The 108311-nt window shown below is 49.3% G+C and overlaps 1 protein-coding gene and 1 long non-coding RNA gene across 7 annotated transcripts; both read right to left on the bottom strand.

The window, feature by feature from the left end:
• Nucleotides 1-15664: 15664 nt before the first annotated feature.
• LRRC20 (leucine rich repeat containing 20) lies at nucleotides 15665-106916 on the bottom strand. Of its 6 annotated transcripts, XM_038009112.2 has the most exons (7): nucleotides 99899-100004; nucleotides 99474-99533; nucleotides 98523-98635; nucleotides 98098-98228; nucleotides 63841-63990; nucleotides 44413-44580; nucleotides 15665-18190 (listed from the first exon to the last, which is right to left on the bottom strand). In XM_038009112.2, exons 5-7 carry the CDS (start codon nucleotides 63863-63865, stop codon nucleotides 18036-18038), a joined length of 348 nt encoding a protein of 115 aa, XP_037865040.1. In that variant the 5' UTR covers nucleotides 63866-63990; nucleotides 98098-98228; nucleotides 98523-98635; nucleotides 99474-99533; nucleotides 99899-100004; the 3' UTR covers nucleotides 15665-18035. The 6 variants fall into 6 exon arrangements, with proteins under 6 accessions (XP_037865040.1, XP_007961361.1, XP_007961363.1 ...); XM_007963170.3 differs by lacking the exons at nucleotides 98098-98228; nucleotides 98523-98635; nucleotides 99474-99533 and adding an exon at nucleotides 106303-106892 and having other exon boundaries at nucleotides 99899-100043; XM_007963172.3 differs by lacking the exons at nucleotides 98098-98228; nucleotides 98523-98635.
• Nucleotides 81253-98087, bottom strand: LOC119627924 (uncharacterized). The gene is made up of 3 exons (XR_012093983.1): nucleotides 90128-98087; nucleotides 82236-89524; nucleotides 81253-81859 (listed from the first exon to the last, which is right to left on the bottom strand). It is a non-coding gene; the product is annotated as an uncharacterized lncRNA (long non-coding RNA).
• Nucleotides 106917-108311: the final 1395 nt, after the last annotated feature.

Genomic DNA, 108311 nt, shown 5'->3' with positions numbered 1-108311 from the left:
AAATGATTTTGAGGGGAGTAAATGTGATACCAAAGTTTCAGCCCAGCCCATAGTAGATGCTTAATAAATGGTTCCTCCAGCAGAATTGGAGAATACTCATCTCCAGCCCCTGTCAGGGACCCAGCAGACACAACCATAAATTTCTGTCACATGAATAAAGATCCCAGGTTCTATCTGCACTCCTATGTTTGTTGCAACACTGTTTACAATAGCTAACATTTGGAAGCAACCTAAGTGTCCATCAACAGATGAATGGATAAAGAAAATGTGGTACATATACACAATGGAGTACTATTCAGCCATAAAAAAGAATGAGATTCAGTCATTTGCAACAACATGGATGGAACTGGAAATCATTATATTAAATGAAATAAGCCAGGTCCAGAAAGCAAACATCACATTTTCTTACTTATTTGTGAGATCTAAAAATCAAAACAATTGAACTCATGGACATAGTAGAAGCATGTGGTTACCAGAAGCAGGGAAGGGTAGTGGGAGGATGGGGTACCAAAAAAAAAAAAACTAGAAAGAATGAGTAAGACTATTTGATAGCACAACAGGGTGGCTATAGTCCATAATAATTTAATTTCATATTTTAAAATAACTTAAAAAGCATAATTGGATTGTTTGTAACTCAAAGGATTAATGCTTGAAGGGATTGATGCCCCATTCTCCATGATGTGCTTATTTCACGTTGCATACCTGTATCAAAACACCTCATGTACCCCATAAATATGTACACCTACTATGTACCATCTATTTTTTTTTTAAAGATCCCATGTTCTAGGCAGATGAAAGAAAGTGAAGAGTCTGTTCCTTCCTCTTTTTAGGAGTCAGGAGTTTGCTCACTGGACACTGGGGAAACAGTTGGCATCAGGATTCTTCCTAGTCTCGCTTCTTTCTTTAGCTCCTCCTCTGTCCTGAGCAGTGGGCACAGTCTCACAGCTAGAAGGTCCTTAGAGGTCATTGAGTCTAACCCTGACCCAGAGCAGGCATTCCGACCCTAATCCCCAGCAAGAAGTATCCCCAGCAATGGGTACCTCTGCCTTCATGTCCCTCTCTCTTCCCCTAGGGCAGCCCTTCAGAGGTCAGGAGGGAGGGAAGTTGCTTCTTCAATGCTGCTGTTCTACTGGAGAAACACAAGAATTTCACTGGGCTTTTTTCTTTCTGTGACTTGCCTCAGTCTCTTCATCTGTAAAATGGGCATAATAATGGCACCTATCACCTACAGTTGTGAAGATTAAAGCAGTTACTATATATAAAGCATGTGAAACAGTGCTTTGCATATAGACAGTACGCAAGAAATATTATTCATCTCATCACTGTCTTGAGTCCACCTGCCTGTAGAAGTGCTCACATTTCTTGAAGTTCCTCTGATAAAACCCAGAAGTGTGTCAGGTCATATTAAGCCCCCTTGAGCAATGCAGAGATTGAGGCACTGTGCTGTAAAGTCTGTATAGCCCAGCACTGCCATTTAGAGTTGGTGTGCTTTGGGAAAGTTTTATGTCTTTTGCCTCAGTTTCCTCTCATCTACAAAATAGGGATAATAGTACCTACCACGTAGGGTTATGAGAATTAAATGAGTTAACATATATAAAGCCCTGACAACAGTACCTGGAACATGTAGGTACTCAATAAGTATGAGCTATAATTACTGGGGCAATAGACTTTGTTTTGGGTTTTTTTGTTGTTGTTGTTGTTTGTTTTTTGACAAGGTCTTACTCTGTCACCAGGCTGGAGTGCAGTGGCACAATCTCAGCTCACTGTAACCTCTGCCTCCCAGGTTCAAGCGATTCTCCTGCCTCAGCCTCCCTAGAAGCTGGGATTACAGGCGCCCACCAACACACCCAGCTAATTTTTTCGTATTTTTAGTAGAGGTGGGGTTTCATCATATTGGCCAGGCTGGTCTTGAACTCCTGACCTCATGTGATCCACCCGCCTCAGCCTCCCACAGTGCTGGGATTACAGGCAGGAGCCACCGTGCCTGGCCGGAGGCACTAGACTTTGAATAATGCAGTCTCACTTTTTCACTTTCTTCCCTTTCCTTCCTTCTTTCTTCAGCAGCCACATCATTCTAGTGCCTTGTGGTCGATTGCTCCACCATCTTTTTTATTTGAATAGTTTCAGATCACAGAGCCTTTTCTTCCTGTTCCCTCCTTTTCCACAGACATTTTTCTTTTACCATTAAAACCTTCCTATAGCGTCAAGTCCATGTGGTACCAGACAAAACAAATTCCATGGGTCTAGCCTTGGAGAGCAGGCAGGCAGTGTGTCTGAGTGTGAATTCTATCTCTATTGTTTGTTAGCTGTGTGACCCAGGGTAAGTCACTTAAGCCCTCTGATATGGTTTGGCTATGTCCCCATCCAAATCTTACCTTAAATTGTAGCTCCCGTAATCCCCATGTGTTGTGGGAGGGACCTGGTTGAAGGTAATTGAATCATGGGGGTGGGTTTTTCCTGTGCTGTTCTCACGATAGTGAATAAGTCTCACAAGATCTGATGGTTTTATAAAGGGCAGTTTCTTGGCACACACTCTCTTGCCTGCCACCATGTAAGACATGCCTTTGCTCCTCCTTTGCCTTCCACCATGATTGTGAGGCCTCCCCAGCCATGTGGAACTGTGAGTCCATTAAGCCTCTTTTTCTTTATAAATTACACAGTCTCAAATATTTCCTCATAGCAATGTGAAAATGGATTAATACACCCTGTAACCTCATTTTCCTCATTTGTAAAATGGGATTTATACTACTTCCTCTTAAGGCTGCTGTGTGGATTAAAAGTCACAGGCCATTAAATACGGTGCCCTTCCTCATCCCCAAAGTCATGGGTGGAGGCCAAACAGATAGTTTGGGTAAAAGCTGCTCCATGCAGATAAAGAAAAGTGCTCCCTGTCTTTCTCCTCCTGTTTTGGACTGAACTATGTCTCCCAAAATTGATATGTCGAATTCTTAACCCTACAGTGTGACCATATTTGGAGATAGGAAGTAAGTAATTATGGTTAAATCAGGTCATAAGAGTGATACTCTAATGACATAAGATGGGTGTCTGTATAAGAAGAGAAAGAGGCTGGATGTGGTGGCTGACACCTGTAATCCCAGCACTTTGGGAGGCTGAAGTGGGTGGATCATTTGAGCCCAGGAGTTCAAGACTAGCCTGGGCAACATGGCAAAACCCTGTCTCTATAAAACATACGAAAAAAAAAAAAAAAAAAAAAAAAGCCAGGCATGGTGTTGTGTGCCTGTAGTTCCAGCTACTCAAGAGGCTGAGGTGGAAGGATCACTTGAGCCCAGGGGGCAGAGGCTGCAGTGAGCTGACATCACACCACTACACTCCAGCCTGGGTGACAGAGCAAGACCCTGTCTCAAGGAAAAAAAAAAAAAAAAAGAAGAAGAGAAGGACACATCAGGAATTTACATGCACAGAGGAAAGGCCATATGAGGCCACAGCAAGCAGGTGGTCCTCTGCAAGCCAAGGACTGAGACCTCAGGAGAAACCAAGCCTTTCAGCACCTTGATCTTGGACTCTAACCTCCAGAACTGTGAGAAAATAAATTTTTGTTGTTTAAGTCAGGGGTCCCCAAATTTTTGTTGTTGAAGCCCCAACCCCTGAGTCATGGCCTGTTAGGAACTGGGTCACGCAGGAGGAGGTGAGCATCAGGTGAGTGAGCATTACTGCCTGAACTCCACCTCCTGTCAGATCAGCAGCAGCATTAGATTCTCCTGGGAGCGCGAACCCTACTGTGAACTGCACGTGCACGGGATCTAGGTTGTACACTCCTTATGAGAATCTAATGCCTGATGATCTGAGGTGGCACAGTTTCATCCCCAAACCATCAACCCCCAACCCCCTTCCGCGGAAAAATTGTCTTCCACAAAACCAGTCCCTGGTGCCAGAAAGGTTGGGGACCACTGGTTTAAGTCTGTGGTATTTTGTTATGGCAGCCCTAGAAAACCAAGACACCTCCCTACCCCAAAGCAGCTCCCGGGAAACCTGAGGCAACATTATTCTCCATTGCAGATCGCGCTTTTCTCCGAAGTTCACCTGACTGCAGGGCTGGGGTGCTTCTCTACCCTGAACCTTGGATGCAGAGTCTTTCAGTCAAACAAGTCACGATTGCTCCTATCTTACAGATGAAGCCATCAAGGGAAATGCCTTGCCCAATATTACAGAGCTAGAGTGGAGGAGAGAGACCAAGAACACTCCCCTGGACTCCTTGGGCGCTTGCCCTGCTGGACCTTAGCCCTGCCTCCCTCAACTTTTTTGGCCCTTTGGGACAGCATCTGAGAAAGCTAAGGGTGCACCCATCCAAGGTGTAGAAGCAATCCCTGTCCATCTCAAGGAGCCCCACCACTTCCTTGGCCTGCAGGGTTTCCAGCTGCATGCATTCTGGCCAAGAGCTTGACCTGCACCTTCATCCTCAGGGGAGCTGCTCCCCATCCCACCCCATCTCCAACAGCTACAGCTGGGAACATGCTCTGTGGCCTAGGGAGCCTTTTTGCAGAGAGTCCCACCATCCTGGAAACTGATTTCCATCTGAAAAGCTGGATGCCAGGAGGTGGCAGGAAGAAAGTGGAACTGAGAAGTTCTTTAAAAGGGGAAAGCCTCCTGTGCCCACTGGAATCCATGTGGACACCTGTTTGGAGAAGCATCTTAAAGGAGCAGTGGAGGAGGAGGTGGAGGGTGATCTCAGAATCAGACTTTCTCAGGAGTAGTGAGGGCAGTCAAAGGGGACAACAGAAAGCCAGAAATCCAAATATTTTTATTTTTATTTTTTTTTATTTTGAGACAAAGGCTTTCGGGCTGTTGCCCAGGCTGGAGTACAGTGGTATAATCTTGGCTCACTGCAACTTCCGCTTCCCAGGTTTAAGTGATTCTCCTGCCTTAGCCTCCCAAGTAGCTAGTATCACAGGCACGTGTCACCATGCCTGGCTAATTTTTGTATTTTTAGTAGAGACACGGTTTCACTATGTTGGCCAGGCTGGACTCGAACTCCTGACCTCAACTGATCTGCCTGCTTCAGCCTCCCAAAGCACTGGGATTACAGGTGTGAGCCACTGCGCCTGGCCTCCAGATATTTTTCATAAAAAATTTCAGCTCCCAACTAAAAAATGTTGGGCAACAAATTCACAATTATTTTTAAACATGGTGCAGGCCAAACAATGTATCTGTGGGTTGAATTTGGCTCTAAACCCTCTTGCAACTTCTTAACATCTCTAGAGACCAGGAGTTCTCAATCCTGGCTGCATATTAGAATCATTTAGGGGAGGTTTAAGAAAAATAACTGGCACTGAGCCTCTAACAAAGACTAAGTGAAGCTTACTTGATTCTATGGAATCAGGCCAGTTCAATTGTATTCATCTCTGTTTGCACAGGGCCTGCACATCAGTGATTTTTCAAAACTCTCCAGGTGATTCCGACATGCAGGCAAGATAGAGAATCACTGCTGCAACCCCTCTCAGCTTTTCACCTGCCACAGGGCTCCTGGTCTCACAGAGCTCGTGGTCAACTGCGGGAGACATGAATGAATGAGTGAATGAATGAACGAATGAATGATTCATTCAACGACCACCTTGTCTGTGGTCCTCACAGCATACTCTCCCCAGTGATCTCCCCAAATCATGCCCCTCACCATCCATTTCCATTCCCCTGCAGGCTTCCAGGTACTTCCTGTTTAACCCAATCTCTTCCGCAGGCCACCCAAGATGCCCACGGCCCAGTCCTTGTCCGTTTCTCCACCCTCCAATCCTACCACGTCTCCCTCCCACCTGACCCGCTCCTCACTGAGCATCTTGCTGTTCCGCTAATTACTCCATGCCTTGGCATGTGCTATGCCCTCTGCTGGCTATCTTTTTGTGCTCCTTCTCCTGTCCCCCTCCTCACCTGCCCATCAGCCTATCTCTTGTCCCATCCTCTCTGCTCCCACATTTCTAGAATAGCTCTTAGATCTGTGATTCCCAAACTCTGCTGCACTTTAGAATCTCCTGGGGAGACCTGAAGTCATCACATCCCATACCAATAAAATCAGATTGTCACAGTGTGGGAACCAAATCAGTTTGTTAGTTAGTTTGTTTATTCCAGCCTGGGTGACAGAGTAAGACTCTGTCTCAAAACAAAGTGGTGCAATCTTGGCTCACTGCAACCTCAGCCTCCTGGGCTCAAGCAATTCTCCTGCCTCAGTCTTCCAAGTAGCTGGGATTACAGGCACATGCCACCATGCTCGGCTAATTTTTGTAATTTTAGTAGAGAAGGGGTTTCACCATTTTTCCCAGGCTAGTCTCAAACTCCCAACCTCAAGTGATCCACCTGCTTCGGCCTCCCAAAGTGCTGGGATTATAGGCCTGAGCCACCATGCCTGGTCCCAGATCAAGAGTTTTTAAAGATTCTCAGGTGACTCCAACATGCAGCAAGATTTCAGAATTACTGTTCGGGACATTCCAGCCATATTTCTCTTCCCATGCCTGTTTCCCCAGCTAGTCTATGAAGTTCCCACAGGCTGGGTGGTAAACAAGCAGAATTTTTTTTTTTTTTTTTTATGAGACGAGTCTCACTCTGTCACCCAGGCTGGAGTTCTGTGGTGCAGTCTTGGCTCACTGCAACCTCTACTTCCTGAGTTCAAGCGATTCTCCTGCCTTAGCCTCCTGAGTAACTGGGACTACTGGCGTGTACCACCACACCCGGCTAATTTTTTGTTGTTGTTGTTTTGTATTTTTAGTAGAGACAGGATTTCATTGTGTTAGCCAGGATGGTCTCAATCTCCTAACCTTGTGATCCGCCCACCTCAGCCTCCCAAAGTGCTGGGATTACAGGCGTGAGCCACCGTGCCCAGCCGGAAATTTTCTTCTCATGGTTATGGAAGCTAAGAGTCCCGGATCAAGATTCCAGCTGACCTGGTTTCTGGTGAGGATACTCTTCCTGACTTGCAGACACCCCTTCGCGGCCCTTCCTCAGTGTGTGCACACAAGAGAGAGGAAGCTCCCTGGTGTCTCCTTTTATAAGGACACATCCTAGGGGATCAGGTCCCCACCCCAGGACCTTGCTTAACTTTCATTACTTCCTACAGGACCTATCTTCAGTCACATTGTGGGGTTAGGGCTTCGATATAGGAATTTTGAGGGACACATTCAGTCCCTAATGCCCTCCAAGAGCAGAGACCCTTTCTCTTGCACAGCACCAGGCCCCGTGCTAGCATCCTCCCTGGTCATAGGCCCTCAGTGGGTGTTGATGGAACCCACAAAGCCTGTGTTGGCCTCACACATACTCCTCATCCTCTAAGCAGAGTTGGAGGCATGTTCTGAGATGCCTGAGAAGGTTGGTAGGTGCCCGGGAGAAGAGTTGGCATGAGGCCCAAGAGAGCCCTGTGGGATACCTCCCCTGTGGTGGGGAAGCCAGGCACCTCCCATGGAGACTCAGTCTATCTCTGGCTGGAAATGCACATGGGCCTCTGGGACAAGGAAGGCCATTACTGTAGCTACCATTTTGAAAAGGCTCAGAATCCACAGAGAAGGGGGTCTCCGTGTGGTGAAAATATGGCGCCTGGAGTCAGACCCCCAGCACATCCCCCGCATTTTCAGTGTGTTTGTTTATGGTGGTGTGAAAGGAGGGACTGTCCCCTTGAAAAGTAAGGCCAGGGGAGCTGCAGAGAGGCTGAGGCCTAGGCAGGAGTGGGGTCCCTTCCTAGGAGCCAGGAGGCATCCCTCAGTCTCCAGCCTCGGAGGAGCCGTTGCTTCAAAAGGTTTTAAAATGCTTATTAGTCAGCTCTCCCTAGGAAAGCAGGTCAGCATCATTATCTGCATTAATAAATGACAAGTGAGGGTTCCAATGACTGACTCACTTCCACAGCACAGCCAGGGCAGCGGTGGCCACAGAGGAGATGCCAGGAGTGCCACGTAGAGGAGCTCCCAAACCCCGGTGCCCAGTGAGGGCCACAGAAAGAACCCAGGGCATGCAGCCTGGAAACCTGGGCATTCTTCTGGGTTTCACCAACTCCCTGCACATCTTTGGGTGGGTTGCTCCACTTGCCCCTTGAACACTGTGGAACATTCCCTCTGGAACTCGGGGTTCCCCTCTATGAAGCAGAAGAGGTTTGCGTCAGAACTTTTCCCCTCTGACAGCCCACCTTCTCCTCTGGAGAATCTGCATGCAGGGAGTCTTCCTGGGATGGGCTGGGACGTCCTGAGGAACTCCAGTGCTCTGTCTGGGGTCCTGCACCCTGGGTGAGGGCAATGAGAGCTTTTGGGGTGGGCACTACTAGGTCAAGAAGGATTCAGGCCACTGTATCAGGAAAAACACATCTCTAAAAGGTGGTGGGAAAGTGGTGAAGCCTCTTAGGAAGAGGTGGGCAGTTATCTGGGATGGCTGGGGCAGGCCTGGGACTCCTCCAGCTTAGATGGGGCCTTCTGTAAACCATTTACTGGGCCCTGGACACCAATTCTATGATACATGGACTCCACTCTGGATTTGAGGCTGGGCATGGTGGCTCACACCTGTAATCCCAGTGCTTTGGAAGCTGAGGCAGGAGGTTCTCTTGAGGCCAGGAGTTTGAGACCAGCCTGGACAATACAGCAAGATTCCATCTCTACAAAAAAATTTATTTTTTTTTAATTTTTTAAATTTTTTTAATTTTATTTATTTATTTATTTATTTTTGTTGAGACAGAGTCTCGCTTTGTCGCCCAGACTGGAGTGCAGTGGCCGGATCTCAGCTCACTGCAAGCTCCGCCTCCCGGGTTCACGCCATTCTCCTGCCTCAGCCTCCCGAGTAGCTGGGACTACAGACGCCCGCCACCTCGCCCGGCTAGGTTTTTGTATTTTTTTAGTAGAGACGGGGTTTCACCATGTTAGCCAGGATGGTCTCGATCTCCCGACCTTGTGATCCGCCCGTCTCGGCCTCCCAAAGTGCTGGGATTACAGGCTTGAGCCACCGCGCCCGGCGTACAAAAAAATTTAAAAGTTAGCTGGGGATGGTGGCACGTGCCTGTAGTCCCAGCTACTAGGGAGGCTGAGGCAGGAGGATCGCTTGGGCCCAGGAATTCTGAGGCTGCAGTGAGATTGTGCCACTATACCCTAGCCTGGGCAACACAGTGAGACCCTGTCTCTCAAAAAAAAAAAAAAAAGGCTGGATTTGGATCTGAATTGTGCCCCTCACCGCCAACCTCAACTCATGTCTGATCTTGGCCAGGTTGTCCACCTCCTCCTCTCCCCAGATTCTTCATCTATATTGAAATAATAGTAGCTGTCTTCCGTGTTGTTATGGGGGTTAAACGAGGTGAGAAGTGGAGAGCACTTAGTGTGGTCACAGACACCTGGTGAGCGGCTAGCACGTATTTTTATTGATGCTTTTCACTTCCTCTACTCTTTTTTGACACCTCTAGGTTTTTCCTTTCACCTTAAGCTTTGGGTAGCTCTTGCCTTTCTCTAACAGAAACATGGAGCAGCTGATAAACTTGGTCCCAGGAATGTTAACGCTCAAGATACCCTCCCAGGGGAATCTGTTATAAGGAAATATGACGCAAAATCTAGAAAAGAGACAAAGACGAAAACTACGTTGTTCAACAGGCCTGCCTGTAAGAATGTACCACTGTAACTTTGTTAGTTACTATTAATTAAAGGCACAGACTCTGTGAGGTTGCTTGTTAACTTATGAATTGGTGTCCAGCAGAAAAAAATAATCCCTACTTGAGTTTATCAGCTGGCAGGACATTCATGCCACAAATCACACGGGAATCCTGTTACAATGCAGATTCTGATTCAATAGGCCTGGGGAGAGACCTAGACAATATAGTTCTTGTTTTTGAGATGGAGTTTCGCTCCTGTTGCCTGGGCTGGAGTGCAATGGCGCGATCTCAGCTCACTGCAACATCCACCTCCCAGGTTCAAGCAATTCTCCTGCCTCGGCCTCCCAAGTAGCTGGAATTACAGGCGCCCACCACCATGCTCGGCTAAGTTTTGTATTTTTAGTAGAGATGGAGTTTCACCATGTTGGACAGGCTGGTCTCAAACTCCTGACCTCAAGTGATCCACTCGCCTTGGCCTCCCGAAGTGCTGGGATTACAGGCGTGAGCCACCACGCCCGGCCGACGCTGCGGTTCTAACACACTCCCACGTGCTGTTGATGCTGATCTTCTGAGGTCCACATTTTGAGTAGCAAGGGCTGGTCCACTAGGAATCCCCTTCTGAATCCTGGCAAGACAGCACTCCTGGCAGGGGTTAAAATAAGATCATATGGACAGGGCAATGCCTCATCAACAGCAGCAGTCTCATCCTGGTGGGCTTTCAGGCACAGTGGCAGGCTAAGGGGCAGCACTGGGGACTGACTGTTCTCTCTCAGCTCACGTACACCGACTCCTGGCCACTCCACTTAGGAAAAGCCCCAGCCACAATACCATGGCTTGCAAGTGTCTGGAAAGACCAACATGAGGAATACTTCCTGCTGTTTTTCAGTCCTGTGGAAGCAGACTCTGCTGGTGAGCACAGGGACCTGAACTAAGGCAGGTGGATACCACACGGCAGTTCTCTCACAAGCAGAGGCCCACAAGCATCAGTGCACATCAACCATCTGTCCATTCAGTCATTCAGTAAACATACATGGGTACCCACTATGGGCCAGGCGTCACTCCAGGTGCTGGAGACACAGCAGAAACCGAGAAGGACAAAGATCCCTCCTTCATAGGAATTTTATTCTAGCGAGAGTAGACAAACAAGAAGCAACAGATATAAGTAAATTATAGCGTATATTGGAGAAGCACTATAGATAAAGGAAACGGTGAGCAGGTTAAGGGCGATAAAAGTGACAGGAGTACAATGGGGCAGGCCGCAGTAGGGTGGTTAGGGTAGACCTTGGTTTGAGTAGACTTGAAGGAAATAAGGGAGTTGGTCATGGGAATATCTCGGTGGGTGTGTGAGGGCTGTGGGGAGCACATGCGAAGGCCCTGAGACGTGAACGCATGCGGGGTGCTGGAGCACCAGCTGGAAGCCAGTGTGTCTGGAGTACGAAAGAGACCACAGAAGTAACAGAGGGCGATGACTCCAGAACTTGAAGACCATGGTAAGGCCTTGGCTTTTATACTGAAACAAGTGGAGAGCCATGGCAGGGCTTGGAGCAGATGAGAGACTTGGGATTTAGAAGGTCTCTCATCTGTGTGAAGGATGAATAGGTAGGGACCCACAGAGGTGTGGGTCCTACTTTCAGAGTCTGGTTTAATGGGGCTCATGTGGGCCTGGTAATCTGCATTTGAGAAAGCTCCCATGATTGGTTCTCTTGGAAATAGTCCAGAGATGCAGCACCAGCCCCAGCACAGCGCCAGGTGGCCCATTCACAGTTTTCTATGCAAATGGTGCCAGTTACTGAGACTGCATTGTGAGTGACACCCGTTGGAGGCATGCACTGAGGCAGTCCTGCAGAGTGCACCCTGGAAGGCACCCCAACTTAAGTGCTTCCTGGAAGCAGGGTGCCCCAGGTGCTTCTGCAGGCATTAATTTGGATGTACACACATAGGGTAGCAAGGGCTTCAGTTGGCTCCCAGCCAACACCTTGAGTGTTTCATCATCCTCAAAGGCCTGAGACAGAGCCTCTGTAGATTCCTGAACTATGAAGATGGAGGGAGTGGGGACCTGTCAATCTTCTCATCCTCTGTGGGACTAAATCTCCCATTGGCCAGATGAGTTCCAGGTATGTGTGGCACGCAGCTCTGCATGGCACTGAGAAGAGGTGAGCTTTTTATCTGGGCACTAAAGCTGTGCCCACACAAGGGTGGGCATAAGCAGATGTGAGAGGAAACTCTCTGGTGTGTGACCTGGGCACCACGCTGATGCACTTACCTTTGTCACCTGTTCTTAATCCTATGGGATTAGGGAAGGCAGTGTTGGCATCCACTTTATAGATGAGGGAAGTAAAGCTTCAGAGAGGTCTTTTCACAGGAATGGGTTGGGAGAAGGACCGTGCCAGCTGAAGAAAGCAATCAACCACTTCAGTCCAAGCCGGCCTCCTGAGGGGCCTGGGGCTCACAGCAAAGACCGTGGACTTGCAACCCAGTTTAAACCAACCCCAGCTCTGCTCCTTCCTAGTCATGTGCTAAGCCTGTTTCTTCATCCATAGAGTGGGCACCAAGAGGGGTGATGTTAACAATAAGCGAGAGGCCGGGCGTGGTGGCTCAAGCCTGTAATCCCAGCACTTTGGGAGGCCGAGATGGGCGGATCACGAGGTCAGGAGTTCGAGACCATCCTGGCTAACACGGTGAAACCCCGTCTCTACTAAAAAATACAAAAAAAAAAACTAGCCGGGCGAGGTAGTGGGCGCCTGTAGTCCCGGCTACTCGGGAGGCTGAGGCAGGAGAATGGTGTAAAAACCCGGGAGGCGGAGCTTGCAGTGAGCTGAGATCCGGCCACTGCACTCCAGCCTGGGCGATACAGCGAGACTCCGTCTCAAAACAAACAAACAAACAAACAAACAAACAAAAAAAAAACAAAACAATAAGCGAGAAACACACTGGCCGGGCGAGGTGACTCACACCTGTAATCCAGCACTTTGGGAGGGTGAGGTAGGCAGATCACCTGAAGTCAGGAATTCAGGACCACCCTGGCCAACATGGCAAAACCCTGTATCTACTAAAAAACAAAAAAAACAAAAATTAATTGGGCGTGGTGGTGGGCGCCTGTGGTCCCAGCTACTTGGGAGGCTGAGAAAAAAGAATCACTTGAACCTGGGAGGTAGAGGTTGCAGTGAGCCAAGATCACGCCACTGCACTCCAACCTGGGCAACAGGGTGAGACTCCATGTCAAAAAAACCCAACAAACAAACAAACAAAAACCACATACCAGTGCCTGCCTGGTGCTGGTGCTGATAAACACTAGGAGCTCCAGGGGTGCTCCCGCTTGGACCTAATGCAGCTGGGCTGTGTTACCTTTTCAGGCATGGATCGAGCCTGCCTGGCCTGGAGACACATAGTCAGAGCACGGCCTGGCTGCTCATGGGCTGGAGAGGTTTTCTTGCCCAGTGACCTGAGTCACGCTCTTCCCCCAGGCCCGCCCTTCCTGCCCTTCACATCTGGCTCAGGACTCTGCCCAGGCCTTCTGGGGCAGCTGCCAATTCTCGCCCTGTCAGGAACTGCTTCTCGCTTCCCAGGGCTGTCTTTCTGCGAAGGGACGGGCACATCTCGTGTGAAGAGCAGATCCAAAGCGGGGCTCTGGGGTACAACGTGGTATTTGGGTGAGACTACAATTAGAATCCTGTAGCCCCACAGTTTCCTGTCTACATTACCCCACCGTCTTTTCCAGCATAACAGTACTAGTCCTAGAAACTCTTGCCTGGGAAGACAAAGTTGTAAATAACTTTATTGTTCGTTCCAGGGGCCTTCTGAAGGAATCATTTAAAGCATTTGCTTTAAGTGATTGATCAGAATGATCAAACTGATCAACTCTTAATCGCATCAAAAGAGAGTTTACGCGCCAAGACTCTTTGAACCCTTTGCCTCAAAATCCCCCCTTGCTGTGTCCACCGATCCTAAACTATGTCCTGATCTTTACCCAATCCTAATCAAGGTTTCCTTCTCTGCATTCAAAGTCCCACCTAAAACCAAACTCTGGAATCTCTCATCACTTCCTGACTGTCCTGGAATCTCTCATCACTTCCTGACTGTCCTCCCCAGTCTGACACGCTAGGAAAACTGTCAAGTTCGAGCAGGAAAAGTAGGATCAGCTTCACCTGATTAACAGGTGGATCTGGTGATGTTTTCGGTGAGGCATCCTTCAACAGGAAACTACGCAGGTGGGAGTCCTCTCTGTGACCTCTGACCTTTGGGGTGGGGGAGGCCAGCAGCCTGAGTCCAGGCTAATCCACAGGGGACAGTTCTAAGTGATCACAGGGCCTTCAGGAGCTGAGAAATAGTGACCACATGAGTTCTGAAAAGGCCCTTGGGGGTCTCCTGGTGCAGCTCCTTAGTTTTACAGATAGGAAACAGGGCCTGGAGAGGAAAAGAGATTTGTCCAAATCACAAAAGCTAGCTAGGATTGTTACAGGGATTAAATGAGTTAATATCTCTAATGCGCTAAGACACTGGCTAGTACCCGCTAAGCTCTATGTGTGTTTGTTAAGTAAAAATAATGGGGCCAGGTGCAGTGGCTCACACCTGTAATCCCAGCACTTTGGAAGGCCGAGGAGGGTGGATCACCTGAGCTCAGGAGTTAAAGACCAGTCTGGCCAATATGGTGAAACTCTGTCTCTACTAAAAATACAAAACTTAGCCAGGCATGGTGGCACGTGCCTGTAATCCCAGCTACTAGTGGGGCTGAGGCAGGAGGATCGCTTGAACCTGGAAGGTGGAGTTTGCAGTGAGCCGAGATCATGCCACTGCACTCCAGCCTGGGCAACAGAGTGAGACTCTGTCTCAAAAATAATAATAATATAATAATAATAATAATAATAATGGATGTGCCAGGAGTGGTGGCTCATGCCTATAATCCCAGCACTTTGGGAGGCTGAGGTAGGTGGATCACCTGAGGTCATGAGTTCGAGACCAGCCTGACCAACATGGTGAAACTCTGTTTCCACTAAAAATACAAAATTAGTCAGGCATGGTGGTGAGTGCCTGTAATCCCAGCTACTCAGGAGGCTGAGGCAGGAGAATTGCTTGAATTGGGAGGTAGAGGTTGCAGCGAGCTGAGATCACGCCTTTGCACTCCAGCCTGGGCAACAATAGCTAAACTCCATCTCAAATAATAATAATAATAATAATAATAATAATAATAATAATAATAATAAACAATAGAGCGTCTGGCCTAAAGCTCAAGGCAAACTTAAGTTGGCCTCTCAGACTTAAAAAAAGTAAAACCTGACTTTAACATTGAACCTAGAGGAGTAGTTCTCTAACTTGAGCAAGCATCGGAACTACATGGAGTGCTTGTTAAAACAGAGTTCTGGGCCTAACCCCCGAGTTTCAGATTCTGCACATCTGGGGTGGGGTCAACAATTTGCATTTCTTTTCTTTTTTTTTTTTTTTTTTTGAGACGGAGTCTCGCTCTGTTGCCCAGGCTGGAGTGCAGTGGCGTGATCTCGGCTCGCTGCAAGCTCCACCTCCTGGGTTCACGCCATTCTCTTGCCTCAGCCTCCCGAGTAGCTGGGACTACAGGCGCCCGCCACTACACCCAGCTAATTTTTTGTATTTTTAGTAGAGACTGGGTTTCACCGTGGTCTCCATCTCCTGACCTCGTGATCCACCCGCCTCAGTCTCCCAAAGTGCTGGGATTACAGGCGTGAGCCACCGCGCCCGGCCAACAATTTGCACTTCTAACCAACTTCCTGGTGCTGTGGATGCTGCTGGCCCAGAGACCCCTCTTTGAGAACCATGGACTCAGGGGAACAAATTACTAAGGGAGTAATTTCTGGCACTGGTAAGGGAGAAATGTGGAGATAGCGGGTCTCTTCATCCTTTCCCAAACACAGTTTCCCCCTGATGTTTAGCCATCCTGCAGCAGCGCGGCTGGGGAGCACGCACCAATTCTGCTTGGCTGCACCTGTGCCCACCTGTGAATAATCCACGTTTCATACCGTTCCAACTTTCTTTACCTCGTGCTTTCAACAAGAGGGCACCCCTCTTGCATGTGGGCTGGTTAGATGCCCAGGCGATAGGAGGTCCATACAGTGAGAATGAATCAAACACCAACCAGGCAGATGAAACCAATGCATTCTTTATTGCAGACTGAAGCTTAGGGGCTCACTCACTGTGAGCTCTGATTTGGGGGCTTCTGTGGCTGCCCACACTTTCTGAGACAGACAAAGGCAAACTAACTCTCCAAGCAGAGGAGAAAACAACTTTCAGAAGCTGCCCCTTCACAGACCTGAGGTGAGGGACCTGGGACAGCGGGCAGCTTGGCATGCAGGGGTTAACCAGAAAGGTCAAGTCTGGAGGGCCAGGCACACCTAACCCTCATCTCCTGGTGACTGCAGGTCACTCCCTTCCTCAGGAGTGCCACGCAGACTCTGAAACAATCTAACAGGCCAAGGGCCTCCCACGGCTGGGTTAGGGAGGAGGCTGAGCACAGCCTCGGCTCCCTGCAAGTGGCAGGGAGAGAACTTCACCCTCTGCTCGGAGGACATCCCCAGCCTAGGTCCTTGCTTCTCAAACTCTGAAGTGCTTATAGGAATCAGGTGAGGGTCTTGCTAAAATGCAGGGTCTGAGTCGGGAGGTCTAGGGTGAGGCCTAGACTCTGCATTCCTAACAAGCCCCCAGGTGTCACTGCCGCTGCCGGTCCACAGACCACACTGTGAGTTGCAAGGCTCTGGTCATACATTGCCTTTGTGCACATCAGAGAAGCATGCCTCATCTTCAACAAGGAGAAACCCCACTCCAGGACACAAGGCAGGTGGGGCCAGCGCAGCCTGGACAGGACTTCAGTCCCCACTTGCCCCCAACACCCACCGATGAACTCGGTAGCTCTGCAGATCCTGTCTTGACTTCCTCATCCTGAAAACCCTTTGCCAAGAGTTTGACCAACCAGGCCCTGGGATGTGAGCAGAATAACAGTCTCTTGAGATACTGAGCACTCAGCTCAGTGATGGCCCAACAACGGCCCAAACTATCAGTTCCTTGCCAAGAGACAGGAGACCTGGGCAGGGACGGGGGAACTGGGAGCATTCTGAGCAGGGATTACTGCTCTGACCAGTGGTCTGAGCTCTCAACATCTAGCCTCAGGAGTAGTAAAGTAGCCACTCGTCCACAGGACACAGGATTTGGGTGGCCTGGCTTTGCCTCAAGCCCTGGGGTCTCAGGTGCCTCCGGAGATTCAAACGAAGGTGCAGATCAGGTGGGGTCTGGGGCACTGAGTCGGCTTGCTCCACAGATGAGGAGAAGGTGGGAGGTAGATACCTGAGGACCAAGCAGTCAAGGTTCTTCAAGCCACAGGTGTTCTCAGGAAGCAAGAGCCCCAGGCCCTCTCCTGGTAGGGGACCAAACATCCCCGCTTGCCAGGTACTGTCCCAGTTTTAGCACTGAAAGTTCCATGTCCTGGGAAACCAGGACAGCTGGTCACCCTGTTGCCTGACCATACCCTAAGATGCCAGGTTGAGGGCCTCAAAAGAACTAGGTCATCAGGGCTTTGGGCGTTGGCCTGGGAGCTGGTTGGCTACAAATCCGGTGTCCACAGCGCCTTCTGCCCCCAGGGGGCCATGACAAGGCAGCCAGGCTGCTGCTGATGGGACGGTGATGAGGGTGGCCATCTAATCACTTTAGACCGGAGCCGCAGGTGCAAATGGCTCTGCTGTTCTCTGGACCACCTCTCCTACAGCTCAGGAGTGATGCTAGAGGGACGGAGCACTCAGGACTTCCCACCCTGCCAGTTTGTTAACTGTGGGGAATGAGAGAGCTGAAGAGACTTGCTCCCCATTCCCAGCCTGCCAGTCCTCGGGCTCCTATGTGAATGTTCTTGCCCCGCAGCAGTGCCAGCCCATATTCCCACCACAGCTCTCCCAGGACTCCTAGTTCAGGCTCCCGCCAGTCCAGGGACCACAGGACTGAAGATCAGGCCCTGCGGAGGGCCGCATCCAGGTCAGTTCTCAGGAAGCAATAAATAGATGGAGGTTGTCTTCTCTTCTCAGGGCAGCGACTGGCTCTTAGCACTAAAAACAAGGTCTCAAACTCACAGAGGCTCAGAAAATACCCAGCAATGCCCACCTGTGCCTGCTGATCTGGAGGTAACTTGGAGGCATGTACTGCTTAAAAACCTCCAGGGAGCCCAAAGGAGGTAAAGGGTCCCTTTTTTTCAAGTGACAAGGCTCAGAGAGGGCAGGAGATCTGCCTGAGTTTGCACAGCAGCTGTGAGTGCTGAGTCCAGGCTGCAGGCCCCACCTTGCCTCTTCCCTTGGGCATTCCAGAGCCCACTACTGCTGTAAGCTATCTATCCAGACCAGCTGTACCCCACCCACCACGCGCTGCTCGGCCCACCCTCCCCCAGCCCCCAAGCTTGGCCTCCCATGGGCTTCCCTCCCTTCCAGGATTCCAGGCCAGTGGCCTCTGTCCCTTGCTGGGTGGGCATGAGGAGGGTGGCCTAAGGTAGGGGGGCTCTTGCGCCATCCGGAGACATGAGCATATCAAACTTGATGAGTGGCGGGGCGATCACGCGCACCTCGGCGTTGAGTGGGTTGAAGCGGAGGTTGATGCTGCGCAAGGCTGGCATGGCGGCCAGCTTCTCCACGGGCACATCTGTTGGGGACAGAATGGACAGGTCAGAGCGGTGGGGGCCAACCAGACAGAAAAGAAGGACAACGGGCCAGGAGGACTCTGAGCACATGATGGTGAGGGGCAGCTCTCCATTACCCACTGCACACGGGCTCAGCTCCTGGTGCCCAGCCCTGTGCAAGGCACCATTGGGCCCACCAGGATATGACAAACACATGGAGGAAAGCGTCCTAAAAAATAAGAATCAACTGCTTCAAAAAGTTAAATGTAGGATTGCCATATAACCCAGCAATTTTACTCCTAGGTGGAACTGAAAGAATTAGAAACTGGCATTCAAAAAAATACTTTTACACAAATGTTCATAGCAGCACTATTTACAATAGTCAAATGCCCACCAATAGATGAATGGATAAATGAAATAATATATACATATAATGGAATACTATGCAGCCATTTAAAGGAACGAAATTCTGATACAGGCTACATTATGGATGAACCGTGAAAACATTGTGCTAAAGAAAGAAGGCAGGCACAAAAAGACAACTACCTCCACTTATGTGAGGTACGCAGAGTAGTTAAATTCATAGAAACAGAAAGTAGAACAGAGGTTCCCAGGGGCTAGGAGAAGGGGAAGTAGGGAGTTATTGCTTAATAGCTACAGTTTCTGTTGGATGAAAATATTTTGGAAATAGATAGTGGTGATGGTTGCGCAACATGGAAAAAGTAATTAATGTCACTGAGCTACAGTATGTTTAAAAATGGTAAAAATTAGTCGGGCTATAGTCTCAGCTAGTCAGGAGGCTGAGGCAGGAGAATCTCTTGAGCCCAGAAGTTCAAAGTCAGGATGGGCAACATAGCAAGACCCCAGTCTCTATTTCTTTAAAAAAAAAAAAAAAAGTTAAAATGGCACACTTTGTTATATATGTTTATCACAATTTAAAAATAATGTAATATGCCAAAACCACTGAATTGCATATTTTAAATGGGTGAATTGTATTGTATGTGAAGTATAGCTCAATAAAACTATTAAAAAACAAAGACTATTATGTGCATAAAGAATATTTTTGCCAAGAGATAGGAAGTTGCATACAGTGGCCTATGGAAATACTTCTTAACTATGGGAATGCCATTCTGTATCATGATATCATACCCCTAAACAGTCCCTAAAAAAGCAGACATGACTATCTTGGGTCTATCTAAGGGAGGTTAGTTACAGTTTGAGTTTATCAGGACTCTTGATAAGGTGCCCTACTTGTATCACTGCTCCATAAGAGCTATCTGGGAAGTTCCAGACTATATTGGATCATCACTATGTTGGATCATCACTTAGAGATGGAATGTTCTCTGGAATCAAAACAAAAACATCTCCTGTCCCAGCTCTGGTTTCCAAAATTTAACGTGTAGAATTTGGAAATCAAGTTTCAAGCTGTCATCCACTTAACCTACAGAAGATACTAGGGCATTTTCCAACACTTATCAAAAATGCCACTGTGTAATAAAGATAAAGATAGTAGTGATCTACTAATTAATTAATTCCAGGTCCAATATTCTCAGTTATAACTGAAGAGGCAGCGCAGCTTAGTGTCATAGACGTGAAATTTAACAGACAGCCCTAAGCTGATGTCCCAGCTTTACTTCCTAAAAATTTGTATTACTTCCCGTACCTTGTTTTCCTAATCTTGAAAATGGAAATAACTAATATTTCCTCAAACAGAATTAAATTGGGGAGCGACTGCTTAAAGGATATGGGGACTCCTTTGGGGTGACAGAAGTATTTTGGAATTAGATAGAGGTGATGACTGCACAACACTGTGAATGTCCTAAATGCCAGTGAATTGTATACTTTATGTGGTTAAGTGGTTCATTTTATGTTATGTGAATTTTGCCTCAGTTTTTTTTTTTTTTTTTTTTTTTTTAAAGAACCAGAATAAGGCAGCAGCTATATGAATACTTGCTAACCTGTTATAGTTCCTCCTACCTAACCTTTAGGATCACTCAGACAAGATTAGGACGCTTGCCCTTGATGCATGCCCTATCCAGGCTGAGGCTCTGGCTGCATCTGCTTTTCCCTAATCCAACTCTGTGAGCAGCCAGATCCCACAGAACCTCCCACCCTAGCACAGGACGGGGCCAGACCTCATCCCACGGAGTCCTGCACAGCCTCAGGCCGATAGTGACAGCAAGAGCCAGCTCCTGTCCTCTCCTGGGCACAAAATATTGCCCAGAGTTGGGGGGTTTTTGTTTCTGTGGTTGTTTTGTTGTTAATTTTAAAACACACTGGCAAATGGTACTGTGCTATATAGATCTCAGGCCACTTCTATATATATTATATATTACGTATATAATATATATTTATAATATATATAATATATATTATATATATACATATATATTTTACTAAGCACCAATAACAATCTTTTTTAAAATTTATTTTTAACTGTGGTAAAATACAAATAAATTTACCATCCTAACCATTTTTAGGTGTACAGTTCAGCAGCATGAACACATTCACATTGTCGTACAACCAATCTCCAGAACTCGATCTTGCAAAACTGAAACTCTATACCCATTTAAACAAAACCTCCCTATCCCTCCCTCCTCCCAGCACCTGGCAACCAGCACTCCACTCTCTGTCTCTATGAATTTGACTACCCTGGGCACCTCATATAAGTGGAATCATATAGTATTTGCCTTTTTGCAATGGGCTTATGCCGCTGAGCATAATGTCCTGAAGGCTCATCCATGTTATGGCATGTGGCATTGATAATGCAGGATTATTCAGCCTTAAAGTCCCAGCTACTCGGAGGCTGAGGCAGGAGAATGGCGTAAACCCGGGAGGCGGAGCTTGCAGTGAGCCGAGATCGCGCCACTGCACTCCAGCCTGGGTGACACAGGGAGACTCCGTCTCAAAAAAAAAAAAAAAAAAAAAAAAAAAAAGGAAGAAACGCCAGGCGCAGTGGCTCACAACTGTAATCCCAGCACTTTGGGCAACCAAGGTGGGTGGATCACCTGAGGTCAGGAGTTCAAGACCAGCCTGACCAACACGGTGAAAACCCGTCTCTACTACACACAAAAAATTATTGGGAGGCCGAGACGGGCGGATCACGAGGTCAGGAGATCAAGACCATCCTGGCTAACATGGTGAAACCCCGTCTCTACTAAAAAATACAAAAAACTAGCCGGGCGAGGTGGCGGGTGCCTGTAGTCCCAGCTAGAGGCTGAGGCAGGAGAATGGCATAAACCCAGAAGGCGGAGCTTGCAGTGAGCCGAGATCTGGCCACTGCACTCCAGCCTGGGCGACAGAGCAAGACTCCGTCTCAAAAAAAAAAAAAAAAAAAAAAAAATTTAGCCAGGTGTGGTGGTACATGCCTGTAATCCCAGCTACTTGGGAGGCTGAGGCAGGAGAATCACTTGAACCTGGGAGGTGGAGGTTGCAGGGAGCTGAGATTGCACCATTGCAATCCAGCCTGGGCAAAAATAGCTAAACTCCGTGTAAATAAATAAAGAATAAAAAGGAAGAAACTTCAGACACATGTCATAACATGAACAAACCTTGAGTTTCACATGTCAATGGTCACTTGGGTCGCTGCCATCACTTGGCTATGATGAACAATGCTGCCAAGAACAGGAGTGCGCCAATATCTCTTCAAGATCCTGCTTTCCATTCTTCCGGATATATATGCAGATGTATGTGACCCCCACCCAGATAAAAATAGAAAACATTCAAGAACCCCCAATAGGGTTCCTTTGTGCCCCTTTCCAGTTTATATCCCTGATCTTCTTCTTCATTAATTTGGTGTATTCCTGAACGTCATATAAATGGAACCACATAGCATGGGCCAGGCTTTTACTCAAATGTCTTTAGGACTTTCAGTTTCAGAAAGTCTTAAACTTTTTTTTTGTTTGTTTTCATAATTGAGATTTTATTGGTTGAGGATCAGTACAGACATTTCCATTTGTACACAATTCTTAACATATGTAACGAAATTCTAAAAAGCCATGTATTGTAATTCTTTTTTAAAGTTATTCCAGTGACTTTCCAGCTTAAAATTTGGAAGCAAATTTTCCTTAAGAGGCTATCAAGTACCAGTATCTTTACATGTTGGTCAGCTGTTACATATGGCCCATCAGTTCACAACTGAATAGCATGTACACTACATATTCAAATCTGTAATCTTTCACAGCACTGTAACAAAGTTATTAGGAAAACAGGACTACCACAACCAAAGATGTTACAGAGTGCACACAATTCTGACACGGAGTGCCATGATCAAGGAGTGGTTTTCTTTAGGAAACAATTCTACTAAAAAACATAAGAATAGAAGTAAAATAAAATGTTCAAGACATTAAATGCGGGACTGACTCCATATCGCCATTTAATATGCTTTGTATTATAGGATATAAAAACCAACCCCCCATCTATTGAATGTTAAGCCAACACCCAAGACAGTCAAAGCCTCCCATAATTCAATATCCCACACTATTTTCTGGTTGTACCAAAAAATAAACAACCAGCAAATGATTTCACCTCTTTTTTTTTTTTTTTTTTGAGACAGAGTCTTGCTCTGTCGCCCAGGCTGAAGTGCAGTGGCCCGATCTCAGCCCACTGCATGCTCCGCCTCCCGGGTTCACGCCATTCTCCTGCCTCAGCCTCTCGAGTAGCTGGGACTACAGGCGCCCGCCACCTCGCCCAGCTAGTTTTTTGTATTTTTAGTAGAGACGGGGTTTCACTGTGTTAGCCAGGATGGTCTCCATCTCCTGATCTCATGATCCGCCCGTCTCAGCCTCCCAAAGTGCTAGGATTACAGGCTTGAGCCACCGCGCCCGTCTGATTTCACCTCTTAAAAAAAGCATTTACACTTAAAAAATGGGATGAGGTGGGATTCCCTCCTTCTTAAAAATGTTTCTAGAGCTACTAAAAAACTTGCATTTACAAAATAGTTGGTGAAAATATTCCTCTGGATTGTACAAGAAGGGAGACAGGGACCACTGGTAAGACATGGTATTAATCAGACTTGGCTTCTTTCTCTCCTGCTTCATCAGAGGCTGGACTCTCCTCAGTTTTCGTTTCCCTGTTTTCTGCAGGTAAATCTTTAGTTTCTTGGTTAGCCACTTCGGCCTGTTTTCCCTTTGCTCCCTTTTCCCTTTTGTTTGCACTTTTTTGTCTGAAGATTTATCCTTCGCTGCTGCCTTTTTCGGCTTCGCTTCCACTTTTGCAGGAGGTTTAGCTGACAACCGCGCGGGTCTCCTCTTGGGCTCTTCCTTGGTGGCCCCTTCGGCGGAGCTGACCTTCCTCTTGAGCATCCCGGCGGCGGGGAAGGCGTGTGCTGGGTGCCTGTGGGCCGCAGCGCGCCGAGAGCCTTCGCGAAACTGGGCTGCCCGGCCACTGCCACTCCTCCCCTTTAAACTTTTTTTACTCAGAAAAGTTGAATATTATTGTCTTAAGTCTCTTCCTCCCTTCCTTTTTCATTTGGAAATAATTTCAAATGTATAAAATGTTCCAAAACTAAAAATAAAAACAGTAGCAAAAATATCAGATGACCTTTAGCTAGATTTGCCTTTTTTTTTTTTTTTTGAGATGGAGTCTCACTTTGTCGCCCAGGCTGGAGTGCAGTGGTGTGATCTCAGCTCACTGAAACCTCCACCTCCCGGGTTCAAACAATTCTCCTGCCTCAGCCTCAAGAGTAGCTGGGACTACAGGTGCATGCCACCATGCCCGGCTAATTTTTAATATTTTTAGTAGAGACAGGTTTTACCATGTTAGCCAGGATGGTCTCAATCTCCTGACCTCGTGATCCGCCCACCTCTGCCTCCCAAAGTGCTGGGATTATAGGCGTGAGCCACCATGCCCAGCCTAGATTCGCCAATTATTATCATTTTATCCTATTTGCTCTATCATTTGTGCGTGCATTTTCTCTCTCTACACACACACACACAGTTTTTCTGAATCATTTGAGTGTACCATACATACATCATGGCCCTCAGGGTGTATTTCCTAGGAATTGGGACATTCTCTTACATAACCACAGTGCAGTTAAGGATTCCAGGTGTTCACACATTGATAGAATGTGTATCTAAACCCATGGCCCACAGTTCAGTGTGGTCAGGTGCCCTAACATCCTGTACAGCACTTCCCCCTCTAGTACCAGACCCAGTCTGGAATCAAGGATTACATTTACTTCTAACTCTTTGGGCCCCTTTGTCTTTTATGACATTGACATTGGAGGAGTAGTGCACTACCCCCTTCCCTTTTTAAAAGTTCCTCATTTTGTGTTTGTCTGGTGTTTCTTCACGATTCGACCAAGACTTCACATCCTCAGCTGAAGACTGCACAGATGCATGTCCTTCCTGGGGTATCACATCAGAGGCACACCAAGTTCATCTTTATTGTTCATTTGATCACTTGATCAATGTGTAACTTGCTTCTCCACTATAAAATTACTATTGTGTTTTTTTTTTTCTCCCTTGCAACTAACAAGAAGTCTGTGGGGACACATCTTAAGAGCGTGCAAATATCCTAAATGCTGGTTCTCACCAACATTTAGCATTCATCACCCTTAGACTTAGCATCCACTAAAGATTCTCACCTGACCTGATCTTTGTGAGGGCTGCAAAATGATTTCCCAATGTTAACAGCCCTCAGCATTCTACTTCTCTTCCACTTATCTATTATCAATATAGACTCCTATGTTTCTAGTGATTTATAATTTATTATTGGACTTCATTATCCTGATGCTCAAATTGTCCAGATTTGACAAGTGGGAGCCCCTTTGGCCTGGCTCCTGTATCTTTTGACATGGCTCCAGCACTTTTTGGATGCACGGCCTGACTTTCTAGGAAGACACATCTTGAGTCTTCCCTGTTCCCAGCCCTGGAATCAGCCACTTCCCCAAGAAGTCCTGGTTCCTTTCAATGGGAAGAGTATTAGTGCCCAATAGTAAGTGTGACTGACTAAGCCATGTTTTACATTCCACGCACGAGGACTGTGCACATCTAATCCATCTGCTTTTGACTGCTGCTTAGTATATCATGCTGTTTACCCACCACACTCTACCTCTCTGCTCTGCCAGTGATGACACCCAGGCCTCTATCTGTCCTTAGGAGCCAATGTGGGAAGTCTTTGGATGTATGCCCAGGAGCAGGACTGATTGCTCTGTCAAACAATACGTGTATATACCTCCACTACCTGCTCTCCAGAATTCCTGTCGAATCTCCCAGGAGCTTCCTATCCTGTTTCCTATCCCAACAAAGGCTTTCAAAGAGGCTGCTGACCTGTCCTGAGAGTTTCCTGGAGATGTTCTCAAACTGCATCTGGAATCTTCCAGGCCTCCTTGTTCTGCTGTGGGTCACAGCACAGAACAAACCTATCCCTTCTTGTTCATGACACTTCTGAAGTCTGAAGCTTAGAAAACACTACCACCTTCTTTAGGCAAAGGCCCCAGATCCTTCGCTTCATGTTGGGAATGGGTGGGTGGTGGTTATTAAGATAAACAAGCTCTGGAGTCAGAAGGATACGCCCAGCTTTCCAGTGACTGTGGTGCCTCAGGCAGGATCCCTGTACCTAAGCTTTCTCACCTGTAAAATGGGGTCATACTGCCCACCTTGCAGGGAGGCCCCAGAAGTCGACAAGACGCCTGCATGCAGTACAACAGCACAGTGCTCCAGCAACATGTGTCCAGCTAGTGCAGGTTCCCTGCTCCCTGTCACTGGTCTGGGGCCTGCATCTGCTGAGCAGCAACCCAGATCCCTGGGGATAGGCCCACAGAGTTTGGCCAGCAGAGTCTCAAGCCTGAGTTCACCACCGAGATAACCCGGATGTCGGCTCACATAGAAAGGAACGAGGGTTGAGCCTCAGATGTCTCCTGAAAGCACTACGGCTCCCGGAGCCCCTCACCACCACTCATAGAAGGCCAAAGCCCCAGATTTGGCCTCCACTGAGAGCACCAACTAGAAAGTTCCTGGACACACTCATATTCATGGGCCACTGACAAGAAGCTGTACAGATCACGGCAGAGAGACCACGGGAGGTAGGAGGGCCCTGAGAGTTGGGAAAACCCAGGCTCAGTGGGAGGACGTAATTTTGCCTGGGGTCACCCAGCCAGTGGGTGGCAGGGCTGACACAGAGACGGAGAAGATTCTTGGCCACAGAGAAGCGCTATGTAGGAGTCCCCAGGCCCCATAAACAGGCAGCCAGATTCCCTAACAGGAGGAGCTCGCCCACCTTTAGACTCTGGGGTGACCTGGCCTCTCAGTTCCCTGAAGGCAGGTTCTGTGTATGAGACCAGGGGCCCAGTCCATGGCCTTGAATGCTGGGGTCACAGGGAGCTCTGTCCCCAATAAGAAGACTGGCTATAGGGCAGCTGGGGTGGGGAGGGGGTGCTGGCCATCACCTGCCTGGAGCAGGAACCATGTGACCGGTGAGCGAGCCAACAAGGAGGGGTGGGAGAGGCCGGGACTCCACGGCAAATGGAGGCTCAGGCAGGAAAAGACGCAGAGACAGGCTGTTTTCAGAAGGCAGGGTTATAAGCAGCCGTGACTCCTCAGAGAAGAGGAAAAGCAAAAACAAGTGATAGGAGTACCCGCTCACCTCCTTTGCTTTCTCTGGAGCTTATGCAGGTGCAAATGTCACATCACACAGCTGCCAGCAGCTTGGCCTCACTCGTCCCGGCCTCTTGCAGGGTGTGGGGGCTAAAGAAAGGTGCTGCCTATGGTAGTTCTTGAATCTCTTCTTTCAAGCAGGGCACCCATTTTCCCTACTAATAATGGCCGGGAAGAAAAGGGCTAATTCCTTGGACTCTTGCACATCTCCACATTCAGCAGCTCTGTCGCAGCCATTCCCCAGCGCACAGCCAGCAGCGTGGCCAGGGGTACAGATGCCATCCCCTGTGCCCCGATCACCCAGAATAAGAAAGACCCCTCGCACTTGGCTTTCATTTCATGGGACATCAACCTCCATTGGACACAGAAGGAAATCAAGGCGCAAGGAGGTGTAGCACCTTTGTCTGAATGGGCCCAGCAAAGGGGGCTGCTTCTGGGAACCGATGTTTGAGGCCCTGCGCTAGACAGTTCCTCACAATGACCCATTTCTCAGGTAAGAAAATTTGATTCCCAGTTTCTTGATGCCCAAGGTCCCCACGCCAGTAAGTGGTGGAGGCAGGACAGTTCCTGATCCCAGAGCCCATACACTTCAACCCACAACACAGAGGGGCAAGGCCAAGGCCAGAACCTGGTCTCCTTGCACTGGCCCCTGGCCCCCAGAAGATAACAATGACAGGCAAGTTTCGCTGAGCAATTCAGTAAGGGCTGGAGCCTGGGCTGAGAGATCACAACCTCAGTTGTCAAGATATTCCCACTTGAGAAATGGGGGCTCAGAGCTGCTGTCACCCCTTCTTCCCATCTGCTACTGAAGACCACTCATTCTGCCCCAGTTTCTCCAGAGGAGGCTGAACAGGGGCTTGCTAAGGACCCTCCCCACTCTGGACTCCGTGTCTCCTCTGTCCCTCAGCTGGGAAGGCCAGTGGCCCCCACAGTGGCTAGTACTTCTGAGGGTGGGAGGGGGGTCCCCCGTCATGCTGCTGCCACAGGCTTGCTGGGCATGGCAGGAAGACCTGCTGCAGCCCAGCCCTGGAACACATCCCCGTGACTCCAGGCCTAGTGGGAGCGGCACTGCCGGGGTCTCAGCTTGTTGTTTCCACGTCTGCCACAGAGCTGGCCTCCCCGGGGTCTGTGGCATTTTCTGAACCACCCTGCTAAAGGCCAGTAATAGCTTTCACAGGCACAGAGCAGGGATTAGGTATAGCCCTTTCCCCTAATTTAACTGCAAAAGTCATTTGAGCAGCTTAGAGGAAGGAGCGATGGGACCATCAAACATGCCAAAGCTGGCAGAACCAACACATCAGAGCAGACAAGCTCACAAGTGACAAGCCAAGAAGGCAACTGGGAGTTTCCAGATAAAGCTGAAAGATCGTTTATGCTCACAGCATCCTGACAAGAGAGGGAGATCGCCGGAGGCCGCAGAGAATATGAAATGATCTGCATTTTGTGGATGTGGAAACTGAGGCTTGGAGAAGTTAAATAAATGTCCCGAGGCTAGACGGCACAGTAGTCTCTGGACTCTGTTGTACCTGGAGAGGAAAGGGACCTCAGCTTTACTTTCAGTACCATGGGCCGTGCTCCCATCACCACTCACCACTTCCTGCTTCTCCCCAAATCCCAGCTCAAAGGCTGCTTCCTTTGCCACTTCCCTTCATCCCCCTCCAAACTCTCTTAACACTTTCTTTATACCACACTCATGTCATGCACCATGCTCTGCAACCTGTGAATATATCTGTTCACTCCTGTAAATGTGACACAAAGCACAGTGCCCATGGGGTGCTCCATATCTGTTGGATGAATGAATGTCTAACCTTCTGAACTAGACCATGAGTCCCTTCAGGCTGAGACCACCCTGAGCTGGGCAAACAGCAGATCCACCATCAATGCTGCTTAATCAGCTCTGTGACAACAGCTACACTCAAGAGTGGGGGCCCATTCCCTGGCCTCACCCATTCTGTGCACATTTGCCAGTCAGGGCCAGGCCTCTGTGGACCAAGGGTATGATAAAACACTTACCCTAGTCTTCCCCTTTGACACTAGTAATCTAATTTAGAAAATGCGAAGATATTGATGAACAAAAGTAAAATCATCACGTCCCATCATCTAGAATGAATCACTATTAATGTCTCGGTATATGGCCTTCCCCACTGTTTAATGTGTTTGTGTATGTGTGTATATACACTCATACACATATGTATTTCCAAATGACCTCCTGGATAGCATGTCATAGCATGCTGTTCTTCATGACATGCCATAAATATCTTTTCAGGTTACAAATTGGTGACTTTCTATGGCTGCATCATAGTCCATGGGATGGATGTACCACTTTGGCTCCTGTTCCTATTGTTGGACATCCAGGTTGTTTTCAAAGTTCCACTTTTTTGTTTGTTTTTGTTTTTTGAGACAGAGTCTTGCTCTGCTGCCCAGGCTGGAGTGCAGTGGCATGATCTTGGCTCACTGCAACCTCCGCCTCCTGGGTTCAAGTGATTCTCCTGCCTCAGCCTCCCTAGTAGCTGGGATTACAGGCGCATGCCACCATACCCAGCTAATTTTTGCATTTTTAGTAGAGATGGGGTTTCACCATATTGGCCAGGCTGGTCTCGAACTCCTGACCTCAAGTGATCCACCTGCCTCGGCCTCCCAAAGTGCTGGTATTACAGGCTTGAGCCACTGCACTCGGCCCCCAACATTCCACTATTCCAGATAATGAGAGGCTTTGAGTCTACAGGGCATTCTGGGGTTACTTCCACCTCTTTCAGCCTATGACCATAGAATGTAGGATGTGAGGTTCTAGAATCCTTTTATGAAGCCAGAGGAACGTTCCTTTAACTTTCCCATGGCCTCCAAGAATATGGGCTTCTGTTGCAAGGCTTCATGTCTTAGGTGGGGACTAAAGTCAAGGACTCAGTGGCCTATAGCAGGGTGAAAACCTCAAGCAGAATTAAACTATGCACTGCCTGGCCATCCTCCCACTGCAGACAGCAACCCTGGACTCCCACGTATGTCTGTGGGAAGTTTAGAGTAATCAATAGTAGTAGAAGCAGAGTGGGCAGTGTTTACAGAAAATTACTTCCCTGAGGTCAGCTTGCCCCCATCTCACTAACTGTTAGCAATATTGATGGGTAAACTTGATTCACATCAGTGGAACTGACTGAGAAGCAGGATGATTACAAATGATGGCTCCAGAGCGCTCTCCTGGTCCAGTGTGGCATCCACAGTGGCACCCTGTGAGAAGGAGGGGGTCAGGACCTGGGGAAGTGTCAAGGGCGGTGAGCGCCTAGCACAGAGGTAATCAGAACTGCTGGCTGGCCTCTGATTCCAGCATTGCTGGAGAATCTAGGCCAGCCCTGGCCCCACATCTCGGCCTCAAGGCAGCTCTAGTGCTTGGACACAAAAACAACCAAGATCAAGGATGCCCTGCTGTGCTGTGCTGAGCTGCACACCCCTCTCAAAATGCCACAAGAGATAAGCAAGCAGACTGTGGTAACCTGGCGGGGACAGGGGGTCATGTCGCAACAAGAAGGCTCCGGGGTCACACACACACACATCTCTCAGACCACTCCACCGCACCCTGCTGGGCAGAGTCAGGTGGGGACAAGGGCTGAGCCTTCCCTACCTCCACAGGGCCCTGGACTGGGCATCCTGGCAGGGGTGGGGCCAGAGCAAATGGAAATAGTACAGCTCCAGCCCTCAGAGAGCCAGGAGCACACTGCACAGCCTTGACAATCCTGCAGGCTGACTTCTAGCCTGCAGAAAAAGCTAGACTGCAGCTAGACTGGAGTTCTGAGTCTCCTGCTGATGAAGGGCCATTTGGCAGGGTGAAAAGGGCCAGGGACACAGGCCCTAATTTTGGCACTGCCATTTAAAGCTGTGCACCCTCAGGCAAACCCCTTCACGTCTCTGAACCTCAACCTTTCATCTTTAAGACCATCCTTCCACCTCATGGTCTGTGGGGTGGGACCATCGGTGCTCTCCAGGGAGGAGGGGGCTAGTGAGGTGTAGGAAGTATGGTGGGCACCCCCACTGACAGGATGGAAGCATGGGATGTTTTAAGACTCTACTAATAAACCTAGAGACATTTTTCTGTCCTTAAGTATCAGCTGCAGGGAAAGAAAAGCAAAGGAGAAAAACCCTTGGCTTTGATTCCTCCTCTGTGCCCCAGGCTGGACAGTAAGGGTGGGCTAATGGGCATTGAGGGGGCCACCCACCACAGCCTTTCCCTCCAAAGACTCCCCTGCACCCTGATCTAACATGCAATCAAAGCCAGATCATAACAATTCTTTGCAGAAATGACTCAGTCTTCTTATTGGCCACTCTGGAGACAGCCAGATAAGCAGCTGAAACTGCTGAGCCCATGCCTGACATTTATCCTCCCTGCCCTCTGCACCCTCCCTCCTCCTCCCTTCTGCACTCCGGCCACTGGAAGGCCTGTGCCCTCCCACAGGCTGCTCTCAGGGCTCTCTTAGTTCCTCTGCTTTGGTTAAGGTGCTCTGGGAAGAGCCTCAGAAAAGAATGACAATTTTGCTGTCCCCTTTCATGTGCCTGTGTTCCCTGCCTCGGAGTTGGTGGTGCACACCTGGGGCAGAAGCGTTAATCGGAAGTTCTGGTCTAGCTCAGTGGTTCTATCTAGCCTGCACACTGGAATCATCTGGATAAAGCTGCCTCTGCAAAAGTTATGACAGGGAGAGAAATCTGACATAGCGGACTCCATCTTGCTTCTAACCTCACAAGCTGTCCTTGATCATTCTTGAGCGTAAGCCAAGCTAACTATGGGAGGAATTTCTTTGTAGTTTAACCTTAAAACAAAAACAGTAACAGTCCCTTCCCAAAACTAACTCCCTCCTTGCTCAGGGACCACCTCTGTAAAACTAACAAGTTAGGCACAAGGTTAGAATTATGGTTCAGAAGTCGTGTGGCCAGGGTCACAAGATTCCTAACCTCCCCAACTGCTGCTACAGATAACATCACAACTGTAAAACCTATGATTGGTGTTTGAGGTATCTTTCAGACTCTGCATTCTGATAAACCAGCTGGCACCACCTGGACCGGTATATTAGTCCATTTTCAGGCTGCTGATAAACACATACCAGAGGCTGGGTAACTTATAAAGAAAAAGCGGTTTAATGGACTCACAATCATGGCAGAAGGTGAAAAGCATGTCTTACACGGTAGCAGGCAAGACAGAATGAGAGCCAAGTGAAAGGGGAAACCCCTTATAAAACCATCAGATCTCGTGAGACTTATTCACTAGCACGAGAACGTACGGGGGAAACCATCCCGTGATTCAATCATGTCCCACCGGGTCCCTCCCACAACACGTGGGAATTATAGGAGCTACAATTCAAGATAAGATTTGGGTGGGGACACAGCCAAACCATATCAACCAGTAACCCATACCAAGAAACTGGCTCAGCTGGTCTTGCACCTAGGAACTGACTCAGCACAAGAAGACAGCTTCAACCTCCTATGACTTTATCCCCAACCCAACCAATCAGCACTCCCCTTTCCCTAGCCTCCTGCCTGAAAAACTATCCTTGAAAAATTCTAACCTCTAAATTCTCAAGAAGGCTGATTTGAGATTTCTCTCCCATTCTCTGGCTTGGCTGGCCCCGTGATTATTAAACTCTTTCTTTGCTGCGAAACCTGCTGTTCTCAGTGAATTGGCTTTCCTGGGCAGCAGGAAAGAAGAAACCACTGGGCAACTACATTGACAGCTTTAAAAAATCATGAAGTCCGAATCCCACCATCAGAGACTCTGATTTAATCGGCGTGGGGTGTGGTCAGGACATGGAGTTTTAAAAGCCTGCCCAATGATTTGAATGCACAGCTAGTCTGAGCACCACTGGTCTTCTCAGTGTAGATTAATGAGAGAATCTGGTGAATATTTTTGCACAGTACTTTTATTCTGGGTGCCACCCTCCCCCAACTTGCAGAGTTGACCGAAGCTAGCAGGAGTGGGGCTGACTGCCTACCTGGCCTAGGGAAACCTGCCTCATTACCTTACACTGTTCTCTCCACCCCAAAGGGGTTTCCTTCCAACCAAAGTTATGCACTTCAGCCATAATGTTCCTGTGGCTTTCTATCCCCCTATAGCTCTGTGCAAAAATCTCTCCCTATGCAAAACACTGTCCTGAATAGTCTGCAGCAAGACTACTTGGGTTGGGATTCTGGCTCAGATGGAGTGACCTTGGCCAAGTTATTTAATCTTCCTGTGCCTTGGTTTCCTCACCTGAGGAGAATAATAGTATCTGTCTCATAAAGTTGTCATGAGGATTAAACAAGAGCATCCTTGGAAAGTGCTTAGAGAAGAGCTGGGTGTGCAGCAAATGGTCACTAGCACACGGGACAACGCCAGGAGCTCTGTGAGAGCAGGGAGTGTGTTTGTTCTATTTGTGTCTCGAGCTCGGTGTAGCTCAGCTCCAGCACAAAGTAAATCACTTAGTTAAAAACAGCAACTGGTGAATGAAGGAACATTTCCCAAATGCCTAAATTCAAAAGTGTCCCCAGAGTGTTGACAAAAATTGCATGCCACATTCTGGACTGAAATACAGTTATAATTAAGCATTAATTGGGCTGTACTTTGGCCCACTTCCTTGTTGCTGGAAGTCACACAGCACAAGATCCTGACCATGCGCATCTCAGTTGTTCCTGTAGATAGGATTTCTGACCTTAGGGTCCAAAGATTGTTTATAAATCGATTCATGTCCCTGTTGTTCCTATAGACAGGATCACTGACATTAGAATCATGAGCTTTTGCTGCAGGATAGCTTAAGATGTTTTTCAGATCCCCAATTCCAGCAACCAGTCTGGAAACCCCCCACAGAGGATCAGCATCAGCATGAAAACACAGCTGCTTCCTCTCCCTGTCCCATGGCCTCACCCTGCACTCTTCCACCCATCAATGATCTCCATGCTTCGGCCCACTCCCAAACTGTTAAAAACTCTGATTCCAAATTCCTTGGGGTGATAGATTTGAGGTATCCTCTCATGTCTTCATTCAGTGACTCTATGATTAAACCTCTTTCTCTGCTGCAACCCAGTGTCTTGGCGTACTGACTTGCTGAGTGCATCAGGCAACAAACCCATGATGGTTACATGCCCATGTCCATATCCCCACAAGCCTTTTATTCTTTGGATAAGGCATCCTTGCAAGGCTGGGCTTGGAGATCCAGGGCATCAGGCGGCTGTCCAGCACTCTGGACAGAGACAGGGACAGGCAGTAGTGGAGAGTGGCAGTAAATGCAGCCTGGAAGTCTTTTGTTGTGTTTTATTTTTTAATTTTATTTTATTTATTTTTTTCTTTTGAGACACAGTCCCACTCTGTCACCCAGGCTGGAGTGCAGTGGTACAATCTTGGCTAACTGCAACCTCTGCTTCCTGGGTTCAAGCAATTTTCTTGCCTCAGTCTCCCAAGTAGCTGGGACTACAGGTGCAAGCCACCACACCTGGCTAATGTTTGTATTTTTAGTAGAGACGGGGTTTCACCATGTCGGCCAGGTCATTCTCAAACTCCTGACCACAAGTGATCCACCCACCTCAGCCTCCCAAAGTCCTGGGATTACAGGCGTGAGCCACCGGCCCTTTTCTTGTGTTTTACACAAGGGTCAAAGAACTTCTTGCTATTGGCCTGTGTGCTACCAGCAGAGCACCAACAGTATCCTGGACAGCTGGAGGTTTTGGTTCACCCAGGTTTCACCACACAGTGGTTGGCACAGAGAATGCCATTTGGGCAAAGACCAAGTGTGTGCCTTGTTACTTCCCTGCGGGTGAACATAAGTGGGGCAGGGGTTGCAAACAGGAGCTTCCTGCACTCTCGTGTCTGGGGGCCACGTCTAATTTGCACTAATTGCTGTTGACCCCTGTTTGTTTAATCCCAACCTCTCCCTCAGTGCGGCTGCACAGCCAGCAAGCGCTGCCTGCACTGTTTGTCTAACGACCACCTCCTAAGTGCTGGCTAACACGATGCCTGCACCTACTGCTTGATGCCTGTGAGTACAACTCAGAGCTCTGCAGACACCAAGCAAGGGTGTGCAGGGCAGAAGGCACGAAGCTGCTGGGCATGCAGACAAGAAGCTACCACCTCGGAGGGCAAGTCATTCTTTCATGGGACTTGTGACACTCAGCGCACAGGGGTCGGGGCAAGGCTCAGACTCTGGGAAGCTGGCTGTGCTCAGGGAGCAATCCAAACTCTATACCCAGGGAGGGGACAAATCAACATCCCTCCAGATAGGCGTGGAGCCCCAGATCCAGGGGCAGGAGAGAAGTGCCACAAGTTTGACTTTGTCCTCCCAGATGTGCCAACCCAGAGGGTCCCTGCCTAGTCCAATCCTTGTCAGGCTTGAAGGCTGTGCATCATGATTGCTCCCTCTTCCAGATACTAAGTGGCCATCTCGAATCCCTTTTACCGATGTGGTAAGGAAGACAGGGAGGGAGGAAGGAGGAAGGATCCCCTGCCACCCCAGCACTGTCAGTCTGTTGCAGCCAGCCTGCCATTCTGTACTGGCCAGTTACTGGCTCTAGTCTTTCCATGCTACACCAGGGTCACTCTGAGATCTTGCCCAACTCATCGAGGTCTTGCCCAACTCTAACAGACCATGATGACATTCCACAAGCCCTCATCTGAGCTGCCCCTTACATTCTTAGAGAGCAACTACCACCATACAGAGAGCTCACTGCATGTCAGCATGATTCGAAGTACACTGCATATACTGACTCATTTAATCCAGTATCGCCCAGAGAAGGAAATGGAGATAGTGAGAAACTGAACAACTTGCTGGAAACATAAACCCACATTTCCTTGATCCCCTGCAGTTAGGGTCGGCCAGTCAGTGCCCCAGAGGGGATAGGGTGTGAGTTTCTGTCTTAGCATCCCAGGGTCCAGGCCACCTGCATTGGCCTCCCAATCCCTACTTGGCAGTCTGTAGAATGACGTGAGCTCACCAGTTCCACTGCGGCCTCCTGCTCTCCCATTCCTGACTGTGGGAGGGAATAACTCACCTGGAGGGTTCATCAGCAGTGTTCTGAGAGTAACGGTTGGCAGCCCAGCCTGCGGCCACTGCCAAAGCCTCCCATGCTTTTGTAAGAACCTAAGTCCCCATGAATCCCTTTTTACTTAAAATGCCCACATGGTTTCTGTTTCCTGCACTTCCTGATCAGGCGTCTGGGAGATTAGGGGAAGCACAGTGGGGGAAGGCGCTTTATAACCAGGAGGTATCAGGCATGGGAAGGTTAGTCATCATGATCTACCAACCAGGACGTAGAGGGGCCCCTTTACATATGCAGACACTTACATGGGGGGAGGATCAACAATCCCCTTGAAGTCCACGAAGGATTTTATGCTTTATAAAACGCGGTGTGTGCATTAATTTCATCTTATCCTCTGGAGAGGGCTGTGAGGATATAGGTAAGGACTATCTTCCTATTTTTCAGATTTGAAACTCAGTCTCTGTTTCCAGTTAATCGATCTCACACAGATGGTGTTGAAGCTGGGACTCAGACACAGACCTGCAGCCTCCCCACACAAGCTCCTTTCCATCATCCTTATAGTGGTAAGTGGGGGATTCCTCCTGTCAGTTACCTTCTCTGCAGAAATTATTTGTCCCCACTCTGTGAGCCACAATGGGACCTGAGACTGAGACCTGAAATGACAGAGCAGCATGCTTCCAGGTGTGTGCATGGGGAGAAGGAGGGGTGGGGGGGCTCTGGGGGACCAGGGAGGGTGTGCCACAACTCTGTTGGGGGCTGGACGCTCAGAATCTTCCAGAAGGCCAACTATGGCAAACCTTCCCTGGCCAGCTGCCTCTGGCCCTGGGCCCTGCAACCACTGGCTAGCCTCCATCATACCTCTGAACAGTGCCCTCTGGCTCCTCTGTCCTGGCCCCTGGGTGCATGCAAGAAGTATATGCAGCAAGTGGCCCCATGGGTTAGAGGGCAAGGAGTGAGCAGGCAGCATGTGGTCAGGACTCCAGGTGGGCTGAGCGGCAGGTGGTGGGCTAAGGCAGGAGGTGATCACAGTGACGCTGCCTCCAGCCCCAATTCCAGTGGGTGGCACTGTCCTCCCCACTCTGCAGATGAGGAATTCGCAGAGAGGAGGAGACCTGCTCATGCTGATGTTGTGTGTGGGCCTTCAGACCTTTGCCTTTCTTTCTACAAAATCCTGAGAAGCCAAGGATAAGGAAGGGAGAACAGGCAAGAGTTGAACGTGGAAAGTGGTCAGGATTGAGCGGAGTTTGATTCAGAGGCTCTCCACCCTGCAGGGAGACACAAGTCATCAGGAGAGAAGCAGAAGGAGGTGTAAGAGGGAGCCCTGGCTTCTGCTTCTGCTTCTGTTTTTGTTTTGTTTTGTTTTTCGAGACAGAGTCTTGCTCTGTCACCCAGGTTGGAGTGCAGTGGCGCAATCTCGGTTCACTGCAACCTCTGCCTCCCGGGTTTATGCCATTCTCTTGCCTCAGCCTCCCGAGTAGCTGGGACTATAGGCACTTGCCACTATGCCCAGCTAATTTTTTGTATTCTTTAGTAGAGACGGGGTTTCACTGTGTTAGCCAGGATGGTCTCCATCTCCTGACCTCATACTCCGCCCGCCTCGGCCTCCTAAACTGCTAAGATTACGGGCGTGAGCCACTGCACCCGGCCTCTGCTTCTGTTTTCACCATGGGAGTCTCCCTTTCTTTTTTCTTTTTTAATTGTTGTTGTTGTTGTTGAGACAAGGTCTCCCTCTGTCACCCAGACTGGAGTACAGTGTTGCAATCATAGTTCATTGCAGCCTTGAACTCCTGGGCTCAAGTACTCCTCTTGCTTCAGTCTCCTGAGTAGCTGGGACTACAGGTGTGTACCACCATGCCTGGCTAATGGTTTTTAAAATTTTTTTGTAGAGATGGGGGCCTCATTATGTTGCTCAGGCTGGTTTTGAACTCCTGGCCTCAAGCGATCCTCCTGCCTTGGCCTCATAAAGTGCTGGGATTACAGGCGTGAGCCCCCAGGCCTAGTCAGGTGTCTCCCTCTCTGTGTCATCCAGGCTGAAGACAGGCAGGCAGTCCCAGGGGACACTGACAAGACTTTTGTGACCATGTTTCAATCTGCCTTATGAGCCCAGAGGAAGTTCTGAGGGCAGCTGGCACTGACAGGTCAAGGCACCCTCCCTGGCAAGCTGGGAGGTCTGAAGCCTCCCACTATGCCACTGTCTGGCCTGGCAGGAGGCAGAGCTTTGGGTCCAGAAGCATTTGTTTCAGCCAAGATTCCCTACTTCCTGCTGACCCCATTCTACTGAGGGTTGGTGGGTCCATAGGATGGGCAGCAGGCCAGGTGTTGGCATAGTCCTTATTAAATGAGGACTTATTATACAAACAAATCACCAGGGATTCTTGCTCAGGTGCAGATTCTGACTCAGGAGGTATGAAGTGAAACCTAAGGTTCTGCATTTCTAATAGGCTTCCAGGATGCCCATGCTGCTGGCCTATGGATGCCACTTTGAGAACTGAAAGCCCAGGCAGAGCTTCTCAGGCTTCAGCATGCATGTGAATCAGAAAGCGGGGCATCGGGGGGCAGGTATGACAACAGACTGCTGCCCCCTCCCTAGAGTTTCTGATGTAGGTCTGGGGCGAGGCCAGGGAATGTGCATTTCTAACCAGTTCTCTAGCAATGCTACTGCTGCTGGTCCTGGGACCACACTTTGAGAAATATCGGCTGGGATAGTAAGAGGTGAAACAGAACAAAGACAGAATTAAGTAAATGCAGACCAAAGCATCCTATATGACACAGATACTTTTCCTCTTAAAAGTGCTCTTGGCTGGGCGCAGTGGCTCGCGCCTGTAATCCCAGCACTTTGGGAGGCCGAGGCAGGCAGATCACTTGAGCTTAGGAATTTGAGACCAGCCAGGGCAACATGGCAAAAACCCATCTCTACCAAAAATACAAAAATTAGCCGGGCATGGTGGTGTGCGCCTGTGGTTCCAGCTACTTGACAGGCTGAGGTGAGGGATCACTTGAGCCTGGGAAGTTGAGGTAGCAGTGAGCCAAGATCATGCCACTGCACTCCAGCCTGTGTGACAGAGCGAGACCCCATCTCAAAGAAAAAAAAAAAAAAAAGTGTTGTAGTGCTGTTACTCTATTTAATCAATTCTTTTTTGTTTTAGTTTTTTGAGACAGGGTCTCACTCTGTGGCCCAGGCTGGAGTGCAGTGGTGCAATCACAGCTCACTGCAACCTCAACCTCCCAGGCTCAATTGATCCTACCACCTCAGCCTCCCGAGTAGCTGGAACTACAGGTTCACACTACCACACCCGGCTAATTTTTGTACTTTTTGTAGAGATGGGGTTTTGCCACGTTGTCCAGGTTGGTCTCAAACTCCTCGGCTCAGGCAATTCTCCCACCTTGGCCTGCCAAAGTGCTGGAATTACAGGTGTGAGCCACCATGCCCAGCTTAAATTCTTAATGAAGACTTGTTTTCCTCTAATCTCTTATATTATCTGGAGCAGTGGGTGCATAGGAAAAAACAAAAAACAAAAAAAACAGAGAACTGAGGGTTATGGAAAGTTAAATTCCAGCTTAACTGAAATAATATCTCTTACTGGGCAAAATGAAGTCTCTCAAATATGTGATGTTTGTCTTCACCCTCACATGTTCCGGGACTGAATCGCTAAGCAGCACCAAGTGCCGGTGAGCAAGTGGTGAGGCCCCGCTGCCCCGCATCCACCTTCAAGTCATGTGTGTCAGCTACTGGGGTGAACGAGCTGACTGCCCCCACCAATCATGTCCCCATGTCATCACTCAGACTACATGCCTCCACCTCCTTAGAAACCCTCCCACAAGGACACAAGGACAGCTACCCTCCCACTGAGAGTCCTCTCCCTAGCTCTCCATGGCACATCTGCCCTCCCCTACGCCTGTGACCAGGTGCTATCTAGCCATCTAGTGTCTGCTGACACTAATACCTGTAAGCTGCTTGAGGTCGAGACTTGCATCTCATTCATCCCTGCAGCCTCTCCTTCTCCAGAGATGACATTTCCCAGGTGGTCTTATTTATAAATACTTAAAAACTTCCATACACCACTTTCTGATTTGAAAAATATAGGAACTATCTCATATCCCAGAAACTTATAAATGGCTCTTTTTTTTTTTTTTTTTTGAGACGGAGTCTTGCTCTGTAGCCCGGGCTGGACTGCAGTGGCCGGATCTCAGCTCACTGCAAGCTCCGCCTCCCGGGTTTACGCCATTCTCCTGCCTCAGCCTCCGGAGTAGCTGGGACTACAGGCGCCCGCCACCTCGCCCGGCTAGTTTTTTGTATTTTTAGTAGAGACGGGGTTTCACCGTGTTAGCCAGGATGGTCTCGATCTCCTGACCTCGTGATCCGCCTGTCTCGGCCTCCCAAAGTGCTGGGATTACAGGCTTGAGCCACCGCGCCCGGCCATAAATGGCTCTTGTCTGAACAAATATTCTAAGCTACGAACCCTTTTCTTCCTCTTGCGAGTGCCTAGAGTAAACAACTGTGTCCTGGCAGGCCAGTCCCCAAGGACCCCGGAGGCCTCTCATCTGGGCGGGAGACACCTGCTGCTGTGTGTCTGCCAAGGAGTCAGCTGGGAAAGGGAGAAGCCCCTTGACCCGCTCTGCTTCCCTTTCACCTGAACCGGGCCCAGACCTTCAGACCCAGGGGATTTGGCCACAGGCAGAGAAAATGGTAAGACATGACAAAAGACTTCCAGACTGAGAGCACGGGCCATGCGGGGTGCGTGAAGGGGAGGGATGAGAGGAGGAAGGCTGTATAATGGTTGGGGTATGAGCTGGGGAGGGCGGGTGGCTGAGTTGGCTGAGAACAGATCCCCAAATCTCTGCAGGACAACTCATAAGAGCGGCTTTCAATATTTTTTCATCATGACTAAGAGTAAGAAATACCATTTTTCATCATGTCCCAGGAGATAGATAGATAGACAGATAGATCGATCTGTGCATGCACATAGTAAAACTGAAATTAAGAGTTACAACATAGTAATTACCATTTTATATGTGATGATGTACTCTGACATTTTCTATTTTATTGCATTAAAAAATTGCTGGTCTCAGCCCACTGACTTGACTTAACAATTCACTAGCAGGTCATAGTATGCAACTTGAAAAACTCTGCCCTATCCTGTCTCATTTATTTCAGAGGAGCTTTGAGGCTTTGGACTTCCTGCTCTACACAATGCTCCCACCCAGCTGAGCACCTGCTGTATGCCGCACACCATGCCCAATGCTGGCAGAGGTGGGGATGGCAGAGAAGGGTCACACACATAGACCAGAGGGCCGTGTGCTAAAGATGGCAACAAAGGCATCCACGTGCCACACAGACCTGAAACCTGAGGGCATTAAGCCACCAGTGAGCACCAAGGTCAGGCACCACCTCCCAGTGGTTGATATCAGAAAGCAGACAGAAGTATCCTTGTCCCTCTCAGCCTCCATGCCCTGTTGAGATCCCAGCCTCCCTCCTTCTCTCCCTGAGAATGGCTCAGAGGGTGGAGGAAGATCACATGGCAGCTCTATTTGGAAACACGAGGATGACTGAGTTGATCCTGGCAGCCGCCTGGATGCTGAGAGCCTCCATGTCTTTCCAGCGCCAGGCTGGGGACGCTTTGGGGAGGTCCCTTTAGAGTGGCTGTCATGATTCACTTGGGGGCTTGTTTCAGAGTTGCCTATTCCCCACTTACTAAAGCTTTAACGGGAACTCACGCATCTGCAATTTATTTCTCATAAAAATTTTGTTTGATTTTTTTCCACCACCCTCTAAGCATTCTGGAAGGAAAAAATAAGCCACTCTGAAGGCATCCTAAGCTTCTACAATCATCCCAGTGAGGTGCTGCAGGAGCTCAGCTACAAGTAGCGAAGAGTGCAGAACTATTTCCATAATGGAAGACCGTGCAGCCCTACCTTCGTTGCTGTCACTGCAGCCCCTCCTTCCTCCAGCAGGCCCTTTCATTCTCACCTCCCTCCAGCCTGGGGATGAAGGCTGTGGCCTGGCTCTCCTGCTGGTCTGCGAGTTGAGAAGCCACTCAGATCACTCGGATGGATCAGGGAGAGGTAGAAAATAGAAGCAGGGAGACTCCAGCAAGGAAACAGTGGCTGCCTCCATATGCCCCCTCTCTCCAGCTCGGGGGCAGGGGAAGAACCACCAAGGCCTCCAGCAGTGGACAGGGACCTGGGATCAGTCAAGCTCTTTCAGGAGCAGCTGGCCACTTGAGGTAAACCAGGAGCCCCTCCTGGACAGGGGCAGCCCCTGGCTTCTCCATATCACCCAGGCCTGGCCGAGGCCAGGCAGCAGAGGCTCTATCCCAGGCTGAACTGACTGGGAAACACAGCCCAGACACTGATGTCTCTCTTACCTGGCCAGGTGTGTGACAGGCACTTGGCCATGAAGGCTTAGAGCTTTAGTTTCTACCTGTGTCAAAGGGAGACCATCACCCTGTGGATGTGGGATGGCACATGACCATTCTTGGTAAGATGTAAGATGCTTCCACATGTCGAAATTATTACTGACATTCTGCAGAAAAGCAGAATATGTCTATGCAAGAGGAGCCAAAACAGCCGATCTTTTCTCTGCGGCTGTGCCTGCTAAGAGATATTGTCTGCCTTTTAGAAGGGTAAGGACCAGGAGATCTGGGCCATCCTTGCTGCCCACTTTGGTGCAAGTCACTTCTTGGACTGCAGCTGACATAGATAGCCACTTGACCTGCTCCCCTACCTGGGGAAAAGCCATCTTCTTATCTTGAACCACCTTTTGGGGGTGGGGGATAAGCTTCATCTGAAAGATGAGAGGGCGCTGAGATTCACAGAACTGCTGTGAGCCTTCCAAGGCCACAGTTAGGATATGGGGAAGCCAACGCCGGTGCTGGTGAAACCCACCTGTCCACCCACTGCATATCCAGCTCTGGTCTCGCTCAGTTACTGCCCCATTTGGATGAGCAGCAGAAGGAAGCGGAGGCATCAGGAGGGGCCACAATGAACAGAGACAGGAGAGGAAGGACCCAGGCAAGAAGGGCCTGGCCAGGAATGCAGGGGGCGAGGGGCTCAAAAGCAAGCCCCTGGGTGAGCAGGACAGCACAGGAGGGAGAGCTGCACAGGCCAAGGCACTTCTGGGCAGGCTCCTTCTGCTTAGAGACTACTCAGAGGCCCCAGTGACCCAGGAGCCAATCCAGGCGCAAGACACTTGAGGACTCTGGTCTTGGGAGCATAAGACTGAACCAGAGCCCACCCCCAGGGGCTTCCCAGAGGCCAGGCAAGAGAAGTCCATCCTGGGCACAGGGCTGTTCTGGAATCACATATTCCTGTCCTGGCACCGCGGCAGTCTCACTGTACAACCCGATGCTCTCATGATGTGTTTGGGCCTCGGTTGATTCATCTATCCAAGGAAAGACCCAGAACCTCAAAGGTCAGCTGGTCTCACCTCCCACCCAGCCAGGGTCAGAGTCCTGCCTGTGGCACCTCTGACAGACGGGCACTCGCCATCACATGAGGCAGGCCATTCCCCATCAGATGAGCCAAAACTACTAGGACCCATCTGAGGGGGAATAGCTCTCACCCTGCCTGGGCCAGGAAGGCATAGAGGAAGCCCCACACAGGGCTGATTCCATGTTTATTTGCACTAGAGGAGGGGTCACCCTCCTACCACTGCCCGGGGCCTGCCATCTGTCACTCCAGCTGAGGTTGCCTGCTGCTGACTTTGGAATGGAAGGCTCTCCCAGCAGAAGCCTGGGCCTCAGCAAGCGGTCAGGAGGTACTGGCTCCTCCCTCAGAGAAATGGCCTCATGTTGCTTTTAATCAAATGGCATAATGGCTATAAAAGGGCTTAAGAAAATGAAAGCATAACTGAAGGGGGGTTATGATGAACATCATTGGCATTAGAACAGCATCCACATTAGAGGCCATGTGAGACAGGATGAACTGGGGCCGAGCCACCGAAGGAGGGTGCTGCAGAGGGGAGGGCACACAGAGACCTCGCTCAGTGCCCAGGTTCTCTGGGCAGGTTGGACCACTAGCTGGAGTTGAGGCGCGGCTCTCTGAGGCCCTGATGAGACAGAAAACACATATTTGCTGCAAGAGGAAGGAGGGACAGCTTCCTGACCTCAGCAGAACCCCCCTTCCTGGGGTTTGCTGTTTGCAGAAGGCACCTATCAGACCCCTGGTTCCCTGGTGGTGAGGGTCCTGGCAGGCTGGGCTGACAGGAAGCAGTGTGTTTGTTCTGAAAGGCATAGAGAGGCTGTGCTGAACATGGCTGTCTAGTGGGCCCTGCTCACTCCTATGAAGAGGTGTCTGTGAAGCCAGGGGACTCAGGGAGGAAAAAGCACACAGCGGGCCAGAGCTGAAGGGTCTGAGACAGCCTAGGCTGGCAGGTGAGATCTGGAGAGGGAGAGCTTGTGGTCCACAGTGGCCTGGCTAGTTCACAGCTGCACTGTGGTGAAAGCCAAGGCCATCTACCTGCCAGGGAATGCCAGTGTCCCACCCAGCACCCGGCAGGTGACAGAGCCTCAAAATGTGTACCTTCCCAGGCCTCATGTCCTTTGCTTAGGCATCTCAGACAGAAGGCCCAAGCTTCTCCTCCCAACTGTGAAGGTCAACTCCAGAGCCCTGTGCCCGGTGAGCACCTCGTGCAGCAGCCCAGGGCCAGATGGGCCAGGCCCACTCACCTACGATCTCATTCTCCTCCAGGTTGATGGTCTCCAGCGCCGGCAGGGCGGTGAGCTGCTCAGGGAAGTCCTGGAACTGGTTCCGGGACAGGTCAATGGCCTTGAGGTGCTGCAGGGCACTGACCTCGCTGGGGAGGCGGTGTAGGAAGTTCCCCTCCAGGCGGAGCTCTGCCATGTGCAGGAAAGGAGAGAGAACAGGATGAGGAGGGGGACACCCCGAGACCACAGTGACTGCCCGCTGTGGCTCTCACCCTGCCTGGGCCAGGAAGCCCTAGGCCACAGAGGGAGCCCTGCACAGGACTGATTCCATGTTTATTTGCGCTAGAGGAAGGGTCACCCTCCTACCACTGCCCGGGACCTGCCACCTGTCACTCCAGCTGAGGTCGCCTGCTGCTGGCTTTGGAATGGTAAGGCTCTCCCAGCAGAAGCCTGGGCCTCAGCAAGGGGTCAGGAGGTACCGGCTCCTCCCTCAGACAAAGCTTCAACTCCAGGCCCTGAGGGGCAGGTCAGGATGGGCAGCCTCTCCCCCTCGGGGCTCCCCATACTCCATTTAGGGGACACCACTCTCCATGGCCCTCCCTGCTCAAGGGGCCACCAGGGGCAGCCACATTCTTTCAGTGTCATGTGCCCCTTCTCCCCTGGCCAACCACAGCTGACCCAACGTGGGCGGGTTCCTGCTCGGAGAGCAGACGCTCTGAAAGTTGGCTAGCGACACGTGCAGGGACCTGCGTCGGAAGGCAGCTGGGTGGGGGGAGTCCCTCTGCTGGGAACCCGGCTGAGGCAGTGCCAAGAGAGGGGGCCAGATATAGTGTGGGCTGAAGCTGAGATGCTGCGATTTAGTGACAGAAGCCGGGTGCCCACAGGGCCCTGTGCAGGGAGGAGAGCTGGGGGGCAGGAAGCAAGGGCGGTAGGTGGCAGAGGAGCACAGTCCAGGGCTGACGGGAGGAGGACCTGGAGTCCCCATGCTTGGGTACACACCTGCCGTGCCCCTGCTTTCACTGTTATTTCTTAGGACGTTATTTAATCCCCACAGAAAGGATATCATCTTACCTGTAGAAAGGAGCTAACATCACAATGCCTATCTCTAGGGGTGTGGGAAGATTAATCTGTGAACACGGGTGAAGCAGCATGACAGGGAGAGGCAGAGCTGAGGCCCTGAGGTCTGCCCAGTCCCCGTCCAGGTGTGGCCTTACAGTGAGTCTCTCCCCACCCTGTCTGACCCGAGGGAAACTGAGGCCCAGAAATGCTGAGTAACCTGAAGAATGTCCCCCAGTTCTTCTCCCAGGGCTGGCTTTGTGGGCATGGGGCCAGCGTATTCACACGAGGTCTCACGATCAGAAGGGCCCCACACTTGGGGTGGAATGCCCTGTGTGGCCATCTTGAAAGTCTTAATAATTTTATCCTTGAACCTGTATTTTGTCAGTGGCGCTGGGCCATGGAGTCTGAGCTCACACATGATCCACCTCCTACTGCCTCCCCAGCATGGCAGCCAGCTCTCCCGCCTGGCCTCCCCCTCCCCATCCCTGCTCTGCAATGACACTGCAGCCCTCCACCTCAGCAGGGAGGGTCACAGTCAGGCGTGTGCTCCATGTGTCTCAGGGTGGAGCACGAAGGCAGCAGTTCTCCCTCACCCTCACTCAGGGCCCCTGGGGCTTAGCAGGAGTGAGCCTCTTACCCACCCCTGAGCTAGGTACTGAGCAGGTCCTGATGCACAGGTTTAAAGAGCCTTGGAGTTGCCTGCCTGCCATGGCTGAGGGTGGTGGACACTTAGGAAGGGAAAACCTGGCTCAGCTTCTTCAGATCACCCCAGGCCAGGGTGGAAGGCAGTCAGTCCAGTATCTGGTAAGAGCAGAAACCTAGCAGCTGTCAGGCCTGAGGGTGGCTGCGTGGGTGCCCTGCATTGTGGACAGGGGCCCTGGGCCCTCTGAGTCTGTCCTTCCTCCCTTCTGCCTTCCAACCTTCCTGAGTCTGGTTTGAGTTTGTCCTTCTGGCCTACTCCAGGCACCTCTGGAGAAAATAAGCCACAAAATATGAATTATATAATTTCATGATTCTACACATGATTTTAATGCTCTCATAATTGCACTTAAAACTGGCATTCCACAACATAAAGATAAATGGTAAAATTCATGCTAAATTTTGATCTTTCCTTACTTAGAACGACATGAAATAGTAAATGAAAGGCACCATGACACACTGAGAGAGACTGTAAAAGAAAGGGAAAAGCTTCCTATGTAACTTTTAGAAAAATGACCCCTGATTTCTGGAGTCATTTCTCTCTGTGCCCCACCAGTTTTGCAGTTGGCCCTGCCCCGCTCAGTGCTCCATGCATGCTCTTCCATAGCCCCACAACACAGCTGCTCTGAGCTCCCCACAGCCCCTCCCAGGTATCCCTACAGTGAAAGCTGACCCCCTGCACCCTTCCCAGTGCCTCTGCATACACACACACACACACACACACACACACACACACACACACACACGCTCGCGCGCCTGAGTACCAGCCCCACTGCAAGTGCCCTGCTCCAGCACACTGGGGTTCTGGGGAGACAGGAACTACATCTGATTCATCTTCGTCCCTACATCCAGCCTCTTGCAGACACCTTGTGTCACTCAGCAAATATGTGCTGAACAATGACTCTTCTCCCCTCAGGAGGCAAATAGACAGTGCAGGGGGCCTAGACTGCCTTCCATTTTTCCATCTTCAGGGACATCAGAACCCAAGGTTCCATCAACAGGTCCAGTGCTCGCTTCATGCAAACCCAGGCCTCCCCTGGCAGCCAGGTTCTTGAATAGCCACACCTTAAATCACAGAACGCTGCTATCTAGATCACCATTAGGTCACAGTGTTGGGGCCCGGGCAGAGCGGCTCATAAGGTCATAGTGTTGGAAGCCGGGCAGAGTGGCTTATGCCTGTAATCCCGTACTTTGGGAGCTCAAGGCAAGAGGATCACTTGAGGCCAGGAGCTCAAGACCAGCATAGGAAAACCCTGTCTCTACAAAAAATACAAAAAAATTAGCCAGGCATGGTGGTGTGTGGTTGTAGTCCCAGCTACTCAGGAGGCTGAGGTGGGAGGATCACTTGAGCCCAGGAGGTGGAGGCTGCAGTGTGAACCATGATAGCGCCTCTGCACTCCATTCTGGGCAACAGAGCGAGTCCCTGTCTCAAAAGTAAATAAGTAATAAAAATAAAATGCTCTTTACCCACATATTTGTGAGGCTTGCTACCTGACTTTATGTGTGTCTTTGCTCAAATGTTACTCTATCTAAAGTAAGATCGCCTCCCATTGGATTCCCATTCTCTGCAGTATTTACCTTCATAGCATCTGTTATCACCTAACATGCTGACTTATCTGTGCATCCACTGCCTCTTCCCATGAGAACGTAAGCTGCACGAGGGTGAGCTTTGCCTGCATTGTAGAAACGTGTGCATGACACTGCCCAGTACATGGTGAGTGCTCAACAATGATGAGTACATTATGATGAGTATATAAATGAATTAGTGATGAGTAAATGAATGAATGAATATATCACCCTCCCAGTTCTGCCAAATATCTGTTCCATATACACCACCGTTTGTCCTTAAAATTGATTTGTTCTTTTTTACTTATATAAAAAGAAAATAGGCTGGGTGCAGTGGCTCACATCTGTAATCCTAGCACTTTGGGAGGCCGAGGTGGGCGAATGACTGGAGGTCAGGAGTTTAGCCTGGCCAACGTGGTGAAATGCTGTCTCTACTGAAAATATAAAAATTAGCCAGGCATGGTGGCATACACCTGTAATCCCAGTTATTCGGGAGGCTGAGGCAGGAGAATCCCTTGAACCCAAAAGGTGTAGGTTGCAGTTGCTGAGATTGTGCCATTGTACTCCAGCCTGGGCAACAAGAGCAAAACTCCATCTCAAAAAAAAAAAAAAAAGGAAAGAAAATAGTTGTTAGTGCGTCCCACAAAAATAATGTTATTCATTTCCCTCTGGACACTGTTGCCAGATGAGGAATCAGGGCCCTGGGTGGATTTATACCAGTCTGGCGTTGGGGGGAAGAGCACATTCTAGGCTGGGGGCAGCTGCCCCATGGAGTTGCTCAGAAGTCACTTCGCTGGAACAGACATTTCTTCTTAGCTGAGAACATGGCCCACTTTCTCTGGCTAGTTGGTTCTTGTTCAGTGCGTTTCTCTAAGCCCTCATTTCCTAGGAACAGGCTGCCATGCTCCATGGTCTGGCTGCCAACAGCACCTTCAAATCCGCAGTTCACAGCCTGTGTGTCAGTAAGGCCTGTATGGGCCACAGAGGGAGCAGCCTGGCCTCTGTGGGGCATCAGTGGGTGCTCATAGGGCATTTTTGAGGACACAGCTTTGCTTCCAGGTTGCAGACAGGGAGGTGGCCAAAGTCCTTGATGGTGCCAGCTGTGCCCAGGTTTGTTTCATTTCCATTTCTAGAATCCCAGCATGCCTACACCACCTACAGGAAGGCTCCCCAACAGCTCACCTAGCCCTCACTCCTCCCTCCCTGGGACCTCCTGCATTCTGCACCCCACCAGAAGATCCGCTGGCCTACACAGACACCCAGGACAGGAGCCAGTGCCCAGAAGTGGGGTATGGCCCCATGCAGAGTGGGGAGTGGGGCCGCCCTGAACCTCTCCCCCTGAGGCTTGTGGTGGGAGGCTGTACAGTGGGTGTGGGGGTTACAAACACATGCTGTGGGGCAAGGTGTCCCAGGATTCTTCCTGACTATGTGACCTTGGGCAAGCTGTTTATCTTTGCCTCCATTTCTTCATCTGTGAAATGAGGACAGTACTAGATCCTCTTTCTCTGCAGGGTTGTTGTAAAGTTTCAATGAATTAATACATGAAAAAGACTTTGAACAGTGCTAGGCACACAGTAAATTCCACGTACGTATTGAGATAGACAGGAGGATGGATGGACGGACAGACTGATAGATATGGCAAACCACGCAGGGCACCCGGAGCAACCCAGAAATCTGGTTAGTACTGAGTTACTTATGTCCTAGACCTGCATGGCTAACTGTCCATGCTTAGACTGAGGAGAGAAGAAAATGCTCTTTGCCTGAAGCAACAAGAATACCCTCTGTTGCTTCAAAAAGCCCCGGTGAATTAGCCGGGCATGGCAGCGTGCTCCTGTAATCCCAGTTACTCGGGAGGCTGAGGCAGGAGAATTGCTTGAACCCGGGAAGTGGAGGTTGCCGTGAGCCAAGATCGCGCCACTGCACTCCAGCCTGGGTGACAGAGTGAGACTCCGTTTCCGGGGTAAAAACAAACAAACAAACAAAAAACCTCCCGCGGGGCCCTGAGGCATTTGGGAACAGGGGTTTGGAGCACCAAGCATCAGGAAGCTGATAAACACAGCCAGTGTCACAGACACACAGCACATTCACTTGGGGGGAGTCTCAGAAGCTGCTGGCCCAGGCTCTCACGCTATAGGGCCAGACCCCACTCACAGCTCTGCAGGGCCACCAGGATAACTGCCAGAGGGAGGGGAGGAGAATCTCTCCTTGCTTGATTTTGTTATCCCCAGTTTTTTGACATGTTCAGAATTTTTTTAAATGGCCTTTTATCAAACCAATTCAAGCATGAGTCTAATTATATCCCCACAGTGGCTGAGAAAAGTAAGAAGCATCTACCTCTGGAGACATTTCCAAGAGCCTGCTGGGAGCTGGCCCCTGTGTGCAGTGTTGGGGGTCACGGTCGATGCGGCCGTGGAAGCTGATGTGGGGGCTGTGATGGTTAATTTTCTGTGTCAACTTGACTAGGCTAAGGGATGCCCAGATAGCTGGGCATGATTTCTGGATGTGTCTGTGAGGTTTTTCTGGAGGAGATCAGCATTTAAATGGGTGGACTGAGTAAAGATCTCAGGCGGGCGCGGTGGCTCACGACTGTAATCCCAGCAGTTTGGGAGGCTGAGGCAGACGGATTGTTTGAAGTCAGGAGTTCGAGACCAGCCTGGTCAACATGGTGAAACCTTGTCTCTACTAAAACTACAAAAATTAGCCAGGCGTGGTGGCATGGCAAGAAGCCTGCAATCCCAGCTTCTTGAGAGGCTGAGGCATGAGAATCCAAGGCATAAGAATCCCAGGAGGCAGAGGTTGCAGTAGCTGAGATCGCACCACTGCACTCCAGCCTGGGCTACAAAACGAGACTCTGTCTTAAAAAAAAAAAAAAAAAAAAGGAATAATGATAGCTGACACCTATTACTACACTAATAGAGCACTACTACATTTGAGGCACTTGTTCTAGGGATTCACGTGTAATCGTCATTGTGATTTTTCCATAACCCATTACCATCAATTTACAAAGAGGTGAAATAACTTGTCCAAGATCACAGAAACCCCAACTTCTCCACAAGGTATGTGACTTTCCTCTCCCAACCCCCAAATCAGGATTTGAACCCCAGTCAGCCGTGTTCAGAGCCTGACTCCTCATCTCATCAATCACTGTCCTGTCTCATGGGCTCTGCATCTGTCCCTTCCCCCAAGAGAAGCAGGCCACCGTGGCACCTCACTTCATCCAGTTTTGCACCCCTAATCCCTTCAATATCTGTTCTCAGAATACATAACCAGCAAATCCTTGCTTATTCAGTGGCCAGAGAATCATAAGAGGGGAACCAGGAAGGACCTGGTTATGTTTTAACTCATCAGGTGTCCTTGGGCCCATCCTCTTTCCAGGTGACCTCATGCGAAGATCTTTCCTGCCCATTTATCACAGGCTGTGATGACGAGCTAAGAGGGATGTGAAAGGCAGGATGAACCACACAGGTCACATATTTACTAAGCACCTACTATATGCTTAGCCTTGTAACTGAATGTAAAAAGGGTAATCTTTGTTTTTTGAAGGTTTTTTTGAGATGGAGTTTTGTTCTTTCGCCAGGCTGGAGTGAAGTGGTACAATCTTGGCTCACTGCAACCTCTGCTCCCCGGGTTCAAGCAATTCTCCTGCCTCAGCCTCCCAAGAAGCTGGGATTATAGGCACCCGCCACCACACCCGGCTAATATTTGTATTTTTAGTAGAGACAGGGTTTTGCTACGTTGGCCAGGCTGGTCTCGAACTCCTGACCACAGGTGATACATCTGCCTCGACCTTCCAAAGTGCTAGGATTACAGGCATGAGCCACCGTGCCCGGTCAGAAAAGGGTAATCTTTGAAAATTAAATATACTCAACAAGGCCTGGTGCAGTGGCTCATTCCTGTAATCCCAGCATTTTGGGAGGCCAAGGTGGGTGGATCACTTGGGGCCAGGAGTTCAAGACCAGCCTGCACAACACGGCGAAACTCTGTCTCTACTAAATATACAAAAATCAGCCAGGCATGGTGGTACACAGCTGTAATCCTAGCTACTCAGGAGCTGCGGCAGGAGAATCGCTTGAATCCGGGAGGTGGAGGTTGCAGTGAGCCAAGATCGCACCACTACATTCCAGCCTGGGCAACAGAGTGAGAGTGAGACTCTATTAGAGATACAAGACACGTGACACTTGGTTCCTGGATTATGGAATCTTTGCAGAAACAAAACTGAAAGCCAACATGAAAGCAGGAATCAAAAGGGAAAATAAGAGAGGGTCAGTGGAGCTGTGACACATGGATTGCAGGAAGCCAGTCAGAGCCAATGATGCCAAAACAGCCTCCACTTACTCAACAAATATTACTCAGCACCTACCACAGGGCAGGCTCTGCTAGACAGCGGGAAATCATGGCTAATGAGACGGACTAGATCCCAACCTTAACAAGCTTACAGACGAGTGCAGGGAAAAATAGTAAACAAGAAAAGAAGGTTATTTCAGATTGCTGGAAGGGCATTTGAGGTCAGAGTAAAAAAAAAAAAAAAAACCAGTTCTGCAAAAAGCCCACGGAAGAACTATCTTCTTCTCGTTGTCGTTTTATTGCAATGGTTAGAACTTTGAGGATGAGAGTGGACATCCTTGCCTTGTTCCCAGCTTGTGGGAAAGCCTTTCATCATTAGGTCTGATGTTAGCTGTAGGATTTTTGAAGATGCTCTTTACCAAGTTGAGGTAGTTTCCCTGTATTCTTAGTGTAATGAGAGTTGAAGTTTGTCAAATGCTTGTTCTTTGTCAAATGATATGATTGTCTGATTCTTCTTCTTAAACTTTTTTTTTTTTTTTTTTTTTTGAGATGGAGTCTGGCTCTGTCCCCCAGACTGGAATGCAGTGGCGTGATCTCGGCTCACTGCAGCTTCTGCCTTCCAAGTTCAAGCGATTCTCCTGTCTCAGCCTCCCGAGTAGCTGGTATTATAGGTGCATGCCGCCACTACACCCAGCTAATTTTGTGTATTTTAGTAGAGATGGGATTTCCCCACGTTGCCCAGGCTGGTCTTGAACTCCTGAGCTCAGGCAATCCACCGACCTCAGCCTCCCAAAGTGTTAGGATTACAGGCGTGAGCCACCTCACCCAGCCTAGCCTTTTCATATGATATATTACACTGATTGATTTCTAAAGTTGGACCCAGCCTTGCACCCCTGGAATAATTGATAAATCCCGCTTACACATGTCATATGCTCTTTTTATACATTGCTGAATTTGACTGGTAATATTTTGCTGAGAATCTTTCCATCTATGTTCATGGGAGATATTGGCCTGTATTTTCTTTTACTTTCGCATTTTTGGTACTGTCTTTGTCTGCATTTGATATCAGAGTAATATCAGTTTCCTAGCATGGATTGGGAAGTATGCCCTTCTCTTCTATTTTCTGGAAGAGGCTGTGTAAAATTGATGTGAATTCTCATTTTAAAAGTTTGATAGAATTCCCCAATGCAATCATCTGGGCTTGGAGATTTCTTCTTTGGGATCTTTTTATTTATGAATTCCACTTATTTGATAGTCGTAGGTCTATTCCGGTTGTCTATTTCATCTTGGCTGAGTTTTTGTGGTTTGTGGTTTTCAATAACGTGGTCCATTTCTTCTAAGTTGCCAGATTTATAAGAATAAAGTTGTTTATAATAAACCTGGGAAGTTTTGAGTGGGAACAAAACCATGGAGCTGCTTCTAGGCCCCCTCCCCAAGGGAGGGCAAAGAGAGCAGATTCCTGGGGATGGATGTCCCACCCCTGTCAGTCACCCTCTTGCCCAACCCCTAGGGCTTTATGAATGTCAGCATATGTGCCAAATTCCACCCAAATTGTTCGAGTAAATCTCCAGGTAGCCAAATCTGAGCTCCACGGAAAGGAAGCATTCCAGAAAAAGGCCTTGAATTGGACAGAATGGGGCATGCTTCCTGATGTGGGGGGCGGGGCTGGCAAAACAGCAAGTTCTCCCCAGCCATACAGCTTCACTTCTCAGAAGCCATGGCCCAGCAGGGTCTCTGAGTTGCTTCTGTTCCCACCGTGGTGTCCACTGCCTGTATCATGAGCTGCCTGTATCATGAGCTGCCTGTATCATGAGCTCTAAAAATCCTCTGTGCAGTAAGGTGGGGTATATATACACAATCAGTTAAAAACAGCCTCTCAGCATTAGCTGAGAAGCAGGTGACCACACTACCTGCTTCCATGGCAAAGAGCCTGACCGGGGACCCGGGGACCCTGAACTGAGGTCTCACCCTGCATCTTCCTGGAGGTAGGTCAGAAAAGCCACTTCTCCCTTCTGAGCCTCAGGGTCCCCATCCGTGAAGACATGGACTTGGGGATCTCTCCAGTTCTCTTCTCACTGAAATTCCTTGTGGAGAGACAGATTCCTATGACTGGACCATTGTCCTGACTACTTGACCAGAGACCTCTCTTGTCGACAACTAAGGCCCCCAGTGTCTTCACCATCACCGTATCAGAAGCATCATTCATCAAGAATTTTGCATGCACCAAACCCTACACAGGGCGCCTTATATGCATTATCTCCAACCTCACAAAATCACTATGGAGTAGATGTTTCCCCATTTCTCAGATAGGGAAACTGAGGCCCACAAAGGCCAACTTGGGCCAGCAGCTTTCTTTTTATCTCTTATACGGCCCCAAACAGGGCGCTTAAGGTTTTCTCTATTTTTTCCAGTTCAGAGGAAGAACAAAAGTGTAGCCAAAGCCCCAGCCGCGGGATCAGCCAGTGTGCTGAGCTTCCAGCCTAACACAGCCACAGCCACGTCTGGCTTCGCTTCTCCCCTCTGGAGTCACAGCACCCCGGCCATCTGCCCAAGGTCTCACTGCCTCCTCTTCTGGACAGAGAGGACTGAGATCTTCTGGTCCCAGAAGACTGCATTAGGGGTTCCAAAGATTCTTCCTGCACTCAGGCCAGGGTTCAGAGTGGAACAACCAGGGCGCCCAGGATGGACCGGGGCTCTGGAAAAAGACCCCACTCCATTCCACTCCCAATGTTCTACCCAGCCTGAGAGCAGCCCCCATCATGACATTTCCTTATTGATTACACCTACTGAACTGTGGTTTCCGGTGTCTGTTAAATGGACCTCTTCTCCCCCAAGTTCCTCTTATTACTTCCTGTACCATCCTTATCTTGGACAATTGCCAAGGCTGACTCAGAGGCCTTAGATTAACCCCAGCCGAGAGAGAAGCTTGCCGATTCCATTAAGGGACAGACAAAGCTGGCCTGCAGTGATTATACAACCCATGCTCGAAGGAATGTGCCAGCTCCAAAAATACCTGCTCACCAGAGCTCAATCAGCACCTCAGCTCTGAACCTGCGTCAATGAGCAGTCACAGTCCCTGACTGCACGGACTCCCCCGCAGGGCAGTCAGATGGTCAGGTAGGCAGTGTCCTTCCAACAGCCCATGCTCAGTGCTGAGGAGGCTTCACACAGAGACAGCTGCTGCCCACAGGGGTCAGAGGGCATTTCCAGATGCCACACTCACTCCTCAGGGGTGAACAAGGGGAAGGGGAGAAAAAGCACTTTTAACTAGGTCTGGAACAGACTAAAATGAAGTACTAAACATTTTGCCTCCGTGAAAAGACTAAGGCAGGCCAGGTGTGGTGGCTCATGCCTGTAATCCCAACACTTTGGGAGGCTGAGACAGGCAGATCACTTGAGTCTAGGAGTTCAAGACTAGTCTGGGCAACATGGCAAGACCCTGTCTCCACAAATAATACAAAAGATTAGCTGGGTGTGATGATGTGCCATAGTCCCAGCTAGTCAGGAGGCTAACGTGAGATCACTTGAGCCCAGGAGGCAGAGGTTGTAGTGAGTAGAGATTGCACCACTGCACTCCAGCCTGGGTGACAGAGGGAGAACTATTTCAAAAAAAAAAAAAAAAGACTAAGGTAGCTCTTTTTTCTTGCTGTGTGACCTTGGGCAAGTTACTTGTTACTTATGCTCTGTTTGCTTACAACAGTACCTACGCGTGGTATATTATAAATGCTACTATTATGAAGTATATTTATATTTATATAGGCATGGAATATCTCTAGTACTGGTAATGGTGGTTGTCTCTGGACATGGACTTAGATGTCTGGGGACAGGAGTAGAAGAGCAGCCTTATTTTTCCCTACTATCCTTTCAATCTTCAAAATATCACATTGTATGCATCTACTGTCTAATCAAAAATAAGTAAGTAAATAGGATATGCTTTTCAAATGAAGCCTTGGAGCTCTGGAGGTGTGGCAGAGACACAAACAGCAACTAGAGAGGTGCTCGGGAATGGGTAAGAAGGGCAGAGGCAGGTATGGAAACATCTGAGTCGCAGAGCTGGGAGCAAAGGAGAGCTGCACGTAGAGCCTGGAAGAGGGAAGTGAAGGGAAACTGCAAAGTCTTCTGCCGTACAGGGTTACAAGAAGTGTTAGCTTGGGCTCTGGAGGACAGAGGTACCAGAGGCTCAGAGCCACACTGTCCTGGTGTTCCAGTGTGCCCTCCTACGCCAACACACTGTACAGAGTTCCGGGCTGGGGGTGTAAGGGGGTTGTCGAGGTCTGCTGGTTTCTAGGGGTGGTTAAGATACAGGATGGAAGCGATGCTCTCCTGTTGGTGCAGCAGTAATACATCTCCAGGCTGCCCCAACTCCCCTTCACAGGGAATTTAACTTATTTTTTCTAGCTCTGTAGGTTGGTTGGTCTCTGCTGCGTGGTTCTTCCGCTATATGTAGCAGAGCCTTAAAATGCCCTCTGACCTCAGTGATCCCGTCTCTGGGATTCTACTAAGGATGCCGAAGCCCATGACACTTGGGTTCCTTAACACTGCTAGGAAGGGCTGACCCACTGTCCAGAAGCAGCCATGCAGGGGTCACAAACAGTTTGGCCTTTGCTTCACTGAGGTCATCCAGGTTGCTCCAGGGGTGGGGCGCCCTTGAGGACTGATGGCAAAAACTGAGCAGAAGGCCACACCTTGTCACTGCCTTGATATCAGGTAGGGATTCTTGATCATCTGCAATTGGAGTCTGCCCCTTGTGCATAACTCAGGGGAGATAGACTCTCCCAGACCTCACTATTCCAGTGCTGGGCTGCACTGAAGGCACCAGAAAATGTGCTTCTGGCCGGGCGCTGTGGCTCAGGCCTATTATCCCAATACTTTGGGAGAACAAGATGGGTGGATCATCTGAGGCCAAGAGTTTGAGACCAGCCTGGCCAACATGGTTAAACCCTGTCTCTACTAAAAATACAAAAATTAGCCAGGCATGGTGGCAGGTGCCTGTAATCCCAGCTACTCGGGAGGCTGAGGCAGGAGAATCAGTTGAACCTGGGAGGTAGAGGTGGCAGTGAGCAGAGATAGTGCCACTGTACTCCAGCCTGGGCGACAGAGCGTGACTCCATCTTAAAAAAAAAGAAAAAAGAAAAAGAAAATGTGTTTCTGACAGAGTAGATCTGCCCGATCCCAGGCTACAACCAAAACCTCAGCATCCCCCACCAAACTCACAGACCTTCCGCGTCTGCCCGGCTCTCCCAGCACATTTCTGGGCCCCCCTTTTCTTTTCTCTTTTGTCCACTAAGTAACATCAGCTATTTAAAAGAGTAAACCCAGAGGGTTGAAGTGAAGCAGGAAGTTGGGGAGGAACAGCGCACTGTGACCCCACCACCCCAACGGCCTTTCTGAGGATGGTTCCCTTGCTCTCCAGGTTTGGAAATGTAATGTGCCCAGAGGACACCCGCCTTCTCCTCCCTCCCCAGAACACCAGAAAATAAGTCCTGTGGGGCCCTGACTACACTGTTCACTGGCACACCCCCTTCCCACCCCCAAATACCGCCTAAGACTCCTGACCAGCATGGACAGCAGCAGCTTTGATGGTATGGCCTGAGGAACAGAGGGGCCCGCCCCATCCTCACCACCCTGGCCTGTCAGCATGGACTCAGTTGCTTTAAACTAGCTTCTCCATGCCCTCTGCCCACACCCACCCCAGGCACCAGGCATGTAGGGCCTTTGGAGCAGGAAGACCACTCCCCAAGGTGTGCAGAGAGTAGCTGAGGCTGAGGCGTGGCCCCTCTGGCACCAAGGTGGTTGGTTGCCAGAGGTAAAGATAAAGCCTGGCGCCTTACTCCCGCCTGTCCTAATTGCTGAGATAATGAGGAAAATTGCCCCATTTTATCTGGCAGGCACCAGGAGCTGCTGCCTGGAGAGCCCTGTGGGGAGGGTAAAGGGCGGCCCAGTGAGCAGCCCAGAGCCCTCTGCAGACAGGCTCCCCCCAGGTGTCATGCACCCCGTGGGCTCGCCCTGGGCACATCTCCAAGGTCACCCCTGGGAGGGTCTGGCTCTGAGGAGGAAACCACACCCCCTCCTGGAGTTTATGGCTGGCTGGCATCTCCCTGTCAGGGACAGTGTAAGGAACACACACTTGGGGAAACAGAAAGAGGCAAGAAGCCTGCTGCTGCTGAAAAATCAGAGAAAATGAGCTGTGAGCCCCAGGGAACATCTCAACACATTGCTGGATGCTCCCCAACTACTCACAAGCCCTCTGGGGTCCAGTTCCACCAGGCTGTGTTGCCTCCAGATGCAGGGTCTTGGGGTCAGCAAGTCTCCATGGAGGTCTCAGGCCGGCTGACTGGAGCAACCCACCTCCCGGTCCTCCTGCACCCACATGCACCTGCTCCCGACCAACCAAAGCCCACCTCCTGCCCTGCAGCAGCCGCAGCAGCCACCTCCTGTTGCCCTGGCCCAGGCCCAGGCTCTTGAGGTGAGGGAACTCATCGTTTTGGAGGGCAGAAAGAGCTCGCAACCTCCCTTATGACTCGGCTTTGAGGCCCTGCTTGTTCCGTGCCTTCCTGGCCTGGCCTCACACTGCTTCTCCCTGCTAGGATGCTTCTCTTGGCCTTTTCCACAGGGCCTATCCCCTCCCAACCTCCCAGAACTCTTCCCAAATGTTCCCGCCCAGGCAGATGACTCCTTCCAGCCAGTCCCTAACAACACACCATCCCTCTGCTCTGTAACACTCAGTCTTGTACCACTTTTCTAGTTTTTTCCCAAACACACCTTTCACTGTACCAAAAGATGCTATAGAAACTCCTTCTTATTTACCCGGTAAAGCCCTTCTCATCTGTCAAATCCACGCTTTAAGCCATTTCCTCTGGAGGTTTTCTGATTTCCTGCTCACTGAAGGCAGAACTGACTTCCACCGCCTGGACACCCACAGACCGTGGGCAAACATCTGCTGCACCGCCCCTCATATCATGTATGACATGGTGTCTGCTCATAAACCTGCCTCCCCTGCAAGATAGGGAGCTCCTCCGGGGCCACATCCAGCTCTCAGTTTTCTTATCATTCCCAAATGACACAGGTGCTACCAGGACTAAATGACATGATGCAGGGAGAGCGCTCAGCATGGAGCCGGGGGAGCTGAGCACCTGTGAATTTGGGCTCTGCTGTTATCACTCACCCATGCATCCCCACAGCTACACCAAACCCAATGCCTGTGGGAATCCGCTGGATTGAGCTGACGGGCAGGGGTGTGAGAGACTGAATATACAAACAGACAATGACCAGGCCAAATATAAAAACAGAACTCCACTCACAACCCACAGCAGCCTGCCCAGGAAACCAACCCACGATCCACAGTAACCAGCCAGGACGCCAGCCTGCCATACGTCAGATCTGTGAGAAGTCAGACTGCTATCTCTAGCAATCATCCAGGAGGCCAAACAATAATCCCTGTAACAACTGGTCCCAAGTGGCCAGGACTCAATTAATAACTAACAGCTTCCCGATTTTTGTCCCCACTTCCAATTAACCAACAAGAGAAAGCCAATATGCCCCCCTCGTCAATCGCAGAGGATGCTCCGCCTCTAGTTAGAACTCCCCCATGCCAACAATCAGAGAGTACCTGAAGTCTTCCCTTTTTTCCACTCTACCACTCTGCTGCCTGCCTTTGAGTCTCTGCCAACACACAAGTGATGGTGGCTGACTCCTTCGCTGTAGCAAGCTCTGAATACATAGCCTTTGCTTTTCTCATTTGGGTGGGCTTCGTTTATTGCCATAAGTGTGTCTCCTACACCTCTGGCCTGGCAGTCCCAGGACATACTCACTAAAAAGAGCTAAGACTACAGGAAGAGGGGAAACAGGGATACAGGAGCAGAAGGGACAGAAGAGCCACAGCAGGACATGGGGACACTCTCTGCAGGGCCCACCTGCGATCAGACCAATTCCATGTGTGCCCTTGGCTTTCTCACGTCTTGTTTTTTCCTTTCATAAAATGGATGAAGGACATCAAGGGGATGGAATCACTTAGAGATGACTCACCCCTGCCAGGGCCTTGGGCCTTGCAGAAGAGTCCCCAGGGCAGCCCCGGGAGACATTGTGACAGGCAGGGAGGAAGCAGCTTGTTCCCTCCCCAGCACCGAGGCAGCCCACCTCTGTCAGGCACCCAGAGGAGGACACAGCAGGCCTGCTGAGCTCCGTCAGGCCTGTTTAAGCCTCCTCTTCACACATAAAAGAGGGCTTTTCTATTTGAAAGAGAAACCACAACAAAGGCTCAGGCCCAGAGCCATCTCTCAAGGTAAGGTGAGAGCCCAACAGGGTGCTCAGCTCCCACCCCCGCTGCTGCTACCACATCCCTCAATCCGCCGCCTCTGTGAATTCGATTAGCAGGCACTTTGTGATTCGAGGCAGCATGAGGGAGTCAGGAGCCACTGGCAGCAGGGAAGGAGTTCAAACAGCATCTTCAACAGACTTCTGACCAGAAGGTGCTATGTAAACACATTTCTGCATCTCACAGATGCACGGGCTAAGTGGCATTTCTCTGGTACATTTCCCTATGCCCTCTGGAGAGGGCCTACTTACTCATCCCACAAGGCACTTCCCAAATGTCAAGCACTTTCAAAGCTCTTGCGTCCATACCCAGGCTCTGCCCATGCCACTCTCTCAGAATTCATTCCTCTTCCCAGCAGTCCCTTCCAGCATTTTGTCCATACCCATATCACAGCACCGGGTGGTGAGGACAATGTGTCCTGCAACCCTAGTCTCCGCAGGGAGAGACTCTGGCGGAGACCTAGGCCTCCAGACCTGGGTCTGGGAGACAAAGGTGTTCGAGGGAAGGTCTAAGGAAGGAAAAGTACAAATGAACTCTCCTCTTACCCAAAGGGCCTGACTGTGCCCTTCCCCAAGGCCCCAGACAGCCCCACCCTCCGTTTTCAATCATTCTATCCTCCTCGGGAAAGCAAACATCCAATCCCAATTGGCTAGGTACAGCACTAGAGGACCCTGGGACTGACACAGGTGGCCTGGAAAGGCAGCCATGGCCTGGAAAGTTCCAGACCTGGAAATCTAGCCCTAGGGGCCTCTCCGTGTCCTCCAAGTCATAGGGATTTTAGCTTTTCGGACACAAATGCAACAAATTCTGTGAGCTTCACTCAGAAACAGCTATATAGACGAATCCCTCCTCCTTGTCCTTCTGTTTGCATGGTGGCCTTTCCAGGTCCTGCCTGGAGCTCCCTCCTGAGCCACTGTCCCTGCACTGTATTTGCCACTTCACGCACCCTCTCCCTCCTGGCCTGCCCAATGCCCACACCTCCTCTAGGAAGCTTGCACAGCCTAAAGTCAGCCCTATGAGATAGGCTTGCTCGGGTCCCTCATGCATCATCAGCATTTCACATATTTCTTTCTCTAAACAGGATCTTAGACCCTTTTCATATCCCTATCATGTAGAGCATTCCCAGAACCGGATGATATTCCCTTTCATAGGGAGACCACATTTTGTGGATCCATTTCCCAGTTGATGGACATTTGGGTTGTTTCTACTTTCTAACTTTCAGGCTGTTAAGAATAATGCTGCCGCTGGGCACGGTGGCTCAAGCCTGTAATCCCAGCACTTTGGGAGGCCGAGACGGGTAGATCACGAGGTCGGGAGATCGAGACCATCCTGGCTAACACGGTGAAACCCCATCTCTACTAAAAAGAATACAAAAAACTAGCCGGGCGAGGTGGCGGGTGCCTGTAGTCCCAGCTACTCAGGAGGCTGAGGCAGGAGAATGGTGTGAACCCGGGAGGCAGAGCTTGCAGTGAGCCCAGATCACGCCACTGCACTCCAGCCTGGGCAACATAGCGAGACTCCGTCTCAAAAAAAAAAAAAAGAATAATGCTGCCATGAACATTCGTGTGTAATGTGTATGGATGTATTCGTGTGTAATGTGCATGGATGTATGGTTTTTTGGGGGTTTTTGTTTTGTTTTGTTTTGTTTTTTTGTTTGTTTGTTTTTGAGACAGAGTCTTGCTCTGTCACCCAGACTGGAGTGCAATGGCACGATCTCGGCTCACTGCATCCTCCACCTTCCGGGTTCACGCGATTCTCCTCAGTCTCCCAAGTAGTTAGGATTACAGGCATGCACCACCACACCCAGCTAATTTTTGTATTTTTAGTAGAGACAGGGTTTTGCCATCTTGAACTCCTGACCTCAGGGGCTCCACCTGCCTCAGCCTCCCAAAGTGCTGGGATTACAGGCATGAGCCACTGCGCCTGGCAACGTGGACGTATGTCTTTACATATCTTGGGTATATACCTAGGAGTGGAGTGACTGGGTCATATGGTAACCCTGTGCTCTGTGTTTAACCATTTGAGGAACTGCCTGACCGTTCTGCACGGCGGCTTCCCAGCTGCTGCTTGTACGAGGCTTGCCTTCAGTGTGACAGGACTAGGAAGAAGATCAAACCACAAAGTTTGTGTGAATTGCCTGTTTTGAAAGAAGTAGACTATTGTGAAGCACTCTTTAGACCGCCTCTGTGCTGTTGAGTCTTTGATGATTCCAAAGGGACTTGTGGATTCTGCAGGGTTTCGAGGGCACTGCTATGAATGCCAGTCATCTTTGTGCCGGCAGACATGATTCTGGCTAGCAGACTGTGGCAACAGAGACGGTACTGGTACAAATCCTTAAGTTCAGGGTGCAAGGGAGGCATAGGTGTGAGTCAATGCCTGTGAGGAAGGCTGCTGGAAGACAGAGGCTCTGAAGCCTGGTCGAGGGGAGACAGGTGGGAGGGCAAGGAGGCTGGAAGGGGGCATGGAGTTAGGGTCCATGTGAGTCTGGGATGAAGCAGGATCTGCCCCCCTAGGCTTCCTGTGCCCTCCGCAATTCTCCTACTCCACCCTTTCACAAACGTGCAACAGGTGCCCACGCCACAGCTCTGCCACATGGGTCACTGAGCAGCAGTGACCTCTCATAGAAGGATGGAGGGACTGCTCTCTGGAGAAGAGGGCAGGCACTGCAGCAGTCAAGGCACACTGCTTATCCATCCAGAGGAACTATTTCTAGAGTATCTACGAGGCCCACCTGCTGGACTCCTGCCACTTCGATACCAAGCACCTACATCCACGTGCTCTGCATATGCCCAGGAGAGAAAATGTCAACATCAGCCAGGCGTACTGGCTCACACCTGTAATCCCAGCACTTTGGGAGACCGAGGTGGGCAGATCACCTGAGGTCAGGAGTTTGAGACCAGCTTGGCCAACATGGTGAAGCCCCACCTCTACTAAAAATACTAAAATTAGCCGGATGTGGTGGCACACGCCTATAATCCCAGCTACTTGGGAGGCTGAGGCAGGAGAATTGCTTGAACCTGGGAGGTGGAGGCTGCAGTGAGCCAAGATCGCACCACTGCACTCCAGCCTGAGCGACAAAGCAAGACTCCGTCTCAAAAAAAAAAAGGAAAGAAAGAAAATGCCAACATCCCTGGCATCTCTCACTCCTGAACTGAGACAGCAACACAGGAGGACAACACTAGATTGGAAGGTAAGAAGGGGGCTCATTCAAGACTACTGGGAAATAATGACTCCCAGGGCCTCAGGACCCAAACATCCCGCTGGTCTGTTCAGAACAAGAGAATCACTCCAAGAACCACACCCTTGACCCTTGGTCAATGTGCTTCACAGCCAGCTAGAGGCAGAAGTGACCTAGAGAGTTCCAAGCTGCAGAGAGAACACAGGTCCATTTTCAAAGTCTACCCATGGGAATGATTTCATGGTGTCACTGACCAGGGACCAGCTCTGGTGGCACTCCCCAGACAGGGTCAGAGCTTGAAGGATGAGGGCTGGCCATGCCCTTCTGGCTAGAGCTGACCAGGGCCTACCTCGGAGCTGACTGAACGTGGTCATGAACTTGCTGGTGAGGGACTTGAGCTCGTTGTTAGCCAGGGTGATGAGGTGGATCTGGCCAGAGACATTCCGCAGGACCTTGTAGATGCCAATGGGAAAGGAGACCAGCTTGCACTCGGCTAGGTCTGCAGCCAAAGGACAAAGACAAACCAGAGTTATCAGCCACAGCTGCCCGAGAACTTGTCCCAGACTCACATGGACCCCACCTCCATGCCCCCTTCCAGCCTCCTTGCCCTCCCACCTGTCTCCCCAGGACCAGGCTTCAGAGCCTGCCCTCTGTCTTCCAGCAACTTTCCTCACAGGCATTAACTCACACCTATCCCTCCCTTGCACCCTGAACTTAAGGATTTGTACCAGCGCCGTCTCTGTTGCCACAGTCTGCTAGCCAGAATCATGTCTGCCCGCACAAAGATGACTGGCATTCATAGCAGTGCCCTCGAAACCCAGCAAAATCCACAAGTCCCTTTAGAATCAACAAAGACTCAACAGCACAGACACAGTCTAAAGAGTGCTTTGCAATAGTCTATTTCTTTGAAAACAGGCAATTCACACAGACTTTATGGTTTGATCTTCTTCCTAGTCCTGTCATGCTAAAGGCAAGTCTCGTACAAGCAGCAGCTGGGAAGCCGCTGCATGGAACAGTCAGGCAGTTCCTCAAATGGTTAAACACAGAGCACAGAGTTACCATATGACCCAGTCACTCCACTCCTAGGTATATACCCAAGAGACAAAAACATACGTCCATGAAAAAACACATTACACGTGGATGTTCTTGGCAGCATTATTCACAACCGCCCAAAAGCCAGAAAGTGGAAAAACCCAAATGTCGACCAACTGGGGAATGGATCAGCAAAATGTGGTCTCTCCATGAAAGGCAATATCATCCAGCAATAAAAAGAAATGAAGTGGCCAGGCGCGGTGGCTCACGCCTGTAATCCCAGCACTTTGGGAGGCCAAGGTGGGTGGGTAGCTTGAGGCCAGGAGTTCGAGACCAGCCTGGCCAACATGGTGAAATCCTATCTCCAATAAAAATAAAAAAATTAGCCAGGCATGGTGGTACACGCCTGTAATCCCAGCTACTCACGAGGCTGAGACACGAGAATCACTTGAGCCTAGGAGGTGGAAGTTGCGGTGAGCCCAGATCACACCACTGCACTCCAGCCTGGGCAACAGAGCAAGACGCTGTCTTCCCCACAAAAAACATTTTAAAAACAGAAATGAAGTACCAATGTATGTTATAGCAGCTATAGCATGGCTGAACCCTGAAAACATGACATCAGGCAAAAGAAGCCAGTTACAAAGGCCGGAATATTGTACAGTTTCATTTATATGAAATGTCAAGAACAGCCAAATGCATACAGACGGAAAGGAGATTAGTGAATGCCAGCGCTGCAAGGGATGGGGGGCGGGGGAGTTCTTTGTAGGGGAATAAAAATGTTCTACGATTGGGCTGGGCGCAGTGGCTCATGCCTGTAATCCCAGCACTTTGGGAGGCTGAGGTGGCCAGATCACTTGAGGCCAGGAGTTCAAGACCAGCCTGGCCAATATAGAGAAACCCCATCTCTACTAAAAATACAAAAAAAAAAAAAAAAAAATTTAGCCAGGCATGGTGGCACATGCCTGCAATCCCAACTACTTAGGAGGCTGAGTCATGAGAATCCCTTGAACCCGGAAGGCGGAAGTTGCAGTGAGCCGAAATCACACCACTGCACTTCAACCTGGGCAACAGAGTAAGACTATCACACACACACAAAAAAAGTTATAAGATTGGATTGTGGTGACAACTGCTCAACTCTGAACATAGTAAAACCACTGAATTGTACACTTTAACTGGATGAATTGTAGGGCATATGAATTATATCTCAATAAAGCTGATATATATACATATATAATTATATATATTATTATATCAATGACAGATATATATACAGCAGCAGACAGATGCTAAAAGTATAGGGGTTCAGAAATTAGTCTGTCCAGCTCATCAAGGTGTCACTCAAGTTCCCTGAGCCTCAGTTTCCTTAACTGTAGAATGAAGGTACCATCATCTGCCTAGGAGAGCTGCTGGGAAAAATTAAATGTAGTAAAATAATGACTAACAAAGCGCCTAGAAGATATTTAGCAGGAATGCTACAAATATTGTAGCAGCCCTCCGCTTCCACTTTACCTCCTCTTCCCTCTCGATCTAAAGCCTCTCTAGGCTTCCAGGCCAGCTTCCATCCCATCTCTCCCAGAAGTCTTCTGGGTCACTCCTGTTGCTGGTGTCCAGTCAGCCCCCAACCTCCCACCCAGCAGCACTCATCGACCCTGACAGCACCACCCCATTTATCTCTCAGAAAACTCTCATCTTTTCCCCAGAGAGGCCAGGCTCTCCCAGGCTTCTAAGCCTTTGAAAATTGCTCCAAAATAAACATGTGAAACTCAATAATATTTCTACACGCCAGCAGTAAAATACAGTTTTAAAAGATTCTATTCCTAACCAGTAAAATACGGTTTTAAAAGATTCTGTTCCCCAACAGTAAAATACGGTTTTAAAAGGTTCTATTCCTAACAGCAACAATAATACAAAATACATGGAAATAATCACAATTGAAGCCTTTCTCCCCCATCTGCCTCACAGATTTATTCTCTTGCTCCAAGACCCAGCTCAAATGTCAACTCCTCCATGAAGCCTTCTCTGACTGTCCTAAGCAGTCAGTTGCTCCAGGAGCTGAGCCTCATATAATGCAAACAAGACTTCCTCACCCTGTGTTGTATTAACCCCTTTTTGTGCTGTTTTCCCAGTGGACTGAGAAGACCCCCAGAGCATAGTACCAGAAGTCCAGCAGACTCATGGGAAAAAAGGGACAGGTGAGAAAAGGGCAAAAGTACAGGTGACTGCGGGTCCATAGGGCTCCTCTGCCAGGCAGCCTATAAGGGGTGTTGTTAATGCCTCCTCTGGTCCAGGGCTGCACTTGGTAACCCAGCCCTGCAGCTGTCCGATGTCAATCCCCAGCTCTTCTATCAGCAGGTGGGGTTGGCAGGAGGGACTGCTAAATCCTGCCAGGGAGGAACAAGGTCCCAAAAGTCAGGCTTTCAGAAGAGGGAGAGCAAGGGCTGAGCTGGAAGCAAACAGGCACTGTGGGCTCAGAGTTTGGGGCAAGCTGGGGATTCTAAAAAGAGTAATACTTCAAAACAATAAGCCCTCTAGTGCTTTGTGACAGAAGGGCTGGAAAGAAGTTTTGTTGGAGCTGTTGTGAATTACACCAGTCCCTTTGGGTAGGAGTAGACAGATCTCATCATACATCCCAGGAGCAACATCAAAGTAATGGAAGAAGCTTTCCCTTTAAAACAAAGAGCAAAATAAGGATGCCTTTCATCACCAGTATCCCTGAATAGCATCACGAAAGTTCTTGCCAGGCCGGGCGTGGTGGCTCATATCTGTAAGCCCAGTACTTTGGGAGACCAAGGTGGAAGGATTGCCTGAGCCCAGGAGTTTGAGACCAGCCTGGGCAACATAGTGAGACCCTGCCTCTACAAAAAAATTTAAAAACTAGCTGGGCATGGTGGTGCATGCCTGGAGTCGCAGATACTTGGGGGGTTGAGGTGGGAAGAAGATCGCTTGAACGCAGGAGGTCAGGGCTGCAGTGAGCCTCTGCACTCCACTGCACTCCAGCCTGAGTGACAGTGAGACTTTGTCTGAAAAAAGAAAAGTAAAGGAAAATAATTAAAACAGAGGGCAAAAGGGAAAAGAAAAGAAAAGAAAAGAAAAGTCAAGTTAGGTCTGGCCAATTAAATAGAAAGCACAGACATTGAAAACAGACAAAGTGATTCTTAGGTGCATTTGAAATGACTGTATAACCTCAGAAACTCAAGGCAGTCATCTGACAAACAACATAAATTAAAATGGTCTCAGCAAAGCAGCTAATCACATAAGCATGCGAAAGGCAATGATATTCCTATGCACCAGCAAGAAAATACAGTTTTTAAAGATACTATTCCTAACAACAATATAAAATATAGAGAAATGAGCATAATGAGAAATGTATCTGACCAATATAAAAAAAAAAGTAGAAAAGTTCACAAAGATATTTTGTTTTGTTTTGTTTTGTTTTGCTTATTGAGACAGGGTCTTGCTCTGTCGCCTGGGCTGGAGCGCAGTGGCACGATCTCAGCTCACTGTGGTCTCAAACTCCTGGGCTTAAGCGATCCTCCCACCTCAGCTTCCTGGGTAGATGGGACTACAGGCACACGCCATCAAACCCGGCTAATTTTTGTACTTTTTGTAGTTAGGGTTTTGCCATGTTACTCAGGCTAGTCTTGAATTCCTGAGCTCAAGTGATCCGCCCACCTAGGCCTCCCGAAGTGCTAGGATTATTATAGTCGCGAGCCACGGGAAGCGGCCCACAAAGACATTTTTAAGAATGGTTTTGTATATGGAGATACAACGTGTCCATTGATGACAAGTCAAAATATTGAAACACTGGTTTTTTAAAGAAATTAATTTATATACTGTTGAATGTAACTACTACCCAAATCCTCACAAGGTTTTTTGTTTTTTTGTTTTTTTGTTTTTTTGTTTTTTTGTTTTTTTAACCTTAACTAAATGGTTTTAAAGTTCAGCTAGGGAAATATATAAGCAAGACCTTCTAAAAAAGGTGAGGTTATAACCAATATTATAAGCCTAAAATAATTAAAACAGAGGGCAAAAGGGAAAAATAGATCATAGAAAGAAATTATATAGTTCTGAAAATATAGTCCAGAAATAACGTCATAATAAATGCTAAAGGAGGCTTCACAAATAAGCTGGAGAGGGAAGGATTAATCAACTGATGTCAGAATAACCCCTTAACAATTTTGAGAAAGACTCAATCTAAGAATCAAAATACATCCTAGATAGAATTACACTTTAAATATTTTTTAAACCAAATTTTAAAAAGTAAACAGAATTGAACATTTATACAACCTTTTAAGTGAGGATGACTTCCCAAATCTAGGAGTATAACAGAATCACAAAGGAACAGATCAAAAACTAACTGCATTGAAAACATAGAAAACACTTTGAAGCTTAAAAAGAATAAAGCCAGCAACAGGGATCTGTAAATAGGATGCGTACAGAGTCATCTTTATTACTGAAACTACTCAATATAATTGAATAAAGAAAAAATTGAGACCACCTGAAAAGACAAGGACGTAAGATATTTACAAACGAAAAAACATAATTAATAAACAAATATATAGCTCCTGATGTGTTTCCAAATTGCTTTCCAGAATATTTATGCCAATTTACATGTTACCTATCCAACAAACAATAAGATCATTAAAAAGAAAAGAAAGCCTTGCTAAGTTGATCAAGGGAAATAGTACCCCTGCTTTAATTTGCAATATTTTCAATAATGAGACTGATTATCTTTCATGGTTAATTAACTGTTTTTCAGCTAGGCATGGTGGCTCACACCTGTAATCCCCAAGCTTTGGAAGGCCTAGGTTGGAGGATCACTCGAGGTCAGTTCACAACCAACCTGGGCAACACAGCAAGACCCATCTCTACACAAAATAAAATACAGCCAGGCGCGGTGGCTCACACTATAATCCCATCACTTTGAGAGGCTGAGGCAGGGAGATCACTTGAGTTTGAGACCTCCCTGGCCAACATGATGAAACCCCATCTCTACTAAAAATATAAAATTTAACCAGGTATGGTGACGGGTGCCTGTAATCCCAGCTACTCAGGAGGCTGAGGCAGGAGAACTGCCTGAACCCAGGAGGCTGAGATTGTATCACTGCACTCCAGCCTGGGTGACAGAATGACAGAGAGACTCTGTCTCAAAAAACTAAATAAAATAAATTTGTTTGACATGGTGGTGCCTGTATGTAGTCCCAGGTACTCGGGAGGATAAGGTGGGAGGATCACTTGAGCCCAGTTCAAGGCTGCAGTAAGCTGTGATTGCATCACTGCACTCAGGCTGGGCAACAGAGCAAGACTCTATCTCTAATAAAATAAAATAAGTATTAACCATTTGTTTCCCCTGTGGAAAATTCTATTCATGTCTCACTATTTTTCTACTTGGAGTTGTGGCATTTTTTTCTCCCAAATGTTGGTAGAGCTCCTTAAATAGCATTATCAACCCAGGTGTGTTGATTGTTTCTCTTGTTGAATCATTCACATTACAGAGCGTAGGGTTTTTTTCTGAAGCAGGACATAAAAAGCATACGCACACTGCAATTCCAACTAGGTATAAAAGGATACATGCCTGGGAAAGACAATAGAAAGAAAAATAACCAGAATGCTAACCGTGGTTATTTCAAAGGATTTGAGCAATTTGTTACTAAATTATAGTCTTCGTGGTTGTTTCCTTTATACAAAATAAAATATCATTCTATATTTATATAAAACCATTTGCCAAGTATCTGTATACAGTGATACTTTACTTTTTAAATAAAAAATTAATGTATCATAAAATTAGCTATTTTTCTGAGACAGGATCTCTCTCTGTCACCCAGGCTGGAGGGCAGTGGCATGATCTCGGCTCACTGCAACCTTCACCTCCCGAGCTCAAGTGATTCTCCCACCTCAGCCTCCCAAGTAGCTGGGACTACAGGTGCATGTCACCATGCCCTACTAATTTTTATATTTTTAGTAGAGACAGTGTTTCACCATGCTGCCCAGGCTGGTCTCCAACTCCTGGCCTCAAGCGATCCACCTGCCTCATGCTCCCTAAGTGCTAAAATGAACTTTTATTGGAAAAAATAACTTGGCAAATTCACAGATAAATTGAGGGCAGCCAGCTCTTCGTCAGTGAGGGAAATAGGGAAAAGCAGACCCAAGAAACACAGGAACTCTGCATTGGGCTGGGGCAGAGCTGTGAATAGAAGCTTTCAGGCACCACCACTCCCCACAGTGGGGAGAGAAAGTGCTTACAAAGGAGGAAGAAGCCATAAAACCATGCAAGTTATTTCCAAGGGTACTCAAAGCAACCTGTCTTCCTGGAGTAGATGAGCCCAGAAATGTCCAGCCCACAGTCTCATTCCAGCCACCTGGGCCATCCACACACCATGCCAGCCTCACACTACCCACCCTTCCAGTCTTTGGTTTAGGCAACATACAAGTGCCGGGCATGGCAGCTCACGCATGTAATCCCAGCACTTTGGGAGGCCAAGGCGGGCAAATCACTGGAGGTCACAAGTTCAAAACCAGCCTGGCCAACATGGTGAAACCCCATCTCTACTAAAAATACAAAAATTCACCGGGTATGGGGGCGTGTCCTGTAATCTCAGATACTTGGGGGGCTGAGATGGGAGAATTGCTTGAGCCCGGGAGGCAGAGGTTACAGTGAGCCGAGTTCATACCACTATACTCCAGCCTGGGTGACAGAACGAGACTCGGTCTCAAAAAAAAAAAAAAAAAAACACAAAACCAAAAAACAAACAAACACACACAAAAAACAAGCAACATACAAACCCTCTGCGGCTTCATCTGGCCAACTGACACGTCGCAAGACCACACTTCCCTAATACTAGAGGATGCCGACGGTCTGGAATGTCACCTCCGACACCTGCTTCTTCCTTTCACTCTCCACAAATAGCTATTGAGGCCCTCCTGTGTGCTAGGCACTGATCTGCACTGTATCCTGTGACTTTTTTGTGTTCCCAGGGATTCCATCTGTTTCCTCCATTATGTGACCCCTACACTGCCCACCAGAGGCTGGGATGCATGTGACAGGGGTGCACCACCAAGCTCCTACCCAGAACAGCCTGGCTGCCACCAACAGCCAAGGTCATCCAGGAGTTCCACAGAAGGGCCCTGCTGGGATGTAATGCAAACACCCCTCATCCCACCCCATCGCCAGCCACTAACACAGCACATGGACTCTCACCCCTGCTGGGAGGAGAGTGGTCCATGATCTCCAGAACAGTTCTCCATGGTCCCGGGACAAGAAAATGGAGATCCGGGAGCAAATCTCATCCTTACCCAGTCATGTTCCCATCTGTACACAAAGAGCAATATACTGCATGCCACGCACGGGGGATGGGAATGATAACCATAAACAACACCATTTACTATTTCACATGTGCTATATAAGTACGAACTATCCCCTCTGCACACGGGAAACTGTAATAAAGTGACTTACCCAAGGTCATACAGCTAGAAGTGAGGACGGGGAGATTTGGATCCAGGTTAGGTGGATCAGGAAGCCAAGGGTCCCAACCACTCCACTCTACTGCCCCCTTGAGCCAAAAACACGCCTAAACCAGGCCAGAGAAAGGGAGTCTATGCTGAGCTCCCCCATGAGAAACTAAGGTCTTGACTACAAACTCCTGTAGGCCCTTCCAGTTCCTGGAACTTCCAGTTCCAGCCCTCAATGCCCCCGGGGAGGGGCCAACAGCCTTCTGCACAAGCCAGTCACCTTCTGTCCTCTGGAAATTCCTCTGCAGGTCTCATTCAGAGGTTGGGCACCATCTATACCCATTCTACCTGTTTGCAGAAGGAAAAAACCCCAGGAGCCCCAAGTTCAATGTTGGGCCTGAGTTTATAGGAACAGACAGCACTGCTGCCAGAGAACACAGCCGAGATGTGGCTGGGGGCCAGGTCCCACTAGGGAAGGGGGGCCCCACCCAGAGAAGAGAAGATCCAGGCTGTAGACAGGAGAGAGTTGTCCTCAAGGAGCTGTGGGATGTCATTGAGAAGGTCTCATTCTGTATGGGTCCTCAGCACAGACAGTATATAGTTCACCAAGGCATAAAGAAAAGGCTCCTGGGTGAGGACGTGAGGACTGCATCAAGGAGCATGGTCAGGCAGGGTCCCCACAGAGAGAATTCCTAAACCAGACAGAGGCTGAGCTGGTGATCTCAAAGGTCCCATTCAAGTTAATAAACACAGGGCTGGGCGCGGTGGCTCATGCCTGTAATCCCAGCACTTTGGGAGGCTGAGGCAGGTGGATCACCTGACGTCAGGAGTTTGAGACCATCCTGGCCAACATGATAAAACCCTGTATCTACCAAAAATACAAAAAGTAGCTGGTCGTGGTGGTGCATGCCTGTAACCCCAGCTACTCAGAAGGCTGAGGCAGGAGAATTGCTTGAACCCAGGAGGCAGAGGTTGCAGTGAGCAGAGATCGTGCCACTGCACTCCAGGCTGGGCAACAGAGCAAGACTCCATCTCAATAAATAAATAAATAAATAAATAAATAAATAAAATAAACACAGCTAACAGCACTGAATATTTGCTATGTGCCAGACATAGTTCTAGGCACTTTTTCTATATTAACTCATTTAATTCCTTTAACAACCTGAGTTATCCTCACAGCAGAATGAGGCCGGTGTTGATAGGTGTTGATAGTGTAGGAGTCACATATGGTCATTGTGACACAGTGATGGGATCAAAAAATCTGAATGCAAAGATTCAACACCAAAGATTCAAGTAGGGTGACCAGTAGGGTAGTTTAAGCAAGACTTTCCTAATTTTAGCACTGAGAGTCCTTCATCCTGGGGAATCCCTCCCCCATCACTGGCAGATTGGGACGTTTAGGGTCACCCTAGATTCAGGTGGATGGATGAGAGTTCTACAGACAAAAAGGGGAGAGGGGAGGGAACCCAGGAGTGAGTCACAGCATGAGCAAAGGGCTGTCACCCCTCTGGGACACCCCCTTGAGCTCTGCCTTCTACCATTTCTCGGAGCCTCACCCTTGCTGCATGAATGCTCAGAGAGGAAGGCTCCTGGCATTGGAATCATTTAGTGCCAAATGATTAGCATCATTTTGGTGGTCACAGACCCCGACAGGGGTCAGGAATGGCGTGGTGGGTAATTGGCTACAAGGGGCAATGCCGGGCTCCTCCAGCACCATGTAGACAGCAGCCAGACTTTCCCTAGCAGCCCCAGCCGCTGACACCTGGGCTGCAGCAGGGAACAGAAAGATCCTTGTGGGAGGCGGTAGCAGTACAATAAACACAAGCCGCAATAATCCTCCTAATTATAATTATTATTGTAAGAAGACAAAACTGTATGTCCCCAAACTTCTCATTAGAACAGTACTTTGTGTCAATAAAGAAGCCTTTTATTCAAACCGCTTGGGTCCTTTATTAAAGCTTATCTCATTAATTCTAATGAATGCCTGATGAAAGGTAACCAGTGGGCAGAATCAGGGCAGAAGGAGCAAAATCCAAGAGAGAACATTCAGTTGGAATTCAAGAGCGCCCGGTAGAGCTTGCATGGTGACTTAGAAACATAGAACTTTGACCCCTGCCAGCCCCTGCTGAGAAGTGGGCCTGGTGACAGGGCCTAAGAGTGGGAAGTGGAGAGGGACTCCCCTGGCAACCAAGTCACAGGGCCCAGAGGCAAGGGTGTCAGGGACTCAGGCCAGTAAGCACATGGGCTTGTGAACTAGCCAAGAAGTAAGGCTCCCAAGGCTACTGGAGGAACTCTGTGGCCAGCGTGACCCACTCTCACTGAGAAGCTTTCTTCATGGAACCTCAGGGTTAGGAGACTGGGGGTCATTTGGCCCACGTTTGCCAAACGTCCAAGTTAGAATTAACTGAAGGCTGGGCACATGCTTGTAATCCTAGCACTTCGGGAGACTGAGGCAGGAGGATTGCTTGAACCAAGGAGTTTGAGACCAGCCTGGGCAACATAGTGAGACCCTGTCTCTAGAAATACAAAAAAATTAGCCAGTCATGGTGGTGCACACCTGTAGTCCCAGCTACTCAGAAGGCTGAGGTGGAAGGATTGCTTGAGCCCAGGAAGTCAGGGCCGCAGTGATCCGAGATCGTGCCATGGCACTCCAGCCTAGGTGACGGAGTGAGACCCTGTCTCAAAAAGAAAAAAAAAAAAAAAAGAATCATCTGATGAGTCTGGTCTTTGCACCCTCCCCCAGATATTCTACCTTTCAGTGAATCTGGGATGGTGCCAGGAAATTTGTTTTTAACAATATCCCCAGGTGATTCTTATCAATAGGCAAACTTGGGAAACACTGAGTAACACAGCCTCCAGTCTGAGGCCTGAAATCTCTCCATGTCTCCATGTGAGGTCATAGAGTTCTCCTTGAATACTGGTGATGGGGGGGCTCACTCCTTCCATAGAATGAGTTTAACTGTTAGAGAGCTCTTTCATGAACTGTGTTAATAACTGCAACCCTCCACCACTCACTAGTCCTGCTGCCCTCTCTTCTGCATGGTAATCCTTTACATAAATGATGACAAAGGACATTATGAACAGTTTCTTTTTAATTACTGTAAAATACACATAACATAAAAATTTAGCCAGCGATATGACCAAGTTTCACAGGAAAACTCCATTGATTTTCAATCAAACATTGCATAGGTAGCCAAGGAGCAATGAATAGCAGCAACTAGAGTGGTGGAAGCTGTGCATCTGTGGGCATGAGACGAATGGGAGGGATGTCTAACACGTCCAGTGTGAGTGGTGGAGGGAAATGGAATCGATCAATCCTAATCACTGACTCTTGGTCAACTTAAAAAAAAAAAAACAAAAAACACTTCAGCTTACCCGTTTCTGCAGTACAAGCTTGTGATTTATGCTTACTCTCTAGTGGAAATCAGGATTGTTATGAAGACTTAAGGCTCATTATTTTGTAACACAATACTCAACTAGGATGTAACAGTGAAGCCAAGTGAACTACAGCTGTTAAACAAGTTCCAGCTTTTCTCAAGTTAGTTGTATTATAGGATGCACTTAGCATATTTTAGTGAAGTTGAAGTATGTTAAATATTGAACACTGTTTGGATGCATGTGGAAAGACATGCTTTTTTTTGGAAAAACTCAAGGTAGGAGTTGTATCTGGAAACATTTTGGCATGTTTGTTAATTCTAGTTTCATTTAATAACTTGTAACGCATGTAAGTTTAAGCTTTTTCTTTAAGTTAATGGGAAAAATTTGAAACACAATACCAATACTTTAGAATTTTGGTCTTGGTGTTTATATGAAATTCTGAGGCCTTGATTTAAATCTTTCATTGTAGTGTGACTTCCTTTTAGGTATATTGTGCTAAGTGAAACTTGTCAAATAAATCCTCCTTTTAAAAACTGCTTTAAAAAAATGTAGCATTTGATCAGTGGCAAGGGATTAGCAGGCAGAGCACAAAGGATGCTCAGGCAGTGAAAGTGACGTGTGGCAGACACATGTCATTATACATTAATCTGAGCCTAAGACTGTGCAACACCAGGAGTGAACCCTGATGTGAACCATGGACTTTGGGTGACAATGATGCACCAACATAGGTTCACCAATTGTGGAAAATATGCCCCTCTGGTGGAGGATGTTGATCATGGAGAAGGCTATGCCTGTTTGTGGGCAGTGGGGAGTATATTGGAAAATCTCTATTCTTAACTCTTAATTTTGCTGTGAACCTTGGGAACCTAACACTGCCCTTTAAAAATTAAGTATTTTTTAAAATGTGCCATCTTAACCATTTTTAAATGTACAGTTCAGTAGCTTTAAGTGTATTTATATTGTTGTGCAATCAACCAATCTCCAGGACTTTTGCACTTTGCGAAACTGAAACTCTTTGCTTGTTAACCCCCTATTTTCCCATCCCCCAGCTGCTGGCAACCACAGAACATTAGAAACTTTTTTCCAAGCAAAAACATCCCCAGAAACTTCAATCCTCATGGTTCTAGCTGCTCCCGTGAGAGGAGCAGGACCAACCTAGCTTCTGGCCTGGCCAGACCTTTCTCCTGCGCAGGTGTTGAGTCTCTAACACATAACTGCAGCCACCACTGATTGACAACAGGTGTGTGACAGACGTTGTGCTGGGGCTTCAGACCTTTTATTCCATCCACTCCTCACAACCACTCTATAAATAGGTCACTACTCTGCTTACCCCCGGTTAACAGTTGGGGAAACTGAGTCATGGAGAAGTTAAACAAATTGTTCTAAGTCATATGACTTATTCAAGGCCAACCAGTTAATGAAATAATAATAAAAAAATTTACGAAGTGCCTGCTGCTTGCAATTAGTGATCTCAGCATTGTCATGCATTAACTCAGTTAACCCCCACAACATCCCCACGAGACAGGCACTATTTATTATGTTTTATTTTTTTGAGATGGAGTCTTGCTCTGTCGCCCAGGCTGGAGTGCAGTGGTGTGATCTCGGCTCACTGCAACCTCCGCCTCCCAGGTTCAAGTGATTTTCCTGCCTCAGCCTCCTGAGTAGCTGGGACTACAGGCACGCACCACCACGTCTGGCTGATTTTTGTATTTTTAGTAGAGACGGGGTTTCACCATTTTGGTCAGGCCGGTCTGGAACTCCTGACCTCAGATGATCCACGAGATGGGCACTATTATTACTATTCCTATTGTATAGAGGACAAATCGAGACACAGAGTCATGGGTCTTGGTTAGTAAGCTGCAGAGCTTACTTGGCTAGCAAGCCGCTGAGCTTAAGGGTTTGCCCCTAACCACCAAGCTACATTGCCTCCCTAGAATATGTAACCCGCATTCAGGACGGCCTGCCATGCTGAAACAGAATGGGAGATGGTAGGTTTCCAACGAGCAGACAGATCTTCCATGACTCACAATGGGTTCCCCGGGAACACCGGTATATTGCAGTTCCCATGGAGCTATATAAAAGGGAACTTAGAGTTGAAAGAGCTGGTGAAAGAGTCTTCAGGGTATCAAGAGCCTGGATTTGTCACTTACTGTCTTTGGGACCTTGGGTCCTCATTCCCTTAGTTTTCAAATCTTGGTAAATTGCAACTGATCATCTCCAAGGCCCCTCGCAGCTGCCACTGTGGATTCTAGGACTTGGCCACAACCAGGAGCCACCTTGGGAGCTCTCTAGACTCTTCATGCCTAAGCCTCTCTCCCAGAGTCTGACTGAATTAGTGGGGGCTGGGGCTTGGGAATGGAAGGGAGGGTAAAAGCTCCCTGGGCGATTCTAACGTGCAGCCATGTGAACTCTGCACCACACCATCGCCTCTCAAACTATAGTGTGCCACCTGGGGACACTGCCAATGTGCAGATTCTGATGTCACATGTCTGGGTGGGGCCTAAGAATCTGCATCTCCACCCAGCAGGTCCAAGGACCACACTGAGTAGCAAGGGCTAGTCCAGTGCAGTGGTTCTCCAAAGGCATCAGCATCACCCACAGCATCAGCATCACCCCAGAACTTGTCAGAAAGGCACATTCTCAGGCACCACCCCAGTCCCACAGAATGAGAAACTCTGGGGGTAGGGCCCAGGCATCTGTGTTTTAACTGAAGCATCACTGGCCTAGAGGGGCCAGGCCTCCTCCTGCTGTAGCTGCTTCCTGTTCTGATGATGATAATGGGTGGTAATGACAGTAACTGAGAGCTGGCTGCTCCTGCCTGCCTAAGGGCGTGAGGTTTACTCACTCCTGGAAATTTTTTGTGCCGGGGTGCCTCCTGCCTCCCCTCTGAGCAGACTGTTTCAGGACAGAGCCGCAGACACAGAGTCTCTTCACTCTCTTCTCTTGCTTTGTTCACGCTTCTGGTGCTCAGAGGCACATGTGATCCTCGGTGTGGAGGCCGCCCTGGGCTGTTACTCAGGAGGCCAAATTCTCATCCCAGCCCCTCCACCATCAGCCAGGGGGGCTCAGACACACTGCTTCTTCATGGGCCTTGTCCCCTCATCTGTAAAATGAGGGTTTGGACTAGATGATGTGGGGTCTCAACCTGGCCAGATATCCTCTGACTCCATGATTCTGCTAAACAAAGGCTCTTCAGGCAGCCCTCTGCCAAAGAGGAGCCCCCCATGACTTGAGCTGCCAGTCTCTGAAATGCCACTCAATTTCCAAAGTAGGGACACATAGGATGCAGAAAGCGAGCAAAACAACGGCTCATCAAGGGACCCTGCACACTGGGCACAGTTAGGCATCACTTTAACAAAGCTGTTTGTTGCAGTGCTTACAGAGTTGGCTAGCTCTAAAAGGCTTAAGACAAAAAGCAGCCAGACTTGCTCCCCCTTGACAAATCTCCTCCCCCAGGGACAACCACTTTCAGGTCTTTGGGGGTGTTTAACTCCTGATCTCTAGAGCAGTGTTTCTGAGCCTGTTTCCTGTCTCATGCCCCTTATAGAGAAAAGGGCACGGGAGGAATAGCTCACCGAGGACCACATATGTCCAGAAAGTCCCACCACAATAGCATACACAGCCACTGGGCCCGGGAGGGTCGTCGGGGAGAGAAGGGCAGAAAGGCACTTCGGGAACGGGCGTCTTCTGAGACGTGGGGAAACCACTCAACTTGAATGTGCCAGTGGGTTTGGGGGGATTTTTTTCTTTCACTTCCTATTTCATGGACTTGCATATTGTGCAAGAGTTTTACAAGAACTTAATGACTTCTTACAAATATCTTCAGTTTGAAGAAAGGAACATCCCTAACATGCAGTGACCCTTGGGGTATGTTTTCCCTCAAACGCCCAAAAACCCAGCTCAGTGGAGATGGGTGTTGATGGGGACACGAGGAACAGAGCTAAAGTGCTGCCAGGGCAAAGCTCATAGGAGTTGCTGGGGAAAGCAGCCGACGGCTCAGGGGCTGTGCGGACAACCCTCTGACAAACGCCGCACACACAAATCCTGCATCTCAGAAGTGCCTTCTCACATCCTGCTGCAGAAGCCCCAGCCTCTCTAGGAAATAATGTGCTACAGAGAGTCGGCCTCAGAGAAGAAAGCTGAGCCCCAGGCCCTCCAGCCAGTGGCTGTCACGCTCAAACAGTCAGAATACCTTCTAACCACACAAGAGACCTAGAAAGCAACATCTTCTCATAATCCAAATTGAGTCCTTTCTTGGGCCAACTCTTTCTTGCTGTGGGACCTCAGGCAAGTTACTTAACCCCAATCTCAGTTTCCTCTTCAGTAAAGCGAGGACAAGAGCTCTTTCAAAAACCTGTATGCAATCTGGGCACGGTGGCTCACACCTGTCACCCAAGTACTTTGGGAGGCCAAGGCAGGAGGATCACTTGAGTTCAAGACCATCCTGGGCAACACGGTAAAACCCTGGTTCTATAAAAAAAAATACAAAAAATAGCTGGGTGTGGTAGTGCATGCCTGTAGTCCCAGCCAGCTACTTAGGAGGCTGAGGTGGGAGGATCGCTTGAGCTTGGGAGGCAGAGGTTGCAGTGAGCCAAGATCATGCCACTGCACCCCAGCCTGGGTAACAGAGATAGACCTTTTGAGACTTTGTCTCAAAAAAATAAAAATAAATAAATAAAGTTTTAAAACCTGTATGTAGTACTGGGCACAGTAGCTCACGCCTGTAATCCCAGCACTTTAGGAGGCCGAGGTGGGCAGATCACGACGTTAGGAGTTCGAGACCAGCCTGGCCAATATGGTGACAGCCCATCTCTACTAAAAACACAAAAAATAGTCGGGCATGGTGGCAGGTGCCTGTAGTCCCAGCTACTCGGGAGGCTGAGGCAGAAGAATTGCTTGAACCCGGGAGGCGGAGGTTGCAGTGAGCCAAGACGGCGCCACTGCACTCCAACCTGGGCGACAGAGTGAGACTCCATCTCAAAACAAAACAAAACAAAAAACAAAGCAAAACAAAACAAAAAAACCCACCTTTATATAAATGTTCACAGCAGCATTTTCACAATAGCCCAGAAGTGGAGATAATCCAAATGTCCATCAGCTGATGAACAGATAAAGGACATGTTGTATATCCATTCAACGGAATAGTATTCAGCCATAAAAAGGAATGAAATCCTGACATGCGCTACAACATGAATGAACCTTGAAAACATTTTCCTATGTGAAGGAAGCCAGTCACAAAATGACAAATGTTGCATGATTCCATTTACATAAAATGTCCAGAAGAGGCAATCTATAGAGACACAAAGTAGACTGATAATGGCCTGGGGCTTGGCGGAGGTCAGGAAATGGGAAAGGACTCCTCATGGTACGGGGTTTCTTTTTTGAGTGATGAAAATGGCTTAGGATCAGACAGCAGTGATGGTTATACAATCTTCTGAATATACAAATAAACACTGCATTGTATATTTTTAAATGTAAATGTTATAGTATTTGAATGTACCTCAAAAAGAAATGAGGACAACAGGATCCAACGAACAGGTGGTTCTGAGCATGAAATAAAACATCTGCAAGGTTCTTTGCACAGCGCCTGGCAGGTAGTTTGTGCTCAGTAAGTAAGAGATGCTGCTATGAGGATGCAAAAATATTGTTTTTATTTGAGAATCTGAAAAATATGTGCTTCAGCTCTGTCATCCCTGGAGGAGAGAAATGACCCCTGGATTGCATTTATTCTAACAACCTCTGGATAAGGAGACAACTGCGTGTGCTATCATGGGCTTTGGGACTTCCCCCCCCAAAAAAATCTCCTTCCTGGCAAGCCAGTAAGGAGAAAAGAAGCCCATATTCAATTCAAGTCAAAAGTAAACCCCATACAGAATACAATCAAATGACACACAGTCAACAATTTGAGATATTAAACTATTTTAATTTAACCGATGACTCACCACAAACATATATATACAAAAGGGAATAGAAACAGCAGCCAGGATGACACTAACAGTGTGGCTACCAAGGGCTCTAAAGAGACCACATCTGGTCCGAGTGGAGGAGGCCATGTGGCCAAGCCAGACCTTGGAGAGGCCTGGGCAGGCCCTGAGGTCTTCTTGCAAGGAAAGCAGCAATCAGTCCCTTTTTGCAGATAAGAAAACAAAAGCTCAGAGAAGTTAAGAACTTGCTCAAAGCCACACAGTAAGTAGGCAAAGGGTGGACCTTGACTTCTTCTTGAGAACATCACCCTACAGAGAAAGTCCAGAAACCTGGATCTGCTGCTGCCTTTAACTCACGTGTCCTTGGGCAAGTCACGTGTGAGGCCTCAACCTCCCTATCTGTGAAACTCAGAAATGAACACAGGCTATGTCTCTCCAAACGTGGGATGCACAAAACTACTCTCAAGGTTATCTTCAGGTGTGATGAGATGCCAGACAACCCAATCCACCTGCAGCAGGGCAGAGGGCGAGGGGGGCCGCAGCTGGAAACTGCGAGAGCTGTACCCGCTGAACCGACAAGGCACCCTGGGGATAGAGGGCTTCAGTTACCGACTGACCAGATTTCTACAGCACCTTTCTCCTCATCACACAATCTTTCAGGCCTTGATAGAGCAAGGAATCCACCCCTGTAAGTAATGGTTTCTCAGAGCAGTTGTTTGTCTTCCTGAGCTCACAGATGCATGACCAATGGGACCCAGGAAACAGCAACAAATGTCGCCAACCAGTGCCTTGAGCACCATGTCTGCCCTGGACAAACACCACTGCCCGGCATGGCTGGCCTCGACCACCTGCCACTCCTCAAGCTCGCCCACCATGCCGACTAGCTCCCGCAGTCTCCAATGCCCCTCCCTCCCCTCTCTGCCCACCAGCCCAGCCCCACCTTCCCAGAAAGGGCACCCACCTCAAACCTCAGCACACGTGTCTTAGTGTGTGACCTGGACTGTCTCCTCCTGGCTGGTAGAGATCTGCAGCCTGCCTCCAGGACCCACAGGAGGTGAGCTTGCGTGGGGGCACAGGCAGCCTCCGCGGACCACCCCTCGCACCCAGTACAGCGCTGGGCAAACGCTCTGAACGTAATCACACCCCTCACCGCCGGGAAGTTTGGTCTCAGCATCCCACTTTGTAAAATGGGTGTACAAGTGCACTTTTAGAGAATGAAGAAAAGAATGAGCTAATATTCATCTAGGTGTTGAGTTCACAGCAAGAACCACACTGTGTGCAGCAAAACCATATTCTACTATGGTTTTACTCCAGCCCGAAAGAAACTAGCTCCGTAATCCTGGAATCAGCCCTGACAAAGGTGGTGGCTGTATCTACACAGAAGAATCCCTCTTCCTGCCCTCCAATCCCCAGCCCCACCCTTCCATTCGAACACCTGAACACCTCTTTCCATTACATCACTCTCCCATTCAAGAATCTCCACGCCAGGCCAGGCACAGTCACTCATGTCTGCAATCCCAGCACTTTGGGAGGCAGAGATGGGAGGATCACTTTAGCCCAGCAGTTCAAGACCAGCCTGGACAACATAGTGAGACTCTGTCTCTACAAAAAATAAAGTTAACTGGGCATGGTGGCATGCACCTGTGGGCCCAGCTACTTGGGAGGCTCACTTGAGCCCAGGAGTTGGAGGCTGCAGTGAGCCATGATCATGCCACCACACCTCAGCCTGGGTAACAGAGCGAGACCCTGTCTCAAAATAATCATCTCCATGCTAGTTTGGAGGTGCTGACCACACCATCTGCAGCCTAGCATCCACACAGAGGGATCTGGCTCCCACCTCCCTTTCTAGATATCCCTCTTGTACCTCCTCCTCAAGGCTCTTGCCCTCTGGCCAAGTCAGGCTGCTTATTATTCCCTGCAACTCCCTTTATTTTTCCACCTCTACATTTTTGCTGGTGCTGTTCCCATTAAGTAGAATGTCCTCCCTTATCTTCAAAAGTTCTCATCAACACTATATTTCAAGGTCTTGTTTAAATGCCTCCTCTCCACTAAGCCTTTGAACCCCCATTGTTCCACTGCATTTCTTTTTTTCTTTTTTCTTTTTTTTTTTTTTTGAGGTGGAGTCTCGCTCTGTTGCCCAGGCTGGAGTGCAGTGGCATGCTCTCGGCTCACTGCAACTTCTGCCTCCCAGGTTCAAGCAATTCCCTGCCTCAGCCTCCCGAGTAGCTGGGATTACAGGTGCCTGCCACCACACATGGCTAATTTTTGTATTTTTAGTAGAGATGAGGTTTTACCATCTTGGCCAGGCTGGTCTTGAACTCCTGATCTCATGATCCACCCGCCTCAGCTTCCCAAAGTGCTGGGATTACAGGTGTCAGCCACTGCGCCCATCCGCATTTCTCTTATTTTTATTTTTACTAGAGATGGGGTCTTGCTATCTTGCCCAGGCTGGTCTCAAATATCTGGCCTCAAGTGATCCCAGTCTGCCTCCCAAAGCATTGGGATTACAGGTGTGAGTCACCACACCTGGTCCCTCATTGCTTTCTTCCTCCTTCTCCCTCTCCCCCTCCTCCTCTTCCTTCTCCTTCTCTTTCTCTTTCTCTTCATTTCTATTCTTTTGAGACAGGGTCTCACTCTATAGCCAAGGCTGGAGTGCAGTGGCATGATCATAGCTTATTGCAACCTAGACCTCTTGGGCTCAAGTGATCCTCCTGCTTCAGTTTCCTGAGTAGCTGGGACTACAGGCTCACACCACCCTGCCTGGTTAATTTTTCTTTTAGTTTTTTTGTAGAGACAGTGGTCTCACTATATGGCCTAGGCTGGTCTTGAACTCCTGGGTTCAAGTGATCCTCCCGCCCTGGCCTCTCAAAGTGCTAGGATTACAGGTGTGAACCACCACACTGGGCCCATTGCATTTCTGCCAGCTCTGTCAGGGCCCCTATCCCATTGTGTCTTACATGAAAGTTGTCAATATGTTTGTCTCACTCTTCCTAGCAGGGCAAAGAGCTCCCAGAGGGCAGAAATTAGGTCCCACTGAGATGGGTGGCATGTTAAAGAGGGTATGGGAACTGTCATAATGGCGCATACCTATAGTCGCAGCTACTTTCAGGAAGCTGACGTGGGAGGACTACTTGAGCCTAGACGGCTGAGGCTGCAGTCAGCTATGATCATGCCACTGCACCTGCCTGGAAGACAGAGTGAGACTCTGTCTCTAAAAAAAAAAAAAAGAGAGAGAGAGAGAGAGAGAAGGCACAGGAGGCCAACAGATTCAAGTTCAAATCCCAGCACAAGATTTTAAGATTGGCTGGCTGTGAGCGTCCACGCAAACCACTGCAGCTCATGAGGCCTCAGTTTCCCCTTTAATAAGTGACATGAAATGTCACCTCTCCAGAGCTGTTGGGAAAAATTAGATGTACTCACTCTTCAGACAAATAGTTCCTGAGTATCCACTATATACCAGCACTGTCCGAGGATATGATGGTGAGCAAGTGAGAGTGAGTCCCTGCCCTCAGGGAGCTTACACCCTAGTGTGATGAGAAGGCAGTACATGAGGGAATGGCAAGTAGTGATAACTGCCCTCAAGAAAACAAAATGGTGTAATGGGAGAGCAGGTAACTAAGACAGGGGCAGGGGCAACCCTCACTAGGGTGATCAGGAAGGGCTTCTAGGAGGAAGTGACATTTAGCTGAGACAAGAATAAAAAGGATAAGATCTGAGAGGTACAGTGTTAAAAGAAGCAAACAAGTAAAAAAGAACAAAAAAGAGCAGGGCATGCAAAGATCCGGGGAAAGGACAATCAAGGCAGAAATCACAGCAAGCGCACAGCCTGATGGCACACCTGCCGGGGCCCAGCCAATGTCTCCCTCCCCCTGCCCTCACCCTCCCATCCCGTCTTCTAAAGAGCGGTACACAGACACAGGACATGGTAAATACATATCTGCCAGAGTGAACATGACAAAACCAGGAATCTCAGGGATAAACTGGAGCACGACAAAAATATGCATCTTAGCAAAAAACAGCCAACTGAGGTTCAGGCAGATGCCAGTTAAAAAGGTCTTAAATTCAGGTCGGGCGTGGTGGCTCACACCTGTAATCCCAACATTTTGGGAGGCCAAGGCGGGTGGATCACATGAAACCAGGAGTTCGAGACCAGCCTGGCCAACATGGTAAAACCCTGTCTCTACTAAAAATACAAAAAATTAGCCAAGTATAGAGATGCACACCTGTAATCCCAGCTACTCAGGAGACTGAAGCACGAGAATCACTTGAACTCAGGAGGCACAGGTTGCAGCGAGCTGAGATCGTGCCACTGCACTCCAGCATGAGTGACAGAGTGAGACGCCATCTCGAAAAAAAGAAGCATTGAGGCTGGGCCTTAAAGTATAAGAAGGGCCCAGATACATGAAGAACAGGGAAGAGCATCCCAGGCAAAGGGAACAGCATGTGCAAAGGCCTGTGGCTAGAAAGGCTTAATAGTTCAAAGGACTGATAGTCTGGGCTGTAAAGATGAGGGAAGCCCCAAGCTACTCAAAGTGCAGTCAGAGAATTTGGCAAATGTCAGGCCATCCACAGCTTTGTGGTATGAGCTTGGGTTTTACTCATTGCGTAGAAGAAGCCAATGAGGGTTTAATACAGACAGAACTGCTAAAGGTCAGCGCTGGAGTCCCACATTTGAGAGATGAGAACCTGGCTCTGCAATGGGGAGTTAGAGCGAGGACCAGAACCCCAGCTTCCTAATTTCTGGACCACAGCCTCCTATAAAACAGAACTCTCATCTTTTCACATCACCCAACTTCACTTGGCGTGAGCCCTGTCCTGACAGAGCTGACTCCACCCAGCGCCAGGCTTGGCCCCTTACAGGCATGACCTCCCAGAGCAGTGGGCCTCAACGGGGGCAGTTTTGCCCCCAGGGGACATTCGGAAATGTCTGGAGACAAACTTGGCTGTTACAACTGGGGGTGGAGTGAGGGCAGGGGGTGCCACTAGTGTTATCAACTGAATGCATGTGTCACCCCAAAATTCATAGGTTAAAACTTAATCTCTAATGTGATGGCATTTGAGGTGGGGCCTTTGGGAGGTGATAAGGTCATGAGGGTGGAGCCCCATGGACGGGATTAGTGTCCTTATGAAAGAGACCCCCAGACCAGTTCATACCTGTAACACCTATAATCTCAACATTTTGGGGGGCTGAGGCAGGAGGATCACTTGAGCCCAGGAGTTCGAGACTAGTCTGGGCAAGATGGCAAGACTCGTCTCCATTACAAAAAAAAAAAAAAAAATTTAAATTAGCCAGGCATGGTGACATGTGCCTGTAGTCCCAGCTACCCAAGAGGCTGAATCATGAGGATCATTTTAGCCTAAGAGTTTGAGCCACTGCACTCCAGCCTGGGCAAAGGGAGGGAAGGAGGGAGGGGAGGGGAGGGGAAGGGAGAAGAAACCCCAGAAGGAAGGAAGGAAGGAAGGAAGGAAGGAAGGAAGGAAGGAAGGAAGGAAGGAAGGAAGGAAGGAAGGATGGAAACCCCAGAAAAGTCTCTCCCTGGCCCCCCAACCACAGAGGACATGGCAAGAAACATCTGTTAATGAACCAGGAAGCAGCCCCTCACCAAACACTGAGCCTGCCAGTGCCTTGATTTTGGACTTCCCGGCCTCCAGAATTGTGAAAAATAAGTCTCTGCTGTTTATATTTTGCTATAGAAGCCTGAACAAACTAACACATCTTGCCTCAAGTAGGTGGAGGCTGGGATGTTGCTAAACATCTTACCAAGCACAGGACAGCCCCCCAGAACAAATAATTATCCAGCTCAAAAACCAAAGGCGTCAAGACGGACAAGTGCCCACCCAGGGATACAAAGCCTTCATTTTAAATAGGTGCAGAGCCCTCAAGGGAAGAAAGCCCTCCCCAGGGGGCACAGGAGAGAAGGGGGAGAAGGGTCATTCTTGGCCTCCCAGGAACCCCAATCCAGAGAGAGCACGTCTAGAGGTGGCATGCTAGGCAGAAGGCTCCAAGTCCCCCCCGCACCACAGCACACCACAGAGGAGGCAGAGTTGGGAAAGGTCTGTCTCCTTACAGAGGAACTCAGTCCCCTTGGAAGAGCAGCACAGACCCTGCAGTGGGGACCTCTAGCCCCCTCTCCTGCCTGGCAAACTCCCACCTGCTTCCCCCTAGAGGCAGGGAGCCAAGGATGGCAGATCTGAGGCCTCAGCCCTTGCGGCAAACACAGCCAGGAAGCCCCAGCCGTCTGGGGGCTGCTGTGTGAGAGCGCACTTCCTCCCCTACGCTCTGAGAGTTGGACTGTGCCAGGCTGACCCTCAGGACTCGCCAGGCCAGGAAACATCACAGCAAAACACACTCCCCTCACCCCTACCAGGTGCTGGTCTCCGCTATGGGCCAGGAACTACAGGCCTACAAGCCCTGGTGAGGGCCAAGATCAACATCCCACCAGGCCAGAAAAGCAGCTCCCACTCCAGTCCCTGGTGGCCCCCTTTCAGTGTAAGAGTGTGCTACAGAGATGTCTGCCTCCCCTCCAGACTGGGCACTCCCGGGCACATGCACTGCCCTTCAGGCAGGGCACACACAACAGCTGCTAAATGTGTGGTTTTTCAAAAAGGAGCCAGTGGCAATTTCTGAACCAAGAAAAGGTTGAGATTCAGTGAGTATCTATTGTTTCCTGAGTACTCTTGTTCAGCAAAGGGGTTGCAACATCGGGTCCCTGCAGGGGTTGGACAGGAACATAAACACAAGAAGGGAGTGGAAGCCTTGGTCAGGACACCCAGCAACTGCTCACCCAGTCACAGCCTGGCCAGGTCCCCGGGCTCAGCTTCCAGTCCTTGGTTTGGCCTGTGACAGGGTGCCATCTGCCGGCTAGTACGGAAGCAAGCAAGCGCTCAACCAAAGCGCAGGCGGGTCTGGGAGGGAGGAAAGGTGGACACACCACTCGCACTAGCCTTGGTCTCCCTGTTTTGATTCCACAGCTCCCAGCCTAGTTGCTCAGGTCCCTCCCCAGGAGCACATCACATCCATGTCCGTATTTATTCATCATCTCCCACACGCACACATCCAGAGCCCTGCCAGGCAATGCCCCTGTCCCACCCCATGGCAGCCACCAGGACAGGAAGCTCCAAATTGTAAACAGTAAGCCAGTGATTCTCAAAATACAAGGCAAAGAAGAATCAGACACAGTTCATGTTAAAATGCACATCACCAGACCCTCTCTGAGATTCTTTTTTTTTTTGAGACAGAGTCTTGCTCTGCCGCCCAGGCTGCAGTGGCACGATCTCAGCTCACTGCAACCTCCACCTCCCAGGTTCAAGCAATTCTCCTGCCTCAGCCTCCTGAGTAGCTGGGATTACAGGCGTGTGCCACCATGCCCAGCTAATTTTTGTATTTTTAGTAGAGACGGGGTTTCACCATGTTGGTCAGGCTGGTCTTGAACTCCTGACCTTGTGATCTGCCCACCTCAGCCTCCCAAAGTGCTGGGATTACAGGCGTGAGCCACGGTACCAGGCAAGATTTAACTTTTAAAGCTCTAGAGCAGGGTCCATGAATCTGTATGCTTAACCAATACCCAAATGATCCTGATAGGAGAAACTCTTCATGACCTTGGGTTAAGCAAAGACTTCTCATATATACAATACCAAAAATACTATCAATAAAAGAAAAAACGATAAATTAAATTTCATCAAAATTAAAAATGTGAGACAAGCAGGTGGCACGCACTTGTAGTTACAGCTACTCTGGAAGCTGAAATGGGAGGATCTCTTGAGCCCAGGAGTTCCAGGCTACAGCGTGCAATGATTGTGCCTGTGAACAGCCACTGCACTCCAGCCTGGGCAACATACCCAAACCCCACCTCTAAAACACAAAACTAAAAAGAAAGAAAACCCAGTGTTTTTTAATGGGCAAAAGATTTGAATAGCGATATAATCAAAGACGAATGGATAGCCAACAAGCACATGAAAAGTTGTACAACATCGGCCAGGTGCCTTGACTCACACCTGTAGTCCCAGCACTTTGGGAGGCCGAGGCAGGTAGATCACCTGAAGTCAGGAGTTCGAGACCAGCCGGGCCAACATAGTGAAACCCCATCTCTACTAAAAATACAAAAATTAACCAGGCATGATGGCAGATGCCTGTAATCCCAGTTGCTTGGGAGGCTGAGGCAGGAGAATCGGTTGAACCTGGGAGGCGGAGGTTTCAGTGAGGTGAGATTGTGCCACTGCACTCCAGCCTGGGTGACAAGAAGTGAAACTCTGTCCCAAAAAAAAAAAAAAAGATGTTCAATATCACCAGAGAACTGTAAATTAAAACTACAACAATATACCTCTTAATACTATAAAAAAAGAAAAAATAAATCAAACTACAATGAGATACATTACAACCTAGAGAATGTACAGTTAAAAACCATACTGAGTGTTGAAAAGGATGTGAAGGAACTGGAGCTCTCAATCTCTTTGGAAAAGAGTGTGGCAGCTTTTTATAGTCAAACGTATACTTAATACATATAGTTGGCTCTCTATACCTGTGGGTTTTGTATCCACGAATTCAACCGAACACAGAAAATATTTGAAAATAAATAAATAATACAAATTTTAAAAAGCAATACAACTATTTACATAGTATTTACATTGTATTACGTACTATAAGCAATCTAGAAATGATTTAAAGTATACAGAAGGATGTGTCGCAGGTTAGATGCAAATACTATAGCACTTTATATAAAGGACTGGAGTATCCTTGAATATTGGTATCTGTGGGGCTCCTGGAACCAATCCCAACAGATACGGAGGGGCAACTGTACAACCCAGTAATCCTACTCCTATGTGTTTATCTGAGAGAAATGAAAACCTACTGACCAGATGCCGTGGTTTGTGCCCATAACCCCAACACTTTGGGAGGCTGAGGCAGGAGGAATGCTTGAGCCCAGGAGTTTGAGACCAGCCTCTCCAACATAGGGAGACCCCATCTCTACAAAAAATACAAAAATTAGCCAGGTACGGTGGTGCACACATGTAGTCTTAGGTACTCAGGAAGCGAGGTGGGAGGACGCTTGAGCCCAGGGGGTGGAGGCTGCAGTGAGCCAAGATCATACCATTGCACTCTACCCTGGGCAAAAGAGTGAGACCATGTCTAAAAAAGAAAGAAAAGAAAAGAAAAGAAAGAGAAAACTTTACTTTACAGCAAAACCTGTATGCAAATGTTTACAGGCTTTATTCATGATGTTAAAAAACTGGAAACAGTCCAAATGTCCTTCAGTAGATGAAAGGATAAATGGATCATGGAACACCCACACCATGTAACGCTCGCTATTCAGCAGTGAAAGGAATGAACTACTGATTCCCACCAAACATGGATGAATCTCAAATACATGATGCTAAAGCGAAAGAAGCCAGGCTCAAGAGTTTATGTACTCTATCATTCCATTTCCATGATATCCTAGAAAAGGCAAAACCACAGGGATGGAAAAGAGATCAGTGACTCCCAGGTACCTCGGATGGGGAGGGTTTGGCTGCAGGGGAGCACGAGGTGATAAAAAGGTTCTGAGTCTTGTTGTGGTTGGTTATAAAAACATATGTTTGTCAGAACTCAACTATATACTAAAAAGGGTAAATTTTATATATATATATAAATATAAATTATAACAATAAAATACATCAGGTCAAGGCATGGCAGAATCATCTGGGAGGCTTGCTAAAATCCACACTACCAGCCCCCACTGTCAGAGATTCTATTTTCACAGCTCTGGAGTAGTGCCCATAAATCTGCCTTTTTTTTTTTGAGATGGAGTCTCGCTCTGTCACCCAGGCTGGAGTGCAGTAGCACAATCTTGGCTCACTGCAACCTCCATGTCCCAGGTTGAAGAGATTCTCCAGCCTCAGCCTCTCAAGTAGCTGGGACTACAGGCATGCATCACCACGCCTGGCTAATTTTTGCCTTTTTTTTTTTTTTTTTTTCAGACAGAGTCTCACTCTGTCGCCCAGGCTGGAGTCCAGTGGCACAATCTTGGCTCACTGCAAGCTCTGCCTCCCCGGTTCAAGTGATTCTCCTGCCTCAGGCTCCCAAGTAGCTGGGACTACAGGCGCCCGCCGCCACGCCCAGCTAATTTTTTGTATTTTCAGTAGAGACGGGGTTTCACTGTGTTAGTCAGGATGGTCTTGATCTCCTGACCTCGTGATCCGCCCACCTTGGCCTCCTAAAGTGCTGGGATTACAGGCGTTAGTCACTACGCCCAGACATTTTTGCATTTTAGTAGAGACGAATTTCACCATGTTGGCCAGGCTGGTGTCGAACTCCTGACCTTAAGTGATCTACCCACCACAAGGATTATAAGCATGAGCCACTGTGCCCAGCTTGAATCTGCATTTTTTTTCTGAAATTAACTGAGGTTTTATTTTTATTTATTTTTGGCAGCAGGGGGCACCAAGTCTCGCTCTGTCGCCCAGGCTGGAGTGCAATGGTGCGATCTCAGCTCACTGTGCAACCTCTGCCTCCCAGGTTCAAGCAATTCTCCTGCCCCAGCCTCCTGAGTAGCTGGGACAACAGGCGCATGCCGCCAAGCCCAGCTAAGTTTTTGTATTTTAGTAGAGATGGGGTTTCACCATGTTGCCCAGGCTGATCTCGAACTCCTGAGCTCAGGCAATCTGCTCACCTCAGCCTCCCAAAGTGCTAGGATTACAGGCGTGAGTCACCATGCCTGGCCTGAATCTGCATTTTTAATCAGCACTCCTACAGTCCTGATGTTGGTTACCCAGGACCTAGAAAATCCTGCAGGAGTGAAGGAACTGATGGAGGGACATTTGCCCATGAAAGCAGTACATGGGGGCTGTCCCTATCGTTTCATTAACTTGAGACAGCCTAATAATAATGTAAATATTAGATATAAAAGTAGATGTTCACCTCTGATTATTTTGCTCCTTTTCAGGAACAGTGTGGGCTCACTGTGGTTCCAAGAAGACCTGGGAGGAGAGGTAGGTGTGCGGGTGGGAAGAGGCAGGAAGAGGGAGGTTCACATCATTGGCTTAGTTCTCTCAGCCCTCCTCCTCATCTCCACCCCCATCCCTCAGGCAGGCAGCAGGGTGGACGGGGAAAAGCAGGGCTGTGCACTACGCTGACCTATGAACTCTGCTCCCCCTCCAAACAGCTGTGTCACCAGCAGGTCACCTACACTCAGCCTAGCTCCAGCAGCTATAAAACAGAGGAAAAGTACTGCAAAAGCAATGCAGGAGATGAGGGAAGTTGAATACCCTTGTACAACAAAACACGTAAAAATACCAGATAAAATGCTTGAACCTGGGAGGCAGAGATTGCAGTGAGCCGAGATGGCACCACTGCATTCCAGCCTGGGTGACAGAGCAAGACCTTGTCAAAAAGGAAAGGAAAGGAAAGGAAAAGGAAAAGGAAAAGGAAAAGGAAAGGAAGAAAGGAAGAAAGAAAGAGCACACACTGGATAAAAGATGTTTCTCACACCTTTGTTTTCTCTCTGTAAAATGGGGGTATTAACATCACCTCTGTCATAGGGTTATCACGGAAGATTAAATGACGTAAAACCAGCAAACTGTTTACCATGATGCCTGACATTTAACAAGAGCAAGTCCAAAAGATCAAAAATAGAGAATCTGAGTCCAGGCGCGATGGCTCACGCCTGTAATCCCAGCACTTTGGGAGACCAAAACAGGTGGATCACTTGAGGTCAGGAGTTCGAGACCAGCCTGGGCAACATGGTGACACTCCCATCTCTACTAAATATACAAAAATTAGCTGGGCATGGTGGCAGGTGCCCAGTTGGTTTTTGGGGAAAGCTGAGGCAGGAGAATCACTTTGAGGAGGTGGAGGTTGTAATGAGCCAAATCTACTACTTGGTAACAAAAAACAATAAAATCATAAAAATCTACTACCTGACAAGACAAAAAGCAGTTTCGTCTTTGCCTGGGCAATGAATTTTTAAAAAACAAAAATAAAAATCTCCACTAAGATTCTGAAACCACAGACCTGTTCTTACTTAGGGTTTGAATATTCACATTCCTTAATTCATATGCAGAAGCCCTTAAGGCTGAAACATTAACAGAAGACGTACTTCTAGGCTGGTTACACTCAGGCACCTGACCAAAGCAATCACCACCCCTCCGGAGGACATAGCCCCGCAACCCAGGATTACACAGTCCACCAGGCAGGAGCACAGGGTCCAAATTATTATATAAAGTCCGCCCAGAATAACCTACTGTGAGCAAGAGTCAGCAGGAACAACAGACTCAAACCCTCAAGAATGTCCTGTTATAGAAAAAACAGGCTGGGCATGGTGGCTCAAGTCTGTAATCCTAGCACTTTGGGAGGTTGAGGCAGGTGGATCACTTGAGGCTGGAAGTTCAAGACCAGCCTGGCCAACATGATGAAACCTCGTCTCTACTAAAATTACAAAAATTAAAAAGTAGCCAGGTATGGTGGCACACGCCTGTAATCCCAGCTACTTGGGAGGTTGAGGCAGGAGAATTGCTTGAACCTGGGAGGTGGAGGTTGCAGTGAGCTGAGATCACGCCACTGCACTCCAGCCTAGGTGACAGAGCGAGACTCCGTTTCAAAAAAAGAAAAAGCAGTAAAGATTTAAAACAAATATAGGCTGGGACAAGAGGATAGCATGAGGCCAGGAGTTTGAGACCAGCCTAGGCAACATAGTGAGACCCCATCTCTACAAAAGATTTTAAAAATTAGTCGGTGTAGTAGCAAGTGCCTGTAGTCTCAACTACTCGGAAGGCTGAGGTGGGAGGATCACTTGAGCCCGGGAATTGAAGGCTGCAGGGAACTATGATTGCGCCACTGTACTCCAGCCTGGGTGACAGAACAAGACCTTATTTCTAAAATGATTAAAGAAATAAAAAATAGAGCATAAGAAAGAAATAAGATTATTCCCTTAAATAGGATTTTTTTTTTTTTTTCAGTAAGAAGCAAAAGATTTATTGGATCTGAAGAGAAACCAGAGTATATTATATCAGATTTTTTAAATAGAACTTTTTCTTGCCCAGGCTGGAGTGCAGTGGCTCGATCATGGCTCACTGCAGCCTCAACCTCCAGGACTCTTGCAATCTTCTCGCCTCCGCCTCCCAAAGTAGCTGACACTACAGGTGCGTGCCACTGCACCTCGCTAATTTTTTAAGTTTTATTTTTGGTAGAGCAGAGTCTTTACCAAAAATACAAGCAGTTAGCATGTATTGAGTACCTGCTGTGTACTAGGTGTTTGGGGGCTCCCAGGGATGTGTGTAGTAGAGTCTCAGGCCTCAGGCCTTTTCAAATCCTGCTCCTCTGCGTCACGATCATTCTTTAAAAGCCAGCCCCCCATGCACACAGCAGAGCTGGGAGCCTAAGACCCGGAGAGGAGCGGGGTGCAGGGAAGCCTGGCCCACAACCACAGGCTGGAGGGAAGGGTGGGGTCAGACTGAGGCCCCTCAGGGGTCCAGGACCCATGGAAGCCCAGATGGAAAAGGGGCAGGGAAAGAGAGCCTGGCTCAGGGGAGGGAGACTACCTAAGGGGCAGTTTGCAATTCTGCATGCTCCTTAGAAGCATCTAGAAGATGATGCTGAGGAGGGGTGAGGGGCTGGGAGGAAAGCAGCTTCAACTCAAGTTGAGGGCCTCCCAGGGGCCAAATGGAAAGGAGCCCACATCTCCAGGGATGGAGAAGCCTGGAGTGAAGTGAGAAAGGCTGGGATCTATGCCTCGAGTTACAGGAGGAAGCAGGCCTGCCTCCAGCTCTAGCCAGGGGTGCCCCAGGAGCACTGGGGGAGCGTGCAAAGTGCTTACCAGGGTTACTTGCCTGAGTAAGGTGAGAGCAAGCCTGTAACTGAGCTCTTCCAGCCCAGTCTCTACAGGCGATCTCCCACTCTGCAGCAGCCCCTGTGGCTCTGGAGCACCACCCCGGGAGGGAACCCAGCAGGAAGGGAAAAGCCAGGGAAGCCTGTGTCTCTCCCAGGGGCCTCGGCTTTGAGAATGAGTTACCCCTGAACTCTCATCTGTTGTCGAGATGTGTGTTTTATTTGCATAGTGGCAGGTAGCCCTTTCCCTAAAATCTGTTCTCTAATTTTAAGAGTAATACGTTCATTATAGAATATTTAGAAAATGCAAAAATAGTATTTTCGAACTCCCATTTGCATATTGGTTATTTCCTTCCATTTTCTTCCCTACATATATGCACAGGTTTAACATAATTCATATCTCACCCTACATACAGTTTGGCATTCTTGATTTTTTCCGATTCACGTTATATATGAGAATGTGCCAGTCATTTTTTGTTTTTTCTTTTTTTTTTTGAGACGGAGTCTCGCTCTGTTGCCCAGGCTGGAGTCCAGTGGCACTATCTTGGCTCACTGCAAGCTGCACCTCCCGGGTCCACACTAGTCTCCTGCCTCAGCCTCCCGAGCAGCTGGGACTACAGGCGCCTGCCACCACACCCAGCTAATTTTTTTGTATTTTTAGTAGAGATGGGGTTTCACCACGTTAGCCAGGATCTCGTGACCTTGTCTCGATCTCCTGACCTCGTGATCCGCCCGCCTTGGCCTCCCAAAGTGCTGGGATTACAGAGCCACTGCACCTGGCTGAGAATGTGCCAGTCTTTATTCAATCATACAATGAAATATTATGCTCCATTGTTGATGGCTACGTAAATAGCATTATATAGGCAGGGCGCAGTGGCTCACGCCTGTAATCCCAGCACCTTAGGAGGCTGAGGCGGGTGGATAGCTTGAGGTCAGGTGTTCAAGACCAGCTTGGCCAATGTGGCAAAACCCCATCTCCACCAAAAAATAAATTAAAAAATTAGCCAGGCATGGTGGCACACACCTGTAATCCCCGCTACTTGGGAGGCTGAAGGAGAATCACTTGAACCTGGGAGAGGGAGGTTGCAGTGAGCCAAGATTGTGCCATGGCACTCCAGCCTGGGCAAGCAAGATGACTCCATCTCAAAAAAAAAAAGCATTGTATAGCTGTAGCCAAATTTATTTAAGCAATTTTCTGGTGCTGGATGTTTAGGATGCTTCAGATTGTTAGCAGTTTTACATGAGAACCATATGGAGTTACTTTATGATTCAATTCAATTACCATCTCCTCCAGAAAGCCTTCCCAGACTACTTCAATACCCAGCAATATCTCCCACCTCTGAACTAGGACAACCTGTGTTCCATCCGACACACCTTAGCATGGAGCCTGTGTGTCACTGCTCTCTGAAGACCATTTTGTGGGTGGTGGGCTGGTCTCAGGTTCAGGACTCTACTACACACATTCCTGGGAGCCCCCAAGCAACCAGTATACAGCAGGTATTCAATACATGCTAACTGCTTAGACCCAGCCCCCTTAGATTATATGAGCCTGGTCAGCTCCATTTCCTAAGGGTCAGGATTACAGGTGCCCACTATGGCCAGGTTGGAAATTTTGCTTCTTCTCTGGCCACTGCACAGGTACAAAGGATCCCTGTTATTCAGCCACAACTTTAAGACCCAGTCCTGGCCGGGCGCAGTGGCTCATGCCTGTAATCCCAGCACTTTGGGAGGCTAAGGCAGGTGGATCACGAGGTCAGGAGATCGAGACCATCCTGGCTAACACGGTGAAACCCCGTCTCTACTAAAAATACAAAAAAAAAAAAAAAAAAATTAGCCGGGTGTGGTGGCCAGCGCCTGTAGTCCCAGCTACTCGGGAGGCTGAGGCTGGAGAATGGCGTGAACCCGGGAGGTGGAGCTTGCAGTGAGCCGAGTTTGCACCACTGCATTCCAGCCCGGGTGACAGAGCGAGACTCTGTCTCAAAAAAAAACAAAAGACCCAGTCCCCTCCATATGAAAGTCTTGAGCTTCAGGCAAGATCACCACGGCTAAAGCCTCTCCCAACTTGACTAGAGCTTCACAGCAGTCATGACCCTGGCAATCACCAAAACCTGCTCCCACCCTAGGGCTGCATGGTAGAGACATGGCCCAGACTCTGGTGCCGGACAGTCAGGGTTCCAATCCCAGGCACGGCAGTGGTCTGGTAGAGTAGCCAGAGAACTGCTTGGGTTCCTTGGTGGGTATGGCCCCCCGGCAGTGCAGGCGAGCTGGTTGCAGCATGCCCTGTCCTAGCCGCCCTGCACATTTCACCTGATGCAGGGTGCCCATTCTTCAGCTCACAGAAATGCCCACCTGGCCACCTGACCTTGCAATCTCCAGTCCACAGAGATTGAAGTTCAGGGGCTCCTCAACACGACCTTCCAGGCTCTCCACCTGCCAGGCACCATCCCTCAACACCTGCCCCAACGCTGCTGTGGTAATTGGGCAAGGTCTCTCCTCTAACTCAGGCACACCCCCGCCACTGCCTGGAGTGCCTATTTCCTCACTGCTGCCCCCTGAAACATCCTGTCTCAAACAGCACCCACCCCCAAGCAGCTTCCCCAATGCCCCTGGTAAGAATTGTGTTCCCTCCCCTGCGGCCTCTCCACTCTTGCTACATCTGAGTGAAGAGGAGCTGCTGTGTCTCTATCCCCTGTGACGCTTTTTTTTTTTTTTTGAGATGGAGCCTAGCTCCATCACCCATGCTGGAGGTGCAATGGCAAGATCTTTACTCACTGCAACTTCCACCTCCCGGGTTCAGGCAATTCTCCTGCCTCAGCCTCCCAAGTAGCTGGGATTACAGGCGTGTACCACCACACCAGGCTAATTTTTTGAATTTTTAGTATGTTTTCGTATGTTGGCCAGGCTGGATTGAACTCCTGGCCCCAAGCGATCCACCTGCTTCGGCCTCCCAAAGTGCTGAGATTACAGGTATGAGCCACCATGCCCGGCCCCCTGTGACATTTTGAAGCAGGGGTAGGTTACTCACCACAGACATCTGTCAATTTGCACTGAATCCTCCACTGGAAGGCAGTAAGAAGCACACCCGGCACAGACCTGGCTGGATAACACCCATAGAAGGTGCATTTGCGAAAGGAAGGGCTTAGGTCCCACCGCCAGCTTTTGGGAATGAACAAAAATTAAAAATAATAACTGCCATTTATCGAGCTCCCTATATGCCAAACACCTTACAGACATTCCAATTACTCTTAACTGCCCTGATGAGGTAGACACAATTACCATTCCCATTTTATAGATGAAGAAACTGAGAATTCGAGAGGTTAAGCAATCTGCTACAGTACCAGGTTGAGTGGGTGGCAGAGCAGGGATTCAAATCCAGGCCCATGTGACTCAAAGCCTAGCTCTGAACCACAGTCTCAGTGTTAGAGAGCTTTAAACAACCATATTACTGACCAGTACAGGATTCTAGAGTTCCTTCAATGAGGGCTCACAGTCATCAGCTCGCTAGCTTAAGGCTCCTTCCAAAGGCTTCCCTCCAACACCAGTGACAATCTTCAGTGAACCTGCTGATAGAAGAAATGCCTCTCGCCTTAGCTAAGCTCAGCAAACACTTCCACTGTTTACAAAGTGCCTGACACTGAGCTGGGCTCTGGGGCAGGGCAGAGGGAAGCAAACAACCACAGGATCCCTGTGCTGTACAGATGCTGAAGGGGTGCTACAGAGGAGGAAGGGAGCAAAGAGTGGATGAGGTAAGGCGGAGGGCTTCCTGGAAGAGGCAGTGATCAAGCTCATCTTGAAGGCTGAGTGTCTCTCCACTTCCTGGACCACCTCTCTCTGCCTCTGACTGCCTTTCCAGTCTCTGTGACTTTGCTGAGGCAGTAACCACCATGGAAGGAAGCACTCCTTTGTGAGACAGACAGACAGACAGACAGACACACACACACACACACACACACACACACACACACACACCCCTACCTGCCTGTGAAATTCCTCTCCGTGTACCTAACTCCAATTCTGCCTGCCTATCTGCAAGATCATCCGCAAGGCAGGACTGTGCTCCAGGCCTCTACAGTGGTACCTGCATTCCAGGGGTGAGACACATGCACACACACACACACACATGCACACACACACACACATGCACACAAACACACTCGGGCATGTGCACGCACACGCAGGCACACACACAGGTAACTGCACTGTATCCCCTGCTGCCCCTTGCACTTGGTGGACAGTCAATAAATATCTGCTGAATTCAATTAAATGGGATGGTTTGCCTAAATGCTTGGGAGTCTTAGGGTAACTGATGGAATAAAATGCCCTGGCCAATTCAAGAAAAATAGTGGAGTGTAAAGGGGTCTCCTAGCTGGGCAACCTCAAAGAAACCCATTTTGCCGTCACCTTTCTTCATGGGATGACTGAGGCTTGCCACGCCCAGCTGGCTTCATTACCCCAGGAAGCCTGTGAAGATTCAACAAGATAACATTCAGGAGGCGCCCAGCACGGGGCCTGGCACACAGATGCTACTTGGCCAGGACCAGCTCTGTTTTTTCACCTAGTCCAAGGGTACACACACTCAGTCATTGGCAGTCAAAGGACAAGCAGGCAGGCCCCATCACTCAGTGGTTTTCAAACCTCTTTGACCAGGACCCACAGTAAGAAATGTCTTGCACAAACTACATACTGTTGCAATGAAAGTTCTACAAAACACTTATTCTCAGGATGAGGTTGCACACTGACACTTGTGTCTTTCATCTCTATTTCATTTCTAAGTTGATCTCACAACTGCTTCCAGGGAAGTTGGGAAAAGCCCTGCCCTCACTCACCCAGAGTGTCAGAGCCGCTCTCCACCGTCTCGTTGACCTTCCTTGCTACTCTGGCCACAGCCTCACCCATCTTCTTCAGCATGCAGACACAGGTGTCCTGCCGCCAGCCCCCAGGCTGGTCTGCTGCTCACAAAAGGACCTGAGCCTGGGGAAGATGCAGTGCCATGAAGTGCCTGCCTGTCAGCCAGGGGCCCACCCAGGCATCCCCCTCTAGCATCCTTCTCCCCCAGGACCCAGGCTGCCAGGAAACCTGCAGGGAGGGCCCCAGGCCACTCACCTCCTCTTGCAGGGCCGAGAGCTCAGGCCACATCCAGCTTGGCCTTTGCACAGGCTGGTCTGCCAGTCAGAGGGTGGGGGCAGCTGGGTCCTACTGGTTTTCGGGGAGGATCAACATGTGTGACCTCACCAGACATGGGGACCAGGCCTGAGCCAGCAGCTAGGGAGGTGTGAGGACTCAGGGGTGTGCTGGCCTGTGATTCACTCTATAGGCGGGGCATTGGGAAGGAGGTAGGGTGCAGCCAACTGCAGGAGAAAGACACCTGTCCCTCCATCCCACAGCCTCTAAGCTGGTGCCCTGTCCACACCCCACCCAGGGCAATTTCTCCAGCTCCCCTGTTCAACCCACCCATATCTGCCTTGTGCATGGCAGGAAGTGGGGACATGAAGGCAAATCAGAGCCCTGTGAGCCCATCAGAACACACGGACTGGCAGTGGGTGGTCTGTAAGAATTCCTTTCCCACATGCCAGTAGGAAGGAGAGTTTACAGTACTAGCCTGTGTGATTATCAGCCTGATGCTGCATCTTGCCGAGGCAAGAAAAGCAGGTGGCAGGGGGAGGGGTGGGTGGAGATGGAAATGAGAGAAGAGAGATTGGATCACTAGAGGAAAAGAGGCTGAAAGAAAGGTGAGGAAGACAAAATGATAAGGTGTTAAGACATAAGGACTTGCAAACACCCTCAACTCCCGGTTTATTACAGAGAAGGAAATGAGCATAGAGAGGGGCTAGGTGAACTGGCCAAAGTCAAACTACAAGTGGCAAGAATCGGGTCAGCCCAGCTCCATATCCAGTGTTCACTTCTTTATAAAAATAGCAGCACCCCCGCCGGGCGCAGTGGCTCACGCCTGTAATCCCAGCACTTTGGGAGGCTGAGGCGGGCAGATCACGAGGTCAGGAGATCGAGACCATCCTGGTTAACACAGTGAAACCCCGTCTCTACTAAAAATACAAAAAATTAGCCGGGCGTGGTGGTGGGTGCCTGTAGTCCCAGCTACTCAGGAGGCTGAGGCAGGAGAATGGCATGAACCTGGGAGGTAGAGCTTGCAGTGAGCCGAGATCGCACCACTGCACTCCAGCCTGGGCAACAGAGCGAGACTCCGTCTCAAAAAACAAAACAAAACAAAACAAAAAAAATAGCAGCACCCCATGGAGAGAGGAATGAGCTCAAGTCCAAGGTCAGCACCCTGCTTTGCCCCCAGACCCCAGTCCCAGCTTCACAGACAGCTCAAGGAGCTCCAATGAACTCACTCCAAGGGCCAAAGGCAGAAGAAGGTGAAGGGCAGAGAGAAAGGGCATGGGGACAGTGCTAAGAGCTAACAGTCACCAAGAAAAAGTTCCCACGTGGTCAACTGGACAAGCAGGGCAGGCAAGACCAAGCCAGGGTGGGCCAAGCCCACCCATCTGCTTCGGGGAGTTACTGTGAGTTTAGTATGTGTGGGCATTTCCACTAAGGAGGCTGGCACTAAAGGTTTGAGACACATACATACAGAGCAGTGGGAAAACACTGATTTTGGAGACAGGTCAAATGCTCAACTACCCCATTTATTAGTGAGAAGACTTGGGAGAGTTTCTTAACTCCTCTGAACCTGTTTCTTCATGTGAATAGGAGATCTAGTAATACCCAACTTGTTAGGTTAATATAAGGATTGAACAAAACACATACACGAGCTAGCTCAGAGCCCAGGACACGTAAATACTCAATAAAAGTTAAGAGGATAAGGCAGTGCACATGTGGATGTAACACCAGCATCTAACCCCAGTTTAATACTCATGTGACTCTGAACAAAACACTTAGGGAACTCATCTTTGAGGAATGAGTGGAATTTCTATCTCTCCCACCTCCAGGAAATCTCCTCTGATTGCTTCAGTGTTCTCTGCTCCCTCTGAGTTTCAGTACCACTTAATGGCTTAGCAAAAGTCACCTGGATTATTTATGAGCTTTTAAATATACACTTGTCAGCCAGGTGCAGTGACTCATGCCTATAATCCCAGCACTTTGGGAGGCCGAGGCAGGTGGATCACTTGAGGTCAGGAGTTGGAAACCAGCCTGACCAACATGGTAAAACTCCATCTCTATTGAAAATACAAAAAAAAAAAAAAAAAAAAATGGCCAGGTGCGGTGGCTCACACCAGTAATCCCAGCACTTTGGAAGGCCGAGGTGGGCAGATCACCTAAGGTCAGGAATTCAAGACCAGCTGGCCAATGTGGTAAAACCCCATCTGTAGTAAAAATACAAAAATTAGCCAGGCGTGGTGGCGGGTGCCTCGGGAGGCTGAGGCAGGAGAATCACTTGAACCCAGGAGGCAGAGGTTGCAGTGAGTGAGATTGTGTCATTGCACTCCAGCATGGGCAACAAGAGCGAACCTCAGGCTCAAAAAAAAAAAATTAGCCAGGCATGGTGGCACATGCCTGTAATCCCAGGTACTCAGGAGGCTGAGACGGGAGAATCGCTTGAACCCAGGAGGCGGAGATTGCAGTGAGCCGAGATCGTGCCATTGCACTCCAACATGGGCGACAAAAGCAAAGCTCCGTCTCAAAAATAAATAAATAAACAAACAAACAAACAAACATACACTTTTCTCCTCCATTGGCCTGTGGGCAGCTTGGGGGCAGGGAATAGATCTATACTGTGCTTCTCACCACACACTGAACACAGGTGCTTGGTTAGTATCCCCTAATGGTGATGATCAACAGACATCATTTGTGTTTCCAATCTGAATACAGGTCAAGAGACTCTTATAACAAATCTAAGTCACTGTCTAAATTGAGAAGGGTCAAAAACCAAAAGGCTAATAGTGCCAGGTGGCCAATCTGCATAAGGTAAGCCAGTGCAGGGCAGAAGGGAATAGAAAGGACTGTGGCAAACTGGACCCAACAACTTCACCATGCTGCCTCAAAGACCGTACCCCTAAGCCTAAATCATAGCCATGTTGCTAGCATCTTCGTGACTTTTTCTAACCCCTTTATGAATGGGAAAGCTGAGGATCCAACAGGGGAAGCAAATCAGCTAGATGAAAACAAAAAACCCACGTATCCTAAGTCCCAGCCTCGGACTCTTCTCACCATTCCATGCTCCCTCCTTTCTCCATCTCCAATTCATCATCAATAATCATAAACATTTACTGAGTATCTCCTAGGTGTGAGGGATAAGAATGAAGAGGGAGAAAGAAATGCAGGAAACAGTTCCGACTTGTGAGTCTGATGAGGAAGAGCCTTCTGAAGAACAGCACTGAAGCAATCTTGGCCTCACAGCAGAGAGGGAAAGGAAGGGAAGCCACCAAGCTGCCCAGGGTCTGGGGTAGCCCTGGTGGGATCGCCTGAGCTGAACACCTTCAATCAGGCACTATGCCTGCAATTCTACTAGCTGCCACGGGGTGGGGGAGGTGGTGCCTTAGACCAGCGTCCCCAAACTTTTCCGTTTCCTGGAAGACAATTCTTCCCACCGCAGGGGGAGAGGGATGAAACTATTCCACCTCAGATCATCAGGCATTAGATTATCATAAGGAGAGCACAACCTCGATCCATCGCATTCGCAGTTCACAATAGGGTTCAGGCTCCTAAGAGAATCGAATGTGGCCGCTGGTCTGACAGGAGGCAGAGCTCAGGCGGTAATGCTCACCGGTGCTCACCTCCTGCTGTGCGACAGGCCATGGACCTGTACCATCCACAGTCCATGGGTTGAGGACCCTTGCCTTAGACCACTGTAGAAAACTAGTCAGATTAAAAATTTCACCACCGGTGGCAAGTTCAGACATTCTACTATGTGGGTCAGAGTGGACACAGGCACAGGAATAGAAACATGTAAAGTCTAGGTGTCAGGGCAATTCAATCGGAAGAAGGGCCCCTTCTATGCCAGAGGATGGAGGATGCTCTGAGTACGGCACAGATGTGCTCTGGACCCCCAAAAGGTTCCTGCTGCCTAAAATCACCATGCTTATTAACTAGCTAGGAAGCCATCCTCCCTTGACCTAAAACTGCTCCTTCCTCCACAAGGAAGAATTGTGTCATGAAGTCCAGCTGACAGGCCTGGGCTCCTCAGGGTACCTGGTCAATGCCATCTGCAGGGATGGTGGTAGTGGAAAGTCAGAGTGTCCCAAAAGAGAGAAACAGACACCATCAGCCCACATGGGCCAGATCTCCACTTGGGGCACCCCAGCCAGCTGGCACTACTGGTCCCAGCCAGTCCCAGGCAATAGAGGGTAGGCCTTCGAAAATGTCAAGGAAAGTACTCCAAATCCCAGAGACGCTTCAGCACAAGGTCAAAGCTCATACTCACACTGCCTACATCCTCAAAGCAGGGCCCTCTCCACACACCCCCAACCCCGTTCCTCAGAGTGAGCATCCTGGTCCGGTGAAATGTTTAAATCCAGCAAATGTCTCCTGGGCACCTTGCATAAGGCCCCTACTGTGGGAGTAAAGGGGCAAAGATGGGGTATGGGCTAAAAGAAGCTTCCCACTGGGAAGCAGGATGAGCCTGATACTAGTAAGGCTACAGGGCCAGGCCTAAGGGGGCATGAAGGCACATGGCATGGCCAGGGGGAAGGGACAGGGGCTGAGCAGCAGGTGCACAGAGAGATTCAGGAGAGAGAGACAGGGAGCCAATGGGCTCCCAGATTACTGAAGAAGGGAACTGCAGGCCTCTTGCAAGGCTGTCCTCTGCTTCTCTGTAGTGAACTAAGAGAAGTTTTTTGAGGAAGGCAGCCGAATCCATAGTTTCGCAGTTAACAGTGTTGTGAGCAGTCCCATTTGTAAAATGGAAATACCACCTTCCTCACTGGATAATTGTGAGAAGTAACTGCTGTGTAACTTTTGGGAAAGGACTTTGCAAACCATTACATGTTTCCCACACCAAGGCATTACCAGTAGGTAATTAAACAGGTGCAGAGAGGAAGTTTGGATGCAATAAATTCAACGCCAGACAAAAACGTTGTCCTGCTTTGTGGGAGCTGGCATTACAGCCCTCCTCTTCCTATAACCTGGTTTCACCTGGACTCAGGCTGGCTGGGGGAGGGGCGATTTTTGCTTAAACCCTGACCTGGCCCCCTGACTCCAGCCCTTACCATCAAGAACTCTACCTTATCTGTAGTCCAGAGACCTCTGCAAAGGAGACGCTGCGACAGCCCGTCCCCAGCATCTGCTCCTATATTTAGTTACTGGTGTTGTCAGTTGGGAACGTTAGAGCCTGGCAGCGGCTCGGATGGGCAACCGGAGCCTCCGGAGCCATGTGTGCAAGCTGGCCCTACCGCTGGCTCCAGCCCGGGCTCTGGACCATGCCAAGCTGGGGAGCGGGTGAGGAGGTGAGGAGCGACCCAAGCAGTCCCAAACCCCCCTTCACGTCGGAACGAAGTTGACCCACTTTCCCACCCCAGGGTAAGAAGCCCGCTGGGACGTGAGCGGGACCTGCTGGCTCCTCGTTTTTGTGGCATGGGGTTCGGGAAGCTAAGCGCGTGCTCCCTCGCTAACATCCTAGGCATCCTCGGACTGAGCCTCCAGCACTACGCAAGATGGCCAGGCAAGGGTCCCCCCGCCCCTCGTGCCAGGAACCGCCTCACCCCTGTTGCCTGCAGCCAATGGCACCTCGTCCGGCTGGCCCGGCAGGCGGGGACTGGGAGAATAAAGCAGGCAGAGGGAAGAACGCTAGTGATCGCAGAGGGCCCGGGGCTCCTACGCTGCCCAGAGGCCGAGAGGCACGTTCTGGAGCAGGCGTCTGCAGCTCCCCAGAGCGGAAGCAAACCCCGAAAGTGTCGCTTCGGGGGCGAAATGCACAGCAGCCTCTCCCAGTAAGGGCGCCTCCCGCGAGGAATGGAGGCCCGCCTGGGAGCGCTTCTCCGAGCTCCCTATTCCCTGGCACCGCTGCACCCACTGCCCGGAACCATCGGAGTCCAGCTGCAGTGAGCAAGCAAGAGCCCGCGCATGCCGGGCGCCTTGGCACCGCCAGAGCCTCCGCTGGTGCAACCGCTGCTCTTTTCCACTGGGTGACCTGGGGGAGGGGAGGGGACGCTGCAAAAATCGGGACACTTCTCGCCCTCTCTCCCCCAGCCCCTGCAACGCTTGGCCTTGGACTACGTTTACTTTGCGGGGCAAGAAGCGTGTGGTCCCGCTCCGGGCCGCTTTTGGCTCCACTTACGGCGACAATGCCTCCTAGCGCCCTGCGCCTCGCAGTCACGCTCCCTCCGCCGCCGGCGGCGCCCCAGGCGAGTTCCGAGCCGGCGGGGCGGGGCGCGAGCGGCTGCGGGATCTGCGAGCGCGGCCACTCCGCCAATCCCCGCGCCAGGACCGGCGCCGTGGCGGGAGTAGGCTGGGCCCGGGCTGCGCGCAGCCAATCAGCGCGGGAGCGGCGCGCGCGGGGGAGGCGCGCGCGGAAGGGCATCCCGCGCGCTCCCGCCTGAAGGGAGTAACCGCTTTGTGTGCTGCCTCTGGAGGGAGAACGCCAGAGAGGGCGGAAATACGGAGTGGGACGTGCGGTACATCCCAGGATCTATAGGACCGGGGCTCCAGATTGGATTTTCTCGAGGGAATGGAGTTGAATTACCCAGATCAGGGATACTTCGAAACACGTGAACATGGAGCATAGGGAACTTTTCCTATGATGACTTCGGGTGCCCATTGTTTTTAGTATATGGAAGGCTCTGTCTCGGCCCTGTGTCTCCAAAGCCTAATGTTCTCATCTATATAATATAGATGAGAGGGGCGGGGCGCGGTGGCTACGCCTGTAATCCCAGCACTTTGGGAGGCCGAGGTAGACGGATCACCTGAGTTCGGGAGTTCGAGACCAGCCTGGCCAACATGGTGAAACCCCCGTCTCTACTAAAAATACAAAAATTAGCCGGGCGTGGTGGCGGGCGCCTGTAACCGCAGCTATTCGGGATGCTGAGGCAGGAGAATCGCTTGAACCCGGGAGATGGAGGTTGCAGTGAGCCGAGATTGGCACTCCAGCCTGAGCGGACAGAGTGAGACTCAAAGAGGGGAAAAAAATATTTAATTCTGCCTCTAGGGGGTCTAGGCAGTCAAAGAATGCACATTCCCTTGGGCCTTGATGGATATTTAGGGTTTACTTATGCCCTCTCCACCCCCAACAATATGTTAAAGTTCATCAGAATGTGATCTTATTTGGAAGTAGGGCCATTGCAGATGTAATGACTTAAGGTCATGCTGGAGTAGGGCAGGCCCCTAATCCACTGAGACTGGTGTTGTAAGAGAAGAGACATAGAAGAGACACACAGGGAGAACCACCGGTGGTGATGGCGACAGGGATCAGCTGATGCATTTTCAAGGCCAGGAGTGCCAAGCACTGCCAGCAGGGACCAGAAGCTAGGAACGTGCAGGGAATAGTTCCTCCTTCAGAGCCTCCAAAAAGTAACTAACCCTCCAGACACCTTGATTTTGGACTTAATAGCTTCCAGAGCTGTAAGTGAATAAATTTCTGTTGCTTTACACCACCCAGTTTATGTCCATTTGTTATAGCAGTCCTAGGAAAAATCTACAATAGGTTAGTAGAAATAAAGAGAAGAGGATGGTAAATATCTCCAAACTAAGTCTTTTGAAACTGAATGCTTAATATATGCAAGGTCCTGCGTCTTGGGATATACTGACATGAATCAGACCCAGACCCTGCCCTCAAGGAGTTACCAGTCAAGTAGATACTTAAGCAGCCATGTTTTCTGAGCCCTGTGCCTTCCCAAGGAAGACTATGGAGACCTCTCTCAACCCATCAACACCACATCCCTACCAGATATATACCAAGTACCAGATATAAATAACTACTGGGTAGAGTCCCATTCTGCCCAAGCTGAGATGCTGCTTGTCACTGTAGACAAAACAGACATAGTTCTTTCTGTTTTCACTGAAAACCAGCATGACACTTCTACCCAACTTTTACACGTGGATGTCTTCTTTCCCCCACTAGTCCATATGCAGACCTGAGACAGCCAGTACAGTGTTTCTGCACCCATGGTAAGGGCTCAGTACTACTGGCTGATGGCCCCAGCCTGGGGTTTCCAACATTCATGCTTTCCCTCAGCCAGTCCCCAGGCAGTTCATCCTGGACCCTCTAACTCCACAGAGACAAGATCCCTCTCTAGCTCAAATCTACCACTTCTATTCCTACTGTGTTTGCTTCTCAGAGCACTTGGTGCA

This window comes from Chlorocebus sabaeus, chromosome 9 (genome assembly GCF_047675955.1).
Source record: "Chlorocebus sabaeus isolate Y175 chromosome 9, mChlSab1.0.hap1, whole genome shotgun sequence".
Classification (NCBI taxonomy): Eukaryota; Metazoa; Chordata; class Mammalia; order Primates; family Cercopithecidae; genus Chlorocebus; species Chlorocebus sabaeus.
This window is presented reverse-complemented; position numbering and strand designations above follow the sequence as displayed.

Coding starts and splice junctions, on each gene's coding strand:
- LRRC20 (XM_007963170.3), bottom strand. CDS start 99,980: ATGCTGAAGAAGATGGGTGAGGCTGTGGCCAGAGTAGCAAGGAAGGTC. Junction 44,581..63,840: donor CACGTTCAGTCAGCTCCGAG/GTAGGCCCTGGT, acceptor TGCACATGGCAG/AGCTCCGCCTGGAGGGGAAC. Junction 18,191..44,412: donor GGAGGAGAATGAGATCGTAG/GTGAGTGGGCCT, acceptor TGTCCCCAACAG/ATGTGCCCGTGGAGAAGCTG.